Here is a 144179-nt window from a genome sequence, read left to right on the forward strand (position 1 = left end):
GATGTAACAATAAGTTCAACTTGTTGAACAAACTACAAGGGATGAAGCTAATGCATAAATCTTATTTATATCCATATAAACTTGTGGCTTTCAATCATTTAAATCATTCATCATAGATGTAATAACAAGTGAAACACATAAAATTAACTATAAGGGAGCAAATGAATTACTTGAATCTCATTCATTTTCGTACAAACTTGTGATTTTAATTCACTAAATCAATCAATATGGATGTAACAACAAGTTAAACACATTGAATTAAGTATGTGTGATCATATGAATCACTTAAATCAAACTTGTGTTGTTTCAATCCTTTAAATCGTTCTATAGATGTAACTATAAACTAATGTATAGATCTCATTTATATCCATATAAACTTCTGATTTTAATCATTTAAATCATTCATTATAAATGTAATAATAGGTGAAAAACATTAGATTAACTGTAAGGGATCAAATGAGTTACTTGAATCTCTTTCATTTTCATACAAACTTGTGATTTCAATTCACTAAATCAATGAATATGGATGTAACAACAAGTTAAGCACACTCAATTTAGTATGTGTGAGCATATGAATCACTTAAATCTCACTCTTATTGTTACAAACTTGTAATTTCAATCTCTTAGATCATTCACTATAGATGTAACAACAAGTTTAACTAATTGGGCAAACTACAAGGGATCAAAGTAATTCATAGATCTCATTTATATCCATATAAACTTGTGATTTTAATCATTTAAATCATTCATTATAGACGTAATAACAAAAGAAACACATTAGATTAAATATAAGAGATCAAATGAATAAATTGAATCTCATTTATTTTCATACGAACTTGTTATTTCAATCCCTAAATCATTCAACATGGATGTGGCAAGAAGTTAAGCACATTTAATTAATTATGCGATGAATCACTTAAATCATACTCGCATTGATACGAACTAGTGATTTCAGTCCTTTTAATCGTTCACTATAAATGTGACAAGTTCAACTCGTTTGACTAACTACAATGGATAAAAGTAATGCATTTGATCACATTTGTCTCCATATGAACTTGTGATTTCGATCATTGAAATCCATCATTATAGATGTAATAACAAGCGAAACATATTAGGTTAATTATAAGGCAAAAGTTGAATCACTCAAATCTCATTCATTTTCTTACAAAGTTGTGATTTCAGTACACTAATTCATTCAATATGGATGTAACAACAAGTTAGGCATATTCAATTAAGTATGCATAATCAAATGAATAACTTAAATTCCACTCGTATTGTTACGAACTTGTTATTTCAATCCCTTAGATCGTTCACTATAGATGTAACTATAAAATAATCTATAGATCTCATTTATATCCATATAAACTTCTGATTTAATCATTTAAATCATTCATTATAGATGTAATAACAAGCGAACTACATTAGACAAACTATAACATATTGAATGACTTACTTGAATCTAATATATTTTCATGCAAACTTATGATTTCAATCCAATAAATCATTCAATATGGATGTAACAACAAGTTAAGTATACTTAATTATAAATGTGTGATCAAATGAATCACTTAAATCTTTAATATGGGTACGAACTTGTGATTTCAATTCTTTAGATAGTTCACTATAAATGTGACATTAAGTTCAACTAATTAGACTAACTGCAAGGAATCAAAGTAGTGCATAGATCTCATTTGTATTCATATGAACTTGTGATTTCAATGATTTAAATCGTTTATTATAAATGTAATAACAAGTGAAACACATTAGGTTAACTATAAGACGCCAAATGAATCACTCAAATCTCATTCATTTTCATACAAACTTGTGATTTTAATTTACTAAATCTTTTAATATAGAATTAACAACAAGTTAAACACATTCAATTAAGTATGTGTGATCATATGAATCACTTAAACCTCACTTGTATTGGTTCGAACTTGTGAGTTCAATGCTTTAGATCATTCATTATATATGTAACATCAAATTCAACTCATCGGACTAACTACATGCGTTCAAAGTAATGCATAGATCTCATTAGTATCCATATGAACTTGTGATTTCAATCATTTAAATCATTCATTATAGATGTAATAACAAGTGAAATACATTAACTTGACCCTCATTCATTATAGATGTAATAACAAGTGAAACACATTAAATTAACTATAAGGGAGCAAATGAATTACTTGAATCTCATTCCTTTTCGTACAAACTTGTGATCTTAAGTCACTAAATCAATCAATATGGATGTGACAACAAGTTAAGCACATTGAATTAAGTATGTGTGATCATATGAATCACTTAAATCACACTTGTATTGATACTAACTTGTGATTTGAATCCTTTAAATCGTTCTACAGATGTAACTATAAACTAATGTATATATCTCATTTATATCCATATAAACTTCTGATTTTAATCATTTAAATCATTCATTATAAATATAATAGGTGAAAAACATTAGATTAACTGTAAGGGATCGAATGAATTACATGAATCTCATTCATTTTCATATAAACTTGTGATTTCAATCCACTAAATCATTCAATATGGATGTAACAACAAGTTAAGCACACTCAATTAAGTATGTGTAATCAAATGAATCACTAAAATCTCAATTGTGTTGATACGAACTTGTGATTTCAATCCCTCAGATCCTTCACTATAGATGTAACAACAAGTTCTACTCATTTCACTAACTACAAGTGATCCATGTAATGCATAGGTCCCATTTGTACCCATACAAACTTGTGATTTCTATCACTTAAATCATTCATTATAAATGAAATAACAAATGAAACACATTATATTAACAATAGGGCACCAAATGAATCACTCAAATCTCATTCATTTGCATGCAAACTTGTGATTTTAATCTGCTAAATCATTTAACTTGGATGTAACAATAAGTTAAGTACATTCAATGAAGTATGTGTGATCAAATGAATCACTTAAATTCCACTCGTATTGATTCAAACTTGTGATTTCAATCTCGTATATCATTCACTTTAGATGTGACAACAAATTCAACTCATTCGACTAACTACAAGGGATCCAAGTAACGCATAGATCCCATTTGTATCCATAGATCTCAAGAGTGCTTAGGAAATAGTATGGTCAAGATTTGGGAGTCTCATCACTGAGTTCTTTTGTTTGTTTCAAACCCAACGCCTTCTTTGTTGGCTTCTTCGTAGGCTAGGCTTGGGGTGCTTGTTTGTTCTTGTTTCATAGTTCTATTTTCTTTGAATAAAATGGGAGGGGGTCCCATATCCCCTCCAGGTTTTCATTTGAAAACAGAAGGGAGCCCTCTCTCCCAGCAGCCTTGCATCGGAGATAATATCAATATGTTTATAAATTAAGAATTGGTCATGATACTTTCAGTGGTTTCTATCGCTTCCTTATGCTGTATACCTTGTGCCAGACAAACACGATACTTTGGTGAAGAACTGGAAACCATTTCGCCAAAGCAAATGAAAACACAAAGGTATAAAAATATCAATGGTTGCCACACATCTTCTTAGTCATATGGTTTCAGAGATTGAATCTCTAATGCTCGAAAATCTAACTAATTGACTCTTTCTCTGTCTCTCTCTATTTATAGAAATGAAGCAGGAGGCATCTCTACATCTTTTTGTGCACGTCAAAGAAAGCAAAGTTGGGTAATCAGTGAGGAACTATTTAAAAAATGCAAGATGGCCCAAATGCGATCAAGTCAAAAGAAAATCAATTCATGTCCTATAATTCAAACTCCAGGTGTCTAATTTCTCAAAAGAAAATAAAAGCAAATCATTGAGCTGGTGGGAGAAGCCAAACGTGGGAAATTTACCTTGCTTCTTTTGATGATGCTGAGAAAACGTGCTCCATGGATTTACCTCCTCTTGGTAGATGTATGTTTTTGTGAAATGCCATTAATTGGTAGTGGCAAGCAGTAGATCGAATTGGCGGGACCAAAGAATTGTGCTGCCAGGAGACAATGCGAAATGAAAACTCAGGAGATGCACCCATTCATACGACCTGAGACGAAGATTTTCTTTTAATCTTTTCACTGTATGGCAGAAGTCCAGCCAATCTTGTCGTCGCAGCATTTGCCTTGTGAATGCCTTCTATTATGAATTCTCTTCCTCTCCACGATGCAAATAAAATTGTCGTGCAAAGAAGGTGATCCATCACTCAAGTGGCTTATTCAATATTTCAGACAGTGGCAAGCCAGAAAACTGCTGGCTTAGAGTCAGTAATACTTCAAATTTTAGGCCTTTAATTAGCAGGCACTAATACATAAATACAAATATAGCTATGAGGAAATTAAACATATAATATGCACTGTCTCAGCCAATAATTCCAGATAATTGAAGAAAAGCAGAGATTTAAGGAAGGAATGCCTAATTTTAACGTGGTTCGGTGTAAACTCACATCTACGTCCACAAAGGCAGCTATCGTTCTTAGTGACGATAGGCCTGGACCTTTCTTCTATTTATAATAGAATTACATGCATCATCATTTCCTAATTTACAGGATTTATATCGATCTTTACAGGAGGAAACAATGTCTAATTTACAGTTGTTATTTCTCTGTTTAGTTGTTGCGCCTCTCTATTTTACAACTCCATCTTCGTCTCTTGTAATTCTGTTGGTGACTGCCTGGCCAGCCGCTGTCTTTGTATTACTGTCTTCATACGGTTGGCAAGATGATGTTTTCTTCTTGGTATTGTAATGATTACGATCGTTACGGTTTCCATCGTTATGGCTGGCTGGAGTTTCCTTTGCGAGCCCTCTGATTTCCTCCTTGATTTTGTAACCATTACAATCTTTTCTGTTTCCATCATCATGGCTGGCTGGAGTTTCCTTCTCGAGTCATTTGATGGTGCCTCAACAGGCGGCAGTATGGAAAGCGCTAGTTTGCTTCTTAAAAATTCAAAGGTAGACCTGAAAAGGGCTTTGGTTAAAATGTCGGCCACCTGTTGAGTTGATGGAACAAATTGAGTTGTAAGAAGACCGAGCACAACCTTTTCCCTTATAAAATGATAATCTAATTCAACATGCTACATTCGATAATGAAAAACTGGTTTGATAGACACTTAAAGTGCGGACATGTTGTCACAATAGCGAATTGGCGGCTATGGGAGATAAAGTCTGATGTCTTTAAGGATGTATGTGATTCAAGTTACTTCAGCAGCAGTAGAGGCCATTGACCGATACTCAACCTCGGTGGTATATCTGGCCACTATCGGTTGCTTCTTTGCTGTCCACGATATAGGATTAGTGCCAAGAAACATAACAGAACTTGTAGTTGAGCGACGTGTTGTTTGACAGCCCACCCAGTAGGAGTCAGAGAAGGCATGACGTTGGAGTTGCTCCTGAGGATAGAGATGATATCTGATATCAATGGAGCCACTAATGTATCGAAGTAGTCTTTTAACTAGCTAGTAGTGACTGACCATGGGCATTTGCATATATTCACTAATGAAGTTGACAAAGAAAGAAATGTATGGCTGTGTGAAAGTGAGGTATTGTAGACCTCTAACCAGACTTCGAAAAAGTGTTGGATCAGAAAAAGGTGTGTCATCAACCAGATTTTTGTAATTTTGAATCAAGGGTGTAACAGCTGGTTTGCATGATGTCATGGTCTTTCTTTCTAGCAGGATATAGGCATATTGTTTTTGTAGATGAATAACGAGGAATCAGAGATGCTGGAGAAAGTGATGAAGGATGTCCCGAATATCCCGAATGAATTCTTGAAGAAGCATAGGATGGCTGCCTGTTAGGATTATATCATCGACATATAGTAGCAGAAGGATGATACCACGTCCATCTTTGTAGATGAATAACGAGCAATTAGAGATGCTGGAGAAAAAGCCTTTTGATAGAAGGTAGGTGCCAAACCAATCATACCATGCTCTTGGAGCTTGACGTAAACCATACAGAGCTTTATGTCGCTGGCATACGTAACTTCGTTTTTGGTTGTCAATAAAACCCGATGGTTGTTCAATAAACATAGTTTGGTTCAAATCACCATATAAGAAGGAATTTTTTTACATCCATTTGTCGAATATCCCAATTATGAGAGGGAGCAAGAGTTAGCAGAATTCTAATAGTTGCTGGTTTTATAACAGGTGAGAATGTTTCTAAGAAATCAACACCAGGCACTTGGTCGAACCCACAAGCAACAAGTCTAGCTTTGAGGTGCTTGACCGTTCCATTGCTCTTGAGTCTGGTTTTAAAAACCCAACGAGTTGAGACAATATTCATACCTGGTTGGCATGGTACCAGCATCCAAGTGTGGCATTGTTCCAAAGCACATAGCTCTTCCTTCATGGCAGCTACCCAACCGGGATCCTTAAGAGCCTGCTTAACAGTTTTTGGTACAAGTGGTGCCGTTAATGCCAAAAAATACTTAGGATTTCGTTTTATGATACCAGCCTTAGCCCGAATTACCATGGAGTGAATATTACAACTTTCTTGGATCAACTATCTCCCTTCAGGCTGTTGACTTTGTGCCTCATTGGCTGGTGAGCACAGATCACTATTGGCTGGTGAGGGCAGATCACTTTCGTCTTGACCATGTAGATCATCGTCACTACCAAGTGTTTCAAGTGCTGAAATGTTGTTGTCTCCTCCATGTGCCTCTTGAACTGAACGATTGTCTAATGATCCATTGTGCAAGAGATTATGATGATTGATCACTTGGCATGAATCATCTTTTTTATCATCTTGGGAAAGATCTGACAATGATCTAACTCCATCCAATCACTGTATGTTAGTCCGTTTTTGGAAGATGATGTAGAAGAAAAACGTGCTCCAGGCTGTTTATAGGGAAAGATACTTTCATCAAAGACAACGTGTTGGGATTTATATATTTTTCCTATAGGTGACTGTACTTTCATCAGAGGTGGTGAGGAACTTTGCAGGTGGCTGATATTCCCCATCTAGAAAACCAGTCATATCCGGGCTTTCGATGAGCCCCGTCATCTGCGTTCGCCATAGTAGAAAATTGTTTTGGTTGAGCTTGATTGACATGAAATTGGCAATGTTCAGATTGTATGGGTAAGGATATTTGCTTGGGGCAGACACTATGCTTGAAGAAGAATTGCTTTGCGCCATATGGTTGTTCTGCTCTAATACCATGAAGAAAAGCAGAAATTCAAGGAAGGAATGCCTAATTTTAACGTGGTTTGGTGTAAACTCACACCTACGTCCACAAAGGCAGCTATTGTTCTCAGTGACGATAGGTCTGGATCTTTCTTCTTTTATAATAGAATTACAGGCATCATCATTTCCTGATTTACAGGATTTATATCGATCTTTACAGAGGAAACAATATCTAATTTACAGTTGTTATTTCCCTGTTTAGTTGTTGCACCTCTCTGTTTGACAACTGCATCTCTGTCTCTTGTAATTTTGTTAGTGACTGCCTAGCCAGCCATTGTCTTTATACTACTGTCTTCATACGGTTGGCCAGATGATGTTTCCTTCTTAGTATTGTAATGATTACAATTGTTACTGTTTCCATTGTTATGGCTAGCTGGAGTTTCCTTTGCGAGTCCTCTGATTTCCTCCTTCATTTTGTAACCATTACAATCATTTTTGTTTCCATTGTCATGGCTGGCTGGAGTTTCCTTCTTGAGTCCTTTGATGATGGCTCTATTGTCTTTAATAGTGCCATACGATGCCAGAACTGCTAAAAGAATACCTTAGGAAGGAGGCCTTAGAGGTGCAGGCACCCGAGGAGCCACGGCTTCCCTCCTCCTTTGTCTACGAAGTCCAGAAAAGGGTTGACACGTACAATCCTGAATTGCATCATGAGGAGGGAAGAACATATATGCCAGTAGAAATTCCCTCTTCATGAATATACGAGGGTAGCATAAAGCATAGCTTCAAAGATCTGAGACTTGGCCCCATTGTTTCTTTCCTTTATGTACACGGCGTAACTTTATATTATGCAATTATTATAAGAAGCAAACCTCGGTGAAATTATTCAGTTTTCTATGCTTTTATTGACATTTTTTTTAGCATCGATAAAGATATGCTTTTTTGTGGTGTGGCTGGAAAAATAAAAAATTTACTGTCAAGACTCCTTAACAAAGGCTAACGCAAAATTGCCACCACCATGATGTAGTCTAAACTCGGCCACTACTCTGGCGAATTAACATTCCTTTTCTGTTGTTGTGCTTTTCTTTTTATGGGTTGAATCCAACTTGCTATGTATGTCAAGCCATTTTCGCTTTAAACTTCGCCTACAGCTGCCAGTTGGGATGCTCAAACAATTTGTTAACAACGTCAATTGCCAGGTCACAAGATTTGCTTCCTCTATTTACCACAAGAGCATTATAATGGAATGGTTAATGAAATGGAATTCATAAATTTTGTAAAGCATTTGGTATCCTTTCAAACAAGTTGTTGATATTATTGGTGATGTGATGAGTCGCACTAGAGTTCGGATACCAATTGTCATCTCCAATGTCTTGATTCAGAGTACTAGATGAAACTGCATGATATGCTTAAGGACACGTTGTCTCTTTTCCTTTAAGCAAGTTAGTATATGACCAACAAAACTTTGCAATATGACCAACTTTTCCACCTATTTGGCACACAAGACGATCACCTTCCTAGTGCTCACTTTTTCAGACTCTCCTCTAGATTGGTAGTTGTTTCTACCACGACCTCTATAGTTTGTTTGCTTATTGTAAACTTTTTTCGAGACAATATTTGCAGCAGGCATAATATATTCAAAAGTTTGAGAATCATCTTATTTTAAGTTGTCTTCTTGTATGAGAAGAAACCCATGAAGTTCAATCAAAGAGACAGGGTCCTTTTGAGTTTCTATATAGACTTTAAAAGGAAGATATTCACTTGGTAATCCTCTAAGAATTTGAAGAACAAGATCATCTTTATCAACAGGTTTGGATGCAATGGCTAGTCGATGAGCAATAGCTTTTGCTTTGTTTATACAAACATCCATAGAACTAGACCACTTTTTAAATCTTGAAACTGTGATTTTAACTGCATTATTCGAGCCCTGGATTGAGCAGTATAGGATTGCTTAAGAGCAGTCCAAACCTCTAGAGAGGTTTTTAAACCAATAATTTTGGCATGTGTTACTTCATATAGAGAGGACTTAATCCAACTCAAAAGTAACTCATCATTTCTCAGCCATTCAATATATTATGGACTAATTTTAGTTGATCCACATCTAAACATTGGCGGAGCAGGTTTGCTTCCATCAATGTATCCCATAAGATCGAATGAGATGGAGATTGAGGTGAATTGAGATTCCTAAATAAGATAAGTTTCAACATTTAACTTGATGGTGAGGAAATGTTGTAAATTGCTTGGATATTGAAAAGAAGAAGCAAGAAAATTCATACATGTATCAGAGTTGACTCCTATATTTGATGATACTTCCTGATTTGCCATGAGAGTGAAAGGCCCCAACACAAGATGTAATCCTTAGGATCTAGCAGCAGCACTAACAAGGACCAGCGGCTCTCATACCATGTTAGAAATAAAAAATGAAGAAGTAATTAAAGGGACATGAATTTTTAAAGTGGTTCAGTCAATAGGCCTATGTCCACTGCTCTAGCATTTCTTGCTTGCATGCCTTTGGTAGAGAGGTTCCTTTACATAGAAGAGATACATAAGGGGTCTGTAATTCCCAAGAGACATGACTTTTCATCTTTCAACAGACATGACTTTTCATCTCTCAAGAAACATGAATTTTCATTTCTTAAGTGACATGACTTTTCATTTCTCAATAGACATGACTTTTCATCCCTCAAGATACATGACTTTCCATCTTTCAAGAGACATGACTTTTCATCCCTCAAGAGACATGACTTTTCATCTCGCAAGTAATTCACTTTGAGAGTCTTCTTGGTATTTCTGTTAACAGAAGGGAGCATCTTATTTTATTTTTAAAAAGAAAAAGTGGTTCTTACGTTTTCATTTAAAGGGAAACCGAAGGACTTAGATGCTCCTTTTTTGAATGGTGGTACAATTGGAAATGGAAAATTTCAAAAGAAATCCATTATTTTATTCTTTTGTCTCTCTAACTTTGCAATGTGAAGAAAAATGTGGTATTGATATTGAAAAGCAATGGGATCGGTTTTCAAAATTTCAAACGAAGTCCAATGTTTATTTTCGCTTATTACAATAGAATACTTTTGTTGAGACATACTCATTACTCATGTGAAAATGTGACTTTGGAATTAAAATTATATAGATCAAAACTCTTTTAATACATGGGATATTTGATATTTTATTTTGTTCATTTTGCCATGCTTAACATTAAAAAAGGCCACTAGGGGTGGCGCTATTGAGAGGAACAAAGTTTCTTGTATGGAAATCGTAGAACTATGTAGGCTTTAATATTCAAGGGAATGGAATATGTTTTAGAAAAAAGACATGGTTAACCTTGGTGATGCATCTTCTGACAAAGAAAATGATTGTTACAAGAAATTTAAAAAGGATAACCATTTGGCTAAAGCAATTACATTGCATATATGGATAATGTCTTAATAAGAGTTTGTGATAACACTTCACCGGAAAAAGCATGTTTGAAGTCATTGGTAAGTAATATGATATAACATCAGTCGTTCACCTTTCAATTCTTAGTATAACTATATAATTCATGGAAAATAAAAGAAAATGATAATGTTGTTGATCACATTAACAAATTGTTAGTAATGACTAAATTGGGTTTGGCTAGATTAATGAAAATTTCTTCTCAAACTTATGAAAATTTCTACTATATTAAATAGTTTGCCTGTATCTTAGAAAATTATAGTTATGGTCCTCTGACTTGGTTGCAAGGCATTAACTTTGACAGAATTCGCCATTCAATTAGCTATCGTACAAGAACACATGAAAAAATAAATAAAAAATAAAATATTTCATTGCCAGAGATAGATAATACAGCTGTTAATCATGGGAAAACAAATTCCACCAATTTAAAGATGGTTCAATCAGTAAGTTGACAAATTAAGCAAAAAAAAAGTCCAATATTCTGAAAGCCACAAAAAATCACCTCTCATGTCCAATATTTCAAAGATGGAAAGCTTAGCCACTTCAAGAAATATTGTCAAAGATGCAACAACGACAAAATGAATGACAAGTGTGATGTAATCTGTGTGGCAATCAAGTGTTTAATTTGATCATGATATTACTGGATGGTGGATTAACTATGGAGCTACTCAACATATAATGAGCAGCAAAGATGGAATGAATATTGAATATTTGTGGGAAATAACACTTGCTTTGATGTTGACAGCTATGTATATTTTAAATATAGTTCCATGTAAAACTGTCATTTCAGCAGGATTTTGGATTATGGACTGATAAAAATCATATTTAAGTTATTTCATAAATGGATTTCTATCTAGACCCATCAGGAGATAACTTTGATGATAAAACAACTTCATCAGATATTTAAAAGGATCTAAAAAATATAAATTTTGTCATCTAGATATGGACTTAATTAAAAGCAAAGATAATTAATTTGGAAGATTTAAATAACAATAATAGCACTCCCATAGATATTATTAGTCATGACTCTTATAAAGTAATTGACTATTATGTTTATTTGTCTGAAGAGTTATACCAGTCAATAGACATTTTGATGAGGATGTTAATTTGAATGAATCTACAGAATAGCTAAAAGCAATGGATGCAAAAGTTGAACCCATTGATAAGAATAATGTTTGGGAATTGACAAACCTACCTGATCAAAGGAAACATACGTGTGCATTGGGTTTTAGAAAGAGATATAAGTTTGATGGAAGCATGATAAATCTAAAGCCAGGTTAGTGGCTATAGAGTTTTTGTAGTGTGTGGGGATAAACTATGTGAATACATACTTTCTCTAACACTCAGGCACACTCTACACTGGGCTCAAGCTTTTTTGTCTCGTACATCCTAACCTGCCTCCAAACAATTTTGGTTTTAGCTCCAAAAGGAATAGGAATCAGCGCACACTTTTTTATGACATTTGATTATAAACATACTTTTAATAGCAATTTTATCAAGGTATTGTCTGCAGACTTAGTCATTTGTTTTAGTGTATTCATGAATTGTTTATTAGTTTTAAATACTTATTCAAATTGTTGTTATGTAAATGATGAATGATTTAATACACATGTTAATGTGGATGCATGTACTGGCATGCTCGCTAGGGCATATTGGACAAAATAGAATGATTAGACTAGCTCAGGAGAGATTACTAGAATCCTTTACAAATATTGACGTGCTTGTCTGCAAACATTGTTTAGTAGGAAAAGCATTTCAAACACCATTTGGGAAAGTAGTTAGGATTTTCATTCTATTATACTTAATCGATTCTGACATATGTGGATCAATGAGTATTTGTTCGCATCCCCAATTCCTTTTTTGTTTTTGAAGTGCTCCAGAAAAATGAGGTTTTATTTCAAATGAGAGGAAAAGGGACTCGCCCGCCGGTACAAGGATCAACATTTGCCGACACCTTTACCAGGGGTAATCAATCCAAGGGCTATGCTTATCCTTCATGCATTTCATTTTGCCTTTAACATCTTTTTCATTCTAAATGCAGTGTAGTGTTTGAGAAAAATTTTGAAAGTTTGATGTTTCAAACTTTTGTGCTTGAAGAATTACTTGAGAATGTAAAATATTTTGGCGAAAACTAGAATTGGAAAATCGTTATAAATATTATTTGAAAAGCTTAGGAAATCATTTTGAAGTCACTTTATTGTTACTTTAAGTAGGTTTGAGATTTTCTTAAATTCGGTTACTACCTATTTAGAGCTCCATCTTATCTTGCTTAAGTTCTTTGGAGTACTGCTTGTTATCGTAAGTGATATTAAGTGAGATTGAATGCATAAATGCATTGATCCTATATGGTTAGAAAAGTGTAAAGTATTCCTACCATAACATTCATCTAATAGCATTCCTACCATGACATACATCTAAGATTTTTGTAATAAATATTTTTTGGATAAAAAGAGAAAAGTTTTTAAAAACGGAATGGGATTGTAGGCCATCATGCATGATTCCAATATTCGAAAAGAAAAATGTTCAAAAGAATGGAAAAGACATGATCACCAAAAAAATGTAGAGAATGAGAGAGAGAAATAGATCTCGAAAATCACAAAATCACAGATTTAAAAGAAAAAGAGATACATATTCGTATGCATATTTATATATATACATATATATTTATATATGGATGTATAGATATGTAGATGAAAGCTTGTGAATAGGACAACTATTAGAGGGGAGTATCTAGTGTGTATGTTTTTCTTTGTGGCTTTTGTAGCTTTTATATGTTGTATCCAGAAATGGAAAGAGCATTGCTTCATTTTCACTTATTCATTAATTTTTCATTTTATATGTGAGATGCTGTAGGTCAGAGGATCATGTTACGGCCAGCAAAGTTTCCTAAAAAAAGAGAAGGATGTTCTGATCACACTCTATCCAAATTGCATTATAGGGGGAATAAAAGAAACAGAACATATTGAGAAAATTAAGATGGATGGTGTACAAAGCTAAATGAATCTTCTTTCTGGGAACACATGCTTTCTTCGGATGAGTTGTGATGACAATGGCGTCAATTAATAGACAAACGATTATCAAAGGGATCAGCAACTTTACAAAGGACTGACAGGTGCTATTTTCTTAGAGATGCTTATATACAATTTATAACTTGATGGTGGATGATTTTGAGATGTTTTAATCTTCACAACTACATTTGTAAGTTGTAAATAATTTTCTGATGACATTTTAAGACAACCTTCACAAGAAACGACATGTAATTTAACTCGCATATAGCCTAAAAGTCTGACTTGTTTTTTTGTTCGTTTTTCCTTCGATATTTTTGTTAATCCAAAATCTGATGCATAGAGTATTCATCTCTCTCTCTCTCTCTCTCTCTCCCTCCCCCCTTCTCATTTTCTTCTTATTGCTCTCTCCCTCTCTCTCTCTCTCTCGCTCTAGGTGGTTCCTTCTCAGGGACTTGTTCTGCTCTCTCGCCTGCGACTCCCCCTCTCACTCGTGGAGACATCCACCAGGCTCCCCTCCTATGGTGCTTGTCCGGATAGTGTTGAGAAGCACTGAGATGAGGCATCCCGTCCCCGACCTCTCACGACGAACATTGGTCCCTCTCCCTCTCTCTCTTCTGCACTCCCTCCTCTCCTGCCCTTCAGTGTTGCCCATGGCTGCTGGCCAGGTTAATTGCCTCCTCCTCCAGCCGCTTCTTCTCCCGAACCCACTCTGCCTGCTTCACTACCAGCTCCTTCCTTGGGCGGTTTGCTCCTCCTCCCTCTCGTTCCTCAACCGCTTCTGCTTGCAGCACTGTGTTTCCTACTTTTTGCTCTGTTGCGCCCTCTCCATGCTCGGCAACAGTTTGATGAAATGCTCGTTACAGCTTGTGCTATCCACTTCTTCTTTTGGCTTGTTTTCATGGTTGTCCAGTCCTCTTTCGGTGCCTTGCTCTCACGTCACGCTAAGTGGCGTCTCATTGGCTTGCGGGGCCATGCTGAGCTTAGGCTTTGAGAGGGTCCAAACGCAGCTGCTTGGCTTCATTGTTTTTCTTGTCGGCCTTTTTGTTCTTGCCCGGGGTTTGTCTTATGGCCACCCTCCCTCCTCCTTTGCCTTTGCGATCACCACATGGAGCTTGGGTTGGTGGTCCCAGTCTTTGTGGGATCAGGCCGGGTAACCCCCTTCCCCTTAATTGTTTGTTTTGTCGTGCTGTAGTCAATTTTCTTTGCTCGCCTAAGGGGGTCCGTCAGGCTATGGCGTTGTCATTCAGTTGGCAGTCTACCATCTTCAATTGTGTTTTCGTCGGCTCGCTTCTGTTGCAAGATGCTCGCAGCGTCCTCCAGGCATTCCTACCACCCGCGCGCTATTTGTTTCTCCTTTTGCGGATGGGTGACTATTCCTTGCAGCCGAGGCTTCCCAAGGTGGTCTCCGTTGGTATTGGCGTGTGTTCTCATGGCTGCCTCCTTAAGTTCTTCTTCTACCGGTTCTGGTGGTTCTCGCCCGTCAGCCCACACTGAATCAATGCTTCCCTTAGCACTGGCTCCTACAAGCCTGCAGCATTTTCTTGGAGTATAGCTCAGGCGTGTTAGCAGTTGACATATATGCAGAAGGAAAGAAACGGGCGGCAAGTGTGATATAGCTCACATCTTTGAAGGTATGCTTCATGCAAATTACCTCATATGTCCGCAATGCTGTTTCTCAATCCCTTCATCCTGAACCTTGGAGGCAAAAGAAGGAAGAAAGCCATTTCTGCCTGCACCTCTAAGGCCTTGTTCCTAAGGCGACCAGCTTCTTTTGGCTGTTTCTCCACCTTATGGTCTGAAGGCAGGGGTAGAAGCAGATGTAGGACTGTTTCGTGCATATTTATATTTATGAAATAATTACATAGTGTTTTGTTTGCCTAACGAGTCCTAAAGGTTCAAAATTTAAAGTATTACTGCACTTCAGCGAAGGAATTTTTGGAATTTAAAGAGGAAACATCTTCTCAGTTCATATGTACGTGTACATCTCCTGAGTTTCATTTTCCGTTGTTCCCTAGCAGAAGAAATTCGACTGCTCGCCACCAATTAGAGGCTTTTCATAAAAGATAATAAAGTTGCATCTTTGTGGACGTATCCATGGAGGCGGAGGTAAATCTATGGAGAAGCTTAATCATCATCAAAGAGGGGCCCGCAAGGTAAATTCTCATCATTTCTTGTAGTTCTAACACAGGCTCTTCTTTTTCTTTTCATCTGTTTTTGGTAATTTGATAAGAGGTTGAAACCTCACACCCATTCCCTCATCCCTGGGTTCAAGGCTGTTGAATGCAGTAACAGATCTACATATACGCTGGCATGGGAAGTTGCCCATGCCAACAACAAAATTTTTATTTATTTTTACATAGATTTCTTACAATTATTTACTTATTTATATATGTTGTGCACCTTCAAAAATGAGAATTTCTACAATAAGAGTGCCCCATACCCAAAAAATTCTGGCTCCACCACTGGATGAACTGTTCTTTCTTCTGTTTAAAATGAGTAGCTTTTCATCGATTGTGTTGCTTTCAGTAGGAGAAAATTATGAACATTTAACTGAGTTCTTATTAAGCGCAATTCTCGGTTTGGCTCCTGATGTTGAATTCTTCACCAAAAATTGACGACATTCATTGTTAGGGTAGCCATTCCTTTTCTTGCAATTAATTAAATGTCAAAGAAAGGCAGGAATGGAGCACAGAACGCTAAGGCAATTGAATAAAATTACTCAAAATGTCAACCATTAATCGTATTGGGCACGGTTATGTCATTCACAAGAGAAAAATAAGCCAGCACAGTCAGTCTTCAAAATGAAATAGAAATGTATATAGCTTCCTTCTAATTAATGTTTTCATTTTTTCATTATCGTTGTTGCCACTTTTTTTTGCTAATTCTCTACTTTCTTTCATTCCAGTTGTACAAACAACCACAGAATCACGGTCTTTCAATTGTTAATGGTTGTAAATGTCATGTTGTATTTTTCTTCTAAAATGTCCGTTCTTGCTTGTTTGGTAATGACTCTGTTTAGAAGAGCACTCTATTCTCCTAAAGAGAACAACTAATAAGAAAATGATCTTCTCCTAATTCATGGTAATTGAAAATATATGAATCCATACTGCCCTTTTCTTTCCAAATAAGCTCAAGCCAATCCTCGACGAATTGCTTGGGCCAAATTCAAGTTTTTAGAACTCGAGCCAAGTTTGAGCTTCACAGTATTTGGAAGTAATTGAGCCGGGTCTGATAGACAGCTTCACAGTTTAAGGCATATTTGGTCCAATTCAGACAATCTACCAAAAAAAAAAGAAAAAAAGAAAATCCATAGACATTGGCAAACCCTCAGCAGTCATAGGGGTTTGCAATGACATTAGAAAAGAAAATCTGTGCTTGTTGCCATAGGCGATAGTCACCACAAGAACACTCATTCTTGCCGATGGTGGATTGTCCATCCAGACATTCAAAGTGATGTTTTTCCATCAATGTCTCACTAAGGAAGACGATGCTCACAGAGAAATATATATATATATATATATATATATATATATATATATATATATATATATATATATATATATATATGTATGTATATATATATAGAGAGAGAGAGAGGGAGAGAAAGGGAGAGAAATAGGGTACCTGAACGAATGCCCACCCTTAGGTAATACAAAACTCTACAATATACATTTTTTTTTTTTGCATCTGCCAACCATTCACCTCGAAAACGCCCTACACATTTTTTAATTGCTGTTCACTGATCACCCACTTTGTTTTCTTTGACGTGGAAGAAAAGATGTAAATCTAAATGACTCCGCTACTTCAACATTCTCTGAGAGAGAGAGAGAGAGAGATTTGACAGGGGGAGAGAGTCAAAGTCTTTCGAAAAATAAACCTATACCTGAAAGTATGACTATAAACCTGCATTCACATCGAAGCCACCCTGCATTTTTTAGTGGTTCTTCATGCATTTTTTAATGGTTATCACTGATGACATCTGTCCAACCATTTTATATATTTTCTATCGGCATATATCTGTAATTTAATTTTGATTGTTTAGCTTTCTCGGCAATGCACATGCATTTAATTAGTCAGGTTTTAGAAATAATTGCTGAAAACCACTAGTTTCGATCAGATGGTTTTGTATGTCTATTGGTTGATCATTTTTTTTGTCCCATGGCATATTCCATCCGTCGACTTTTCTCCCACGTACCAAGTAAAAAAACTTTTACATATAATCTTTTGTGTTTGGATCGTTCTCCAAGAGTGTCCTCTTAATTTCCTCCCTCAGAGGATTAATATTTCATATTCACAAGAATGCACATTTAAGTTGTTTGGGTGGCAAAACTCATTTTTTGAGGTCAAAAATGATTCTTCCTTATAAGACACTGTTTTGTAAGAGTTTGGATGATAAGAAGTGCAAGTTTTATGAAAAATTATTTTTGGAAGAAAATATTTTAACCAAATTAATTAAAAACGAAAAACTGTTTTGATTCTATATCCAAACATACAAATCTGCTTTGCAAAACTAATTAAAAAATAATTTTTAAAAAACTATTTTTCGCAAAACCTTTTTTTTGTAGTGGGCCATTAAAACACTAGCACATCTGGACTGAACGTACTGAAATATTTCTGCAATCTTTCACAAAATTATAAAAAGTGGCTCGATTTTTGGCAAAATAGTTAATCACCAGTCAACTATTAAAAATGAAGAAACGTGCACTCAACTTTTGTGATGAAATTTCAATGAGTTGCTTCTGCATCGAAGTCACTAAAATTATAAGGAATAATTTACACAGTTGACCTTTTAATGAAAATTATCCATTGTAGTTGACCTTTTAATGAAAATTATCCATTTTATTTTTCTCTTCCTTTGTAGATAATTTAGATTGAGATGAGTAATTTTGTAAATTATCCCTTCATTTTAATGGCTACCGCTGCTCCAGCTTCTTAAACCCATCAATAAATAAGTCACCGATTTTCCATTGGGCCCATTCAGTGCCACGACAAATTCAATATTTGGTAGACAATGCCCTTGCAGTCCAGGATTTACCTTTTCCTCTTTAGGAATTAGGACTTCTCAAACACTTGAGCAGAAATGTCATACCCACGCCCACGCCCGCACTCTACCTTGTCAATTATAGTCTGTAGATCCTTTGCGGCTTTGAAGGGTCAACTCAGCCGCACGGCACCGCCTCACTTTGGTGGGTGGGGAGGTCAGTGCAATAGACAACCTCAAATCCGATGCAAACAATCAGTCGAAGGAACGGAGCTTAGAGCCGGCGGGCGCACTTACTCTAATGGTGTACCTTTTGGGAACAACGGCTTAAGCCATTAAGTGTAGTCGTTTTCCAGATGTTGCAGATGATAGTTGTTCTTATTTGACCCGAAGCCAATCGATCTAGCCACAAGCCAGTAGGAGAGAGCTCTAGCAGGCCTTGGAGGATCGAACCCACATATGTGGCAAAATACGGGGATGACTTGTGGCTAGGGGTGAAAGAATGTAGTTGGTTTTCCGCAAAATCTATTCCAAATGGGGTCTCGCTGAATCACAAAATACTGGATCCACAAGTAGATTAATATTATATGTTTAAAAGAGAGGTCCACTTGGGGCTGCACAACAAGTTGAGCCAGCTCAAACTCGATTCGATCAAACTCACTCATTGAAGCTCAACTGGAACTCGACTTATTTATAAACGAGTTGAGCTCGAGTTCAAATGTATGCTCGAAATGTTAAACGAGTCGAATTCAAGTTGTAAAAACTCAACTTCGCTCGACTCTGCAATGAATATTGAATTGTAATGAGAAAAAAAAAATTGAACGAGTAAAAATTAAACGAGTTAGACAAGTTAAATGAAACATGACATGTTTAACATAAACAGTTAAGTGAGTCGAGTTTGAGCCCAATGTTGTATCATCGAGTCGAGCTCGAGCTTGCTTTGGAGCTCGAGTCGAGTTCGAGCTCGAGTTTTTTGAGCGAAGTCGAGCTTGGGATGACCCAACTAGAGCTTGACTTGACTCATGCATGTGCAGCCCTGGGTCCACTACATATTACAAATAACAAAACCCTATTCTTAGGTTTTGAGATGAAACCAAGCCCTGCTCTGCCAAAGCCAACAAAAAAGGAGAAAACTGGAAAATCAACGGAATTTGGGAAATAGTTGCCTAATACACTGCGTCCAACTCATTAATCATATGTGCGTTGATATCAACTAATTTGAAAGTGATTTTTTTTTTGTATTGTAGACAAAGTTAATCAAGATCAGAATATGCCTAAGGACAGATTGTGAACCAAACAGAAAAATATACACCATGTTCGAAAGACCAGAAAACCGGCTGTGCTATATATATATATTCGTTTCAACATGCATGATGGTCGATCGAGCAGAAAATTTCAACAACGTGTTACGATCTTCCCCAATTTTTTGAAAAATTATGATAACTAATATTAAGAAAAATAACTTAGCAAATAGCAGAACTCAAATGTTCTTGCTGTTTTTCGTTTAACTCATTAATATTTCATTTGTGTTTTTCTAAACAAAATCAATGATCGATCTCTCTCTCTCTCTTTCTCTCTTACCCCACGACCCCCCTACAAAAAAAAATACGAGCATCGTGCTCTTCTTCCTTTCACATATTTATACCCTTTATGTAGATAATCAATTTTTTTACATGCGTAAAAGAATATTTTCTGTTACAACAAAATCATGCATTCAACCTTCTACAGAATTTCTCATGCATGGCAAGGAATACCACAATTCAATTTTACAGCTTTACAGTAGGTGTAAAAAAACAAAGTTAATATAACACAGCTTTAAGAATTCGTTTTCATTTTCCATAACAGATCCCAAGAGGTCGGAGACCCTACTGTTCTTTCATTTGCTAAGTCATACTTTCTCCACTAAATCTTTTGAGAAGACAACAATGATGTTGATGATGGTGGAGTTGGCAACAACAAGCTCATGAGGAGGCCAGCGACACACTTTACCCCTTCTTCATATGCTCACCATCCCTGTTTCCGTAACCGAGAAGCGCTCTCTCTCTCTCATCTCTCTCTCTCTCTTCCCCCACGACCCCCCTAAAAAAAAAAAAAATCAATATTATCTGTTTGTTAATTGGTGCACTGTTTGGGATGTCCACTGTACATGAGGATCCACCTTACCAGTAAATGTTGCCGTTGTCCCAAAGATATGCACAATGAGCTGGAATCAACAGATTAATTTGCACCATTTTGGGGATTTTGTTCAGCCTTGTTAGCGACCGACACCCACCACTTTTATTAACGACTTTTCAAAATATTTTTATAAAAAACTTAACAACCTCAATATTAATTAGTTTTGAATAATTTACTGTGGAAGTTTAATATCCACCTAGGTGTTAATTTCCAATCCTGCTACAAATTAAATAAACTAAGCATGACAAATTGTTTTGTTTAGACAACAAGGAAGAGATGCTTCTATATTCATTTGGGAAGAAATAAAAAGAATTAAGGGATGTACCGTTGTAGATGCATATTAATTATTAGTATATAGCTTATATTCTTCCTTTAAGCACCAAATTAGTTATATAACTTCAGGAATTTCTAGACTTAAATATTGCTCTTTTATTATTATGGCACCATATTAGAGTAAAACTAGGTAAGTGATTTACAGGTTCTTACGTAACAGATTATGTGCTTTTCACAAGGATAAACAATAGGATATATAGCAAAATATTAACAAAAAAATTTACAAGTATTTGTCTCAATAGAAATAAACTCAGCAATATTTGCAATTATTTGCTGCATTAAGAATAAAATTCACATGAAATGGAGGCGCTTTGGGCGTTACTCTCTTTCACTGAAAAACGTGGGGAAACAACCTGCTCCCGAAATGATAAAGGTAGGAGGCGTACCCCCAGCAAGCTGTTGCTGCAACCAGATCCAAATGGGGGCATTAATTGGGACTTGTTATATATGCACTGTTTTAATATATTTTAAGATAGTATTTAATTAACTTTTTTATATGTTGCATTTTGAGAAAAATATGACTTTTAATTTATAATGCTGTTCAAAATTTCACAATTCATTCAATCTGAACTGGTTGCAAATCACAATTGTAGAATCATTTTTTTTTATGGAACATAATACCCGGCATAATGTCTAGGAAGGAGAACCTAAATAAATTCATGTATTATTGCACCGCAAACTACTCCATCCATCAGATTCTGGTAGATCATTGACCAACTTTGGCATAACAAGGCCATCTCAGGAATGCTCCAGCCACATTGTCAGCCCTTTTATTTGCAATCACCTGAAAAGGGAAGATGGGGATGAGAACTTGGGAAAGTTTCCCAAATAATGCATACTATTGACTTATTCCAGCTTATGTTAAGTAATTTGAAAGTCTTGTCTCACTACTACATGAAGCTGAGAGATTCAATATATGGTTTCAAGAACAAATATGCACACAAAAATATTTAATAGTGAAAAGTACAACATCCATGAATATGAGAGAGAGTTTTGTCTGCCGCTTTGCGTATGTAACGAGCATACGCTGGATGTGGACCATACTACAAATATGCACATTTTCTTTCACACCCAAAAATTGCATATGCATATTCATGAGATAACAAATATGTATGAAATAACAAATAAGTAGGAGATTATGTTTATGAGAAAACAAAACATTTATGAGATATGAGTTAATGGATGGACCGATGGATATATGAGGTAACACTAAATATAAGTATGAGTTGATCTTTATGAGATAATAAAACACATGTAAGATAATGAGATAATAGATGGATGTATCAGATAAGACTAAACATAAATATGAGATAATGCTTTTGTGAAAATAAATTATTTATAAGATAATGAGATAATAGACGGATGTTTGAGATAATGTTAAACTTAAGTATGAGATAATATTTATGAGATAAAAAAAATATTTATGAGATAATGAGATAACGTTATGAGGAGGACAAAAAAACAAAAAAGCTATTTTTTACTACTTAAAGGGGTACGTTAACCATAATGATATATATATATATATACACTGATAAATTTTATCTTTACCGAATCCTAAAATTTTCTTTTTGTGGTCTTCCTTTTTCTCCCTACAAAGAGTTTCTTTTATTTTAATAATCATGGGCATGTTTTGTCATTATTAAAAATGGCTTAAAAATTTCATACCCAGGTAACCAGTTTCGCATAAATGTTAGTATGCATGCATGCAATAGTTATCATGTGTATGAAATTATTGCAAATATGTTTTAGTTCTGCTTATTAACTAATTGTGGGTATTATGTATTCTGGTATTATGTTTGTCCAAATTTAGTTGGTCATTTAGAAAATCTAGTAGGGTCATAGGAGGGAGAAGCTCTCCTAGTGTTTTTATTAGAGCTCCTTTCATAGGGTCTTTCGTTTCTCTCTTTCCCCTGTCTATGCTTCTAGGAGACAATGCAACAATTGTGAGGAAGTAAGCCCCCCACCCTGGATGATGATCCCAGAGATGCCATTGGAGACCATGAGGTGGTCCTTGATCCGGGGAACCAACAAGGAGGAGTCCAATGTCTCCAAGCAGGAGGCTTCAAGGGTAGGTGATTGTGAAGGGGTTGTCTCACATACTCAAGTGGAGAGCAGCTGCAATCAATGCGGCAATCCACTCTCAAATGGGAGTGGTAGGTCAACTGCTTGTGGGAGGTCAACTGCTTGCGAGTAGATGGGTCCTTATAATGGACCTCTATATTGGGGAGTCCCTTGAAATCCCCTAGTGAGTAGAGACTTCTTGTTTGGTGTCCATCCTATGGAACAAACGGGTGTAGCCAGGGTGCTGGGTGGGGAGTGAATGGAAGTCGATCCCTTCACAAAGGTTGAACTGTAGATAGGATATGCTCGAATTTGTGTGGAGATACTACTTTCCTTAACGTTCCATCCAATGGTGGAGTTGAAGTGTGGCAATTATGATGATGTCCGATCACAAAGAGTTGAATGAAAAGCACAAATAAAATTTTGCTCAAGAAGCAAGACAATGTCTCACTTAATGCAGGACTATAATGTAAAACTCCTAGTGCTTCCAACATCACGGAGTTTCAGCTCAATGCATTGTTCAATAGCATTTACAAGATCATTTCAAAAGTCATGGCAGCTAGAATGGAAGAGATCCTCATTAGAACTGTTAATCATTATCAAGGAGCATTTCTGCCTAATAAACATATTCATGAATAGGTTTGGATGCAACTAGGTGGTTAATATCTTAGCTAACCATAACTGCCAATCAATGCTTCTGAACCATGATATGTCAAAGGTGTATGACAAAGTTAAATGAAACTTCATTAGGAAAGCCCTACACCACCTTGGTTTTTGTGATAATTGGGTTTCTAAGATAATGACATGTGAAGAAACAAATTCGTATGCTCTCATTATTAACGGAAGAAATGAAGTTTTTTTTTAAATTTTTTTTTATTTCTTATTTTTTTTTATAGTCAGAAGGGGCTTTATCAGGGAGATCCCCTCTCCTTCTATCTTTTTCACAGTTGTGGTTCAATTTTTTTTCTTTTGCGTAGGTTCGAATGTTCGGCTCTCAATATGAAAATCAAATTTTCTAAATTCAGAGGGGTTTAGGCAAATATTCTAGGTATCTTTTATGTAGGTGCAATGATTTTTTCTAGGGCGATAAAATAGAGTGGGAGAAGTTTAAAATATCCTTAGAGAATTGGAAAGTGAAGCTGGAATGCTCGTGAATAACCAAAAATCTACATTCATTCTTTTTTATGTTACTGAACGTAGAATTTAGTTTACTTCCAAAACCCTCAGTTGAGAGTTGACTCTCTCCAAAACTTACCATGGCCTCTCTCTATTCTTGAAGAAAATGAACCCTAAAAGCTTGTGTCTGCCTTGTTGGGAAAGTGGAGAAAAGTAGGATGGAAAAAAAAATCCTTTGATACTCTGATATACAATATTTAATTGTTATGTTTTGAATCAAATCATCAGCTACTAGATGATAGCTTTCTAACTGGCCAAGTCTATTACGGTAATGGTTGAAAGATTGTGCTGTCATTTTCTATAGGCTGACATTGAGAACAAAAAAAAGCCCCTCATCAGCTAAAAGACCTATGTTACCCTCTAGAGGAAGCCAGTGTTCCGGTTTGAAATTCACATTTCCGATACAAAGCACACATGATCGTTTTGCTCTTCTAGGCAAGAACAACAAGCTTGTTGTGGGCATTGTTTGTGCGAAACAAATATTTAAAGACTGATAGTATGTTGACGTGTCATGTAAAGTCCCAGTGTTCCTGATTATGCAAAAGCATCTTGTGGGGTTGGAATGACATTAATCATCTGATTCAGTGGATGGTGGATAATAGCAAGACCACCCATTTATCGTCAAAGAGTTGTGATTGGGCATAGTAGAATACCTTATTTATAATAAAAACTTTAGTTGGGATTGGGCATAGTAGAATACCTTATTTATAATAAAAACTTTCTCTTTTACAACTTGATCCTAGAGGCCTCCCTTTATGAGATGAACAGTATTCACAAACAAGAGACTAGTCAAAATTGAACTCACATTGGATTTCATATGCCATTCAGCATACTAGTTTCCTTTATGACAAGGACATCTTGATCATGGGAGACAAAGAAGTAGCAACGGTCCACCACCCAGGCACCTATGAAGTGAATTGTCTTCACAAGGTATTAGACAAAAGTGAACTTATAATGTGAAAGAATGTTGCCATTTCTAGAGCTAAATGGTGCACCTTTTTTGGCTATGGAGGCATATATAATGACTTATGATGGAACACAAAGAGTTGGCTATGCCTTAGCCAGCCAATGTGTGATCTATGATAGACAAATTGAAACAGAAGATCATGTCTTTATCCACTATTGATGTGCAAAGAAATGGTGAAGGTACTTGGTCATAAGTTTGATGTAAACATCCCAAAATGAAGAAGTGTCCAAGAGGCAACCCATTGATGGTGGAAGAGATCTCTATAGTAAAATGGTCTTAGCTTGTCTAGCGTCTTAGTCTACCCATGACCTTTGGGGATATTGAAGAAGTTAAGAAACAACATCTTTTGTGACACTGATGCTAATATCAATTGGGAGATCACTGGCAAATTATGGGTGCACATCATGAATGTCATTGGCAGATCCTCATGGTTTTAGCATATGGAGGAGGTGTGTTGTTGGATGACTTTATCCATAAGCCTATACCCTTGGCCTTATTAGAGGTATAGGCATTTATTATGCAATCAGCAATTCTTGTCCTCATGCGACCATGAAAAGACATGGGAAAATGGGATATGGTTTGTCCTTGTTGAATGCACATAGCATGAGATTTTCCTTTCTTCGAAGCAACACCTCCTTAGACACGTTGCATTTGGATGCTGTAAGGAACATAATCTAATGGAAAATCCCTTGGGTACCAAACCAGGGTAAGTAGGGAGCCCTTTTGCGCTGTTTGAGATAACCAATTTTGTCTCTTTTATGTGTGTCCCTTTCTATTACTATCTCTTTATTTTTTTATCAATCAAAGGGTTACATTGGAATTGGCCCTTAAGTGAAGAAGTTGGAAAGTGTTTCTAACAATTGGCATGCTCAAAAATAGAAGATAGACTCAGTTGCAAAACAATAAAATGACTTAGATAATGAGCACTGACCCCTACTCAACCTCATTAACCTAGGACAAAAGGATAACCTTGACCAATTGAGTAGCTCGGACCATGTCATGGCTAGGCCAAATAATCCATTCATTGTTGGCTATACACATGCTACCAAATACATATAAAAACTTCACATACAAATGCATGCTTGGGAACTTTCTTTAACAGGCAACAAAAGTCAAGGAGGAATCAAAAAATATTTCCTCATGAACTCAATTTTAAATGGAAAAGTCTATTACAAAGCCACATTTGAAATTTCAAATAAATAGACAAAATGGAATAGATTTTCAAACCTAAGAACCTTGGTTTTGAACAGAAAATATTTTTGTTTCCAATTTTGTATAAAATGGGGCCGGAAACCCCCTTATGTAATTATTTTAAGAAAATTGAGGCTGCTTAAAAAGTTTTAAAAAGCTACAACTGTTATTTAAAAAGTTCAACAAATTAGTGGGGTCTTTCATGGTTGCAGCCCTATTTAAAACATTTGTAAAAAGTATGGAGGGGTTCTAAAATATTTCATAAAGGTGTAACAACCCTTATTGGCACAATTTTCCTAATTTTTCCTCATCTTTTCCCTCCTAATTTTTCTAAGGGTTAAATGGTGAACTAAGAAAGTGGGGTCATGCTCTGACCATCTATTGTTTGCGAGTCCTACTATGACTCTAACCACTAGCGAGGTCACGAACAGCACTCTGCTGGTCTAACCTATGGCTTTTTCTCACTCGATTTGTCCTCATTCTAAGGCTTTCACCATTCACAAGTTGAACCTTAGCCGAACAAAGACTCTCTCCCTCTTAAGTAAGGCAAAGGAAGGGAGGCTACACAACTGCAACGCCCTGCTTGATTCTCTTTTTCTTTCCCTTTTAATATCTATTATAGGTTTAAAGAGCCTTGCTACGAAGTCACAATATAGGAGGTAAATGAGAGAGACGTAACCAAATATTAAATTTAAAGGTTTCAGCCTAAGTATGGCTTAAGTCTACAATACATCCTCACTAACTATTCTTCCAACTTGTGATAAAAGAGTGAGTGGTACAACTCTTATTTTGTGTGAGTCGAAGTTTACAAAATGTACAGTTAGCCCATTTAGCTTTCGACAATTTTTTTTTCTTTCCTTATAAGATATGTGATCCAAAATTTTCCTTTTAGATTTGATATGATTTCTACTTTTAAAAGGGCTTTCCTTGGGTTAAGTTTGCCACATGGGTTAAGTTTGCCACATGGATTTCACTCTTCTCTTTATTTTATCTTTTATTTTTTTTTGCTTTCCATGGGTTAAGTTTGCCACATGGGTTAAGCTTGCCACCATCAATGACTCCCTTTTCCTAATTGTCTGTAATTTTTCTTTCATCTGTTCTCCATCGTCTGGCCCTCTCTCCCACATGTATTGGTGCCCCGGGTTGGTTTGTACCATTAGTGAGTTGAGGATGGACAATTTGGCGTTGGGTAGGAGGTTGGATTGGTTCTTTTTGTGGGACATGAGTATGGGCTCTAGGTGGTTGCTCTACCCCTTGCCTCCTTAGGCTTGCCCTCCTAGCATCTACCAAAAATGCCTCACTCACCGCTCCTATGGGGTCATTCCTATGATAATAGGAAGAGGTATGGGAACGAGGTGGGTTTCTTCTTTATTCAAGGGTGTTCAACCGGCCATCTATGTTGGCAATGGTTTGGTTTACACCGGCAAGTTGGTTAAGGATGAGATCTAGTTTGGAATTGGTGCCCGAGGGCTCCCCCCTTTCAAATATACGGGTCTCTTCCATCACGACTTGTTCACCTTCTACCACCACGGTTTCGGGTTCGATGGTCTTAGCCTTTCGTGGGGCCATCACGACTCAACTTCAAGCAAAACGAAATCAACAAAGGCTGCTAAGTGCCGAACTGAAAACTGAAGCAATCTGAAATAAACTCTGCTGTAGTTGCTAGAAAACAAGTGCCCAAACTACCCAAAAACTGCTAGAAACCGAATCCCAAAACTGGCCTCAAATCTGCCCTGTCTGCTCCTTGCGCTGGCCGAATCTACCAAGCTGCACCTCGGGCGTCTCCAAAGGCTTCCATGTAACAAAATCAGCAACAAAGTGTCCTCCAACCGCTGTGATACCAACTGGTAGGGTCCGACCCGAATGCAGATAAGAGATCTCCAAAGAGCCGTCGAGACCCTCTCCAAGATCTATGAGGAGGTTGCCGATATAGGGTTTAAAAGTTTAAATACAAGAGTGGTTCCCGTCGGACAGTCACCCCGGCACAAATGTAGGTCAAGTTATTACAAGTATGGCTTCCCCAATCCTGGCTTGAGCCTACTACAAGAGTCTAGAATAGGTGTGAGGCTTAATACAAAGCGTAGCAATACATCAAGCGCTCATCTCACTCAACATCCACCAAACCATTCAAACCACCCTGTCATGCAATCCCTACGTGAAACAAACCACACCCTTATCCCTAGGTGGTTCACAACCTGGAAATGGTGTCCTTGGCAAGGTACCTTGGAGGGATTCCATCCGGTTGTCAATGCCGTAGGCGGTTTGAAAAGCAATACACCCTTTTCCCCGGATCTATAGGGTGATCCGATTTTACCTCCCAAGGCCACGCTTAGGGACTCCTCGAGCTTCACCAAAGGGGATAACCGGCAACAATAAGGCTGATCCCTTTGATATTTTCAGCTACGTCCACCTTCGCCGAGTAGAACTCCTCCTTGGGCAGAATTAGAACAAGAGGAAATCAAGTTCTACTCGTTAGAATAAGGAGAGAAGAGTAGGTGGATCTAGTCACCCGATAGGAATCGGACCCCTTGTTGATTTGTGTAGTGAAGGGGGATGCAATCGCCAATGTCGCTTGGCGGACGCGGTTCCTTCTCTCCTTGGGCTGCAATCTCCCATGGGTAGAGGTTGAGCCACATGTTCTACTTGTTGGAATAAAGTTTTGAGAAGCAAAACCAGCAAGTATCAAGTATAGAAGTGAAAAGAGAAATCAACTTCTAGAAGAGGAAAGCCTTCACCCGTAAGACCAATTTAACCCCGGTCTTTTTTATTGAGAGGGGGAAGCGATCGCCGGTGCGCCGGCGAAACGTTGAGGCAATCCTCAAGTTACGCTCCTTCTCCTTCTTTCCCGACCTCTACTATCTCCCACGAACTCGTGAGCACGACTCCCAAATGAACCACACGAACAAGGCAATCATGATCTAAATGATAAAAGAAAAGGGAGTAGAGATCGTGGATGCACTTCACCGGATAATCGGATAACCCCTATGAAGTGACGTGGATAGGGGGATGCAAGTGTTGGAAGCGCCAACACATGCGTATCTTCCTTCTTCTCCAGTGGATATGGACGTTCTGGCGAGGTATGTTAGTCAGAATCCGGCTGGTCCCTCCTTGTCCTTCTCGGCTCCTAGATTGGCTCACGAGGTTCTCAAATGAGTCACCTTCTCCCTTATTCTCCAGAAAGTTGGGGCTTTCCCCCAAATCGATCACAGAGATGAATAACAATACTCTGATTTCCGCTGAGCCTCCCACAATGAAATAAATGTCGTTTTGCCAGCGACAGCTCTGATCAACGGAGCCTTTAGAAAACAACAAATGCTGTTAAGCAGTGGACGACATGGAATACTCCCTTTCAATAGTAACCTGGCTCTGATTCCATAAAGATTAGGGAGAGGAATGAGAAAGCACATAATATAATGGTTCGGGATGTATGTCTACATCCACCAGAAGCAAGGGAGAGCTCGTATTATATATTTTCTCTATATTGTTGTTTCACTCTACAATCACTATTAACATGAGTGAAAACAACAGTTGCAGAGCAAGAAAACATGGAAAGAAAAATTAATGGCAATCCGTGGTGGGCAACTTTTAATATAGGTAACACTATCCAACTAATCATGGAAATACCATGAATAGCGTTACCATAACGAGCCTCCTTCAGAACCGTTTCAACAGAAGCACACAGGAAATTCCTCTCTCTGGCTTTGATACCATGTAAAAGTAAAGAGAGAGAGAGGGAGAGAGAGAGAGAGAAAACAAACATGCACAAGATAGTGTGGTTCGGTTAAGCTCGACTTACGTCCATGGTAAGCATCTCTCTTTCCTTATTTCTTCACTCAAATACAAGAAATTTCAACACACACAATGGAAGGGATACAAGAGTCAAATAGTATGTCAGCCATGTCTATCTACATCCAAATTTTTAGGATCTTGATTGATACTCAATTTAAATTCATTCCTTTTATAATTGATTCTAACATCTTTGGACATTGCTGGCATGATCTCTTTCCCTTTATCGTGATCAACATTAGATTTTCTTTTCTTCAATGAGCATTCGATATCGCTCGATAGGGAGTGTTCACAGTGGCTGTGCACGATTGGAAACTCCTGCTCTAACAATGACAGCCACAATTATATTTTCTTTAATAGACATTGCAGCATTAAACGGTTTTGTCATTTGGCATTCCCTGTTTCTGTCAGTTTGGCATGAAAACAGCAGGATAACCATGAAGTTTGTGGCACTTATCCCTAGTATGACTAGGGCCTTGGCAATAAGTGCATTGCCGGCATCTTTGAAATCATCCCTTGGCGAGCTTTTTTGTTTTTTTGTCCTGCTCATAACGTTATCTCATTATCTCATAAATATTTTTTTTTATTTCATAAACATTATCTCATACTTAGGTTTCACATTATCTCAAACATCCGCCCATTAACTCATTTTCTCAAAAGCATTATCTCATATTTATGTTTAGTCTTATCTGATACATCCATCTATTATCTCATTATCTTTCAAGTGTTTTATTATCTCATAAAGATCAACACATACTTATGTTTAGTGTCACCTCATATATCCATCGGGTCCGTCCATTAACTCATATCTCATAGATGTTTTGTTTTCTCATAAACATTATCTCTTACTTATTTGTTATTTCATACCTATTTGTTATCTCACGCATATGCATATGCAATGTTTGGACATGAAATGAAATTTGCATATTTGTAGTATGGTCCACATCCAGTGTACACTCATTGCATACACAAAGCGGCAGACAAAGCTCTCTCTCATACTCTTGAATGTTGTACTTTTCACTATTAAATGTTTTTGTGTGCATATTTGTTCTTGAAATCAAATATTGAATCTCTCAGTTTCATGTAGTTGTGAGACAAGACTTTCAAATCACTTAACAGAAGCTGGAATAAGTCAATAGTATGCATTGTTTGGGAAACTTTCCCAAGTTCTCATCCCGAACTTCCCTTTTCAGGTGATTGCAAATAAAAGGGCTGGCAATGTGGCTGGAGCATTTCAGAGATGGCCTTGTTATGCCAAAACCGGTCAATGATCTACCAGAATTTTAAGGACTAGAATTAGGAGAATTTTATGCCTTCTATTCTAAGATTTGACTCAGTTGGCTTGTTCAGTGTATCTTATAAATAATAGTGGTTTGTTGTCAATATAGTTTGTAATGATGCTTAATAGTATACAAATTATGGATGTTCAAAAAATTATTTCCCTTTGCTATGTCTTCAATAAAAAATTTGCCTTCAACAAAAAAAATTGGTCTCAAAAGTTTAGGTTCACACCATCTTTAATTTTTTTTTCCTAACAATATTGTACATTAATTTATGTAATAATGTCTTTTAAATAAATATTACTTGAAACACTTGACACATGGTTCCACATGACTTTTTGCTTGCTTGATGTAAATTTTTTTATTTTTTCATGTTACGTGCCATCCTTCTCATTGCAACTTTCGAAGTAGGATTGTGAAAAAATAAAAAATAAAACCATGTTCCATCCATAGCATTTGAAGATATGAAATGATCTTTAAATGCAGCAATCAAATCTAGACATACATACGCCTTGCATTACTGCAACAAGAACGTGATGTTCACATTGAACATGCATCCAAGAATGCAACGTTTTGCAAAAAAATGGCTTTGACAAAATCAATAAAATTGAAGGATGAAATATGAGATGTTTTAAATGACAGTAGTGCATTATAAAACGACTGAGTTACCTGTAAAATGTGGATCTGTACGTGGGTAGGAAAGAAGGAAATCAATAAAGCTTACAAAGTGGGTCTTAAAATTTTGAACTCTCAGTGTGTTGGTTACTTATTTTGATGTATACCGTATACATATCATTTACTTGGACCATCTGATGTATGGAGTAGTTTGCGGTGAAATAATGCATGAATTAATTTAAGTTCTCCTTCCTAGACATTATGCGGGGTATTATGTTCCATCAAAAAAATTGACTCTACAATTGTGATTTGCAACCAGTTCAGATGCAGATGATTTATCTCCAATTTGGTTGAATGAATTGTGAAATTTTGAACAGTATTATAAATTAAAAATCATATTTTCTCAAAATGCAACATATTAAAACAGTGCACATATAACAAGTTCCAATTAGTGACTCCATTTGGATCTGGTAGCAGCAACAGCTTGTTGGGGGTACGCCTTCTACCTTTATCATTTAGGGAGCAGGTTGTTTCCCCATGTTTTACAGTGAAAGAGAGTAATGCCCAAAGCGCCTCCATTTCATGTGAATTTTATTCTTAACGCAGCTATCTACGGGGCACCAATACATGTGGGAGAGAGGGCCAGACGAGGGGGTGAGAGACCTACACCAGAGGAGATAAGGAGAGCCTTCCTAGAGCAAAGGCAAAACCAAGAAGGGCAGCACCACGACGAGCCTTACCAAAATTTGGGTCCACACCATGACGGACCAAGGAGGCATCATGAGAACCGGTCCATGCAATCAATGACTTTGGGTGGATTTGAAGAAGAGCTAGATAGGGAGATTGAGATGATGCATGGCCAAGGAAGAGGCCAGCACCATGCTGGTTTTAACCATGGAAGGAGAGGCCGAAACTATGAGGAGCCAAGACTTCCTATGCCAAAAATGGACTTTCCTAAATTCAATGGAAAGAGGCCAAAAGAATGAGTCTACAAAGCCGAACAATACTTCATTTGCCAAGAAATTGTAGAGCAACACAAGATTCGTTTGGCAAAGATGTATCTAGAAGAGGAGGCCATACAATGGTATTGCTTTTGGGAAGAGGACTATCTGAATGCTACTTGGGACCTCTTCAAGGAGGAACTCTTACTTCGATTTGGAGAAACATAATATGTTAACCATGAGATTGAATTGCGAAATCTCAAACAAACTTCCACAGTTCAAGATTACCAAAGCAAGTTTAAGAGATTGTCGAGTATGGTTAAAAATCGACCCGAATAATCCAAGATTGCCCACTTCATAGGGGGTCTTGATGAGGATATCCAAATTGAGATGCTTAGGGATCCTCCTACCGAGTTGGGAAAGTGTTTTGCATTGGCCAAGACCATTGAAGAGCAACTTAGAAGAAGAGAGGCACGGAAGAAGGCTTACAAACCGGGGTTGGCATCCAAACCCAAGCCTAACTTTGGGAAATCAGCTCCACCCAATAAAAGGTTTGAGAATCGGCCAGCCTTTCGCAATAACATTCCCATTAAATACATTTCCGATCAAGAAAGAAAGGAAAGGATTAAGAAAGAACTTTGCTTCAACTGTGAAGAAAAGTGGCATGCGGGTCATAAGTGCAAGCATTTTCAGTTATATGAGGTCACAGATAGTGATCAGGAACTTGAGGGAAGTGAAGAGTTAGATACCGAGGGCAGTATGGTAGCCAAGGTAGAAGAGGATACTGAGGAGAAAGAGGAGGGCTTGTGCCACGCCCTTACCAATAATGGGTCTAATGCGATGAAGGTTGTGGGTAAGATCAACAACCAAAAAGTAATTGTTCTTCTTGATACCGGGGCCACCCACAACTTCCTCAATTCGAAGTTGGCACACCTCGTGGAGGGCAAGACTACTCCCCAAGCTTCTTTCAATGTCATGGTTGGAAATGGAGAGAAGCTATCTTGCAATGAGATTTGCAAAAACGTGAGCTTGGAAATGCACAAGGTTCCTTTCAAGGTAGATCTGTACCTTCTCCCCATTGAGGGTGTGGATGTAGTACTTGGGATTCAATGGATGAAAACCTTGAAAAGAATCTTGTTGGACTTGGATGGACATGACTATGACGTTTCCTAAGGAGGGTGGAGGGGAAGTAACCCTCAAAGCAATCAATCCTAGCGTGGACCCTAAGCCGGCCTTGAAGGCCCTCATTGCAAATCAGCCAGCATATTGGCTAGTGTCCATGGTAAAAGATGTTGTACCTTCCACCACCCGTGTTGAAAAGATTCCTCGAAACATTCAGTGTATGATTGATCGATTCCCTTCAGTTTTCGAAGAGCCTAAGAGCTTGCCTCCCACACGTTCATATGATCATAGGATCACCCTCACCAAGGGAGCAGAGGCAGTGAATGTACGACCATACCGGTATGCTTACGGTTAGAAAGCAGAGATAGAGAGGCTCATGAAGGAGATGCTCGAAAGTGGGGTCATCTGACCTAGTAGTAGTCTGTTTTCATCACCTGTTTTGTTAGTTAAGAAGAAGGATGGCACATGGAGGTTCTATGTAGACTACCGGGCCCTCAATGAGGTGGTCACGGTAAAGGATAAGCATCCTATACCAGTCATAGATGAGTTACTTGATGAGTTAGTTGGTGCTTCTTACTTTTCGAAAATAGACTTAAGAGCAGGCTACCACCAGATTCGTATGCAGAGGGAGGACATTCATAAGACAGCTTTTCGCACACATGATGGTCATTACGAATTTCTCGTAATGCCCTTTGGATTAACTAATGCACCTGCCACATTTCAGAGGTGCATGAATGACCTCTTTAGAAGCTATCTACGAGACTATGTACTAGTATTTTTTGATGATATACTTGTATACAGTCTGACATTAGAGATGCATACGAAGCACTTAGACACCATCCTTACCATCTTGAGGGACAACCAGCTATATGCTAAGATGTCTAAGTGTACCTTTGGCCAGACCTCAGTGGGGTACTTGGGACACATTGTCTCCGAGCATGGAGTTAGAGCTGAGCCAGAGAAGTTGGTAGTGATCGAGCAATGGCCCTTACCCAAAAACCCAAAGGAGTTGCATGGATTTTTGGGACTTACCGGTTTTTCACGTGACCCGGTTGAAACTGCACCATGGACCACTTCCCGGGAACATGGAGCATATACCGGACCAGCTACCTACTATGTATCGGATCTTGAGGCACCGATACGCTTTGAGGGATGGAAGACAACGACATGAGGTCTTGGTTGAATGGGAAGGTCCAGATGGTGGGACTTCTTGGGAGGAATTGGATTAGATTTGTCTCTGTTTCCCGGCAACACGATCTTGGGGACAAGCTTGATCTGATGAGGGTGGGGTTGATACGTGCCTTCCTAGAACTCGAACATCCCACGTGGGCACCTCATCCGAAGGTGCCCTTTCTTATTGTGAGGCTAACTTTTGTTCTTTTGAGTTTTGCGAGAAATAGGTGGAAGCGACTCCGGAAGAGGGTCAAATGCATAGGGAGGTTAACTTCTCTAGTTCCTCCTTGGCATTTTTGGTAGATGACGGACTTACCCATTGTGAGGTTAATCCCTCAACAAGAGCATGGAGCGGGTTAGTGCAAAGCGAGGGGCGCGTTGCAATTCATTGTGAGGCTAAGGGAGCAAGACTCGTAGAAGACCTAGGTGGTCTCGACCTAGGAGGCCTAGACCCGCTTGGTCTAGGTAGTGAAGAACTAGGCGCACCTAGCCTAGTCGAGGAAGACCCGGACTCACCTAGTCCGGAAAGAGAAGACCTAGGCACGATCAGCCTAGATAAAGGTGGGCTCGGCTTGGTGAGGAGCACGCGTGGACCGGGTGCGGATCAAGAGCTGTGGGCTCAAGCCCACTTCAAGGATCTAGTTGGCAAAGCTCAGCGGACCTGGGCGAGGTGAGGCCTTTGGCCCAATTCAGATTTGAACACTTAGGATGATTTGATTTGCTTTTTGTACCGTTTTATTGTTTGATTCGGTTTGTTTAGCGTCTCGTCCCGAGACATTTCTTTGAACCGGTTTGGCACTTGTATTTAAGCCAAAACCGAGACACTTAATTCATTCTTGCTTAATCAAATTGAAGTTTTCTCTCTCCGCGTGAGGAGTTCCTTGGACCTTAGGTCGTGGCTTCCATGGAAGCACTACACTGCAACACTCACCAAGCCGTGAGGTTATTGAGAGGTTTCGAGAGATTAATGGCTGCCGGTAGCCATTAACGCGAAGCTTGTCATCGTCCTGAACCAAGAAGATCTTGGATATGCATTCGTGCCTTCACCTTGAACACGAAGGTGTTGAGAGGCGTCTGCCATAGAGGGAGGTGGAGAAGGGATGTGTCGTGGATCTGCCCGTCGGTTAGCCACCATCAATATCCGGCGAGGTTTTCATCGTGGGCCAAGTATTATCATTCTTCCAATACTTGGGCCCTGACCTTAAGATCAACGAGGAACCATTCTTTGCATTCAAGAATCTTGTCTAACGGAGGTTGGTGACCACGGCATCGAAGGGGAAGGAAGATTTGATCGCTCGGTTCAACAAGGAGAAGGAAGAAGCATCTGGTGGATTCTTTCCGCCGCCTAAATTCAGAGCTCTCCCAGGATAACCACGATCGGATTGGGTATTTTCACGTCCGGAAGGTATGAGTTGATATTACTTAAGTTCTGGAGTGAGGTGAGAAAGGAAGAAAGAAGAAGGTTCGCGGAAGGAAAGGGAGAAATCACGGAAGGAAAGCAGGAGAAAACGTGGAGGAGGCATCCTTCGGATTTCTGAAGAAGAAGACAGGCGACCTCTCTGATCCGAGGGCTGTTCCAGACGATTTACTGGGAGTTTTGAGGCGCTCTATAGCGTGTTGGAAAGCTCTCATTCTCAGATACAACATACTGAAATTTTAGCCTGATCGAACCTGGGCGCACCTGTCAATTCCGCCGTGGAAGTTCGCTGTTTTCGCCACCGCTGCTCAGGCGCAGTCCGCCGCAGAACCGACACTTGCAGAGGATAATTCCAGCGATTCCAGTGGAGTTTTCAGGCAATCCATATACCGTTGGATTTGTAATTAAATTATCTATGACATATCCAAAAATCACGGTATTCGGAGTTCATTTGACCGGTGAATCATCGTCTGTAAGTTCTGTGCATCTATAAAACTGTTTACCGGATTTCATGGAGTAGATCGGAGTTCCGGTCATATTTCCGGCCAGATCCGGTGACTCCAGGCCAGATCCGGTGACTCCAGGCCAGATCCGGCCTTTGGGTACTCAGTTCCAACTCTACCCTTGCTATATCTCGATTTCACTTGAATTATTTATTGTTAGCATGGGTACATTCGTCCGGAAAGAAAAGGGAGACCCTAGTGCATAAGGGTGCTGGGAAGGAAAGCTTTGGCGCCGTCTCCTCTTTCCAAATCCTCTAGCGACAGAATTGGAGGACGAAAAAAGCCGCTGATTTCGTGGGAGATACGTGGCAGCTCGAGGGATTGGTGCTATCCACCTTGGGCAACAAATCCGCTACGGGAAAGGAATGCGGATAAGAGATCTCCAAAGAGCCGTCGAGACCCTCTCCAAGATCTAGGAGGAGGTTGCCGATATAGGGTTTAAAAGTTTAAATACAAGAGTGGTTTCTGCCGGATAGTCACCCCGGCTCAAATGTAGGTCAAGTTATTACAAGTATGGCTTACAAGTATTACAAATCTGTCGGTAGAGATTAGGAAGGAGGGGCGCACCAAGAACGTTCCTTTTAGGGACGGAGGGACACTTGGCACCCGCTCCTAAAGCCTCGACAGATTTGGAAGGGGATCTTATCGCCATTTGGGTATGTTGAATCTGGTCGTCTTTCAAGTAAGGCAGGTGCTTGGTGGCGCCACGACGTGAGGACACGTGGCTGATAGCAGCTCGCACCATCCTCGCAAGATCCTCCGTCCCTAATTTTCCTCCAACAAAGAAGGAAAGGTTGAACCACTGGCTAGATTCATTGAATCCGGTCTACATTTGGGAAAAAGATACATTGCACCTAGACCACTCCGAAAAAGGCAAGAGATCCTTGCGATTCTTGAAGATCCTCCTCCCTCAATCAAGGAAGATCCGATCTCCCCTCTTGGCTAGCAATCTGCACCTACCTTGGATGCATCCTATCCCTAGCTCGCGTAAGGGAGAAGGTGACTCATTTGAGAACCTCGTGAGCCAATCTAGGAGCCGAGAAGGACAAGGAGGGACCGGCCGGATTCCGACTAACATACCTCGCCGGAGCGTCCATATCCACTGGAGAAGAAGGAAGACACGCGTGTGTTGGTGCTTCCAACAATTGCATCCCCCTATCCACGTCACTTCCTACGGGTTATCCGATTATCTAGTGAAGTGCATCCACAATCTCTACTCCCTTTTCTTTTATCATTTAGATCGTGATTGCCTTGTTCGTGTGGTTCATTTGGGAGTCGTGCTCGCGAGTTCGTGGGAGATAGTAGAGGTCGGGAAAGAAGGAGAAGGAGCGTAACTTCAGGATTGCCTCAACGTTCGCCGGCGCACCGGCGATTGCTTCCCCCTCTCAATACAAAAGACCGGAGTTAAATTGGTCTTACGGGTGAAGGTTTTCCTCTTCTAGAAGTTGATTTCCCTTTTCACTTCTATACTTGATACTTGCTGGTTTTGCTTCTCAAAACTTTATTCCAGCAAATAGAACGTGTGGCTCAACCTCTACCCATGGGAGATTACAGCCTAAGGAGAGAAGGAACCGCGTCCGCTAAGCGACGTTGGCAATTGCATCCCCCTTCACTACACAAATCAACAAGGGGATCGATTCCTGTCGGGTGACTAGATCCACCTACTCTTCTCTCCTTATTCTAACGAGTAGAACTTGATTTCCTCTTGTTCTAATTCTGCCCAAGGAGGTGTTCTACTCGGCGAAGGTGGACGTAGCTGAAAATATCAAAGGGAGCAGCCTTGTTGTTGCTGGTTATCCCCTTTGGTGAAGCTCGAGGAGTCCCTAAGCGTGGCCTTGGGAGGTAAAATCGGATCACCCTATAGATCCGGGGAAAAGGGTGTATTTGCTTTTCAAACCGCCTACGGCATTGACAACCGGATGGAATCCCTCCAAGGTACCTTGCCAAGGACACGATTTCCAGGTTGTGAACCACCTAGGGATAAGGGTGTGGTTTGTTTCGCGTAGGGATTGCATGACAGGGTGGTTTGAATGGTTTGGTGGATGTTGAGTGAGATGAGCGCTTGATGTATCGCTACGCTTTGTATTAAGTCTCACACCTATTCTAGACTCTTGTAGTAGGCTCAAGCCAGGATTGGGGAAGCCATACTTGTAATAACTTGACCTACATTTGAGCCGGGGTGACTGTCCGGTGGGAACCACTCTTGTATTTAAACTTTTAAACCCTATATCGGCAACCTCCTCCTAGATCTTGGAGAGGGTCTCGACGGCTCTTTGGAGATCTCTTATCCGCATTCGGGTCGGACCCTACCAGTTGGCAGGTGAAAGTAGAACATTGGTGGCCAAGGAGATTGTTGCAGAGGATAGATATTCCAATGTGAAAGTGGGAGGACATTACAATGGATTTCATGATTGGTTTGCCACACACCAGAGGACAATGGGTAATTGTTGATCGACTTACGAAGTCTGCTCACTTTCTACCAATCAGAATCAGCCAGCCATTGGAAAGCCTTATAGAGTTATGTATTTGATAGATAGTGAGATTGCATGGGGTGCCAAAGTCTATTATTGTGTATCAAGATCTATGTTTTACCTCTAGGTTTTGGGGGTAATTAAAAAAGGCATTGGATACCAAGCTTAAGTTGAGCACAACCTTCCACCCCAAAACTGACCTGAGAGGACCATTCAGACCTTAGAGGACAATTACGTGCTTGTGTTTTGGACTGTAAAGGAGAATGGAATAAGCATGTGAAATTGGTAGAGTTTGCACATAACAACAATTACCACTCTAGTATCGGGATGGCACCTTTTGAGGCCTTGTATGAAAGGCCATGTTGATCACCAACTTGTTGGATCAAATTGGATGATGGCAAGATCGAAAACTCTTTGGTATTACAGCATTATACCGACCAAGTACAATTGATAAGGAAAAAGTTAGTGACAACTTATAATAGACAAAAGAGTTATGTCGATATTCGACATAAAGAGTTGGCTTTTGATGTTGGTGATCATGTTTTCTTGAAAATTTCACCTACTAAAGGTGTTTTTCAATTCGGTATTAAGGGAAAGTTGAGCACAATGTTTATTAGACCTTTTGAGATATTAGAGAAGGTTAGAAAGGTGGCATACAGATTGGCACTACCACCTAATTTAAGTCATGTTCATGATGTTTTTCATGTTTTCATGCTTCAAAAGTATGTGTCAGATCCTACGCATGTGATTGACTTTCAAGGTATTCAAGTGCAAGATGATTTGACAATGAAAGAAAATCCTATTAGATTGTGTATCAAAGAGAGCAAGTACTTCACACTAAGAGAATTCCTCTAGTGAAAGTGGAATGGCAACACCATGGGTTGAAGGAGAGCACATGAGAGTTTTATGTTTTGGCAGATAGAGTTGGATCAGGTCTAGACCCGGACCGAGCTCCATGTGTGAAGAGGAGGTCGACACTGACTTTTCCTCTTCGTCTCTTCCACTGTTTCAACCGCAACACAGAGAAGGAGGAGGTGGAAGAAATTGCTGCAGTGGCGGAGGTGAAGGGCAACGGTGGCATTGAGGTAAGCTCGCCTGATTTCTCTCTCTCTTCCTTCTTCTCCTTCCCCCTCTCTCTGATCTTTGCCCGCCTCTCCCTCTGTTCTGAGCTCTCTCTATCTGTCTCCCCTCTTTTTCTGCACTCTCTCCCTCCCGCGCTCCTCTATCGCCCTCTTGTCTCTTTGTTCGTACTCTTGCTCTCTACCACTAGCCATTTTCACACGCAGCCTCCTCTCTCATCGTCTCTCTACTCAGAGTCTCCCTATCGCTAGTCTCACTCTCATTGTTTTTCCCTCTCCCTCAAACTGAGCACTTTTCCTCTCTGTACACTCTCTCTCGCTCGCACCTACCCTTTCTCCCTCACCTGAACCCTCTTTTTCCCCTCTCTTTGACTGTCCACCACCGTTCCCCCTTTCCATGTGCTCTCTCTCTCTCACTCCCATCCTCTCCTGTCCTCTCTCACTCATCTTCAGCCTCCCTCAACTGAACCGCCTCTCTCATAGCTAACGTAGGCTCTCTTCTAATTGTAGACCCCTCTTTTGAATTCTCTTTCGCTCATTCTCACTCTTTTTGTGGTTGTTTGATCGGATTGTAGCTTAAGGAACACGTCTTTCCCATCATAACTACGAATAGAAGGTGTTAGAGGTACATTGAAAGGGGGGATGGTGGTGGACAGTCAAAGAAAGGAGGTGACCGAGGCCTAATTGAGCCTAAATTGTTTAATATTTTATATTAATGCATTTATAATTATTATTTGAGCATGCTAGACTCAAGATTGGATGATTTAGAATACATGTTAGTGACATTGCTATTTTGGGGGGATGATGATCTGTCTATAATTATCTTTCTAGCATTATGGGTTAACATTCGAAGCGGTTAGGAAGTATGGTAGAGACTTGATGTAGTTCAGAAAGTTTAAAACCGTTTTAGTGAACTTGCGATATATGCTATTGTTGATGTGTGTGTTATGTTGCTTATTGAGAAAAAGTATTTATGTTGGGAAGACAGCTCAATTAAAAATGCAAGTGAGAAATGTATTAGTGATTGGTTGAGTCAAAAGCTTGGAGCTTAAATTGTTTCGTCACAACCTCAAAGAGTTAGGAAGAGACCTATTGGAGAGCTTTGTGGGCTCATACTACCTATCGGCACCCTCTTGAGGCAATGACCTATGTCTCAATGATTCTATTTCATACTTATATAGATTGTAAAGCAAAGTGAGTAATGAACTTATCGCTTGATTATGTTTGCAGGCACACCGGGCATATCAGGTAGACCTTGAGCAACAAGATTCAAAGTTCGAGGCAATTTTGAGAATTTGTAGCAACACGCGCTAGGTATGGCGGCATTCTAAGCAAATCCTTGTTTGGTGTCCAAATTTAGAACGCATGCTTTTCAAGATCGTAAGATCCTATGTTGTGTTTGTGATTTATGTGTGTGTTATAAGTGCTTATTGCTACATGAATGTGTGCATATGATTGAAGGATTATGAGATTAGCTGAATGTTTTTAAACAACTATGCAATGACGTACACATGTTAGCAATTAACAGTTTAGGGCAGATGGGGTGGGGTATGGAGTCGATTATATCCTCGATCGCGATTGTGCATTAGAAAACATCCTAGAATGATAATTGTGTAGGACAACTACGAGCCAATCACAGATCGAGACCACTTTTCGTGGTTCGGTTAAGTTTTATAAGATGTGATTGATATGTTTGAATTATGTAAATGTTGTAATATGTTTCGTATGCATGGTCATGGGCATGATGCAATTGAATGAATTTGAAGAGTATTTGTACCCGTAAAATTATGATGGCTAGCTAAGAGTATTGACTATATGTGTCACCCTCGTGTGGAGGTGCTTGGAGGTATGGTTGCACTCATGACGTGAACAACCTCATGTGCTAGCCGGTCATTTTGTGAATGTGCTATTGTAATGAAAAGTAAAAAATATATATGTGAGGCCAGTGGTTATGGCAATGTGTTTGGGATATGCCCCGCCCTCGCCAATAGTCTCGCTTGCCCTTCCCAACCTAGGTGTCTTAGGAAAGGCTAAACAACTCTCCTTGGAATTCACACATTCATAAACGAGTACTTTACCGTTGCAGTGTGAATGGATCCATATTGTTTTAGGCTGCCACGGGGGTTGTCTCCTGACTGTAGGTCACCCATGGTGTGCACGTGCATGTGTTTGCACCCACAGGAACTATCAATTCACTGAAGTTAATGTAACTGAAATGATTGTAAAAGAGAAAAATGTGAATGAAGTGAATGTGACGATTCGAATATGCATGAAGTGCATGTGACTATAGAGTGTATTAACTGAGGTCATTGAGTAGTCCTCACATGTCGTGGAATATGTGAGGGGCTACCATGACAAGTATGTAATTACATGCTCCTATTATGATATGATGGTATTATGTTTCTAGACATGCTATATACCATATTTGAGCTCTTACCTTAGAAGGTTAGGGATTTATTTGATTTGTTGTCATACTACGAAGGTTAAGTTTTCTGTTTTTTTCCTTTTTCAAGTTTTGGCGAACCCGGGGCAGCAAGTTGATCAGATAGCTCAACTCACATCCTACTGAAGAGATTTTGAGTCTGTTGTAGTACCGGTACATCATGTTTTGGTTTCATTGATGTCTTGTTTTTGTTAGGCATCAATGTTGTGGTTTTGAAGCATTTTTGTGGTATGTATTATTAAGAAATATGATGTGATTTTGTAAGAACTGAATTTATCATATAATGAAATGTTTGCCCCATTCTCTTTTGATGTAGATAGCTCCTTTTGAATTGTTGTGTTGTCGCAACTCAACGTTTTATGTTTTAACAAAAGAAAGTTAATTGGGGGTCAAAGTGTTGGGGTGTGACATCTCTGCTCCCTTGGCTGCTTCTCCTTTTCTTGCACATTAGCAGTCGACTTGCCCATTGCATTTGAATGTGGAAGATACCTCTCAAGAGGTACAGTACCACTTTATTTTATTCAATCTTGTATTATGATACTCATCAACAATGTTCACATCTTCCTCAGTCATTTTTCTCCTCTTAGGCAATTGAGCATGCCCTGTTGTCTCCTTTGCTCTCGTTGTCGCAACTATGAAGAAGGAACAATATGCTTTCGGATCCATGAAACAACTCTATGAGAAAATCAATAGTATGCACAAGCAAATAGAAGAATACTCTCACCAGGTTACTAATAGAAAGCAAATAATTTTGTTGTTTACTGGCTTGGCCGGAAATGCCGACTTCTTTTGTCTATGCCACCTGGTCATACGGTATGCCTCTTTCAATAACAATGGATGAAAAACTTAGGTCATGCAGGGAACATAAGGGTCGCAAACTTGGTATGATAAGGGCATACTCAAACATCAAATTTGGGGGTTGCACATGGTGAAACATCTATGGAAAGGGGAGATTCATCCTTCAAATCTAAGGGTCCTTCAGTTTCTGTGTGTGCGCCCCACCTGGCATCTGCGGCTCCCATCTGCATGTTACTTTATATCCAAGGGGGTAACTCTTTAATCTCTCTTGATCTGAGCACTGGTGCCAAGTCTGGGATTGCAAGGGCTAGGCAGAATGACCACGAGCCCATTGACATGATGTTATTTGTATATGAAGCTGAAAATGCTGCTAAAGGGAGATTTAATGCTATCTGCCAGTAGTTCAATTTTGATCGTGCTGGTTTGGCCTTGGCTCTAAGCTTTAAAAAATGTATGGATTACAAGAGAATAGACCCGCCAGATATTCTGTTGGGTGTGCTTCCTTGTCTTTACCAAATAAAAATTGAGGTTTGCCTTTCATGACCCTGTATTCTTCTTCCTTCCTAATCTTGGACTAAGAAGCGCCACTTTCTTTTTCGTACCACGAACAAGGCGTTTCCACAAGCATGAAAGTTTGCTTCTTCTAAGCCAAGAACCACTGAATCCAAACATAGGCCGTCCAATCCGTTTTAATGTTAGAAATTGCGTGAAAAAAGTAGTTTTGCATGTTACAGGAGAGATAATACTGTCAGCCCTTTTGACTTATTGCCATGCCCGAGGGTCTCAACTTAGATTGGAAGGTGAATCCGATTGAATTCCGCAAAGAAAAATTACAACCAGTACTTTGAGTGTCTAACTGGATGTCTTCCAAATCCCAGTATTTGAATGGTTCAAAACCATCGATACTGGTGCGAATGAATTGCACAGCTATTACTGCGTCTAACTAATCAGGTATGACATGATTTACGCTACTCCAACCACGCAAATGCTGAATTTGAGTTTGTAAGTGTATTAAGATTAAAGGTTTAATATTTGCCAGAGCTGAACACATTGTCGTAAGAAACTAAACGCAATCGCTAATTGGCGAGAGAAGACTTCAGTTCCACAATTGCTCTTTTCCCACGCGAAATCTTAGTTCCCAACCGTTTGATGGATTCGTTTTAAACTTGGAAATGCAGATCCTGCCAACGACATTCACATTTGAGAACTTTGCTGTCAGCTTTGAGAAACACTACATCCATGTATAAGGTTAAACGTGAGTGAAATTGAATAGAATCGCGGAGCTGGGCATGCTGACTTGACCGCCGTTGAAACCAAGGTCCCAGCAGCATAAAAACTATACACTTAACCATGACCACAACTTCAGCTTCTCTTCTTTACACGGACACAATTTCATTAAGTCCACCCTGATCAATGTACAGTTTGTACTGCATACAACCAGATCGCAGCAAATTGCCACCGAACCAGTCATCTTTCTTCCATTGACCCTTTAAAATGTGAAATATATACAACAGAATACTACTGCTCCAAAATTTAAAGGAAATTAGATGAGGATCGGTAAGCGATCAATGTACTTTGCTATACACGGGTAAGGGTTGAATTTGCCTATACAGCTGGGTGTAAGACCAAAGTATACATGGGGATCACTAAGAATGCCATCCCTAGAATTAACTGAAGCAGAACTCACACTGACAACGCATAGCAGATGCATAACTACAATACAAAATCAACAACTAGAAGACCTGGCACAGCAACGAAATAGCTTGTCCATTACCCTGGAATAGGATGTACAAAAGTGCTGTCCAAGTCTTAGTGTATCCACGAATTAGTCAAATTTGGCCATGAAGTTAGGATACCATCAGGATGATTGCAGAAGCTGTGATAAGCTGGATTAACTCATCGATCGTAATACTGCATATAACTATTTTCTCCTCTGTTCCTGGACAAGGTTTTTATATGCTTCCCATTCTTCTTGGATATCAATACTTCCAGACTTCTTGTTGGGTGGAGGAACTCGTATATGTGTCGCATCCACAGGTTTTTGTTGTGATTGGCTTGATGATGGACCTGTAAAAATGGTGTTACCAAGATATCCACATTAGAATACACAATGTAACACTTGAATGAAAACAATGTGGATAATGGACAAAAGGTCATACACTAAACAACAGATTGAAGATATGAATAACGGGTAACACTTTATGGCCACTTTAGATTTTCCTTTAAACCTTTCACCCAATTGTGACAACAAATAGACAAACCAGGTAATGAAGCTCTTATGTAAAAGGAGAAATCATACACAGCATGCAAAAAATTGTGAAATTAGGAAAGCCTGACAAACTATTTAATAGATAAAATAATGCAAAGATGCACGAACTACTGCAACAGTCGCAACAATCAGAAGCATAGCCACAAATGTCGCGATATTTACCCCCAAAAGAAAAAGAAGAAATATCACCAAAAAAATATATATCACATCTTTTATCTAAGTGCTTTTTTCGACTCCATTTAATCTAGCGCTCGAACAGGGGCAGTCTTGGTTCTCAAAAATATTAACTTTCAAAAATATTGAGATGGAGAACAGTTTGTCTTCAGATGATGAAGAACATACTGATGGTCTTTGGAGGACAAAGAACAATAAGATGTGGGCATAGAACAAATGAAGACTCTGAGTCTACTTTCATGGGATGAAGATTAAGGCTTGATCTTTGTACTTTCTATATGAAGAATGACAATGACTTGTTTTATATTATTAAAGCCATGAAGGGCTATAAAGTATAAACTACAAACTGTTATGGTTGTGTACTTCATCGATTTTCATTTTCTAATTTCCATATGTAGCTTTGTTAGTTTGCTATATTGAATATCCTTTGTGGTATTGTGGTTGTTAATTGTTAGTTTTAGATTTTTAGTTAACTATAAGTTTAAATTTGAATTATTACATTATTCATTGTCAATTTTAACATTAGAAAAACGTTATTTTTATAAGTTTATCATTCTAGTTGGGCATTTTTTTTATGTCGCCTCAGTTTTTTGTTTGTATTATTGTTCATAATTTTTTTACTATAAAAAAATTGCAAAGCTTTTACCGAGATTTTTCTTAGAAAAATAGCCTCACTAAAAAAATACCCAAGAAAAACCTCACCGATATTTTCCCAAGAACAATATTTGTCGCTGTCATAAGAACTAGAAAACTGTGTAGGAAAATTTGCTCTATTACACCTAGTGATATCACAGGAAACATGGGGAATAAAGTTGTATGGATTGTCATCTATGCACAATAAAAGGTAAAGAACCTTACCAATATCTTGGGGTGGACACCTAGTACCACTTGCAACTCGTGATGAACTTGGAGAAGGCATTTTTAAACGATCCATTGCCATTGAGATTTCAGGTTTTTTAGAAGAAATAAGAGCCGACGGTAGAAGAGCTTCAACTGCATCCCGCTGCCTTTTCCTTGCTATTAATGGATCATTTGCTGAATTTCTTGCTATGTGGCTACCATCATTTTTACCTCCATCCCCAGGTCTGTCTTGAGTTATAGGTGAAACCTGACCAAAACTATTACCGCTGTTTGCCAAGGATGATGTGGTCAAAGTTCCAGCAGTAGAACTATTTCCACCATACCTGTTTTCTTGATCAGTAGTAACCTTTCTTGATCTACTGCCATTTCGTTCTTTTGATTTATTAACAGAGCAAGAAACACTATCAGCAGAAGGTGAAACAGAAAATCTGCTTCCTTTAATTCCACCAGCACCAGATATTTTAGCTGATTTGGAAGTTTCAACTTCAAGACCATCTTGAGAAGGTGTAGTTCCCAGGTATTTATCTTTTCCATCACAGTGATGTCTTCCCTTGGTGCCAGAAATGCAACCAGCAGAAGGTGGGCGTGTTCTCTGATGACTTGGGTGGTTGCCTTCTACTATTTCCAGCAACGGAGACATTTTATTAACATGTTCAGTTTCATGGCAGGTGTCTATCCTATCAACATCTCCACACAAGTTATACCAGGAACTCTTAGTATCTACAGCATTAAGCAAATTACTGGCAGAAGATGAAACTGATGGATTAATTTGCATTTGAGGTGTACAACTAGCTTTATCAGCCACCAGCAAAGAATAACTATTAGCATCAATTTCATGAGATGCATCTGCACAATCAGTACTCGTTTTAGACATTCTATAATATTCCATACTCAAAGCCATTTCTTTGGTACCCTTGCAAGTTTCATTTTGTCTATTAATCGTCCTCAAATCCCTGCTTCTCTCTGCCATAGAAGATCGACTAAATCTTTCAGTCGGTCTACTCATATCACATTCAGAACCATGACTCGATCTGCCATGCTTAGATGATCCATGTGAAGCTCCTTTTATCATGTGCCCCTTGCTTTTCTCTGCTGGGAAAAAAGGCCTATTTTCAGCTGGTTTAGTGGTATTCCATTCAGAATCATGACTTGATGGTTTGCCATGCCTATAGGATTGGCATAAGTCCAGGTCGTCGACATCCTTAAGTATGCTCCTAAAAGATCTCTTTTCCTTCAGTCCCTTCTCAGTATTATTGATCTCTGCATGTTCATCGTATGAAATGTGCATGTGATCTCTAAAACTTTTCTCTGCACATTCTTTTCCTTTTGAAGTCACAGTGTGCCTTGAAATGGATGACGACCTAAAAATAGACTCATATGGCCTGTGCACTGATATTACCAAATTCCTTTCTTTTGCATTACTGAGCAAAGAAGCCCAATGAAGGTTAGTCTGCAACGTCTTTGCATTGCCAAGAACCCATAAAGAAAGCCTAGCTCGGGTAAGAGCAACATTCATTCTTCTTACATCTGCAACAAAACCAATGACACTTGAATTCACTGCAGGTTCCTCACGATCAGGCTCACATGCCCTCACTGTAGATAGAATTAGAATATCTATTTCTCGCCCTTGGAAACCATCAACTGTGTTGAATTCGACATCTGCAGAAGTGACAGATCCAAATGCATCTGCAAATCTTGCTCGTAATAGTGTTACCTGACTCTTGTATGGAGATATAATTCCAATTCTTTTAGGAAGAAACTCTGAGGGATACCTGTATCAGAATATGAAAAATAGCCCAAAAACTGAGTTTACATCAACATAGGAAGAAGATGACTAAGCAATCTCATGTTTAAGATGGCATTCCACTATTGTATGGTTTTTTATTGAAGGCATAGGAAAGGACCTTTTCTTCAAAAACCTCAGTACTTCAATAACAACGTCAGCCTCAGCTTTGTTTGAAATGGAAAGTCCACCTAAACCAGTCCCTCGACGTTCATGACCATCAGTAACATCAAAAAAAACATATGGCCCAAAGAACATGCTTTTATGAAATGGAGCAGACTTTTTGGTTGCATCGTGGCCATTTAACAGCCTCCCTTCATAGAAATGTAGGGATGGGAACTGGCATATTTCTGGATGCATTCGATACTGAAAACAAGAATCAAAGAAATGGTCTTAAATGAGGAAACACATATAAGAACATAACAAGTCCTTGGTAAAGATAAAGTTGAACAATTGACATATATGCTTGTGGATGCATGCATAGAAAGATGACCGAATGGTTTTTATGGCCATTTAGAAAAATAAAATCTATTTCCTCCAACTGAAATTGATGTACACATTTCTAAGTGCTTTTACAAGGTAGCAAGGATGACTAGAAAGATTTACTCAGCATGTTGCTGTGTTTTGTAAGCACACCAATGAATAGTGCACATCGTAAGCATGCCAATGAATAGTGCACATCGTAAGCATGCCAATGAATAGTGCACATTGTAAGCACACCAATGAGTAGTGCACATGTTCGCACCTAAAGATAGAGAGAGAGAGAGAGAGAGAATCCAAACTGGCATACCAGAACATGACATGTTCCCTAACTATGACTGCCCCATGTGCAAACTGCAAAAGTTAATGCCACACAACTGAAACAGTCAAATATTACTTAAGCAATCAGAAATGAGATATCCCAGACAAGAGACATGCAAGCGGTATTTACAACCTCAACTTGAGCAGTGGAATCTGAGATTCTTTTCCCATCATCTCTTTATCAATTTGCATATGACAAGAACGACACTAGGATTATGGAAGCAAAAGTAGCATGCTTCGCATGACCTTTTAAATCTTTCACATTCATAACATAAAAAGCATATTATTTTTCTCCATACAAGTGTTTTTAAACTTTTGTCACAACCAAATTTACGGTCAAGTATATCAAACTTTTCTAGGTTCAACTTGTTTTGATGGTTCCAACCTAGACATTTGACTAGCATAACCAACCGTATGGTGTATCTACACAACAACGTCAATGTCTCTGAGGGATGCATGGTTTCAGCATCTAGGGGACAGAGACCACCCATACAGAATATCTAACACAGCAACATGTAAACTAAGTAAATATGGTATTACAGCATACCAGCTGCCAACTTTTTGGAAATAACAAGCACCCAGCTGAATAACACAATGAAATCTAATCACTAGCTCTAGATAACATCATGACTATTATTATTGTTTCATTTGGAAGGATGAATTAAATTGTGGTAACTCAAATCAGATGGGAAGTTGTAAAATCAGGGCTTCCAAGCCCAAGATCATGCTGCATTAACAGATGGATTAATAATAATAATAATAACATTAATGATAATAATAATAATAATATCCAAAATAACTAGTGAAGAGCACTATATGTCCATTCCAAAATGCAAAGTGAAAGGTACTGAATTTGTGGTGCTAAACGTTCATGTCATAAAAATCTGAGAACAACGGTTGTCTTCTCAGCAAAACATGATTCAACTTCAAACTAAATCATGTTTCCACAATCTTTAAGTTACCTGAGTCGTAAGCATCGTCACAGGATATCCAGCTCGCTGCAGTCGTTCAAACATACTGCACTCAAAAAGAAATTTGCTAGCAATGTTGGAAAGCACTGTAGCAGGGAGCTGTTTTGGATCACCAACCTTAAGGGCCAAAAATTTGTAGCAAAAATTGTCAGAGAAGAAACCTTAGCAGCCCACACACCAAAAGAGAGAGAGAGCGAGAAAGAGAGAAAGAGGAGGGGAGGGAGGGAGATACCATAATGCACTTTGTTCCACTTGACTTTAAAAGTTGAAGAGGAATCAATGTTGCTGGTTCCAAAGCCTATGAATGAAAGAGAAAAGAAAGTAAGAATGCAAGAGCAACAAACCTATACACGAACAAATGAATGAGTGAACGAATGGAGAAGAAACAACCTGTGTGTGTGTGAGAGAGAGAGAGAGAGATAGAGAGAGAGCATAGGCCTAGAAAGCAGTTTGGAGGATTGAAATTTAAGTAGCATAACAATGGTCTCACATATTTGAGATGTCATAAGATTCAAATTCAGAGCAAAAGGGTAAGAGAAAACTATTCAATCAAGGTTTATGAGACCTTAGTAAATCTAATATGCCTATGCATAATCACAATCCACAAAGATCCTGAATAATCTCAAAAACAGCTTCTTCTATTCTTTACTCGTTTCACTCCACAAATCGTCCTTATTGCCACGATGTTCATCATTGGTCCATCACGTTAAATGTAAACGACTTATCCTTTATCTTCTTCCCCATCTTTTACTGTATAAACACATGAAGAAGACTCACTTGTATACGAAGGTAGTATCATACTGCTACTATAATCTGCAGTCAAGGTGGGAGACAATGTTATCCGTATCGTACGATACGGACGCGTATCGTACGATACGTATCGTCCGTATCATAGTTTTCGATACGGTACACTTAATAAATACGATACGCGTACGTATCGTACGCGTATCGTACGTATCGTGCGATACACCCCCGTATCGCACGATACGGGAGTAAAATTAAAAAAGGGGCCGTCGGGCCCCTTTTTGCTTCTTATTCTCAAACCGACGCTCCTCTCTCTCTCTCTCTTCTTGTTTCTCAACGCTGCGAGAGACGTGGGAGGGAGAGATTTTCTCCATTGCATCAAGATTTGCCGGTGAAGAAGCTTCATTTCTCGTTGTGGGGAGTCTTGGGACGGTGGGAAACTTGGAGAAAGAGGGTTTTTTGGTTTTTAACACCAAGAAGGTAAAAAATAACTCATTTTTGCCGTTGAATCGTTCATTTCTCTTATTTCCTACATTTATTTGTATGTTTTTACTTGTTTTGTGAAGATATAATGTCGGATCCTGCATGACAGTGGTGTACAAGGGTGAATCCCAAAGATAGATTAAGAGTTAAGTGCAATTATTGTAAGCAAATCATATCAGGAGGGATTTCTCGCTTTAAACACCATATAGCTGGTACACACAGCGATGTGGCTGCTTGCAATGGCTCCCAAGAGATCCCATTGCCAGCGTATGTAAAGCACCAGTGTCAGCAGCTTCTTGATGCAGTGAAAGCAAGTAGGATTGAAAAGGACATGGAAGATGCGGAGGAAGGATATGGGGACCCACATGAAGGAGAAGAAAGTGAAGGTGAATATGTTCAACTTGAACAAGAAGATGTTGGTGTCAGTTTGGGAACAACTAAAGGGAAAGGCATCATGCATGGAGGTGGTTCTTCTGCAACTGCAACCAAAAAAAGAAGAGGTGCAAGTATAAGTTCAGTTTCACGAGGACGTGGCAGAAGTCAGGGTCGTACTGGTGGTGGTAGAGTACCTACTATGAAGTCGAGCAATATGTCTGGTTCGATCAAGAATTTTTTTCCCAATTATACTGCTGCTGGTGCTCAGCCTGAGATTCGTATAGCCATGCAATCAAAGGATATTATTGAAGCAGCAGATGAAACCATAGGAAGGTGGTTCTATGATGCATCCATTCCCTTCAATGCAGCAAACTCTTATCATTATCAGCCTATAGCAAATGCGATTGCTAGTGTAGGGCGAGGGTATAAAATGCCCTCTTTTCATAAATTGCGAGGTAAAATTCTCAACAATATAGTTAGAGATGTGAAGACATATTGTGATGAACTAAAATTGAGTTGGAAAGCTACAGGATGCAGTGTAATGGCAGATGGGTGGACAGACATCAAGAACAGAACATTGGTAAACTTCCTTGTATATTGCCCTCTTGGTACTATGTTCTTAAAATCTGTTGATTTGTCTGATACTCCGAAGAGTGCTGATGTGTTGTTTGGGATTTTTGATAAAGTTATAGAAGAAGTTGGGCCTGAAAATGTCGTATAATTTATCACTGATAATGCAGCAAATTATAAAGCTGCAGGTGAAATGTTAGCAGCACGATATGGGACATTTTATTGGAGTCCATGTGCTGCTCACTGTGTAAATCTTATGCTTCAGGATCTTGGTGAAAGGGATGATATGAAGTTGACAGTTCACAGATGCCAAGAAATCACGAAGTTTATTTACAATCATGCTTATGTCTTGAATTTGATGAGGAAATTCACAAATGGGGCTGAATTGATTCGACCTGCACAAACACGGTTTGCTACAAATGTTTTGACTGTGCAGGGTATAGTCAAGCAAAGATCTTCTCTCAGGCAGATGTTTTCAAGTGATGATTGGGTTGCATATCCACATGCCTATAAGAGAAAGGCTGCGACAGTTGTGGATACCATCTTCGATGTTGACTTTTGGGAATCATGTGTGCACTTATTGAAGATTTGTATACCTCTAGTGAAAGTCCTCAGATTAGTTGATAGTGAAGATAGACCTTCTATTGGATATTTATACGAGTCTATGGATAGAGCCAAGGAGGCCATTAGAGATAATATGAAGGGAAAAAAGAAGTTGTACATGCCTATATGGAAGATTATAGATGAAAGGTGGTCTGGACAACTTCATCGCCCACTTCATGCAGCAGCCTACTACCTAAATCCTGCTATTAGATATCTTCCCACTTTTAAGAAGGACAGAGAGGTCGAGTATGGCATGTTGGATTGCATTGATGTATTAGTAAGTGATAGTAAAGAACAAGACGCTATCCATATGTCGATCAACAAATATGATACGGCTTCTGGTACCATGGCGAGAGACACAGCAGTTCGATGCAGGACAACTATGCGTCCAGGTATTAGAAAAAGAAACTTTATACTTTTTGTTCTTTAGCACTTATTCTACCTTCTCATATATTTATTTCTGACAACATTTTTACTTTCCATCTGTTATTAGATTTGTGGTGGGAAAGGTTTGGGCCTGATTGCCCAGAATTAAGGAAGCTTGCAATTAGAATACTCAGTCAAACATGTAGTGCAACTGGATGTGAAAGAAATTGAAGTGTATTTCAGCACATCCATAGTAAGAAGAGGAATAGGCTGGAACATAAAAGGTTGAATGACCTTGTTTATGTTCGTTATAATATGAAGTTGAGACAAAGGTAAACATTTGTTTTGTTATACAAGAATATCAAATTCTAATATATATTTTAATCTCTAACAATTTGTTAATTTTTTCTCTTGTTAGGCAACTAGAAACAACATCTACGAGGAAGCATCACAATAAATATGATCCTATCTTCATTGACCATTTTGATATATTAGATTCTTGGGTTAAAGAAGAACCAGCTGCAATACTTGATGAGGACGATCTTGATTTTTTGAATGTTGAAGGAGCAGCAGAGATTGTTGAAGAAGGAGAGGCTGGGGGGGAGCAATGGAATGTTGGTGACATTCCATTTGCAACAGAGGGGATAGAAGAAGAAGTTAATGAAGGAAGTGAAGATGATGATGAAGAATGAAGATGATGATGCAAATGACGATTGACGATGCTTTTTGTTTTGAGTTTTGAAAACTATGTCAATATGTTCTGAGTTTTGACTTTTGAACTTATGAATTGTGATGTAATTGAATACTCTTAGGTTGTTTAGTATGTTATTTTGTTTTTTGAATGTTTGATTTCTTATTTTGGAATGTCTTGTTCATATGCATAGCTCACAGGTCATACTTCATATACATGAATGATGAATGTTCCTTTAAATACATTTTTCTTGAATTTTTCTGATTTTTACTAGTTTTTTCGGATTTTTTTAGAATTTTTCTGATTTTTTTTCTATTTTTTATAAATTTTTAATATTTTTTACAAATTAAAAAAATAATTTTACGATACATTTACGATACGTTACGATACGGCGTATAGGTCGGCCCGACCGATACACGATACGACAGTGATAACATTGGTGGGAGATATATACAATTACCACAAATATCATTTTCCGGTATAAAATGATAAGGTTTTTCGTAGGTAGAATGCAGCAAAGTTATTTTTCTTGGGAAAATCTAACCAAATTTAAAAAAGTTGAAAAACTAAAAAAAAATGTGAAAATAAAGATCTCGTAACTAAAAAACGTGAAACAAAATGCAAAAAAGTGAAAAAATGAATAAAACATGCTTTTTTTTACATATTTTTTGTTTTGGCATTTTTTTTTCAAGAAAATGTGGTTTTTCACATTTCTTTCGGCTGAGTTGTTTTGAACGTTTCTTTTTCATGCTTTTGTCGAACAAAACACATGTTCTGCGAGTTGCTGAAATCCTCCGACCATCTTGAGCTCCAGCCAATCATAGCTGCTCGATGAGTGGATATGATTAAACACACCAACTGAAACATTGCATTGGGTGGTATGTTGTGAGAGGCCAAAGGAGAAAGCCATAAAATCCTCTCTCTCTCTCTCTCTCTCTCTCTCTCTATATATATATATATATATATATATATATATATATATATATATAAAATATATTAGCCACAAATAACGTTTCAGAGTTTTAAACGGCGAGGTTTTTTTCGGGTATAATATGGCAAGCTTAAAAAAAACGAAAAAAGGGAAAAATACAGTAGATTTTTAAAAATTTTAAAAAATAAAAATGAGAAAAAAATAAAATAAGTGAGAAATTAATAACACAAACATCAAAAGATAAGTCGATTTCCAACAAATAAAAAATAGAAAATGAGAAAAAAAAAACTTTTTGGCATTAAAAAAATGAAAAAAGTGAAAAAAATAAAAAAATGAGGAAAAAGTGTTTTTTCATTTTTAATGTGTTTTTTAAAAAAATGCATTTTTTTTAGTTTTAAACGGAAATTTAATTTATCATGTTTTTAAAAAAAAAACTTGTGACTATGAATTTTATATATAGGAGTTGAAATCAGTTGGCTGTCAAATGTTGCTGGATGGTTAAATATTTAAAATTCATCACCGCTACGAAATATTAGCAACAGTTAATGATGTGGCAATGGCTTATGATGTTTTTAGTGATGATTTAATGTTTCTCTAGTGGTGGATTTCTAATATTTAGTCATCCAGCAACATCTAAGAGCCAGCTCATTTCAAATTTTCTTCCTATATATATATATATAAAGAGAGAGAGAGAGAGATTTTGATTCCAAGAAAGTGCACCCTCCATGTCTCATAATTTTGAGGTCAATGTCAACCTTCAACAGCAATTACAATCACAACATAATCCTGATTACAATTTGTCTTGCTATATATATATATATATATATGAGAGAGAGAGAGGGATATAGGATCTAATTCCAAGAAGGTTCACCCTCTAGTCTCATCATTTTGAGGTGAACCTTTAACAGCAATTACATTCAAAGCATAATCCTAACTTCATTATGAAAATCATGTTCTGCATAGACAATATCTCAGAAAAGCTATGCAGACCTATAAACATGTACCAGAATTTCAATCTCTCGGATGCACATGCTAGACTCCAATCACTTATCCTCCAAATTGACTCATCCCAATAAGCTATCCTCGAACCCGACTTAACCGCAAGCAATAGATCATGATCTCAAGTGTCACAAGAAGCAAATTCTAATAAAATATTTTCCTCAAATTTTCTGCTTTTTTAATCCAAGGCATAGTTTCTAGTGAAAGAAAGAGACCAGAATAACAAAAACCCCGTTAGCACATATGCACATGCACACATGCACATCCAAGTAATCAAAAGCACTAGGCAGGAATGGGCAGTGGACCTTAAAAAAAGGCCTAGGCAGTGTGTAATTGGGCCAAAAACAGTAAATGAAAAGAGATGAAAGATTGAAAGGATGAAGGAGAAGGAGAAGAAAAAGAATAAAGAAAGGTTAAAGGAAAAGGTCGTCTATTTTTTTTTCTTTTAAACTTGACTGCCTAAGTTCCTAGCCTAGACAAAAAATGTGGGTGCCTAGGGCCTAGGCATGCTTTTGGCTACTAAGATAAACACATACATGTATCATGCTCACAGATATCATTCTTGAGTTCTTATTAGTGACATTTCCTCAGGTATTATATCGATTTTTTTTCTCGGAAATTCAAAAAAAATTTAAATATAGAAATTAGAGAAAATAATGAAAATTTCAAGCTTCTTACTAATTTTATTGTATTATAAACTTTGAAGAGACTTAAAGAAACCCAAAAAACCTAAAGTATATCAGTATTTAGTATTTTTTTTTTTAATCTCAGAAGAATATTTCGGCCAAAACATCAAGTGAATTCTTTTTCTTCATTCCACATGTTTTTGGAGCTTTTATCATTGAAAACACGGTATAAATTTTTACTTTGTGTGTGTGAGTGTGTGGGTGTGTGAGTGTGTGTGTGCATACAAAGAGACACACGAAACACATTTTGTGCCACATAAATATATTTTGTGCAACTATATTGCCTGGTTATATGAACAAGAAAAAGAAGATGTACAGAACATCGTACTTGAGCAGCTTCATCAATCACAACTACGTCGAACAAAAACTCCTCAGACGGTCTTCCAAACCGGTTTGAGGAAATGGATTCCGAGCAAACTGCATAAATATCTCCACCACAGCCACTAAGAGTGGTCACCAAGATCTCAGCTTCCCTGATAATACATTTCCGTAACCTAAGTTTCTGAGATCTGCTCTCCTCAAAAGTTTTCCTTTCTCGAGCCTGAGCAATTGATAGGTCTCGATAGATTGCCTTCTTTTTTGCATTAAGTCTCTGTAATGTCACCTCTGTTGCTGCCTCAGACATGTCTTCCAGATCATCATCTTCAGCAGCCATTTCTCCTAATTTTGTCCTTGTTTCTAGCTCGGAATTATCTCGGAATTTTGCACGCTTGGCTTCAAAAGACTGAATACGCTCCATTAACTTTTCCAATTCAGATCTAAGCACAGTTGAACCCAAGTTTACATCATTTGATATATCACCTTCATTTATCCTTTGTTCTGCCAAACGTTGTTCGACCAATGTATCAATGAAAAATGACATGGAATTGGGATGAACAGTTTTCACATTGCCAGTGCGAACTAAATAAGGCTTGTAAATCAAACCATCACTTCCATAAAGGCCATCCCTTGAAATTCTTGATACCAGTTCATCCACAGCTGCATTAGATTGAGCACAAATTAGCACCCTCTTTCTTTTAAAACTTCCAACTGACACTGTAGCCATGTTGTCTCCTTCTTTAGCCACCTGCCTTGCCAAGGCAGCGTCCTGCCATGCTCTTGCAATTGCAACAGATTGGTTACTGAGCCTCTTAGAATTACTTTCCCACACTCCATTGCTACCTTGTGCCTTTTGCTGATCAATCTTCTGAGTGGCATCTAAGGCAAGTAATGCACTCACTATACCAACAATCGTCTTCGTCTTTCCAGTTCCTAAGTAAGGGAAACGACTCACCATGTATTAACTAAACAGTTTAGCATGAACTACTTCCAAATATATGTTAGAAAGATCTCAGAGAAGGTAATACCTGGTGGGCCTTGAATAAGTTGCAACCCGGAGGTTCCTGATGCGCCACTCCTTTCAATGGCAGTGCTAATTGCTTGAAGTTGACCATCATTGAATGATGACTTCAACTTTTGTTGGATTGCTTCTGGAAGTCTACCCAGATTTATATTTCTGGAACCAGCATCATTTGCTTTTGAATCATATGGATTCAAGATAACTGACAATATTGGAATGTCATTCAATGAGGATAGTGCCTGGAATTCTCGAACTTGAGATGTAATGCTCATAATCCTAGTCACACACCATTTGCTTCGTTCAGTGAGAAGCCTTCTTGCTTTAGCTAAACGTGCAGAACCACCTGAAAAGTAAAATCTAATAACCAATACATTTGACCTGCTTTTGTTATCTTTTTCTCTCCTGTCCACCTGAAATGCATAGACACAATATCAAGTACAGATATAACTGCAGAACATGATAGAGAGTTAAGACATACTGCAAAACTTTACCTTGCCAACTGCATGAAAGGCCTGGAAGGCACTTTGGAAGGGCTCCTTTGTCAACAAAACTAGGTCATTTTCATAAAAAGTTCTAGATGTGAAGGACTCAGAAGCATCAGGAAGACATCTAATCACATGAAAATCATCAATTCTCTCGACTGAGATTATACGAAGACTACCAGAACACACCTCATCAGAGGAAAAGGACTCCACATATGAATTTCTAAGCTGAGCCTTGAATTCTTCCAACACCAGTGGACGGAAAATTTCCACATAATGTTGCGGAGAATCAAAATATGTTGGCACCTCTGCCAAATTCAACACAATTCCATTCCCATCATTATTTTCAGCAGTTAAGCCCACAATTGAAAAGTAATCAACTTCCAAAATTGGTTTATACCAGTCATCAAGCCTCACTGGCCTAAATCGTCTGAGAGGACACTCTTGTTTATGAAGATTACTGATTTTACTTCCTGAAGGAACTCCAAGTTGAATAAGTTGCCGTTTAGGAATTACCATGGAAAATTTGGACAGCATTGAGGATTGGCGCCTCTCACAGTTGCCAGTGGATCCAGTAGATTCACCTTCAGTGTGTACCAACTTCTGTATGACGGCTTCATCCTTTTCATCCAAGGATATTCTACCACATTCTACGGAATCGTTCTGGAGAGTTTTAATTATGGTGGTATTGTTTACAGGCTTTACTTGGGCAGAAGATCTCATGCTATCAAGATTATTGGTGTCAAAATTATCTGGGGAGTCACGTCTACTTGTGATATGCTTACGAGAAGCAGTCTTCGAATCTATGCATGAATTACCAGCCTCTGGCAAAACCTCTGAGATTCCTTTAACTTTTGGAACCAAAGTTGTACTTAACACTTTCTTTGAAGCACTTAAAAGATTATCCTCTGCTAAGATGTCTTTACTGAAGTCCTCCTGGTCTAATATCAGCTTACCTGACTGAATGTCAGAAGCTCCATCTAGCTCAGCTGAACTAGTAGCTTTATCTGCCTCATCATCTGAGAGAATTACCACCTCCTTTGGTTCTTCAGGTTTTGTCACTGCATCAGAGACATGAGCATCAGCAGGTGCCAATCTAGAAGCCTCAGCAACAAATTTATTTGAGACCTCCAGTAAAGAATTTTGACGAGATGAATAATCTGGTTCACTGCTCCTTTTCTCAACAGTATGGACAGCATCAGTACATAATGAAACAGAGAGACGAGATATTTGCACCTGTATCTCACTAATTGCATCTGTATCTGCATCTGCAGCCAAAGCAAAGGAAACAAGCTACGCTTAAGAAAACCACGACAAAAAATAATACCAAAAAACATATGAACACTAGCGGAAGAGGAGGAACTGACCACAAGATACAAGCTCTTCTATTTTCCCAATTACTTGAGCAGAATAGGCAAGAGAAAATTTTTTGAACAGATTAAGCAACAAAAAAAGGCACTGTTTCCAGTGCTTTTTTATTACAAGGAGTGATGATTTTCCCCAGTCAATCAGATCACGCAACCATTTGAAGTCAAAAGGCCCAGGAAAAACGAGCTTGGATGCTGCAAAGCAGAAAAGTTCAGAATTTCTGAGCTTTTCAAAAATAACAGGAAGAGCTTCCATTAACCGGACACTAGTCATCTGAAAGACAAGAAAAAGATGCTTCAGAGCATGACATGGCAATAACTATCTATGAAGGTTCTTAACAACATATCTAGCAGATCAACTCATGCTCCATAAACATGGAAAGCATTCCACACATATCATATGCATATAAACAAAGATAAAGTTTTGAATGGAATAGTGAAAAGAGATAAATGCATCATTAAAAATTACATAAGGCGATAATGAATAATTGTGCATAGAACTATATAGTATACAGGCTACAGCATATCAAGATGGTCGTGGTCCGACTTTTTGTCCTGATGACTTCAAAATAATCATGCTTGTGGATATACTGCGGAGAAGAACTTTTGAACTTCTGTTGTATCTTTGGTGCAATATTGGCCATTGGTCTTTGCCTCTATTATGTGCTTTTAGTTCAATCTAATGCACATATAGTTTTAAGTAGATTATGTAGATTGTGGATTGCAACTCAAACTTAAACGAACACCTGCAAAATATGCTGTCAGGAACCTGTTAATATGTTTACAATCACATGCACAGTTGCACACCCATGCAGTCACATATTCAAATTTGTGACTGCAAACAAGAATGCACGACATAGCAAATAGAGGCCAAATGTGGGCTTGCATTGGTAGAACCTAATCTAATGCACAAATAATATTAAGTAGATTATGCAGATTGTGGATTACATATGCAAGTCAAATTTAAGAGAGCACCTGCAAAATATGCTTTCAGGAACGAGTTAATATGCTTACAATCACATGTGTACCCATGCAGTCACATATTCGAATGCTTTACTGCAAACAAGAAAGCAAGAGGCTAACGAAGATAGTAAATAGAGGCCAGATGTGGGCTTGCATTGGTGGTCTATAAAGGTAAAGGCATCCACAAAACACAACTGGATTTGGATATGAAACAGCCTTCAAGCTTGTAACCGTAAGTACTATCAGAGCCCTAGATATGTGTGATTGTTAGCCTCCTGCTAACAAAGGTTGGATACAAGAAGATACAGCACACCGGTAAACTCCCAAACTCACCTACTCAAACCCTAATCCCATATTAGGGTTCCTTCCTCCCAGAGGAATGGCCTAGGAATGGCCTTCTAATGGACGTGTTGCCCCCTAATTACAACAGCCGACTCCCTTTATAGTTGTTACCAGGTCAGTCCCATGGACTTGACCCGAAACCTAGGACCCGGTAGCTAACAACACTCCCCCCTTTGAACAACACCTTGTCCTCAAGGTGGGAGCATTTGAGAAGGAACTATCGGCGAATGAGGGTAGTTCTCCCTACTAGTGTTGTGCTGCATTTTTGTGCTTTCAATGTGACCAGTGTTCCCATCCTATATGTAACGCTTTATGTTTTCAGGTCGGGCTAGGGCGGGTCCAGACCCGGACCCGAACCCACTTGAGTGAGGGTCCCGACGTCGCCCTCTTCTCCCTCGTCTTTCTCTCTTCGCCCTCGTCTTCCTCTCGGTTCCCCCTTCGTTGCCCTCTCAGCCGCAGGCAACCCGACGCAGAGAAGAAGGAGACAGAAGAAGGATCGGCGGCGACGGCGCTTGAGGTGAGCCCTGTCATTCCCCTGCCTCTTTCTCTCTTCTTCCTTCTTCTCCTCCTCCTTCCCTCGCTGTTTTCTGTCGACCCCCCCTTCCATCCCCGGCTCTTTTCTGTCGCCTCCCTCTCTAATCTGAGCTCTCTCCCGACAGCTCTCTGTGCCCCTTCCTCCGCCACTCCCACACTCTCTCGCCCTCTCTATCTGCCCCTCCCCTCTGTCTGCACCCTCTTTGCCCACGCTCTCTCTCCCTCACCACTCTCCCTCTTCCTATCGTCAATCTCACTCCCTCACTGTTTTTCCCTTTCCCCCAACCGAACCTACAACACTCGTCTTTTGTAGGTGGGCCGGATCAGGTCCAGACCTGGACCCGAACCCACCTGCACATGAGCCCAACGCCCTATTCTCCCTCGTCTTTCCCTCTTCTCCCTCGCCTTCCTCTCAGTCCCCCTTTGTTGCCTCTCGTGCCAGTGCAACGAAGAAGAAGAAGACGAAGGTTGGTGCAGGGCGGTGACGAGAACGGCAGCGGTGGCGCTCAGGTGAGGCTTCCGACTTCTCTCCACCTCCTCCTTCCTCTTCCTTCTTCTCCTCCTCCCTCCTGCGCAGCCTTCTCTCCTTTCCGTCAGCGCCCTCCTTCTACCTGCACGATTTCTCTCTCTCTCTCTCCCTTCGTGCTCCAGCTCTCTCCTCGTCCCTTCTGTATCCTCCTCACCATCTCCCCCATTTCCCCCGCTCGATTTCCCCTCTTTGTTTGTCTCTCCCCTCTGCCCGAACCCTCTCTCTCACTCGTCTTCAGCCACCCTCGCAGCAACCGTGGGGTTCTTCTAACAACAAACCCCTTTTTTTGACCTCTCTTTCACTAAATCTTACCCTATTTATGGTTGTTTGGTTGGTTGGCAGCTTGGGGACGCATTTTTTTTCCCTCATAACAGCAACTAGATGGCGTTGTGGGTGGCGGCATTGCACAATTTTTGTCATTTGGGAAGTTGAACGCTTGAGGTGGCTGCCGGAAGGATCGCAGCAGTTTGAACTCTTAAATTGGGGTGAGCAATGCCTAATCGAGCCTAGATGGTCGAATATTTTTTGTTGGAGCACGTATAATTGTTGATTGAGCATGCTAGAATTAAGAATTGATGATTTAGGATATATGTTAGCGCCTTTGCTTTTTGGGGAAAGTTTAGGATTATTTTAGAGAGGCAATGATCCACACTTATAATGACATTTTTAGCATGGTAAGTTGATTCTCGAAGCTATTGGGAAACATGGTAGAGATTTGAGGGGGTTATGAAGATTTAGAATCATTTTAGTGAACACATAGCTCATGCGATTGTCGATGGGCGTATTGCGTTGTTGGTTGGGAGAGAGTAGATGAGTGTAATTATTGGGAAGACATCTCAACTATGGAAGCAAGGGAGAAACATATTAGTAATTGGTTCAATCGTAAGCACGGAGCTTAAATCATTTGGTGACAACCTAAAGGAGTTGAGAAGAAGCCTATTGGAGGGCTTTGTCGGTCGACACTACCCATCGACACCCTCTTGAGGCGATGACATGCATCAATGATTATATTTTACACTTGTATAGATTGTAAAGCGAAATAAGTAGAAATCTTATCACTTGCTTATGTTTGCAGGTACACCGGTCATGTCCAATAGAACTTGAGCAACAAGATGTGAAGCTCGAGGCATTTTGAAGTGTTTTGTGGACGCGTGACAGGTATTGTGGCATTCTAGGCAAATCTTTGCCTGGGGCCAACATGTGAATGTGTGTTTTCAGGATCATGGGATCCTATAATTGTGATGTGATTGAACGATTGTGTTGTGAGTGAATGTATGTATGTGAATGATTTGCTGTGTGATAAGTTTCGTTTTGGAAAGCTATTAGAAGCTTGTTTTGAAAACTGTTACGCATTTGCATGTGCATGCTAGAATTGATAACTGCTTAGGACAGATGAAGTGGGATATCGAGTCGAGTATCTCATCGACCCCGATTGTGCATTAGAAAACATCCTAAAATGATAACTGTATAGGACAGCTATGAGTCAATGACGGATCGAGACTACTCTCCGTGATTTGGCTAAGTTTTGAAAAATGTGATCGATGTATTGGATAAATGTGAATTTTGAAGAATGTGAATGTTGTGAATTGTTGCATATGCATTGCCGTGGGCAATAATGCAATTGAATGAGATTGAAGGGTAGTTGTACCCGTATTGTTATGACGGCTAGCTAAGAATGTTAATGATATGTGTAGCCCTCGTGTAGAGGCAATTGGAGGTGTGGGTGCACTCGTGAAGTGAACCGACCTCATGAGCTAGCCAGTCAATTTGTAAATGTGCAATTATAATGATAAGAATGAAAGAATAAGAGATGAGAGGCCAGTGGGTTGTGGCATTGTGTTTGGGAGTTGTCCCGCCTTCGCCACTGGTCTCGCCTATTCGGAGCACAGGCGGTGCAAGGCCGCAGGATATTGTTGTGTGATGTGCTTGGAGCGTTGGGCTCTCGCCTTCCCAAACTGGGTGTCCTAGGGAAGGCTGAGTATCTCTCATTGGAATTCACACATCCATGGACGAGTGCTCTACCGCTGCAGCGGAAATGGATCCAAACAGGCCACCACAGGGGCTGTCTCCCGGCTGTAGGTCGCACGCGGTGTGCACATGCTTGTGTTTGCACTCATAGAAACTGTCAATTCACTGAAGCTAATGAAAATGAAAAGAATATGAATGAAATGTATGTGAATGATGTGCATGTGAATGAAATGAATGGGAATGATATGTTTATGCATGTCTTGCATGTGAATGGAATTGTGTTATCGTGGCCATTGAGTGGCCTTTACATGTTGTGGTCTATGTGAGGGGCCTTCTCGTCAAATCATGTGACTATGCCCTGTCACGACACGATGATGATTTGTTTTTATAATTGTGATTATCTCATATTTGAGCCCTGCCTAAGAGGGTTAGAGTTTTTCCTGGCTTGTTGTAGTCTTCTGTTGTTTTATTTTTCAGGTTTTGGTGAACTCGGAGCAACAGATTGATCAGATGGTTGAACTCACATCCTACTAGGGAGGTTTTGGGTCTTTTGTAGTGCCCGCACACGTCTTGTTTTGGTTATATTGATATCTTGTTTTTGTTAGGCATCAATTATATGGTCTAGGGCATTTTTGTCATACACATAGATGTGATTTTGTATGAATTGAAATTGTTATATAGATGAAAGTTTGCCCCATTGTTTCGAATGGCATAGTTCTTTCCTTTTGGAATTGTTGTGTAGTCGCACCTCAATGTTTTATGTTGGAAAAAAAATTGTTTGAGGGTCAAAAGGTTGGGGTGTGACAGAACCTATCCCTCTCAACCGACTGCCTCCTTCAAATGACAAACCCCTCTCTTGAACCTCCCTTTTCATCGATTTTGACTCTTTGGTGGCTGTTGGATTGGAGTGCAGTTTGGAGACGCATTCTCTCCTCATAACAATGACTAGAATGTGTTGGTGGTGGTGGCAAAGAAGGATTTTAGCCGCTTGAGGATCACTCGAATTTGTGAAGTGGCTGCCGGGAGGACTGCAGCAGCTAAGACTTTATAATTGGGGTGAGCAAGGTCTAATCGAGCCTAGATTGTTGTATATTGTTTATTGGAGCAAGTGTAATTATTGTTTGAGCATGCTAGAATTAAGAATTTATGATTTAGGATTTATGTTTTTTTTTAGAGAGGCGATGATCCATGCTTATAATGACTTTTTTAGCATGATAAGTTGATTCTCGAAGCTATTTGGAAACATGGTAGAGATTTGATGGGGTTAACAAGATTTAGAATCACTTTAGTGAACATGTAGCACTTGGGATTGTCATTGGGCGTATTGCATTGTTGGTTGGGAGAGAGTAGATGAGTGTAATTATTGGGAAGACGCCTCAACTATGGAAGCAAGGGAGAAACATATTAGTGATTGGTTCAATCGAAAGCGTGGAGCTTAAATCATTTGGTGACAACCTAAAGGAGTTGAGAAGAAGCCTATTGGAGGGCTTTGTGGGTCGACACTACCCGTCGACACCTTCTTGAGGTGATGACATGCCTCAATGATTATATTTTACATTTGTATAGATTGTAAGCGAAATAAGTGGAAATCTTATCACTTGCTTATGTTTGCAGGTACACTAGACACGTCCAGTAGACTTTGAGCAACAAGACGTGAAGCTTGAGGCATTTTGAAGTGTTTTGTGGACGCGCAACAAGTATGGCGGCATTCCAGGCAAATCTGTGCCTGGGGCCAACATGTGAATGTGTGTTTTCGGGATCATGGGATCCTACGATTGTGATGTGATTGAACGATTGTTTTGTGAGTGAATGTATGTACGCATGCGAATGATTTGTTATGTGATAAGTTTTGTTTTGGAGAGCTATTAGAAGCTTGTTTTGAAAACTATTACGCATTTGCATGTGCATGCTAGAATTGATAACTGCTTAGGATAGATGAGGGTGGGGTACCGAGTCGAGAATCTCCGCGACTCCGATTATGCATTAGAGAGCATCATAGAATGATAATTGTATAGGACAGCTACGAGTCAATCACGGATCGAAACTACTCTCCGGGATTTGACTAAGTTTTGAAAAATGTAATCGATTTATTTGATAAATGTGAATTTCGATAAATGTGAATGTTGTGTTTTGTTGCATATGCATTGCCGTAGGCAATAATGCCATTGTATGAGATTGAATGGTAGTTGTACCCGTATTGTTATGACAGCTAGCTAAGAATGTTAATGATATGTGTAGCCCTCGTGTGAAGGCATTTGGAGGTATGGGTGCACTCGTGGAGTGAACCAACCTCATGAGCTAGCCGGTCATTTTGTGAATGTGTGTCCATAATGATAAGAGACAATAAGATATGAGAGGCCAGTGGGTTGTGGCAATGTGTTTGGGAGTTGTCCCGCCTTCGCCACTGGTCTCGCCTGTTCGGAGCGCAGTCGGTGGCGGGGCAAGGCCCCAGGGTATTGTTGCGTGATGTGCTTGGATCGTTGGGCTCCCGCCTTCCCAAACCGGGTGTTCTAGGGAAGGTTGAGTATCTCTCCTTGGAATTCACACATCCATGGACGAGTGCTCTACCACTGCAGCAGGAATGGATCCATACTATTTTAGGCCACCACGGGGGTTGTCTCCCGGTTGTAGGCCGCCCGCGGTGTGCACGTGCCTGTGTTTGCACCCACCAGAACTGTCTATTCATTAAAGCTAGTGTAAAAGAAAAGAATGTGGATGAAGTGATATGAATGATGCGTTATGCCTAAATTGTGTGTGGCTATTGAATGTGATATTGTGGCCTTTGTATGTTGTGGTATATGTGAGGAGCTTCTTGGCAAATTATGTGACTGTGTGCCCTACCACAACATGATATAGGTTGTTTCGTAATTGTTATATCTCATATGTGAGCCCTACCTAAAAGGTTTAGGGATTTACCTGGCTTGTTGCCATACTGCGAAGGTTAAGCCTTCAGTTGTTTCCTTTTTCAAGTTTTGGCAGACCCAGGGTAGTAGGTTGATCAGATGACTTCACTCACATTCTACTGGGGAGGTTTTGGGTCTTTTGTAGTGTCGGCGCGTCTTGTTTTGGTTAGATTGATGTCTTGTTTTTGTTAGGCATCAGTCATATGGTTTGAGGCATTTTTGTCATACACATAGATGTGATTTTGTATGAACTGAAATTGTTATATAAATGAAAGTTTGCCCCATTGGTTCGAATGACATAGCTCCCTCCTTTTTGAATTGTTGTGTCGTCGCACCTCAACGCTTTATGTTTAGAAAAAAAAAAACTTTTGAGGGTCAAAAGGTTGGGGTGTGACAGTATATGTTCTCGTTGCTTGGCCTGGCAAATTCTCCCTTGGTGTTTCTTGCTCCACGTGAATGTACGCAGTTCCATAGACAGTAGTTCTTGGGTCTTCAAGAAGTTTGTATAATTTGAATGTCATCTGGGAAGGGTAGAGCCAAACAGTGCACTCAATGTATGGCACAAGTCCTGGCGAGACAAGTCAAACTTGATCCTGGCGGCTCTCAGTCCCACCGTCCACCTTATCTTTCATAGTTTTTTCACATGGCCTCTATTAGCATCATACTTGGTAAAATTATAGGCCTCAGCCTTGATGTAGTTTCACATCACCACAAAATCCAGGGCCAGAAAAGTAATGTTGAAATTATTACAGGGCTCCATGTCTTCTTTCCATCTAGTGAAAAGGGGAAATTATGTTCACTTTACCTAGGTGTTCTGCAATATGAGTTGCTGCCATCTCGGCCTCAGGTTTCTTCACCTCAACTAAAGTGAAAAGGAATGGCCAATTCAAGTGCAAAACTTCAATCCTGTCTACATCTACACCCTTACGGCTTTGGTTGCAATCCTTCAATCTGGTTTCTTGCAATACTCTTTTGTATGTTGGTCTGTCTCCAAGGTAAAACTTGTCCTGATCAGCATTGAGCAGTCCATCACTCGATCCCATGTAGATAAGGAACAAGGCCTCTTTGCCAACACAATAGGGCTTATATGGGAATGGTTTTCCATTACCCCGGAAGGAAATATATCCCACAGATATGGAGGCGGTGTGGCATGCCCCTAACATTGGTGGTTGTATCAAACTGCTTTGTACATAAAGTGCAGGTTTGGTTCCATCATAGTATTTAATGATTGGTCTGCCATATGCACGTGAGTATAGCCATAAGTCACTATTGATGTTTGAGGATTCACTTGTGGAGCCAAAGGCCTTGATGATACTTCCATCAATTTCTATCATGCCATTAGAACTTCTCCAAGATTTCACTACAGTTGGGATGGTACCTAGCCTAGTAAACCATGTGTCCTTCCTTGAAGAGTGAAGCTGATGTTTTGTAGAAATTTTCCCATGAACATCCTCTGATACTTCTAGCACATACTTGTCTTTTCCCATGGCGACATAAGCATCTAAACCATCTCTAGGTAATTTGCTATGTTCCTCCAAGTATCCCATTGATTGAGTCTCAATTTCAGCATCAGCCAACGCATTCTTGAAACACATCAAAACAAGTTCAGTGTCCAAGCGTTTTGAGGTAGTTGGGGGCCAGCCATCAAGGATGCTCCCTGTTTGGATGGAGGGAACGGAAAGGATTGAACAATCAATCCTTTGTTTGGTTGACTAATTAAAAAGAAAGGAAAGGAAAGGAAAGGAAAGTAAAAAATTTGTTTGGTTGCAAATGAAGGAAAAGGAAAGGGAGGGAATGGAAAAGATGCTCTAATGTAAATTCAATCCCCCAAAATTGGAGGGATTGGGAAGGAAAGGAAAAGTCTATCCATTTCCCTTGACCTTGTGTGGCTCTTTCTCTCCCTCCCCATCACTGGTCAAGACTCCGACGCCTGCCACTACTCGAGACTTGGATGGTAATCTTCCCCATTCAGAGTCTCAGACCATACCAACCATCGCCGAGTCACCATCACCGCCATTGGACAATGGGTTGCCGTTGTTCATTGTGTTCCTTTACACTTCTAGAATTGAATGTTAAGAGTATTATTGTAAAGTAATATAAATTATATGTTTTCCTTTCCTTTCTATCCAGACAAGCTTTATAATCACCTCTTTCCTTTCCTTTCCTTTCATATTCCCTTTCCACCCCTTCTTTTCCTTTCTTTTCATTTCCTTCCATCCAAACAAAGCGTAAGTATAGCACATGATTGAACCATCATTTGGCAGCTGCGTAAAGTCATACTAAAGCCATTGACTATCTTTTGGAAACATCCTCCTCGAGGATAACTCTATGATAAGTATTTCTTCCACTAGTCTCGTTGTTGGCAAGGAGATAAGCAACCCTACACTCCCACTACTGAGGAGCTTCCAATATTCTCAAAAATCTCAAGATTCTCCTGAGTGTAGGAAACCCAAACTTCTATATCTGAGAGCAAATGATTGACCACAGGACTCCCTATATCATCCAACAGCACCTTTTCAGTTTCACAGCTGGGCACCTTAGAAGGTTTAGTCCATTCGATAGGCCTCAACTCTGTGGACATCGACCACAAGATGGGACGCCTTTTGCCACTATCAAACTTCTCAAGCGTGAACCTGATGATGGGGGCACCAGTTTGACCAACACTTGAATTTACTATATCATCTTTACCCTCGGTATCCTGGTTTTATTTGGGCTTGACCCAAATACCACACATGCCTTTTCTTTGCAACAATACTCTATCGTCACATGAAAGTTGTTACGTTCTGCAACTAAGTATTGGCCCTTCGAGCATAACCAGACTTTGAGTGCCCCGTAGAGTGGGTGTTTGTTGATGACATCTAGGATATCCTTCTTTCAGAGTGGGGTGAAACCTATTGGTTCCCCCCACCATGAACTGCTAAGTGCTATTATACTGAAGTGTGTGGGAGGGTGTAACATGCCTGCTTGACCCTGTGAATGCTGCCACTCTTGAGTCTTGACCATTGTTGTGAAAGAAAAGAAAAAATTCGTCGAAGAAACACCCCTGCTTGGAAGAATGAGCATTGTTTTGTATTTTCATGATTGGTCCCCATGCATTAAAGGAATAGCTTTTCCATACTCACAATAGTGATACCACCAAAGCAAAAAAATGATGTCTGATGGCTTCAAGAACTGGGATGCTGAAACCTCCTCTGATTTGAGGTCATTTCCATAGCCTTGAGTGGTATAGGATCTTCTATCTTACATCATTCAACCCCCTGTTTAACGAACTGAGATGCGACGCCAACATATTGATTTGTGTCCTTAAATGCAGGACTACGAGGGTTTCCACAATTTATGGCTGCATCACTTGGCAAATCTAATGGTTCTATCATCCTACAGAGATATGGCAGACTCTCCCTCTGAGAGGCCATAAAATCTGCCACAGAAATGGGGTTTTCCCCATTCTTGTCACCCACAGCCATCAAAACTATTGAATTAGAAGAGTTTATGTGTCTAGGTGGTTCCTTGTAATATTTAATAGTTATGAGGTCTCTTTAAACATTTCTCTACTTTGGTTGATGTAATTTGTAAATCTCTCTTCTACCCTAATCTCTTTATTATGGAGATTAGGATTAGTGAATGGATTAACTTTTCTCTCTCTAAGTCTTGCCAGCTGCAACAAAAACATATTGTAATACTAGCAAGGAATTGAACTCCCTTGCTGAGGTTCCATCTCTGAACCTTCTATCATAGGTTGTCAACAATGTGTGCTGGTTTGGGAGGTGACAAACAGTACCAGTATTCCCAAATTCTTCCATTGCTAACTACCGATCCAATTCTAAGGACTTCACCACGAAATCCAGCTCTGTAATGGCTGCTATGGTTTGATCCCAAGGGGGTTTCTCTGGCTGCCTCAATGTCCTCTTATCCCAATCCATACAGTCATCTTCCTAACATCTCTTTTTTTCCAAATAGGAGCCATCTCTGGGTGTGCAATGAGTGGAACTACCACCTCTGCTACTAGGTGCTAGCGATGTGATGGTCGCATGCGCCTGGTGTTGAGCATTCCAGAACACGACATCCTTGGGCAGCGATGAGAGTGGAACAATGCCCACATCTTCACCAACATTTTCTATAAACTAATCCACATTCTTCTTATTATTATCAGTTTTACCTTCAGCATCGTCGTACTCGTCTAAAAACTCCGGTGCATCTCTAGGTTCTGCCCATTTTCTACTATCAACAGGAAAATTTTCTTGACTCATGCAGTACCTGTTCTCTGGAACAGCAACACTTGTTATCGTCTTGCCAAGCAACTCTTCAAGCATCGTTCTCGTCACCTGGTAACCTGTGACCATCGCCTGCAATTTCTCACTGTCCATGGTCTGATTAATCATTGAAGAAGTAGTGTCCATCCTTTCTAGTTGACCCTCCATGATTTGTTGATTTGAATCCTTCAACATCTGGCTCTGATACCAATTGTTAGCCTCTTGCAGCACACTGGTAAACTCCCAAACTCACCCACTCAAACCGCAATCCCAGATTAGGGTTCCTTCCTCCGCGAGGAATGGCCTTCTAGTGGAAGTGTTGCCCCCTAATTACAACAGCTAATCCCTTTATAGTTGTTACCAGGTCAGTCCCATGGACCCAACCCGAAACCTGGGACCCGGTAGCTAACAGTGATGTTATGGTATTTTCAATGTCAAAGCATTTCTTTGCAATGGGTAGAAATATTATAAGAACTAACATCCTTTTTGAACTCAAGTTAATATTTGATAAGCATGCAGGGACAAAAGAAAAGAATATTCAGAAGCTAGGGAAGTATCATTGTGCTCATGCATCCACAAGCGGCAGATGTACTGGCCCACTCACGTAAGGAAGGTTATGTTATGTCTCCTAGCAAGTAAATTAAGTAACAAAGTATAAGTAGCAATTTTAAGCTAAAACTACTTGTCAGAAAATTTTGAGAACAGGTTAGTACTCCAACAGAAGGACTCGTCACACAGCAAATCGGTACCAACTACCAACCAGTTTTTCTCTCACTATCGACTGCCTTTCCTCACAAAATTTTTTATTCATCTGATGAACGGATAAGGCTTTAATCTCAAAAACATGTGATGAGCAAAGTGATAGAGAGACCTGGGATTTCTTATCATCAGTGAATGCCTTTCCCTCAGATATGCACTTCACTATAGCTGGCCACATAACTCCAGGAAGTAAGCAGCACAATTTGTTCCAAGATTCAACATCTATAATGGTGGTTGGACCTCCAGAAGCATCGCAACATGTAGTAAAAAGAGGTTGCCACAAAAAGCCCCCTCCACGAGAAAGCATGGAAGACTGTTCACGATTATCATTACAAGGCTTTGGCATAGAGGAACCAACTTCCTTGAGAAGCTTTCGAACGATAAAAAATAAATGATGCAAGTTCTGAAAATTTAACAAGGTTAAATCTGCCAAAACCTGAATTCCATAAGAGAAAAAAGAATAAGTCATATGATGAATCTATGAACAACATTCAGACACAACACACAAGCACATGAAGGGAAAAACAGCAGCATATATGCGAAGATACACCACATGTAAAGTCAAAGCAAAATATGTGAAAGAATTTAAAATGTATTCCTAATATGAAGTCAAATCAGAAGATAAGAAATTACAAGTCAACATGTTTCAATCATGAACTAGAAGCACATGAAGGGAGAAACAGCACCATATATACGAATGTAAAAACATGCTCCCAATGTAAAGTCAAATCAAAATATACAAAATGCAAATTAAAAACTTATTCCTAATGTGTACTCAAATCAGAATATACGAGACTACAAGTCAACATGTTCCAATAATAAACTGGAAGCAAAAGATAATCCAATATGTAAATGTGGAGTTTCAGATTCCTGCTTTACCACCAAAGCATAAGAAATATGCAGCAAGTCACTCATAAGCACAATCTCAATCAAAGAATAACAAAGGGAAACTGAAAACGCAAACTTACAGAGGAAGTGACAGTTTCTTAATCAGATTCGAGCCAGTGGATAGGAGACCTCCATTTCATCCTATTTCTTCCCTCTAGATGACAAAAAGCAATAAAATGCCAGTCTTCCTAGTAGGGTGTTCAGGAATTTTAAGGAGGTCCTGTAAGGCTTTAATCCACACCATGCTGAACTCTACCATCCTGCCAATGGCTCATGTAGAAACAGTAGAAACACGGGAAATAAAGATCGGACACGGATGTAACGTGGAAAACCCTCAACGAGAGGAAAAAAACCACGGGTGAGGAGGTCTGGTGCCCACTAGCCGCCAGACTCTCTCTCTGTCTTAGAACTTCATTAACACCAGAAATTAGGGTTACACGTCTTTAAGTAAGGCCCAACAAGGACTACAAGCTGGATCGGGCCTAGATCCAGACCCAGACCCAAGACCCATCTTTACATGCTTCAACACTCCCCCTCAAGTTGGGCATACATATCAAACATGCCCAACTTGGATACATTCCTCTCAAAAGAAGTTGAAGATAGAGCTTTAGTCAGAACATCAGTGGTTTGATCTTCAGACTTCATGTAAGGTAAGATTAACTCTTTAGCATCAATCTTCTCACGGATAAAGTGGCGATCAATGTCAACATGTTTTGTTCTGTCATGTAGTACAGGGTTATTGGCTAGGTTGATTGCAGATTTGTTGTCACAGTACATCTTCATAGGTCCTCCAATTTCTATCCCGATATCAGCTAGCACTATTTTTAGCCATAGTAACTCTGACACTTTCATAGCAATTGCTCTATACTCGGCCTCTGCACTAGATCGAAAACACACATCTTGCCTCTTGCTTCTCCAGATAACAAGGTTTCCTCCCAAGTAGACACAGGACTCTGAGGTAGACCTTCTAGTATCAACACAACCTGCCCAGTCAGCATCAGAATACCCTTCTACCTCAACGGCTCTTGTTTCACATATAAGAACCCCTTGCCAGGATTCCTCTTTAAATAGCACAATATTCTGTCCACAGCCTTTAAGTGTGCATCAGTAGGAGCATGCATGAATTGACTCAATACATTCACAGCAAAAGTGATATCTGGTCGAGTGAGGGTAAGATAAATCAACTTCCTAACAAGACATTGATATCTTCCTTTGGCTTCTTCAGAGAGCAACTCCCCATCTCTAAGGCTCAACTTGTGCCCAGCATCAAGAGGAGTAGAAGCTGGTCTACACCCCAGCTTACCGGTCTCCTCCAATAGATCTAGTGTGTATTTCTGTTGATTTAACACAAGGCCGGTACTGGACCTAGCAATCTCAATACCAAGAAAGTACATCAGTTTGCCAAGATCCTTGAGATCAAATTCGGCAACCAGTAAACCCTTTAATCTTGCTATCTCCTCTTCATCATCACTTGTAACGATCATATCATCAACATAAACTAACAAAAGAGTAACCTTACTCTCCATCCTCTTTACAAACAGGGTATGATCTCCATTTCCTTGTTTGTAGTCATGCTTTCTCATTACAAGTCTAAGACGTTCAAACCATGCTCGGTGAGACTCTTTAAGCCCATACAAAGCCTTTTTCAGTTTACAGCATTTTTCAGGTCTCTCAAAACCTGGGGGCATACACATATACACTTCTTCTTCAAGATCTCCATTGAAAAAGGCGGTTCATCAAGTTGGCACATCTTCCAACCCTTCAACACTGCTAAAGAAATAATAACTCTAACAGTCTTCATCTTCGCAACAAGAGCAAACGTCGTCTCTAAGTAGTCGATCTCATATTTCTGACCGAACTCCTTGGCCACCAGACGGGCTTTGTACCTCTCAACGTTCCCATCTGGTCTGTACTTAATGGTGTAGACTCACTTGGACCCAACCAGATGAGCCGCTTCAGGGATCTCTACCACTTCCCATGTTTGGTTTTTGTCCAAGGCCTCCATCTCTTCTTGCATAGCATGAGTCCACTTGGGATCATTTTGAGCCTCTGTAACATTCCTGGGAATCACAGCCAAAGACAAAGAGGATACAAAACATTTGTAATCAGTGCTCAATCTAGAATAAGACACACAGTTACCAATAGGGTGTTGAGTACATGACCTGACACCCTTCCTCAGGGCAATGGGAAGCTCCTCCTTTTCAGTTCCTCTCTGTCTATCTTCCTCAACAGGTTGCTTCTAAGCACGACTTGGGTCATCCAGGGAAGAAGTAGGATTGGGATTCGGAGTAGACTTATCACCATCAGTCACCTTGTCTGTACAATCTCTTCTCCTAGAGTACACTTGCCCAAACAAACGATTGCATTCCTTTTCCGTCCCAGTAGAACACTCTCCAATTCCTCTCCTGTTCAAGCACCTCAGTAGACTCTCCCTTTTTCTCCTTTTCAAGCACCTCAACAGATGGATTTTTGTCGACAGATGGATTTTCTTCGCGCCTGTAGTCCAAAAAGTCTGTAAACTGAATTTCCTGACTTGGAGAATACTCTTCCCTTGACATCTCCCCCTGAAGAGGATTCTCACCAAAATAGGAGACATGTTCCAAGAATGTGACAACCTTGGTAACGTGAACACGACCAGTGGTGGGATCTAGACATTTATACCCCTTTTGAGTAGGAGAATACTCAATAAATATTCCCTTAATTGACTTGGGATCAAGTTTTTTCACATTGGGGCTGTAATCATGAATGAAACAAACACATCCAAAGACACGAGGGGGAAGATGAAAGGGTTGACCACTCCTTTGAAGCATAGAGTGTGGTGACCGCCCGTTTAACACATGACTAGGCATGCGATTAATCAAGTATGCACTAGTAAGAACCGCATCTCCCCAATAACGTTTTGGAAGATTCCTTTGAAACAATAGGGCTCTGGTAACATTAAGCAACTGACGATTTTTCCTCTCAGCAACCCTATTTTGAGGAGGTGTATAGTTGCACGACGTCTCATGAACAATCCCTTTTTTTCGAAGAAACTCCTCAACAGTTTGACACATATACTCACGGGCATTATCAGACTGAAAGGTCTTAACAGAGCCACCATACTGGTTTTCCACTAGAAGGATGGAAGTTTCTATAACATGAGGTACTTCGCTACGATCTTTCAACAGGTAAACAAAGGTACTCCTTGAGTAATCATCTATGCAAGTTATAAAATACTGAAAACCCTTATGAGAATGAATTCCCGAAGGCCGCCACACATCAGAATGAATCAAGGAGAAAGTTTTATTAGCACGACTATTAGAAACTAGGTACGAAACCCTAACATGTTTAGCAAACTGACACACATCACAAGATAACATAGAAATGTTCAAACTAGAACATAAATCAAGAAACAATTGTTTCAAAATCCCAAAAGGGAGATGTCCAAAGCGTTCATGCCAATACAAAAATAATTGAATACTCTCTTCCCTCTTCTTCTCGGTCCTGCTAACTGCTGTCATAAGAGTTGTGGCCGCACGGATAAGAAGTCGATATAGGCCTTCAGACACCAAACCAATCCCAATCTTTTTCCCTGTAACCAAGTCCTGCAAAACACAACGATTTGCAGAGAATATAAGTTCATAATTCAACTCCTTTGTGATCTTACTAACAGATAAAAGATTCAAAGGAAGATGAGGAACATGTAAGGCCCCATGCACTAAAAATTTGTTTAAGGAAAGACTCCCTTTTCAGGCCACAGAGGTAAATGAACCATCGGCAGAGGTAAATGAACCATCGGCAAGAGAGACACGTTCCTTTCCCAAAGACAGTTTATATTCGTGAAAGAGCTTAGGGTTGCCAGACATGTGATGAGTGGCACCACTGTCAACAATCCACTCTCCCATACAAGAATTACCTTTCTCACCCGAAATGGCCAGTGCATGATTGACCTTCACATCATCTGACGCTTCGGCCTGACCAACATCAATCTGACTCAAATATGCGCGAAGCTCACGAATCTGTTCCGCAGAGATAGAAGTTTTGCCTCCACTAGGGTTTGATGCATCAGAAATAGGCTTCTTCCCACCAGAAAACCTTCCTTTACTATTCTTCTTTTCAGGATGCAGGTCCCAACAGAACTCCAAGGTGTGACCTAGTTTCTTGCAGTGAGTACATTTCTGAGGAGGTCGGGCAATTCCCATAGAGGCACGGCTAACCAAAGCTGACCATTCATTATGTGATGTGTTCCTCCTTTCTTCTACTTATGACTAAACGCCTTTGTTCTTCAGCTTCCACACGGGAGTAGACATCTTCAATACTAAATGCTTCTTCAGCATTAAGAATTCGACTCCTTACATTTTTGAATTCATCGTTCAGTAAGGCTAAGAATAGGAATATCCTATTTTCCCATTCTTTGGCCACATAATGCACCAATGTCATCTGAACAGTAGTCAAGATCTTCCCATTTGTAACACATCCTTCATCAGTTGATACACTCGAATCTTTCTCTTCTTCTGGCCATATATTTGTTCCAAAATAATCCACATATCTCTTGCAGTCTTCTTACGAAGAATGAGAGGTTGAATATCAAAAGATATAGAATTGACAATCCAAGTTTTTACTTGGTTGTCTTCAAGGAACCAAGTATCCCAAGCCGCACTAGTCGCAACAGGTTCAACCTTTCTCCCATTCACATATACAATACGGCCTCGACCAGCAATCCCCATGGTGATGGCAGTGGACCATTGAATGTAATTTTTCTTGGTGAACCGAATGGTAGTAACTTGAACGGGGAAATTTTCAGTTCTTGAGATCCCAACATCTGTTTGACTGTAGAGGAAGAAGAATCAGCCATGATCACCAACTAGTACCGACGGCAACCCTGGACAACGAAACCACGGGCAGCATTAACCAGAACACTAGCAGCGGCAGAGCTAGGCAACGATGTCGAGCTGCAGCCAGAAACCAGCAGCAAGAGCAGCCGGAATCGGTGGCAACAATGGCGGTGGTGGCGGCGGAACAAGGGCAGCGCGCAATGGAACGGTCACGGCCGGAACTTCACAGCCGGCAAAAAATTTCACAAACTAGAACCTTGCTCTGATACCATTTAGAAATAGTAGAAACACGGGAAATAAAGATCGGACACAGATGTAACGTGGAAAACCATCAACGAGAGGGAAAAAACCACGGTGAGGAGGTGGTGCCCACTAGCCGCCAGACTCTCTCTCTCTTAGAACTTCATTAACACCAGAAATTAGGGTTACACGTATTTAAGTAAGGCCCAATAAGGGCTACAAGCTGGATCGGGTCTAGATCCAGACCCGGTCTCAAGACCCATCTTTACATGCTTCAATCATTCAGATGGCAAAGCCATCCCATGCCATTTGAGACAAAGGGAAGCCCTCGGCCTAGAGTTGTAGTCAGAGCTAGACAGCGATTAAAAATATGAACCTGCATAGCCTAATTTCTTTCATCGGTCTTAGGGACTCAGCAAACAGCAACATCCTCTATATTTCTTGTCTGATAACTCGTTCTGATAATAGCACTGATTTATCAAATATTAATAATTGGACTAGTTTGTGTAATAACCGAACCACACTGGCTAAGGAGAACTGATGAATATGTAGTATGTAAATTTACCCAGTTGCAGTCAATCCTTATCTGAGTGCACTGCAGCTAAAAACAACCTTGGACAAAATCTGTTAAACCATCCAAGTTTCCAACATTCAGGCCTCCCCCTGGTTCATGACCATGTGCAATTTCACACCACTGCAACTAGACCTCAAATATCCAATGGAGGAAGAAGTAAACAATTGTTTATGCTCCTCGTTATGATTCCAGTTAAAACAATCTTTTACTTCTCCTTGTTATACTTTCTATTCAGATTAAGGTTATACAACATATCATCTACAATTAAAACTAACCTTAATACAAATTCAAGATGCATGAGTCAAGTACAGAATGGATCAATCTTGTATTAAAGAATGGCCTTTCTTCATGTATCAACACGAACCACATATTATACAGTCAAATAAGTTGTAGGTAAAACTGATAAAGTCAAATCAGTGGGATCAAATAACAGATACTGAGTGGAGGATATGGCTGGCAGTGACTATCATCCCTTCATAAACTAGAAAGGACAAACCTAAAAAAAAAAATTCTAATTTTTATGTACTTAGGATGATCTGAATGCATATGCAAAAGTTAGGAAACATAAGCAAAAAGCATCCATCTAAATTTGCAAATTCTATTAGGAGCACTGGTGCTTTACTGTTCATATTTTCTGTAAATGCATGCAGATACATACACACACACACACACACACAAAATATTTTTATGCATTTTTATTTATTTATTTTTATACCTATTTTTTTTCTTATTTTTATAACTCATGCTGCAGTCTGACCAAAGACGGATGCATTTTTATGTATTTGTTTCTATATATTTATTTTTTCTTAATTTTATAATTCATGCTGCAGCCTGATCAAAAATGGATTTGACGAGACTGGAGCTACTCCAACCACTAGCTTTTGGGTTTTCTTTTCCTCATGTACATATATAGCGGCTTTCACCTTATTGTGTATCTCTGTCTCTCTCTTAGCCATTTTGGCTTCTTCAAGAATGTTCTTATTTTTAACATTCTTGTTCATTTTTCTGTGCCTTGGTGCACGATTGTGCTTGTGAAAAGAGTGTAGCACTCTCGTGAGATTTTTGTGTTGTGAGCTCTTCCTTGTGCAATTAATCCAAGTCCTTCAAGCCGAACCTGTGATATGGAGTATGTCTTCACACATTACATAACAACAACATCTAGAAAAAAGAAAAGCCCATTAATCTTTGTTCAAAATAACTCATGTAGCAAGCAAGAAATCCAAGCATTTGGTAGTGAAATAATATCATTGCTTCCAGACTAGTTACCAGCCATACCATTTTGAAAGCGTAACGCAGCCCCAGGAACATGGAAGACATAGAAGCAGCACTTGAACAAAGGAATTGCAAGCCACCCACCAGGCTTCTTGACTGTGAAAAATGTTCCAATATGATTCTACTAACTTGTCTTGCATTCTACAACACAAAATGACTTCATATGCATTAATATAATGTTCATTCCTAATAAAAGAATATTAGTGACAAACAAAAATGAAGTCTATCCCGATATAAAGCTTCAGATTTTGGAAATTGTGGGAAATATTTGGTAGACAGTGCTTTCTTTAATGAATATAAGTGTCGAATAATGTGAAGCACAACATGCAACTATAGTCGAAACTAAAACAATAAAAATGTAATCACAACCTGTACACCGTAAAGCTTGTAAGTTCATTGTGAAGTTGACCCCAAATGCACTACAGAAGCAGGATGATTTGGACGACGTAACTTTTCCCCATAATATGGAAGTCCCAAGAAATGTTGCCGGAAATTATTTTTACTGTAGAAAGCGCAACTTTGGAGCATCATCATTGCCCAAATAGAAATTTTCAATAGCCCGACGGAATTTTTCCTCATAATATGAGAGTCCCGAGAAATGTTGCTGGAAATTATTTTTACTGTAGGAAACACAACTTTGGAGCATCACCATGGCCAAATGAAAATTTTCAATATGCTGAAATAAAAGGGTGGCATTTGATAAAAGAGCAATGGAGAATGGAGATTTCTCCAGTTTAAAAAATGAGCCTTTTAAAAAGATATTTCCAGCAAGATTGAAGTTATTTAAGTGAAAATTGAAGAAAAAGCAAATTGTGCCCTCTAGCTCTGTAGTTAATGTTATGATACCTACAGCAGAATCACCGAGGCTTCTCTGAAGCACAATGTAAACAATGACATACACCTGAACGCAAAGTTATATGCCTGTTACAATGGCATACTGCACTTCCGGCTCTAATATCAATATCTTAACGTAACATGCGATTTGCACCTCAGGACTTCACTTCAGTAACATTCCACACATCTCCTTTATAAAAATAAGTTTTAGAAGGACAACTAGTCCTTTATAGAATAAAAACCTATCGAACTATTTGACAATGCATCCTGAAGTCCAGGTAACCAAATTACAGATATTGTAAGAGGCATTTTTCATTCTTACATCATTAGGATCCATTAGCAAAAGGACCAAACTCTCTGCCATGGTTGGTTCCCATGCCCACTGTTTTTGAAGCTCTCCTTGCTTTAATTGGAGAATGAATTGGGCAGCACACCTGTAAATCATTGATAGTTCTACTAAGAGAACCTTCAGATGAAAAATATTATAACTCATGTATCCAAAGTTAAAAACTACTTCCATCACATACCTAAAAGCTGTTTTTCAACTTTCAAGATTCTTGGCAGCAAAAAGAAATAAATAAGTCCTACAGACATAAGGAGAATAGAGGAAATGCTTAAACCTTTTAAGTGTGCTTATCAGAATATCACAAGATGCAGATACTTGCACTGAATTTTTAGATGGTCTTCCATCTCCACCATCATCACAACCTTTTGGAATTTCCCATTCAAATGAATGTGAGATGCTTCCAGCATACAATAATATCCAATCTTTTACTGAAACCGTCATATTATCAGTACTTCCAGCTTCCATAATGGAAAAGCGGGACAAAGCCCAAATAACAGCCTTAGCGAATGAAATAGGCAGAGAAGAGAGATTCATTTCCACTAAAACATTGAACCAAATCAAAGGAATGCACATCCACTCGTTACATTCCCTAACAGTTAGTTTGCTTAATGTGTTAAACTCGGTCCAGCAAGTGGTTTCCTTTTCCTCAGCATCACCTGAAAAAGGATCATCATCTTCATCATCATTGAAGGCCCTGGAAACATTTATTTCAGTATATGAATGGAGTTTCAACTTCCAACATGCCAAAGCTGCTGTATCAGAAACTATAATTGTGTTGAAAAGATCAAAAGCGGGCTGCCTCAGAGAACTGTGCAGTGCAGAGTCCTTCAATGAACAGAGAAGAGACGGGCCCCTGTTCAAAAAAATGGATAGACTAATTAGTACTTATTTGAATACTTGAACAAGTCAGTGATCCTTCATTGGTCATGGAGTTTAATGCAAAAGCTTACAAGATGACAGTCAAACATTGACAGACTGACAGAGATTACAATATCCTGTAAAAAGCAACAGTTTTTTAAGACAAATTTTAACTAAAGAAGATTACTGATGATATTGCAAGCTTTTTTTACAGCGACAAGAAAACACTCTTCATCAGTTATTTTTCAAATTAAAGCAAAAACAAGACAAGAACATCAATGCTTTTGTGTCTGTAGCCCCCTTACAACACTGTTGCCAACCAATAGATGGCAGGCCACAGGAAGTCTTAACTCCTTTGCAAATTCCAAATCACAAAATCCAAGTATTTGTTCCAGAACGGCATTATATTTAACAAGATAAATTGATAGCAATACCACAACACATTAGGAAATTCAAAAAGGCTAAATGTTGGATATATTTCTGATTGACTATTACCAGAGAAGAACATGGCCAACATTCAGAAAGAAAAGTTCCCATCTAAAACAAGGGATGTTTATGACCAAATTACAATCTGAAGAACAGGAGTAATGTTTACTGATGAAGCATTCTAACCAACTTCTAAAATAACAGACAAGTTAGAAGACAAAGGTATTACACGAATGCATAGTTCTTGACATAAAGAAAAACATTTGACACCACTATGATGAACCAAACAGAATCATCTATAAAAGTATCTTTACTGCAGAAGCATATGGATCTTCTACAGAGAAGAGCTTCACATGCTCAACAAACCGCAATCCTTGATTAGAGAATGACAGAGCAAGCAAAGACGGACTGGCAACATACAAGAAAAAAAGAACAAAAAATCTGGAAAATGAGCAAAAAGCTCTACAAAATGAGAATGGAGCATAGCTCCTTTACATGCAAGAAGGAAAATAAGAGTGCCAGCTGTTGGCTGGGCGTGTGGTTAGTAACTAGCTGTTTCACTTCGCTAGCAGCTAAGGGCTGCTTTGTCATTTAGCAAAACAGTCATTACCAAATACCAAAAGATCTAAAAAATGTAAAGAACAAAGAAATATAAAAAACAGATAAAAATTACTACATATATATAACAATATATAGTTACATTCAATGGGAACTGTTGTTTAGAGAAGTAGAGAAGGACAAGAAGAAAACGTGAGGAGGAATGAGAGTAAGGAGCTGTTCACCTATTACGGCTGCTCCCTTTCCTTTAAAGAATAATTAGGGTTATGTTTATCCTTTTACAGAAAGAGTCCAACAAAACTTTAAAATTCAGAAAGCTACCTAATACTAAAATTCCAAAATACAAAAAACTCAAATGCCAAACCGGTAAGTTGTTTCAACACTCCCCCTCAAGCTGGAGTATAGATGTCTATCATGTTCAGCTTGTTACAACACTTTATGAAATCAGATATAGAAAGAGCTTTGGTAAATATATCTGCAATTTGATCTTCTAAAGCAATATATTCAGTAGAAATAATTCTTGTTTAAACCAAGTCCCTAATGTAATGACAATCAACTTCGATATGATTGGTCTGTTCGTGGAAAACCAGATTATTTGCTATATAAGTAGCCGCTTTATTATAACATTGCATTTTTATAAGCAATTCTGTCTGAATTCCAAGACCTTTTCGCATGGCTCTCACCCAGGTGATTTCAGTGGCAGTTTGGGCCATGGCTCGATATTCTGACTCTGCACTTGATCAAGAAATAACTGCTTGCTTTTTACTTCTCCAAGAGACTAAGTTACCACCAACAAAGATACAGAATCTCGTAGTGGACTTTCTCTCATCAATAGAGTCCGCATAATCTGCATCAGAATAAGTTTCTATCTGAAGTGAAGAACTTCTTCTAAATAATGGACCTTTTCAAGAAAACCTTTTAGGAATTTCAATAATAACATAGCTGCATTCCAATGGACTTTTCTTGGTTTATCCATAAACTGACTTAATTTTCCCACAACGAAAGATATGTCAGGTTTAGTAATGGTTACATATAGTAGCTTTCCAATCAGAGACCAATATGATTTGCTATCAACAGGCTCAGATTTATCATCATACAAGTGAATACGAGAATTCATAGGAATAGATGCCGGTTTAGTTTCAGTGATACTTGTCTCTTGTAGCAAATCAAGTACATATTTTCTTTGGGAAAGAACTAGACCTTCTTTACTTCTTGCTACTTCTATCCAGTAAGTAACGTAGAGAGCCAAGATCTTTAGTAACAAAGTGTTGTTGGAGATACTTTTTTATGTCTTCTATTTCTTGTTCACTGTCACCAGTTAAAATAATGTCATCTACATATATCACCATAACAACCATACCTCTTGAGGTCCTTTTTATGAACAATGAATGATCCAAAGGAGATCTATGAAACTCAAACTTGGAAACAACATCACACAACTTCTGAAACCATGCTCTGGAACTCTGTTTCAAACCATATATAGCCTTCTTTAACAAACATACCTTGGTACACTCCCCCTGTTTCTCAAAGTCCGGCAGTTGCTGCATATAAACGACTTCAGATAAATCCCCATACAGAAAGGCATTTTTAACATCGAGTTGGTACATATTCCATTCATAATGAACTGCAACAGATATAATGAGCCGTATAGTGCCCAGAGAAGTTTCAAAGAAGTCAATACCATATGTCTGTGTGTACCCTTTTACTACCAATCGTGTCATGTATCGATCAACCTTACCATCTAAGTTATACTTAATAGTAAATACCCATTTCGAGCCGACAATATCTGCCCCAGAAGGACATTCAACAAGATCCCAAGTGTGGTGAGATATTAGAGAATTCATCTCCTCCTTCATTGCTTGGTACCACTTAGAGTCCAAAATAACTTGTTCATGTGAAATAGGAAAGGAAGTAGTTGACATGGCATCAATAAATTTGCACATATGATCTCCCAAATGAGTTGTACTAACAAATTTAGAAAAATGATGAATTTGCATTGTTTGATCCCTTTATGCAGTGCAATTGGTAGTTCATTAGGATGAGATGCATCAAGGGAACACTCAGGCATGTCATGTAATTCAGAACTATTTACCTCCTGAGAGCAAGACGGTGCAGGGTCATTAGATGATGGATTTCTTCTTGATTATGTAAGAGGAGGATCTTTAAACCGTGGAATGGAGGGATTGGAACAGGTGGCTGATGATAAAAATGGAAGGGACTCAAGTGGAATAAGAGGCATTGGAAGTGGAACAGAATGGGGCATCTCAAACTGTGGATATGAGGGGCTTGCAGGAAAGAATGAAGAAGACTAGAGGAAGGTTACATCGCACTGACAAACTCTCGATTAGATATAGGATCAAGGCATTGATACTCTTTTTGATTTCTAGAGTATCCCACAAATACACATTTACTTGCTTGCGCAGCTAGTTTATCTCGACTAGGTCCAGGTTTATGTACAAAGTGCATCCAAATATACGTGAAGGCAAAGAGAACAAGGCCCTGTTTGGGTAGAGGATTTGAATTGGAATCTTGTTGTCTATGGAAGATGATGCACTCTATTTATTACGTAACATGCGGTCAAGATTGCATTTCCCAAAAATTTGAAAAGCATATGAGAATGAATCATCATCGCGCAAGCTACATCCAACAAATGGCGATGTTTTCTTTCAACTACACCATTTTGTTGAGATGTGTGAGGGCAGGTAAAATGTGGCACAATACCATGGGATTTATAGAATTCAGGTAGAGAAGTAGATTTGAGCTCGAGAACATTGTTAGTGCGAACAACCTTGACACAATAACTAAATTGATTTTTTAATTCCAATATGAAAGATTTCAAGATACAAGGAGCTTCAATTCTATCTTTCATCAAAAAAACCCAAGTGACGAGAGAACTCATCAACAATGGACAGATAACAAAGAAACGACAACTGACTTGGAACCCAACTACGCCCCCAAACATCAACATGAACTAAATCAAATAGATTTTGACTAGACTTTGACTCGATAGAAGTTGAGGAAGAAATCTGAGGACATAGCAGCCGACGTTTAGGGAAGGATGGATGACAAGTCTAAGATGCCATGGGAAAGCACTTGAAGATGAATCAACTAAGAATGACGTCTCCTTAACAGATGTATCCAAGAAGTAGATTTCATCTCTCTCATGGCCTCCACCAATCTTCCTCCCAGTCGATAGGTTCTAAAATACACAAATACCCGGGTCAAAAATAACTTGGCAATTCATCTCTTTAGTTAGTTTGCTTACAGATAACAAATGCTTTGGAAATTCAAGAGTATATAGCACATCATAAACATGCAAAGATGGAGAGAGATCAACATCTCCATGCCTTTCTACCGAAGATAGCCTTCCATCCGCCAATCGAACATGCTATGAGGGATTAAATTTCTGCAGGTTTGAAATACTAATATCTCCACAAAAGTGTTTAGATGCTCCAGAATCAATTATCCAACAACCATTAGAAGAAGTTCTACCTGCAGAATATGTTGAATTTGTGATAATTGTGGATGCCGATGTGGTAGAAGGTATAGCATTTGATCAATGCTCCATAATTAAATCAAGTTCGGCCAGACTTAGATTAAGAGATGCATCTATAGAAGCAGTCGTGGGTTTCGCCTTAGGAACTATACTGATAGACTGTGTTGGGAGCAGAAATGGATGAGAATGTCACAGTCGAGGATGTGGATGAGTTAGGTTTACCCACTTTGTTCCAGCACCTATCCTCTAAGTGACCCAAACGACCACAATATGTGCATTGAAGTCTTCCACATCCTCCTGGACCTCGGCCTCTTCCTCTACCACGGGAAGAGTATAATCCACTTCGTCCTCCTCCAAATGAGGAAAGAGCAAATGGCTGTGAGTTGTTTGAGGATGGAGGAAGAGTAACTGCCAATCTATTTAGCATGTTAAAGAACTCATCAAGAGCAAGGCAATTTGATCCTGTAAGCATTTGAGCCTTGTTTGCAGAATAATCGGATGATAGTCCAGCAAGAAATTTAACAACAATCATTTGCTCGATGTGAGATTTGAGACAATGCTTACAGGGCAGTTTTAAGTCTTATGGCTATGTTAACTTAGACATTGAATCTATTCCTCCTTCGTATGAATATCCTTGTGAAGCAAAACAGGAGATCACGATCAACATATACACTTCACTCTTTCCCCTGCAAACCCGAATTCCTGAAGAAACTCTTAGAACACTTTTAATTGAAGAAGATGTATATTCACAACTGAAGTGTTGGAGAGCTTATACAATTGCTGCAGACCAACATGCCCGGTGGACAAGGACTACTTGTATGGTAGCCGAAGATAGAAATACACGAATCTTCCTAGCAGATAGTTGGCTTACTGAGAAATTTTACATTCCCTTCCAAAGTATCTCACAGATAAACCCTGGCCTCTGTGAACATTTCTACCAAATCCACGACAGTAATCCTGCAGAATGGACAGGTGACGATCAAAATGTTGGAGCAGTCATTCACAGAGACGACAATGAAGATGCGTAGAATGATGAAGGAGTATGGGATAATAATGAACAATATGAAGAAGAAATTATAGAAGAAATAGGAAACAACTGAAAAAAGTAGGGACGAAGCTGCTGAGTCTTTAACCCTGTAGCCTAACGTTTGTCAAGTTCGATAAAACTTGACCCTTGTAAGTTATGGATAAACTTTCCATGGGTACAGTGCTTCCCATGTAATACTTAAGCATCATCCGTTTGAGAAGAAACGTGATAAACTTCTCTTTGGGAAAATCCCCCAAGTTAAAAATAGGATATGCGTTGTAGATTATCGCTTCAAAATCTACCCTGGAAAAACCCTCTAGGATAAATATGGGTTTTACGTTTGTAAATTTTTGGTATAAAAATTTACCCTGTGACGCACCCCACAGGCTAAGCACTGGGTCACATCCTGAGGCAAATCATTTCGAAGAGCCTCTAGAAGATCGTTGTAGTTGCTGACTTTCTTTATGTAATATAAAGCAACGTTGCGTGAAGACAAAGGAAATAAGGACGAAGGAATCTCACACGCGTCAAAAAAGTAATAGAAAAAAGACACAAGGCTTCGAAAGCAAAGGCGGTTACTGTAGCAGTTACTGTAGCAATCACTGTAGCAAACTGTAGCACTGCGGCGGACACTGTAGCGATTGTAGCACTGCGGCGGACACTGTAGCATACTGTAGCACTGCGACGGACACTATAGCGTACTGTAGCACTTTTTTCTTTTTTCTTTTTGGACACGATCGACTGCCACCTCATCCAACACACGACAGTTGTCCACCTTCGAGTTCCTTCGATTGTAACTACTTTTGTTTGCTTGTGTTTAGCTTGTTCGGGAAGGAATCTTATTCCTTTTCCATATTGTAATTTGTTTTGATGTCCCGTGCCTATATAAACACCACCCCAGTGTCTGTACTCAGCATCCGATCATCCCCTCTCACCCATCCACCTCCGAGTACTTTCTTCTAAGTGCTTGAGTTCATCTCTCTTCCTCACCCCCCTTCCTTTTCTTCTCCACTCCTCTGCCTCCCATGTTGTAAAAGCGAACCGACGCTTTTTGTGCTTAAATCCGGCCCCCTTTTTCAGTTTGCATTTTCAATCTACAGTAGATTCATATTTTATGGTTTGTGCCTTAGAGCACTTGAGGTTATTGTGAGAATGTTTTCAAATTGTGCCTTTGTACATATTTTTCTCATTGATATCATTTTGAGGTTATTTGTAAGTAGCCAATTTTAGACTTGATTCTTGTGGTGATTCAAGAATTTTTTTGCTACCACATGCACCACTGATGCACGTGTAAGAAGAATTAAAAACACTTGTTTTATATCCGTTTAAGGATTTAAGCCATACAGAAGACTAGATCCTATGTTGCATGGACATGGACACAGGTATCAATGTTGGACACAAGTGTCTGACACGGCTATATATATATATATATATATATATATATATATATAGAAAGAGAGAGAGAGAGAGAGAGAGAACAGAAATAACAAATTTTACAAGCAAAAAATGACAAAATGCTCAATTAAAATCTGTTATATAATTAATTAATTAACTGTTTAATAGCTTTATTTGTCTACATTTGTAAATATTTTTAGTCTGCTTTCAATTAAATAAAAATATTAAAAATCAGTTTTAGAAGATGACCCCCGAGGCATTCCTTTCAAAGGACAATAGGAGCAGCCTGTCACCCTTTTAAAGGACAATGGTCCCATATCATCCCTTTTGAAGGACTGACTAGAGGTGCAAAGAGAGAGAGAGAGAGAGAGTGGAAAAACAAGAGGGAACTGGGAAGAAAAGAAAAAGGGGAGAGAGAAGGGAGGAGAGAGAAAAGAAAAGAAGGGAAAAAGAGACACGTGTGACTTTTTTCAGGGCACTTCATATTTTAAAAAAATGAAGTGTCTCAGGCTATGTCACATAGGTACAGGTACGGGTGCAGGTACGGGGGGTGCGGGTACGGGTACGGACCATTTTTAAAAAACTTGGGTGCGGGGATACGGCCGTACACACACATGCACATATACATATATGTATGTCAAAAAAATTCAAACAGAATAACATATTCGCACATATATATATCAAAAAATTACAAACAGAATAACATATTCATAAATCATAATCCAAAATTTATCATTCTTGATTCTCATTCTCCTCAATCGCAAATTTACTGCTCAACTGAGGCCAAAGAAAATCATGCGTGTACAGAAGCATAATCACAAACAAAAGAACAACATTAACTTTTACATAACAAGATAAAGGAGCTAGCGAAGCAAAAAACGAATCCCAACACTACGAAGCAAGAATGAAGAAAAAAGAAGGAAGTGGGACATTAAAATGAGGGTTTCGAAAATTTTAACGTTAAAATGGTTTAAAAAGTTAAAATGTAAAATTCGTTAACATTAAAATCGGACAAATTTGGACTCAGTCAACTTTGGCCGAGTCTAAAAAAGGTCAAAATGACCTTGGGTGCGTCAAGTAGTACCCTGCCGTACCCAGGGCCATACCTGTGTCGTACCCATACCGTGCGGATACTCCTCCTCAGGAGGAGTACCCGTGTGACAGAGGTCTCAGGTGTGTTGACCCATAGTGTCAGCATCGGACCTTCATGTTTTTAGAAGTATCTATAGAACATAGGCTTGCATCTAACCTGAACTGGAACGCATGTTTGCAAAGAGCCATTAGTTAATAGTGTGAGTTTACATAGGTCCAGACTCCAAACCAAGTGAAACATGAGAATCTCCATGGTTATGACCAACCTTGGCTGAGTCAACATTTTGACTACTGAACCAACCATGACTCTGCTGAGTCAATCATATCCACTGTCTAAGTCCAGTCAAGAGGCTTACTGATTTAGTAATTCTAAATTATTTTCCATTTTATCAATTTTAGTTTATATCCATGTATTAATATTATGTGTAATGTACAAAGCTAAATTACACATGTGCACCAAATATGGTGCTGCACCCGCATCGACTCGGGTGCTGGTGCAGCCCGACACGGCACCCGACTCGGTCAAATCGAATCGGGTGCTACTGGCCTATTTTATTTAATAAAACTTTGAATTTTGTATGAGATTAGGGCAACCTTGATAAAAAAAAAATTAAAATATAGACAAATAAAATTATTTATATTACAGATCATATATATATATATATATGCTCTCTCCGCACGGACCGCACCCGCATCCAAATTTTTTTTAACTTGCCTCATACCGCACCCGCACCCATGTGACATAGGTACAAAGTATACGTTTTATTCTATGTATCGCTTAATGTATGTAATAAAATATTTATATGTTAATACTCGAGATTTTTTAAGTTAAACATGACATGCATCATTTTTTTAATATATAAACCAAAAAACCTTAACTTGCCCCAGCAAACTGGTGCTACCGTTGACCAGTTGATGAGTTCTTATATTGCCAACAATGACCAATCATATATTCTTATATTAAGGTTAAACACTGAATAAGATAATCAAAGCAGAAAGATGGTACGCATCCAAATCTAGAATGGAACAAGAACTAGTTAGAACACTATACGAAGTGATTCAAAAGTTACAAGTGTAAAGGCCTAGTAGACAGTGGCTTACCACATGTGTGAACACTCTAAAGGTGGGCATGGGGGTTTCATCTTATAACCACGATCTACGATAAGAAGGGCTATCTGAAAATTAAATCTTGCAATAACCAGAAGCAGTAGGCATCAGAAAGAGTAAATAAATGCAGAGAAAGGATAAAAGACTTAAATCACATGAGAACAGAGACATCCAAAGAATTAGAAGCCAAACACTTTTGGCTCATTTTCAAGATATAAACAAACCTTGCAAGCCTTCTTCTGCATTAAAAGACTAAAGTTACTACTACGAGGAACTTGGTGAAGGAGGAAGTAGAGAAGGTGCCTTCGCTGCTTTTCATGTTCACCATCTTGCAAAGGCTCCAAAGACTATGCACGCACAAAAATCACAAAAATCATCCAATCAAAAATGAAATTCCAAAGCCTCAAAGGGGAACAAGAAAAAAATAAGAACAAAGTATCAAATGAAACAACTGACCTTTAAAAATGGCATGAAAAGGTCAAATATTTCTTTATGGCTTTTCTCATTTCGGGTATGAAAACATTGACCCAAGAATGTGTTGCGCATCACACTTGGAGAAAATGTGGTTTTTAACCAAGCTTTACATCCTAACGATCCAAATATCCCCAAAAATCACCAACAAAAGGAATGACTGATTTAAATTCAACATTAAAAGAAAAAACAAAAACAATAGCTTACCAAGCATTTCAAAGAGCAAACGCAAACAGGTGACTGCATGACTGAATTCCACTGTATCATCACTAATGTGATTAAGTACGATGCTGAGAAAAATGGGATATCGCTCCAGTATACCTTCTTCAAATGCTTGTGGCTCTAAGAAGACAAGCCTTTAGAGGATTGTGCCATGTCAAAAAGATGCAACAAAAATGGAGGATGCTAGCATCAGGCAAAGAAAGATAATTGATGCAAAAATCCTCATCTAGATGTCATTGAATTGTTTTAATTATTGGCTTACAGAGCTTTGATCCCAAGCCATACTGTTATACGTTCAAGTTGCATCCTTGGTCGTGAGGTGTTCAAAGTTGACCGTGAAATTTCAAATTCTAACATGGATATACACTTCTTCAACAAGGGCTGCAATGGCTCAATATCTGCTGCTTTTCTGGAGTACAGCAGACCAACAAAAGTTGTTTGGGTCAGTATTCACAAGCCATAAAATCATGAAAAAATGAAACAAGAGACAAAGAGAAGTAAATAAAAGAGAGGTGTTCTGCAAGACTCAGATCTATCAACTATACTGCCCAGCACAAAATCATGAAAATTTAGAACTGAACAAGTATACAGAGACAAATGGAAACTGCAAAGACAAACAAGAGGAATCTTTTCCCATACAATAAGTCAATAACAATATAATGAAGCTAAGCATTCCATAGCATTTAAAACAATAACAAACAATATAAATTTCAACCTTCTTATTTCACAATATCAAAATGATGAATGCATGGTCATCATTTTTAATAAAAATTTCCACCTTAAAGAAACACAGGCTCCCATTATGGAATATCCTCGCAGGCTCTCCTCTTCACACATGTGATTGCATTATTTTCTGTTAAATTTATATGGATCTCCCAAGATGCCCTGAAGAGTTGTGGACAATGTGAAGCACTCGTCCCTAAGAGGCTTCATTTGCCCCAAACAATAAAATATTTGAAATAACTTAAGTATGCATGATAGGCAATTTCAACTTTCAAGGTACTTCCTGTCGATGATGAGGAAGGTTTTTGAAGATTAAAGAACCTGACAGCTCTTTAATATTTTTAAATATTTTCCTGGTTTACATTGTAATTTTATTGTTTACCCTAATTCTCCATTAAGGGTTAGGGTAAGAGATCAATAGATTTTTACGTGTCTTTCTTCTCTCTCTTTCTCTCACGATAACATACTTTACAAGAACGTCACATGTGGGACCTGGTTGCTCCACCTTCAAGTTGTGATATTGTTGGCTCCAAATGGGTATTTATTGTCAAATACCATGCAGATGGGACCCTTGAACGCTATAAAGCTCGACTGGTTGCAAAAGGATTTACTCAGACCTATGGCATTGATTTCTTTGACACCTTCTCACCAGTTGCCCGATTAGGTACCATTCGTCTATTGATTTCTCTTGCAGTTCACTATGACTAGCAGATGCATCAATTGGATTTTAAAAATGCATTCTTGTATAGCGATCTTGAGGAGACAGTCTATATGCAATAACCACCTGGTTTTGAGGTTCAGCAGGAGTGTGGGAAGGTGTACAAATTGCGGAAGGCTATATATGGACTGAAACAAAGTCTCCGAGCGTGGTTTCACAAACTATCTGATATTGTCTCACAGAGTGGATTCCAAAGGTCACCCCTTGACCATTCAGTGTTTGTTAAGAAGGGAGCGCTAGGTATGGTTATCTTGGCAATATATGTTGATGATATTATATTGACCGGCAACTATAAACAAGGTATATCTGAGACCAAAGAATTTCTTCAAAAGCACTTTGTCACAAAAGACCTTGGACACTTGAGATATTTTCTTGGGATAGAAGTGGCTCGTGGTAAGGAAGGAATCATTCTCTCTCAAAGAAAGTATGTTTTAGACTTATTGCAAGAAACAGGAATGTTGGGAGCAAAAACCTGCCACCATTCTCATGCATCCACGATTGCATTTACATGATGAGCAGTCAGAGCCTGTAGATTCTAAGACGTACAGATCTTTGATTGGAAAGCTCCTTTATGTGACAGTTACAAGACCGGATATTAGTTTTGTTGTGGGAAAGTTGAGTCAGTTTATGGAGAAACCACGGAAGGTCCATTGGGAAGCTGCATTGATGATACTCAAATACTTAAAATCTTCTCCTGGCAAAGAACTACTATTCAAGAAAGGGAAGACCTTAGATGTCCGAGCCTATAGTGATGCAGACTACGCAGGATCTATTGAAGATAGAAAATCTACCACTCGGTTTTGTGTTTTTGTAGAAGGGAATCTTATATCATGGAGGAGCAAGAAACAGAATGTGGTCTCACGGTCTAGTGCTGAGTCAGAATATAAGGTCATGGCCCAAACGGCAGCAGAATTGACATGGGTTAAATCCATGCTTGAAAGCCTAGAAATTTCAGTTCAACTACCTATGACTATGTTTTGTGATAACAGGGCAGCCACCTATACTGCAAACAACCCGGTCTTCCACGAAAGAACTAAACACATTGAAATAGACTATCATTACATTCGTGATTTAGTTCAAGGAGGAGTGATCTCTACAACTCACGTGGTCTCTGGAAAACAAACTGCTGATATCTTTACTAAAGCTCTTGCAATTAGTGAGTTTTCAAAGTGTTGTAACAAGCTGAGCATGGTAGATATCTATGCTCCAGCTTGAGAAGGAGTGTTGATGATGAGGAAGGTTTTTGAATATTAAAGAACCTGACAGCTCTTTAATATTTTTAAATATTTTCCTGGTTTACATTGTAATTTTATTGTTTACCCTAATTCTCCCTTAAGTAAGGGTTAGGGTAAGAGATCAATAGATTTTTACGTGTCTTTCTTCTCTCTTTCTCTCACGAGAACACTTACAATGTACCATTTGATTGCAAGACACAAATACATCATTGTACCTTAGCAATAACTATAGCATTGGATCATATAGGTCTTAACTTTAGTTAAGAACACAAGATAAATATTGTAAAACACCTTTTTTGTAAGCAGTACATACAATATTAGTGAAATTACTCATACCCAACGTAAATTGATGTTCTTTCAGCCTGTTAAGGCTTCTGCCTTATAACTATAACCAATGATCTGGATGTCTATGGGACTGTTGCAAGGATATGGCCAATAGATAAAGTGACAGTTTCAACATACCAATACCCTGTAAATAATATATATACATATATATATATATACATACACACACAGAGAGAAAGAGAGACACATATGCATGTTGCAAAAGTGATTAAAGTCTAGCCATTCCTTTTCTGCATTCAGATAATAAAGAACAGCAGGGACAAAGTCCTTGCCATATTAACCCAACTTGGTAATATCATTATTTAGTTGACTTAGACACCAGCCAAAATGGAGCAGTGAAATGCATATATATAGTCATACATGATACAACAGATAGTGAATTGTGCAGGTTTAAATATCCTGTTGAAGCTCATCGCATTATGTTCTAAACAAATAACTTACATGAATCAGAAGTCATATCCCATCAACTATTCATATTGACCTCCTTGAAAGACAATTCAAGATACAATAGAAAGAAAAGAATTTATGTTACTTTACTTGGACAAGCATTACCAGAGGTCATCCTTGTTTCAGAAGATAGATATCACAGAAAGCAACGAATTCATGTTACAATACTTGGACAAGCATTAGCAAAGGAAAACCCTGCCTCAGAAGATGGAGATGGTTCATCATCATATAAGCAAAAGAATGGCCATGATCAAAGTAAAAAAAAAAAAAAGAACATATATTGTATAGGAAAAATGATGCTACTGTAATATAACATTTTAATTCTATATGCAATTATGAATCATGACGATGAATAATTTGATTATTTTCATTTTGTTATATCATTGTGTACTGTTTGAACTTTGGTTAGTGACATAGTTAATTACAGTCATGACAACAGGAGACTTGTGAGATCAACTATATGAAATTGTAGACCAAAAAAGAACTGGTAGCATATAACAACGTGACTTGTAATAGCCTGATTATAGCGGGTTTACGAGGATTGAAGAAACACATTTGGTTAGGCTATTGGAGGATATTCTTACGATCATATCATTTTTCATGTTACAGAGAACATGCTTGCATAACCCATCTGTGATGCCAGCCTCCAAATGTACAGGCAACAGTAAAACTAATAGCATAAGCACCAACCCCACAAAATACACAAATTGAGGTTGATGATGGAAGAGAAGTGGTGAGTGATATGGAAAATGATAAAAGCAACAATCATACCAAGAAGATCATGTTCTCTAGGTATAAATTTGTATCATGAAAAGCGGACCGTGAATTTTACGTCAAGCATTTGTAAGTTCAGAGTTCAGTTTGTAATTTCTGTTATAAAGTGCATTTACTGTGAATCAGATCAGTGTCATTTCATTTATATGCAACTTTTTTCACATATATGTTTTTGCCTTGGTGACTGTGCACTTTGATGTGACAAAAATATTTAATGTTGTACGTAGCTCATAACTTGGTGGATGAAATTCTTGGTTGCCTTTTGCCAAGTTCGAAGTTCATCAAATGCCAGAAATGTTCTTCATAGCACTGTCACAAATATTATTAACAGGTTCTAAACGGCGAGGATTTTCTCGGGTATTTTTCGTTAAACCTGAAAAACCTTGGCAAGAATTCTGCAATTTTTTTAGAAAAGAAAAATCCTAAAAATTAGGAAAAAGTAAAATAAATGAAAACAAACAAGAAAAATAACTTGACAAAAAATGGTGTTTTAGAAATGATAGAAATGAAGATAAATAATTTAACTTAAGTTTTAAACTTTAAAGCAAAAAGAACCTAAAAATATGAGAAAAAACGTGACAAAAATGCAAAAAAATGTGAAACAATCTTTTTGGAGTTTTTTTCTCAAAAAACAGGAAAATGACCTGTTTTTTCGTTTTCATTGTGTTTAACACAGCATCAAATATCGTTCTCGGGTTTTTAGCGGCAAGATTTTTCTCGGGGTTTTAACGGCAAAGTTGCTTTTTTGGGAAAGACATGGGAGAAACTCAAAAAAAAAAGGTAGAAATGAAATAATAAGAAACTAATGGGAAAACATAAATAAAACTTATAACACTAACAGTGATAAAAGAAATGCTTTAATGATAATAAAAATGATGAAAATAATTCAGTTTAAGTTTATATTTGAATCCATGATAGCATCAATGCTAAAAAAATAGAAAATTGAAAAAATCAAGAAAAATAAGGAAAAAAATGCAATAATAACACGATAAAGATTTTTCCTGTTTATTTTCAGAATATCGCAATTTTTTCCCTTTTTTGTTTTTCTTATTTTTGACGTTAATATCGCAATATTTCCAAAAATATCGCCATATCTGTACACTGGTTTAACGTTTTTATTTGGTCTTTTTCGAAAAAGACAGGTTTTATAAGACAATGCTTTAGAGCATATACCCTGTAACTACTATATGTCTTTTATAGACTTTTTTGCATTCTGGTTCTTTTAATTTTCACTAACTTTTCTAAATTTTTGTTTTTCTATTTTTTTTTAATTCTTTAAGAAATGATATGGTCTGCTATATTACTTTACTATCTTATTTAGACTCAACTTGCAAAGTGCATTCTATAGCAATGGCTATAAGAGAATGAAACAGAAAACAAAAATAATATATATGCAAACTTCAATAAGGCATTTCTCTTGCTAGACAACTTAAAAACAAAGCAAGTTTGATATCAAATTGTTGTGTTGTGTGTGTAGAGAGAGAGAGACCTCAGCTTCCCCATTCCTCCAGCAAGACGTAGACCAATTGACCGAACCTTCTCACTCTTCATAAAGAGAAGCGCATACACTCCCTAAAGAAGAAAAAATCCATGTGAAGAAAGTAATAACAAGGAAACAAAGGAAAACATAGAAATCCCAGGAAATAAGACAGACGGCAAGAAAGTCTTGAATGAATTAAGGAATTACAGGGTATTGCTGATGCCCAGCCAAAGTTAGTTCTTGGGAATCATCAACTGCTTCTATAAATGGTATGAATTCGTTAACCAATGACTGATCATCAAGCAATTGTGGGAACATCAGAACCTGTCAGCAATCAAGAAATTGGATGAGGTCCATAATAGCCTATCTACCTATTAAACATTCCTTCATGGAAGAAAAACTCAAATGACAAAGTGATGGAGCAAGGCACCTTTTGACCCACAAAACTAATGGAAGTATCACCACATTCATGATTATATACTATATAGATACAGCACCACTCAAGGGCTATGCAGTACTTCAGACACCTAACCTCAAAGAATGAAGAAGAAATCACTGAAAACCACAAATTTGCTTTATATGGTAGGAAAGTACATTAACTCAGAGTCTCAGACATTTCCTTTTGTAATCAGCTAAGTAATACTGGTGCTCGAGTTGCCCTAACATACCCATGTCAGTACAGCATTCTTTTGACACAGATATGCGAGGGCAACTGAGTACATTTTGGATAGTATATGGGTCAACCCAATCCAAAATGTTAAAAATTTTTTAGTTGATCCATTTGTGTCAATGTTGATCCCCGATGACTACATCTTTCCTTGTTGTATCCTTTCCTCAGTCAATGCAACGATGACGGCCGATTATAATATATAGAGAAAATGTAGCTTTTTTCATTGGTTTTACTATGTAAAACAATTTTTTCCTCAATTTTCCCAATTTAGTATGTGAAACCCCATATTGAAGGGAACCATAGTCAACCTTATGTATATATTCTGTGTGTGTGTGTCAATGTTATTCGTATCGTATGATACGTACCGTATCGAATGATAGTTACCGTATAGGTTTATAAAATACATACAGTACGCTTACTATATATGATACGCTTACTACACACGATACGCTCGTGTATCGTAAGCGCATCGCCCGTATCGTATAATACGGGCGCTGTATCGTACGATGTGGGCGATACACCCTCATAGCATACGATACGGGAAAAAACACAAAAAGGGGCCCGACAGCCCCTTTCTGTGTTATGTTTTACAGTTTAAACACTCCTCGCTCTCTCTCTCTCTTCTTGTTTTTAAAGACTCCAAAGGACATGGGAGGAAGAGATTAATGAAGAAAATGAAGATGATGATGCAAATGACGAGGATTATCGTTGAATCATGAAAGATGATAACTATATGTTTTGAACTTATGAACCGTGATGCAATCTAAGTCCTAAGAGTCTAAGACTCTAATTCCTAAGATTCTGTAAAAAATTTCAAGTTAAAAATTGTGATGGATGCTAATTATGTTATTTTAAATCTCTGATTTCTTATTTTTGAATCAGTTGTTGACATACATGAATGTTCCTTATGTATGATGATTTTTTTATAGTGAATACATTTTTCTTTATTTTTTTTATAATTCCAGATTTTTTCAAAAAATTTAATGATTTTTTCTCTATTTTTCTGATTGTTTAATATTTTTTAAATTAAAAAATTAATTTTATGATACGCTACGCTACTTTTGCAATATATTACGATACGGCATATAGGTCGGCCTGACCAATACACATTACGCTACATCTTTTACAACATTGGTGTGTGTGTGTGTGTGTGTGTGTGCGCCCCGTTGGTTCACCAAACCCTGACCCAGCATCTACAGCTAAAGCACCATTTTCATATAACTGCTTGCCACCTATGCTCTGCTAACCATTCCAAGTTGAGGGACCTAGGGTTTAGTATCCTGATCCAACAGCTGATGAAGGGATGAGGCCATGAGAAGAACAGGGAGTCTACTGGATGCGGCTGAACTGGCGGAGACTCTTGCAACAGCTGGAGGAAGAAGTGAAAAGTGAGCATATGTTGTGTCAAACACATCCAGGGAGAGGAGGTGATTCTTTTCTCACACTCCCACCTACTTTTTCTTTCTCCTCTTCATTCTGTTTTTTACTCCACAATAAAATCTATCCACCCTGAGATCAGCCATCAGTGGATCCTAAAGAGCAGAGAAGACCTGAGAAACCAGTCCCATTTAACTGATTCTCATATAATATATATATATATAATCAAAGGGTCGCCAATAGGACATGGTGCTTTCTTTGGAGGTGAAAGAAAACTCTAGTCAGCAATTAGAAGTCCAGGGAATCCAGCCACTAATGAGAAGAAAAGAAGGGCCCAAGCTAAGAAGAGAAAGCATAGATAAAAAAAACTGGGATAAGGGAAATTATAACCCATTATCAGCTTAGACTGGAAATAGATTTGGAAAATAGATTTTAAAATACACGTGTTCACAAAGTAAAGCGCCACCATTTTGTATGTGCATGTGATGCACCTTCCTTGATAGAACGGTTGACCAAAGAAATATTTTGGTCTGCTTGCAACCAGTGTACCTGTAGAAATACCCAGAGATACTAGCAGTTCATTTGTAAATGGAAAGATGAAAATTACGAAAAGCAATCACAAGAACAAAAAAGCTTGGATATTGCATATCTGATTGAACTAAAAGATAACATACTTCAAACAACACACTAATGACTTCATCATTGTAGTCTGGCAAGCTCTGTTTTCCTGCCATATTTTTTTTGTTAAGAACCTTAAGATGCTCTGTCACCCTTTCTTCATCAAGGGTCTCCAACACATTAAGAAGAGGGCCAACAGTATCTGACTCAAATTCAACACTATACGCCTGCTTGGCCTCATGGTGCTGAGAAATGCAATGAGTGCATGCCCTTAGTTCCTGTGAGATTCTCTTCCACAAAAGTTTTAGAGGTGATGCTGGAAGATCATCTTGATAGTAACCATGAAATGCTTCCAGAAGGGGCCCCATTAGTGCTGAGTAGCCACACCAAATATGTACTCCATCTGCCAACTGAATAAGAAACTTGAAAGAATCTGAAAACCTGCACAAGTACGAAAACCTAAAAATCAGTTACTAACAACTAAAATAGATTAGCACCTGCAATATGCCATTTCACAAAAAATAGATTGTGCACAAGTGATAGATATCCTTTGTATGAAAGCACTCCACCAATCTTTATATCCCCTACCTGCCCTTACCCAACACATCAACAGTCCACTTTTCAAGTTTGGAACAACTGGATTCCAGCTACTGGCACAATATGGGTATGGATATGATACTGCAGGTATGCAAATGGGAAATTTCATCAGTGGGGGTATGGGGGTACACTGGGGGCGTGTGTATGTGTATAGATGTGTAGGTATATACCGGGAAAACAGGTAGCTACCAAACTTTGAAGAGAATAATCTGGGTTGTCGGTTCCAATGAGATCAGACAGTAGAGATTAAGTTGCAAACACAGAAGCCAGCCTATTTTTTCAAGAGTCCAAAATACCCTTCTGAGTTCTAACTTCTAAGACAGGAAAGAGAGAGAAGAGAGAAGCAAATGAGTTTTCTTAAATGAAACCCCTTGTCTCCTTTGAGGGACACTTAGGATTACGGAAGAAACAACTTGATTTCTATATTTGTATATTAATCTCCACTATATGATCTCTTTAGAATCAACAGCGTAAATGATTCACATCAAGTCTGATATATGAGGGTCCTGTACATATGTTTTAACTGAGAAAAATCTATTTGGTTCCTATTTATAAGTTTTAAAGAAGCTTTCATTGAAAATATTCCCCAATGACCTGACAATGCAGCCTCCTCAGACACCATAAGAGGAAAGAGAGAGAGAGAGAGAAGAGGTTTATGAGGGCAAGTTTGTCACTTGAAGAATAACCCTTCCTTTCCCTCCCAATCCCTTCCATTTTTTGGGGAATTGGAAACAAACTGAAGATTTTTTTCACTTCCCTTCTTGTCATTTCCATTCTTTTCTATCCAAACACAACATTCCATAGTGCTTTCATTGCCATCCTTCATTTCCCTCTATATAAACACCTCCACTTTTATTTTTTCCTTTCTTTGCATCTATTTTGCTCCATCCAAACAAGATGTTAGACCGTATTCACAGATAACCTTCAACGTCACCATAAACCACTATCTTTGTATGAAATGTTGTTCCAGCGTACCTGTCTGTACCTGACGGCCACTTGCAACATTAGTTCAGTGCTCGTCCATTCTCATGACAAGGGTGGAAAAAAAAAACCCTGTCCATCTCTTTCAATCGATTGCATTCCCTAATGATTTAACTTTAACATAGCAAGCAGGTGAATACGTGGGCAACCAACTTCCCATTTATCTAAACAGGGACCTCTAATCTACTCACATGCTGTGTCCTGTCTGTTAAACCAGGAGCTCAGTGGAAGCGCAAGAATGCCATGTCCCCATGCCTCTCTGGTGGTCATGCAAACTACCATCGTATTCGAAATTCACAATTGAAAAAGAAGAGGGGACAGATATCAGATGTCAACAAAACGTCACTCATACTTCCCTGGTTACGATTTCATGATGGAAAATGAAACTACGGTCAGGATTTTGACTGTCTACCAAAACTAATTAGTTGAAGTGCAGGATTCGGCAGCATTCCATAAGTCACATGCACATGCCTAAGCTACTAAGTCATTTCCGGTCAAACTCACGGGATCCATTCATGCATGGTAAACGCGAATAGATTCAAACGTCAAATACCAAAAGCACGATCATCAAACCAATGACCAAATCGGTAGGAAGAGAACAATTTTTCGCTTCAACGACAGAAAGCAAAAAAAAAAAGGAGAAATAGTCATCACCATTCTTCCTTCTGCCTGCGGACTATTTCCTGCTCCGACGGATCGGTCGTCGTAGTCTCCGCCTCAACGAGACGAACCCACCGATCCTGCAGTTCTCCCCTACTGTAGTTTCTCATTTCTGCACTCAATAGGCCGAGCATTGACGTAGACAACGATCCATGCTGGAACACGGTTAGGATTGCCGGTTTAGGGTTTAGGCAATTCTTCCTATCCTCCTCCTCATATCAATCACAAGAAATCCCCAGTCAGATAGGTTATCCGGATTTCTACGTTTGAACATTGGATTGAAGAAGCGGATTGAGGATTAATGTTAGGGTTTTAATCGCCCTCTTCCCTCGTCTCTTCGCTAGCCGTTCTTGGGATGGAGAAATGGAGGGAAACACGAAGAACACGGATCTTAACGGGACGACAACGGACGCACAAATCAAAATAACGTTATCATCGTGAGGTGATACGTGCCTAACTTGGACCATGCCGAGCGTAGCAGGAGATGTGGGTCAAATCTCTAAGTGAGGTTATCCGGCAGCAAAGCGTAACGGCATCTAGAACTTTAGTGAGGGTAGGGCGGAGGAGTGTCTTGTGGGCGCCAAGGGCCAAAATCAAAGCGAGGTTAACACTGGGAGGCATCCATAGGCCCTAGTAGCACCAAGAATTTAAGTTAAGCTATCGCCTCAAGAGAGGAAGCAACGACGAAAAGCCTTACGAGTAAGCGAGGCTATCTTCTACATGCGGCAAGCTATGAACAAGGCAAGGCAGCCAAGGCCGAGCCTAGTAACTTGACCAAGGTCAACCATAGCGTCCTAGTCCAACAAGATGAAAAAGGTGTATTGCAGTCAAGCCCAGCCACGGGTGAGCACAAGGAGACAAGTGGATCCGAACTCACCAAGTGGGTCAAAGAACAAAGAAGGTTCCGCGTACAAGTGATTAAAGACTTCATATAGGACCTAGGAAGGCTGTGCCTAGCCTATCTCCTACAACAGCCTAGGGTCAACCTAGGCGAGGTGGGTGCAACCCCAATCTTTCTTCAGTAGCACCATCATGGATCAAGAAGCGCTCAGGCAAACCTGAGCAAGTCCAGGCCTAGCGCCGAAGTTAGTTTTTGTTATTGCTTTGATTAATTTTGTTTAAGTATGAGTTTTGATTTGCTTATGTATCGTTTCTTTTATTTCAACTCGGTTTTTGTAAGTCTCATACCGAGACACTTGTAGAACCAGTTCGGCCTATGCTATAAAGGCTTGAAAACTGAGACACTTCATTATGTTTTTGGAATATTGAATCGAGAGTTTCTTTCTCTTTCTCCCTCGTGGAGTTCTCTTGGCCCTTAGGGTGTGGCCTCTTGCGACACTACAAGCAGAAATCTCTCGATTGTGTGAGATCTATTGTGAGTTCAACCAGAGGGACGACAGCCAAAATTCGTCACCAGATGAACAAGCAACGAATAGCCCATCTGACGGTGCATTCTTTTCGACCATGGGAGAGTTTAGAGGCCAAGGAGTAGAGAACGTGCATAGGAGGAGTGGCGCCCATGGCTCTGGCGATGATTTCCAGCCTTGCACATTGACCACCGGCGGCAAATCTATGAGATAAGTACCAATTCTCCTAGGTACTTGCTGTAGAATTGTTGGTTTCCATCCGATCTATGAGATCAACGTGAGATCTACCTATGCATTCAAGAGAAATCTTGTTTAACATAGGCTTGATCAAGAGGTATCGACCAAGATTGAATGTTGAACCAAACAAGCGATTAGAGGAAGATCCGATGCATTTACTTGCCAATCCAGCAAGGATCTAACACCGGGGACTACCTCTAGTTGGTCATGGGGTTTGATATAGTTTTCCTCGACTTATCATTGATTAATATTGGGCTAATCATTGGCGAGGAATCAAGGACACCCTAAGGAGGAGAAAGGAGAAGAAGGTCAGAGCAAGAAGAAAGTCACGGTTTTCTGTAGGAAACCGCAGCATAAGTCTTTGATCTGAAGGCCATATCTTACGATCCACTAGGAATTTGGAGGCGAGTAGGGCACCGTTGGAATTGTCTCGGTGTCCCCTACAATATATTCGAATTTGGTGGTGATCACATCGTTTGGGTGGTTAAATCTGTGGTGAAACGGACTGCCTATCGCCGCCGTGACTCTGCTTTGACCAGAGGCAGTTTCCCGATGATCTGCTGGGAGTTTGGAGAGTTATTGGGTACCGTTGCTCGACATCCTCTACAACATACTCGATTTTCGTAGCGATCAGACTTCGTTTGGTGGCTGAACCAGCAGTGAAATTAAGACTATCTGCACTGGTGATCTTGACGGAATCAGACTTACATTTGGTGCCGCCGGTCATTATTCCGACCAACTTCAATCCATACAATGATCCCGTGAATTATTTCCATTTTACCCTTGGATTACAATAATTTCATTATTATTATATCAGAATTATACGAAGGTATTTTGGCCTTAAGGAAGAGATTAACACCGGAGGAAAAGAAGAGAAACCCTAGCACCATTCTTGGAGAGTCCATCTTTCCTATTTCATTTCCTACCAAGTAGGAAGGTGTGACAAGTGGCAGGGACGTGAAGAATTGCTTGGACCAGCTCGCAACAATTTAGGAAGGAGCTGAGACACGTGGTGGAGGAGGGCCTTGTGCACGAGTAAGGCATGATCTTGACCATCGCCAAAATAGGAAGGAGATTCTCTCGCCCATTTGGAGAGGATCTTGCATCCATTTTGGAAGGAATTCAACTAGAAGGAGAACCAAGAGGCAGCCACGTGGAGATTTGGTTGGTGCGACCTAATTGGAAGGGAATCTCAATGTCAGCCATCATATTTGGAAAGGATCCATTGTGCCAAACGTGGAAAGGGACGACCTCTTGCATCAACATTGGAAAGGAATTGAAGGGGACCCCACGGCAATTTTGGAAGGAGATTATTTTGGGAAGATCTTAATCCCATCAAGATCTTAGGCCAAGATAGGAAGGTGACTCACTTCGTATCTTTTGAAAGGAAAATCGTCGAGCTAGGGCGACAATTATGGAAGGAGATTTCAGCATTTGGTGTACTGAACCTGGACGGATCTAAGTAGGCCCTACCCAAAACGAGGAAGGTGGACCTTAGGCGACTTGCCTAAGCCCGACCCTGACAATTTTATCCGCTGCAGGACCGACCTTATAAGTTGGGATCAGGTCCAGATGGAGATCTAGGCGCTTCCAATTTCAACTGAAAGTACCAGCCATAGCAGAGATTTTCCAGTAGTTTTATCCGATAGATTTACGTTGTATTCTGTAGAGGTGTTAGACCCTACTGATACCAACCTATCAGTTGGTATCAGAGCTGTTTGGGGGTTCCGACATGCTCAAATTTCATCAAGTGCAACAGCTGCATCATTTGCATCAGTCGACATACCAGTTGGATCAGCTACATCGGACTCTAGTGGCTGAAAGAGCAAAGTGCAGATTTCAACTATTACCAGCCAGCAGTGGAAAACGGCTAAGTTCCAGGGGTAAATGGCCTTAAAATCATCTAAAAATTGGTGGAGAGGTGTATAATTATTGTGGCTTCAAGGGCATATAGGGCACTGAAGTTGAAATTACCAGAAAATTTGGATTTCTAACCTTATACCAGTCAAACAGGCTGGGCAGACAGAATCTGTCTTGTGTGCAGTCTGCCAGGAAAATCGGGGTGTTTCAGTGGGCTAGACATATCAGATTGACTTTGAAATTTGTGGAGAGCTAGATAACTATTAGATCTTCATGCTGATCAAGTTTGAGGTCCGATTTTCACTGATTAGTACAGTTGCACATCAGCATCTATCTATTGTTACACTAAGGACTGTGGTTATGCACAAGACATAATCTTAGGGTGATCGAACCTGAGGTGTGCTGCCGAGGTGCCAGGTGGGCGCAGCAGTTTAGGTCTCACTTTTGGACCTTGCTGAGGGTGAGAGACAGCTACCAAGGTGCCAGGTGGGCGTGGTAGCAGGCGAACCCATTTCGCATCCCTTGTAGAAGACCAAGCTCGGGCTGCCCTAAGTCATTAGACCAGCACACTCACGTTGGCGCCGGGTGCATTGGTGAGAGTTTGGAGGGTTGCATCCAAAAGCAACCAAGGCTGATCTAGGAGGAGCAGTCCCCACTAGTTCAGTCTATTAAAGATTCATTTTAGACCTTAACCCCAATCCAGAACAGAAATTTGAGAACAAGGATGTCAGATTGAGAATATCAAGATCTAAAGGACGACTCACCTTATGATTACTACTCATCCGAGGACAATGAGTATGAGGAGGATGATCAATATTCTGAGAGTCAATCCTATGGTCAATCTAGTGGGAAGTGCTATGGGGAAAAGGACGACGACTCTAGAGAGCAATCTCTAGTTAAGAAATCTGATAAGTTGTACCAGTTTAGTTATGGCATCACTTGGGTTGACCTGACGAAGTTCCATCCTCAAACCTCCTATCCCTCATCAAGTTATACACATGGGAATATAAGGTATGAGAAGCAAGTGCAAAGTCCAAGGCGATATCACGATACATATGGCTAAACGACCCCCACTCAAGAAGAAGAAAATGACCTAGTCCTAGGCATCTACGGGAGGGGTAGAGGTTATTACAGTTGGGAGTAATCCAAAATGTGATCTAGTGTGTAAGCACCCTAGCTTTCACGGGTTGCGTTGTGAGTTTGAGATTGATAAGGAGCACCAAAAGTATTGGGTAACGAATATGACGCAAAGTGGCAAATTAAGTGTTTCAGGAGAGGTGGTGAAACCCCAATACACAATGCATATGTACGAGGGAGATGTTCTCAAAATAGGGGACTCAAATGTAGAATATAAGTTGGAAGTGGTATCCCCAATTAAGGGACAAGGAAAGAAAGAACCTTGCTCTGTACGTAATGAGCCTAACACGAAAGAGGAGCAAGTGCAAGGAAATCAGTTCCCCGATGACATGACATGTCAAATACGACAACTCCAAGAAAATCTAGAGAAACTCATATCCAAATACAAGAAGTCATGGCAGGAGAATTCTAAGCTAGTTGAAAGCTTAGAAAAGAAAGATCACGCTCCCAAAGAACCTGCAATTATACAAACGTCCAAGAAAGGCAAACCGGAGCAAAGAGCCATAGAGACTGACAAGGTCCAACAAGTTGTGGAAAGTAACAGCCTAATTCAGCCACCCGCGAAGATTAAAAAAGGATATCGTGTCTTGAAAGTGAAGATCTAAAAGCCCAAAACGAAGACTTGTTCCCTTGCCAAAGAAGAAGCCATGGTTTTTCCTACGTCCTTCAAGAAGGAAGCTGTTGAGGATATGCCACCAAAACGAACTGAAAATTTGAAGGGCTACAATCAAGTTTACATGAGACTTGAGTGGCATGAGATGACTGAGCAAGAAAAGGTGATGAAACACTAAGAAGATGAGGACATCCCCACGAAGAGTAGATTGTCACCTAAGGAGGGTCGCAATATCTCTAGCCTCAAGGAGGAAAACATAGAACCAGCTGGCCTATGCAGGTATTTGATCGTGGTAAACCATACCCGATCCTATCTTGGGATGACCACAAAATGCCCGAACATCTCCAAGGACACCATGAGTCCTTCCTTGGGTCACTTCCAAGAGACTATGGACCTCACCCGAAGCTTGAATGTCGGAGTGGTGAATTGAGGAATGAGTTAGCACAATCTACCCAGAAGATTGTAAAGGGCGACATTGGGGTCAAGCTCGATGTAAGGAGGGTGGAGTTGATACGTGCCTAACTTGGACCATGCCGAGTGTAGCCGAGGATGTGGGCGATAGTGTGAAATCTCTAAGTGAGGCTATCGGGCAGCAAGGCGTAGCGGCTGCGATATGTATCAACATCCTTAGTGTGGCTAAGGTATAGGAGTGTCTTGCGGGCACCAAGGGCCAAAATCAAAGTGAGGCCAACACCCAGGAGGCATCCATAGGCCCTAGCACCAAGAATTTAAGTGAGGATATCGCCTCAAGGGAGGAAGCAACAATCAAAAGCCTTACGAGAGTAAGCGAGGCTATCTTCTACATGCGGCCAAGCTATGAATGAGGCAAGGCAGCCAAGGCCAAGCCTAGTAACTTGACCAAGGGCGACCTTAGCGCCCTAGTCCAGCAAGATGAAGAAGGCGTATTGCAGCCAAGCCCCGCCATCGGTGAACACAAGGAGACAAGTGGATCCAGACTCACCAAGTGGATCCAATAACAAAGAAGGTTCCGCGTGCAAGTGATTGAAGACTTCATATGGGACCCAGTATGGCTGCGCCTAGCCCCTCTCCTACAACAACTTAGGGTCAACCTAGGCGAGGTGGGCACAACCCCAATCGTTCTTCAACAGCACCATCATGGATCAAGAAGAGCTCAGACGAACCTGACCTGACCAAGTCTGGGCCTAGCGCCCAAGTTAGTTTTTGTTATTGCTTTGAGTCATTTTGCTTAAATATCAGTTTTGATTTGCTTATGTATTGTTTCTTTTATTTCAACTTGGTTTTTGTAAGTCTCATACCGAGACACTTGTAGAATCAGTTCAGCCTATGTCTACAAAGGCTTCAAAACTGAGACACTTCATTATGCTTTTGGAATATTGAATCAAGAGATTCTCTCTCTTTCTCCCTCGTGGAGTTCTCTTGGCCCCTAGAGCATGGCCTCTTGAGGCACTACAACCAGACATCTCTTGATTGTGTGAAATCTTTTGTGAGTTCAACCAGAGGGATGATAGCTAGAATCTGTCACCAAACAAACAAGCAACGAACAACCCATCTGATGGTGCATTCTCTCTGACCACGAGAGAGTTTAGAGGTTAAGGAGTAGGGAACGTGCATAGGAGGAGCGGCGCCCGTGGCTCTGGCGGTGATTTCCAGCCTTGCACATCGACCACCGGCAGCAAATCTATGAGATAGGTACCAATTCTCTTAGGTACTTTCTGTAGAATTGCTGGTTTCCATCCGATCTGCGAGATCAATGTGAGATCTACCTATGCATTCAAGAGAAATCTTGTCTAACATAGGTTGGATCAAGCGGTATCGACCTACATTGAAGGTTGAATCAAACAAACGATTAGAGGAAGATCTAGTGCCTTTACTTGCCAATCCGGTGAGGATTTAACACCGAAGGACTACTTCTGGTTGGTCGTGGGGTTTGACACAGTCTTCCTCGACTTATCATTGATTAATATTGGGCTAATCATTGGTGACAAATCAAGGACACCCTAAGGAGGAGAAAGGAGAAGAAGATCGGAGCAAGAAGAAAGTCGTGGTTTTTTGTAGGAAACTGCAACGTAAGTCTTTGATTAGAAGGCCATATCTTACGATCCATTGGGAGTTTGGAGGCAAATAGGATATCTTTGGAATCATCTTGGTGTCCCCTACAACATATCCGAATTTGGTTATGATCGGAGATTGTTTGGGTGGTCAAATTTGCGGCAGAACAGACTGCTTATCACCGCCACAACTCTACTGCGACCAGCAGCAGTTCTTTGTTCTTCAACCCATATCTGGCAATTTCCTAGAAGTTTTGAGGAGTTCCATATACTGTTGGAATTGTCTGAAAATTATATACAACATACCCAAATTTGATAGTGATCAGAGGTCATTTAGGAGGCCAAATTTGCAGCGGAACAGAACGGATGTTGCCAGCTGCAACTCTGCTACAACCAGCGATAGATCTGCCTGATCAGAGGCAGTTTTCTTGTCATCCGCCAGAAGTTTGGAAGAGTTGTTGGTACCATTGAAATCGTCTCAACGTCCTCTACAACATACTCAATTTTTGTAGGGATTGGACTCCGTTTGTTAGACAAAAGTGGTGAAATCAGGACTATCTGCACTGGTGATTTTGACGGAATCCGACTTACATTTGGTGCCACCAGTCATTATTCTGACCAACTTTAGTCCATACAATGATCCGGTGAATTATTTCCATTTTACCTTTGTATTACAATAATTTCTTTATTATTATATCAGAATTATACGAGGGTATTTTGGCCTTAAGAAAGAGATTAACACCAGAGGAAAAGAAGAGAAAGCCTAGCACCGTTTTTGGAGAGTGGTCTAGTTGGGGCGACAATTGTGGAAGGAGATTTTAGCATTTGGTGCATTGAACATGGACGGATCTAAGTGGGCCCTATCAAAAACGAGGAAGGTGGACCTTAGGCGACTTACCTAAGCCTGACCTACCTTGTGGGTCCCCACTATCGTGCACCTAGACGAGTCAACGTCAACCACCTTCTATCTCGAGGAGGTCAACCAAGCCTGCTGGGCATGGCCCCACCTACGTGCAAGGACCTCGAGGGCTCAAACACACCTAGCCTAGCACTGGACATACCTTAAAGGAACCGCATCTGCCAAGCGATATAGGCGATTGCTTCCTCCAACTCTCTCTTGCAACTTGGGGTCGACTCATGTTCTGGTGAATGCATCTAATACCCTCATATCTTGTATTATTCACTTGCTTGGGTCGTGACTTCTTGTACTTGTCTTGAGTTAAGGTGTAATTGGGAGAGCCATTGGCAACGAAAGAAGGTGTAGTGGGAAGGAGAACTAGCGACAGACATGTGTCACTAAAGCAAGGCCTGGAAGTGTAGCTGAATATCAAAGGGCAGTAACAGCTGCGGCCTTAACGTTGTGGAGACCTCGGGCGTGGCCCCGAGAGGTAAGAATCTACATCACCCTATAGTACTCGGGTAGGGTGTTGTTTGCAACCAGCCATCGAGCTAAATCCAGCCGACCATGGATTCCTCCGAAGCACTCTTGCTTTGGGCACAATCCGGGCTGATTGAGACCTACCTAAGATTTTAGGCATGGCTTGTACGCATAGGCATGGTTTGGATGAATGAATGTGTATGGCTGAGTGAGCTTGAGCATGATATGTATCGTTCTCGGTTGTATTAAGTGACCCATCTTGTAGTTCTCTGTAGTAGGTTACACTTGGGTTGGGATAACCTCTCTTGTACTCTCTACCTAGGGTTATTATTGAGCTGAGGTTGCTATCCATCCGGCTGAAAAATTGTATAACCCTATTATTATTAGTTCTTTGTGCGCCTGCCTCAATAGATCTTGGGAGTAGGTTCGGCCTTCGACAGCAAAATTTCATCGGGTGCAAGACCGACCTTATCATGAAGCAGTCCCTAACCGAAACTATGTGTTTTTGTAGTCCAATTGGCAAGTTACAGCCCACTCATTGAGACTGTGTTTCGTCTTGACAAAGCTTTTCGCCAACTGTAAAACCCAAGAGTGGAGCGCCACCCTCTCTCTCTCTCTTCTCTCTCTTCTGTGAAACAATGCCTTGTATATTCATCTCATTACTAATTTTGAAATTTTCACGAAGTTTCTCAACATAATTTGTTAGTTGTTATTAATTAATTGGTTTGGTTTGGTTTTGTTAGTTTGAATGCCAACAATATGCATTTGTAGAGAGTGATCAATTATGACTAGGGAACCCCAAGAAGAAAAAGAATGTCTTTTATTTTACATCGACTTCACCTTTTTTACTTTTGACACATTTCACTTCAGTTCAAGTCATATTATTATTTTTTAGTTTACTTACTCCTTCTATTCTAGATACACAAAGTGTAAAGACGCTGTGCGATGTGAAGAGAAAAGCCCATCAGTGTCTTCATGTCTCAGCCACTTGAATTGGGAAATTCAGTAGTGCACTTTTAAGGGCATTAATGCACATTACTAGTAGCATGGTAGGACGTCACTGGGCTGCACACTAAGTTGATCCAACTCGGGCTCCATTCGAACTCGCTAGAAAAAACTTAGCTTGAGTTCGAGCTTACACTTATACTCAAAATGATAAACAAGTCAAGTTCGAGTTGCAAAAACTCGATTGGTGTAAACTCAACTCGGCTCGATATTTAAAAACAATTGACTCAGATAAACTGATTCATCAAGTTGGCAAAAAGTTCACTAGCTTACAACAAATGTAAAACACATTTTCTTCATGCTTGCTTCTTCATTGTTGTAGAAACAAAACAAAGAGAAGAGCACGATGTAACGTGGAAAAAACCCTCAATAAGAGGGAAAAAGACCACGGTTGAGGGAGGGCTGGTGCCCACTAGCAACCAGACACTCTCTCTCATAAACTTTCATTAACTCACTAAAATTAGGGTTGTTAAGTAGGGTCATAACCACACACTGGATCGGGTCCAGATCCAGACCCAAATAAGAGATCCAAATACCACATATGTCAACGCTCCCCCTCAAGTTGGGCATACATATCAAACATGCCCAACTTGGATACATTTCTCTCAACCGGAGTGACTAGTAAGACTTAACATCCACAGTTTGGTCTTCAGACTTCACATATGGTAAAATCAACACTCTGGCATCAATTCTCTCCTGAATGAAGTGACGGTCAATCTCAACATGCTTTGTTCGGTCATGTAACACGGGGTTGTTGGCCAGATTGATTGTAGACTTGTTATCACAGTACATCTTCATAGGTCCTTCAGTCTCTATCCCAATATCAGTCAGCAATACTTTCAGCCACAATAATTCTGACACTCCAGTAGCAACAACCCTATATTCAGCCCCTGCACTTGAGCGGGAACAAACATCTTGTCTCTTGCTTCTCCAAACAACCAGATTTCCCCCCAAGTAGTACCCTGAAGTGGATCTTCTAGTATCAACACAACCTGCCCAATCTGCATCTGAATACCCTTCAATCTCAATAGGTCCTTGTTTCATATATAGAAGTCCATTTCCAAGATTCCTCTTCAAGTAACATAAGATTCTATCAACAACCTTCAAGTGAGTATCTGTAGGCGCATGCATGAACTGACTCATTACATTAACGATAAAGGTGATATCAGGTCTAGTTAAAGTGAGGTAGATCAATCTTTCAACTAGACGTTGATATCTCCCCTTAGCTTCTTCACAAAGAGGTTCTTCATCCTTAATACTAAGTTTGTGTCCAACATTTAGAGGAGTAGAAGCCGGTCTACACCCTAGTTTTCCTATCTCATTCAGTAAATCCCAAGTATACTTCCTTTGATTTAGCATAAGGGTCGTACCTGATCTAGCAATTTCAATACCAAGAAAATATATTAGTTTGCCAAGGTCCTTGAGATCAAATTCAGCAACCAGTAAACCCTTTAATCTTATTATCTCATATTTATCATCACCTGTAACAATCATATCATCAACATAGACTAACAAAAGAGTAACCTTATCTTTCATCCTCTTTACAAACAGAGTATGATCTCTGTTTCCTTGTTTGTAGCCATGTTTTCTCATAACAAGTCTAAGACATTCAAACCATGCTTGGGGAGACTGTTTGAGCCCATACAAAACCTTCTTCAGTTTACAACATTTTCTCGGTTTCTCATAACCTAGGGGCATACACATATACACTTCTTCTTTAAGATCTCCATTGAGAAAAACATTCTTAACGTCAAGTTGGCACATCTTCTACTCCTTCAACACTACTAAAGAAATAATAACTCTAACAGTCTTCATCTTCACAATAGGAGCAAACGTCTCCAAGTAGTCGATCCCATATTTCTGACTAAACCCCTTGGCAACCATTCTAGTTTTGTACCTCTCAACATTCCCGTCTGGTTTATACTTAATGAGGTAGACCCACTTGGATCCAACCTGATGATCTGCTTCAGGGATCTCTACCACTTCCCATGTCTGGTTTCTACTCAAGGCTTTCATCTCTTCTTGCATAGCATGAGTCCACTTGGGATCACTCTGAGCTTCTGTAACAATCCTGGGAATCACAGCCAAAGACAGAGATGATACAAAAAATTTGTAATCCGTGCTCAGTCTAAAATATGACACAAAGTTACCAATAGGGTGTTGAGTACATGACCTGACACCCTTTCTCAGGGCAATGGGAAGCTCCTCCTTTTCAGTTTCTGTCTGAATGTCTTCCTCAATAGGTTTCTTCTGAGCACAACTTGGGTCATCCAGGGAAGAAGTAGGATTGGGATTAGGAGTATAATTCTCACCAGTAGTCACCTTATCTGTACGAACTCTTCTCTTAGAGTACACCTGCCCAAACAAGAGATTACATTCCTCTTCTGTCCGAGTGGAACACTCTTCATTTCTCTCCTATTCAAGCAGCTCAATAGGTGGACTCTCTTCTTGTTTGTACTCTAAAAATTCTGTAAATTGAATTTCCTGACTCGGAGAATACTCTTTTCCTGACATACACTTCTCCCTCTGAAGAGGATTCTCACAAAAATAAGAGACATGTTCCAAGAATATGACATCCTTGGTAACATAAACTCGACTAGTGGTATGATCAAGACACTTATACCCCTTTTGAGTAGGAAGATACCCAACAAATATTCCCTTCATTGACCTTGGATCAAGTTTTTTAACATTAGGGATGTTATCATGAATGAAGCAAACACACCCAAATCCACGAGGGGGGAGGTGAAACCATGAAAGGTTGACGATTCCCTAAAAGCATAGAGTGGGGAATCCGCCCATTTAACACACGACTAGGCATGCGGTTAATCAAGTATGCACTGGTAAGAACAACATCTCCTCAATAATGTTTGGAAAATTCATTTGTAACAAGAGGGCTCTGGTGACATTAAGCAACTGACGGTTTTTCCTCCCAGCAACCCCATTTTGAGGAGGGGTATAACTACAAGATGTCTCATGAACAATCCCCCTTTTCGAAGGAAATCTTCAACAACATGATACACATACTCACGAGCGTTATCAGACTGAAAGGTCTTAACAGAACCACCATATTGGTTCTCCACAAGAAGAATGAAGGTCTCTATGACATGAGGCACTTCACTACGATCTTTCAACAGGTAACAAAGACAGTTCGTGAGTAATCATCTATAAATGTTATGAAATACTGAAAACCACAACGGGTATGAATTCATGAAGGCCCTCACACATCAGAATGGATCAAAGAAAAAACTTCATTAGTACGACTGTTGAAAATAGGATATGAAGCCCTAACATGTTTAGCAAACTGACATACATCACAAGATATCATAGATATGTCCAAACTAGAACATAACTCAGGAAATAACTGTTTTAAAACTCCAAAAGGGAGATGTCCAAGGTGTTCATGCTAATACAAGAATAGAAGACAATCTTCTCTCTTCTTCTCGGTCCTGCTAACTGCCGTCATAAGAGCATTGACCACACAGATGAGAAGTCTATATAAGCCTTCAAATACCAAACCAATCTCAATCATCTTCTTTGTCACCAAGTCCTGCAAAACACAACGATTTGCAAAGCATATGAGTTCACAGTTCAACTCCTTAGTAATCTTGCTAACAGATAACAGATTCAAGGGAAGATGAGGAACATGCAAGACACCATGCACTAAAAATTTGTTTAACAAAGAAAGACTCCCTTTTCCTGCCATAGAGGTAAATGAACCATCCACAAGAGAAACACGTTCCTTTCCAGAAGATAGCTTATACTCATGAAAAAACTTAGGATTGCCAGTCATGTGATGGGTTACACTACTGTCAACAATCCATTCTTCCATACAAGAATTACCTTTTTACCAAAAATGACCAAAATATGGTTAACCTTCACATCATCTGACACTTACGCCTGACCAACATCAATCTGACTTAGATAAGCACAAAGCTCATGAATCTATTTAGCTGAGATAGAGGCTTTCCCTCCACTAGAGTTGGTAGCATCAGAAGTAGATTTCTTCCCACTAGAAGGTTTCCCTCGACTATTCTTCTTTTCAAGATGGAGGTCCCAACAAAAAGCCACTGTATGACCAGTCTTCTTGCAGTGAGTGCACTTGCCAGGAGGTCCGACAGCTCTTATAGGACCATGGCTAACAAGAGCAGACCTCCCATTATACGAAATGTGATCCCTCCTTTTTCTAGTAATAACAAGGCGTAGTTGTTCTTCAGCTTCTACTCGAGAGTAAACATCTTCAATATTAGGTAGTCTGTTAGAATTAAGGATTTGACTCCTTATACCTTCAAAATCATCATTCAACCCTGCTAAAAATAGGAATACCCTATTCTCCCATTCTTTGGCTAAATAACACACTTGAACTTGCAGACAATCCCAAGTTTCATCATAGTAGTAGTCAAGTTCCTCCCACTTAGATTTCAAGGCAGCATAGAAATATGCTACAGAGTGATCACCTTGTCGTAGAGAATAGACATCATTCTTCAACTGATACACCTGAACAATTTTCTTCTTTTGGCTATACATCTGCTCAAGTATAACCCACATATCCCTCGCAGTCCTCTTGCAAAGACTGAGGGGTTGAATCTCGAGGGACACAGAGTTGACAATCAAGTGTTAACTTGGTTGTCCTTGAGAACCATGTGTCCCAAGCAACATTAGTCTCTGTCGGTTCAATCTTCCTCCCGTTTATATACGCAATTCTGCCTCGACCTGCGATCCCCATAGTCATAGCAGCGGACCATTGGAGGTAGTTCTCTTTGGTAAGGCGAATAGTGGTGACCTGAACACGTATATTTTCAGTTCTAACACCCCCTACATCAGCTTGGCCCATATTGACAATATACGAAGTTGACTCTGCCATTATCAAGCTTCAACACAACAACAAGAGAACGAATGCACACAACGAAACAAGAGAGCAACTGTGCAGAGGCGGCAGACACAATGGTGGAGGTTCAACCCGAACTTCACAGCAGAGTCAGGCCAAAGAGAAACTTTTCTTCACGGCAGCAAGTTGATTCAAACTTCTTTCCAGGGAACCTGGCTCTGATACCATGTAGAAACGAAACGAAGAGAAGATCACGATGTAACGTGAAAAAAACCCTCAACAAGAGGGAAAAAAACCACGGTTGAGGGAGGACTGGTCCCCACTAGCAACCAGGCACTCTCTCTCATAAACTTTCATTAACTCACTAAAATTAGGGTTGTTAAGTAGGGTCATAACCAGACACTGGATCGGGTCCAGATCCAGACCCAAATACCACATATGTCAACAATTGCTTTCGTCTTTTCAACTACTCACTCTCTCTCTTCCGTCGACCAACCAGCAATCGTGAGCCTTGCTGCTGCACCATCATCCGGCCATAGCCAGCCAATGTATGCACATTTCATCTCTCTCTCTCTCTCTCTCTCACACACACACACACACACACACACATCTTAGTGATCAATCTCACCTATTTTCGTTCACCTCTGTCTGACTTTCTTTCACGAATACAGTGCCCCATGTGTCTTTGCCATTTTTAGAAGGACCTAGCCAACACTTTTTGCCGGTTTCAGACGGACCTAGCACCTTCCGGCTCGGTGGCTCTACATGCAGCCTTCTTCACTCATTCAGTCATTCCCCATCCAAAAGCAAGTCAAAGAGGTATAATGCTGATAACCCCTCCCAATTCTTTAAACTACCTGAAATTTGAAAAAGGTTGCTTCTTTGTGTGCATCCTTCCCATTCTTTAACCATAGAGTGGCATACTTACATTTCTTCTTTCTTGTGTCCTGCTTTTCTTTTTCTTGTGTTCTTGTTCCGTTTTTTTTTTCTTGTGTCCTACTTTGTTCATGTTTTGTTCTTATGCTCATGTGACCTGTTTGGAGAGTTAAAAAGGGGCTGTACTTTTTGATATTGACAATACTGATACTGAAATATTCAAGGTGTTCTTCAAAACATAATATCCAGCCCCTTGCCTTGATTGTCCTTTGTCTGAGGTAGTTTTTGGTTACCATTTTCAACCTCTTGCTCTTGGTTGGTCACCATTTTCAACCTCTTCCTCTTGGTTCTTCTCTTGGTCCTCCTCTTTTTCTGTGTTTCTACTTGTATGATAAGTTTTCCTTTGCTTGTATGATAAGTCTACTTGTTTAGGCACCTTAATAGACCAGCCTTGAACAACACCCTTCCAATCTGCAGCTGCTTGACTGTAGTTGAGATATTGTGAGTAATACACGGTTCATGCTTGGCTTTTGGCTTGCAGAATTGTCAAAAATTCATAGAATGTCAACTTTGATTTTGCAGCTAACTGAGTAAGAACAACTTGAATGTGCATATCCCATAGTTGTTGGGGATATTTCCTTCCTTGAAAGAGCCATGAGTTTGGATTTAGATACTATCTTAAATAAATATCTCCAATACTAGAAGTGTACCATGCTTTTCTTCAATTTTAGCATTTGAATATCATTATGCGGTTATAAATATCTCTAATATATTCATGGGAATTTTCTGCTTACACACACACACACACACACATATATATGAACTACTTGGGACTTGTTATTTGAGCTGTTATTGAAATAAAAGGTAAAATCTAACACTTACTTTGACTTAGTTTTTCAAATGTTTATCTAGTGAATTCAGCAAATGTTTATCTATTGAATTCGGCAAATAGATGGCACTGTTTCAACTTTAGTATTTGAGGACTCAATGGCTTCTTGCTCGTCCAAAAGATAATCCTCCTATGAGTTTTGTTAATTATTTTATTAAGGTTTGAGTTAGTAATGGTCAATAATGGTGTCACACCCCAACCTTTTTCACTCTCAAACACATTTTTTTTCTAACATAAAGCATTGAAGTGTGACGACCCAACAATTCAAAAGAGGGAGCTATGCCATTCAAGACAATGAGGCGAACTTTCATTCATATAACAATTTTGATTCATACAAAATCACATCTAAGTGTACGACAAAAATACGTCAAAACATAGAATTGATGTCTAACAAAAACAAGATATCAATACAATCAAAATAAGATGCGTCGGCACTACAAAAGAACCAAAACCTCCCTAGTAGAACGTGAGTAAAACCATCTGTTCAACCTACTGCCCCTGGTCCACCAAAACCTGAAAAAAAATGAAACAACAGAAGGCTTAGCCTTCGCAGCATGGCAACAAGCCATGAAAATTCCAAACCCTCTTAAGTAGGGCTCAATATCATAAAAATAACCTATCGTTATGTCGTGTCAGGGCATAGGCACATCATTTACCAAGAAAACCCCTAACATAGACCATGACATGTAAAGGCCACTCAAGGGCCACAGTATCACAATCTCAATCACATGCAATATATGCTTAAACATTTCATTTCATTCATATCATTCACATGCCCATCAATCACATACATTCGTTCTCACACATTTCAATCACATACTTTCATTTTCATTAACTTTAGTGAATTAACAGTTCCTGTGGGTGCAAACACAGGCACGTGCATACCATGGGCGGCCCATAGCCGAGAGACAATCCCCGTGGTGGCCCATAACTGTATGGATCTATTCATCCGTTGTAGCGGTAGAGCACTCATCCATGGGTGTGTGAATTCCATGGAGAGATACTCAGCCTTCCCTAGGACACCCAGGTTGGGAAGGTGGGAGCCCAATGCTCCAAGCACAACACACAACAATACCAGTACCTTGGGGCCTTGCACCGCCTGCGCTTCGAACAGGTGAGACCAGTGGCGAAAGCGGGACGTCTCCCAAACACAATGCCACAACCCACTGGCCTCTCATCTCTTATTCATTCTTAGTTAACATTATGGAAACACAATCACAAAATGACCAGCTAGCTCATAAGGTTGGTTCACTCTTCGAGTGCACCCATACCTCCAAATGCCTCCACACGAGGGCTACACATATAATTTACTTTCTTAGTTAGCTGTCATAGCAATACAGGTACAACTACCCTCCAAATCATTCATTTGCATCAGTGCCCACGACAATGTGTATGCAACCAAACACAACATTCACATCAATTATTACATCAATCACATCTTTGAAAACATTAGCCAAACCACAGAGAGTAGTATCGATCTGTGATTGGCTCGTAGTTGTCCTATCCAGTTATCATTCTAGGATGATTTCTAATGCACAATTGGGGTCGAGGAGACGCTCAACTCGATACCCTACCTCATCTGTCCTAAACAGTTATCAATTCTAGCATGCACATGCAAATGCGTCACATTTTCAAAATAAACTACTAATAGCCTTTCAAAACAATTCATATCATATATCAAATCATGTGCATGCATACATACATTCATTCACAAAACAATCAATCAATTCACATCACAATCCTAGGATCCCACGATCCTAGGAACACACATTCACACATTTGCCCCAGGCAAGGATTTACCTAGAATGCCACCATACCTGTGGCGCGCTCACAAAACTCTTCAAAATGCCTTGAGCTTCGAATCAGGTCGCTCAAGGTCGATGAGACGTGCCCGGTGTACCTGCAGACATAAGCAAAGATAAGATTTCTACTGGCTAGCTACACAATCCATACAAATATAAAACAAAATCATTGAAGCACATGTCATCGCCACAAGAAGGTGTCGACGGGTAGTGTCGACCAACAAGCCCTCCAATAGGCCTCCACCTAACCTCTTGACGTTGCCATCAAACGTCAAAATTCACTGTTTCGATCAATCCATCACAACCTAATTCTCATTTGCTTTTTTTAGTCAAGACGTCAATCCCATAGTCATATCCAACTTACGTATGCTTTCCCCTCAGACTCCAAAATACACCTGTTCATAAAAGCATGTGCCGCGTGCGCACTAAGACAGTTCTAAATCTTCCCCACATCCTCGCAATCTCTACCATGCTTCCTATTGCTTCGAAAATCAACACCTCAAGCTTAACCATCGCTTCTCCAACATAATCCTAAACTTTTTTTGAAAAACCAAGTCGTTAACATGCCTCCCTAAACATCAAATTCTAACTTCTAGCATGCTCAAACAATAATTATACATGCTCTAAAGGAAAATATACAATAAAATAGGCTCAATTATGCCTTTCTCACCCCAAAACAAGAGTCTAGACTGTTGCAATCCTTCCGACAGCCACCTCACGAGTCCAAGTGTCTCCAAGCGGCTAAAATTTCTCACTGCCGCCTCCACCAATGCCTTAAAGTCACTGCTATGAGGGGGAAGACAAGTCTCCCAAGCTGAAAACCAACCAAACGGCAATCACTATGATGAGAATCAATGAAAAGATGTGTCGGGAGAGGTCTGCCATGAGAAGGAGGCAGTCAGCTATGAGAAGTTGGTTCGGCTGAGGGAGGAGGGTTTGATGCAAGAGAGAAAGAGAGTAGAGAGTGTTCGGTTGAGGGTGCTGACAGTGAGGAGGGAGTGCAGGCAGAGAGGGAGTGAAAGAAAACGTGCGGGCAGGGGAAGGCGTTGACAGAGGGAGGCAGACAAAAGAGAGAGAGCGAGAGAGATGAGAGGGACGAGAGTGTGCAGAGAGGGAGAGCATCAACAAAAAAAAAAGGGAGGGGAGAGGGAGGAATCGTGCGGCAGAGGGTGCTGATGAAGAAGGGAGAGGCTGCGCAAGTGGGAGGAGGAGAAGAAGGACGAGGAAGGAGGAAGAGGCGGAGAGAAAATATGGGCTTACCAGTGCCGCCACCGCCGTCCTCGTCGCTGCTTTGCACCACCTCCGTCTCCTTCTTCTTTGCGCTGGCACGGGAGACCACCAGGAGAAAGACGAGGGAGAGTAGGGAAAGGCGAGGGAGAAGAGCCCTCGCGTCGGGCTTCTTCATGCCAAATGGTTCGGGTCCGGGTCCGGACCTGCTCCAACCCGACCTGCAAAAAGCCAAGCGTTACAAATGGAACTTGTGAAATTGGCTGGATTGTGAAATTGGTTGGAGAGTATATCTTTGCATCTAAATGTCCCATCTAGATTGCATACCTTTTTTGTGTAGTCATAGTAGTATAAAGTATTTGTGTCATTAGATATAAAATCATCCAAGAGCCAAAGACTTATAACCAAAATTTGGTTGTCAACAAAATGTATGGCATAAAGGTTATTGTTCCATGTAGTGAGGACAAATTTTTTATTGTTTTTCTGATTTCTCCTGGAACATTTGTGGACTTCTAATAAGATATTCTATTCAAAATGTCCAGCTAATATCATGTATCAATTATTTTACATTACGTCTTTGTTGTCACACAGGTTTGTTTCTCCATGCATTTTTAATAACTTTTGGCTTCTATAACGTCTCATTGGCCATTGGTGAACTATTTGAAAAAGCATTTCTTCTTTGGCATAAGCTTAGAGTGCAGCATTTCATCAGTTTTTAGCTTTTTAGGTTCTTCCATGCTTTCTCATATAACTGTGATTATAAACGGAAATACTGCAGCTTATGAACATCTAGAATTAATATTGAACACTTAAGTGTAGTTTATTCATAGTTACTATATGTTAATAGGTTTTTTGCTTTGGTTGGTGATCAACTTGATGGTGGCGAAGATCTATGTGGCATTGTTTCTAAGTATCCATTTTTGGGAGGGCATTAAATGGAATAGAAACACAGCATGTCCATCTGCTTCTATTTTATAAGAATACATTGGTAGACATCCATCTTATATATCAATGAATATGAAAGGACTGCTTTTCTTTCTCCTTCCAATTTTCTGTACATAAACTATTAAAGACTTAGTTATTGACTTATTTTTGTGTAACACTTAGTAGTGATATATTCAGAAAGAAACTATTTAATCTTTTGAAGCTTGGAGTAGCATGATTGATTGTTATATTTTGAAGCGAGTTAAACTAGTTGCCAAATTAAACGAGTTAATAAATGAGTTAAATGAGTTGAGCTTGATGTTGTGTAGGGACTCAAGCTCGAGCTTGTTATATGGAGCTCGACTTGAGTCCATGCCGAGCTTGAAGTTTTTGCAGCTGGACCCAGCTCGAGATCGATTTGGCTCGTGTGTAGAGATTAGTGTCCTTCATCAACTTGGACAAGTATAACATTGAGGAAATTTTCACCAGAGTTTTCACTGTTTGTGTGAACCCTCACCACAAACAGCTCTCAAGTTTTTACCGAAGAAGTCAAATCATCGACGTAGGAGTATCTCAAACAATTGCTACTGTTTGACTGTTAACTATCATGTGTTGCCATATGATACTTCGACTTCCTGGCACATCTATCTACCTTTTGGTTTCCAACTTAGTCTCCTTTGTTCTGGTAGCTTTATGTTTTTATTAGTACACTTTTATCTATATTACTGAAACATATAAGTTTCTAACTAGATCATTTGCTCAAGGAACATCATTAGGATTGGCTAAGCATTTGATGAATGCATCATAGCAAATCACTATCACTGTACGGTGATCACCCAATGACTCGTCTCATTAATTAATGCAAGTCAGTGTATATTTACATCACCATTAAACATGTCACCATAGTGCAGGGTGCGGGTGCGGGTGCGGAAACGGTACATCTCAAAAAATTTAGGTGCTGCAGTGCGACGAGGGTATTTTATTATTATTATTATTTTGAATTTATTATATATATATATAAGCATATTATTACAATTTAGTTATTAATGTATATAACATACTTGAATAATTGTATTGCATAAAAAAATATCAAAACAATATATATTATATAAGTAATTTAGTAATATGACATTTTAACTGGGCTCAGGTGCGAGTCGGAGCCATACCCATGTCCGGTGCGCACCCGACTCGATGCGGACTTTGGTGCGGTCGTAAAATAGAAGAGTTCGGTGACTTAGCCATTAGTATATGTAGTAGACAAATTGCTAAAAGCAAATTCATGAATATCAAATTGCCATCAACTTGTATTAATCGTTTCAAGAGGTTCATTGTTGTTCGCTTTAAGTTGCTAAGAGGGCATTTGGCATAAGTAACACACTGTTCTAAGAACGTTGTGTTCTCATAAATGTGTGTCGCTCACTAAACATTGAACTGTCCACCACAATTTGGCTCTCTCTCACTATAGGAGTTGGCTCTCTCTCACTATAGGAGTTGCATTGTTGCACCGTAAGTGTCTCTCTCTCTCTCTCTCTCTCTCTCTCTCACACACACACACACTACAATTTGTGGCTTGCCTACTGTTGAGATCATCCCTCTCTCTCTTATTGGGGTTCGACTGTGGCCGCCATAGAGAGTTATTCTCTCTTTTGCCTTTCTTTCTTCTTCTTGTTCATTGCCCTTTTTTTAGTTTGCCCTTCCCCTTATTCTTCACCTTCCTTGAAAAACTTGTGGTCTTTTTCTCTTAACCCACAAGAACAGAAAAGTTGGGAAATGAAGTCATAATCTGCATATGGGCTTAAAAATGGAGCTTCCCCTTCCCATTGAGGAAAGGAAATGATCAATTGCAATTGTATGCCATTAGTGCTAAGCCCCTTCCTCACATGAGTGGAGCACAATCTCTTCCAATGTTTTCTCCTTCATCCTCTTTGCTAAACCCACTTTCAGTTGCCTCTCTCTCTCTTTCAAGGCTACTATATTTGATTTTAATGTCATGGCTAAGGTTCGTTGTTGCGTTGTGCAATCTTCTATCAATAGGATGCAGCTGTCTTTTTATGCTTAATTGTGAACCCACATATCAACTTTGTTATCGTTTTTTGCAGTACTGAATGTGCACAGGAAGTATTTGATGAAAAGTCTAAGAGGGATGTTGTCACATGGAGCATGATAATAACTAGTCTATGGGCTGATTTTGAGATTTTAAGTGTTCATGAAACATAATGATGTAATAAAATCTTACTTGAGACATAATCATTCCACATAAAAATAGAAACATGATCACAAAGTTCATTGTTACTTCCACATGTTTATGTTTGTTGAACATTTTCTTCATCGTCATTAAGAATGTCATTTGCTCCAGCATCAATTCATTCAGAGAAAATTGTTAGGCATTTGGATTTTGTTGGATTAGAAAATTGTGCAACTACTTGTACAATTTGAACTTGAGTACATATTGGATAAGGCACATGATTTTTCAGAATAGGAATTTTTGCTTTAAGCAAACCACATACTCGTTCTATAGTTGTACGTAGAGATGAGTGTCTATAGTTGTTGGTACTTTACCTTCAAGTATGGAAAGAAGCATGGATCTCCTCTAATTCAGGCCGGTGTGTTGTCATCTCTACATCTAAAAAAATCATGTGCAATACAAAGAATCCTTTTCAAGCTTAAGTTAATGTATTTACTAATTATTTATCTAGAATGCTGAAAATCATATTAGGTACATCGATTACGTTGGTCATATCTCAACGTCATGAGAAACATTGCAACTTCTTCTTGAACTGTGATTTTTCGTGCATCATGTAACAATTTTCTACTTTTTAACATATTGCATAATAATGCATATGTTTTACGATCCACTATCAATAAGTCTAGACAATTACTTGGGTGTCCATGCATGCAATCATATACAAATTTTGCACCTGCTAGTCCATTGGTGTGTACTATATTTCTAGTAGGTTCATGTTGACCTTTCAAGTATTCAATGAGCATCCATATAATAAGGATAAAGATAACTATAGATATATTTCCCATCCTAGAAAGAAAGTCATAAATGCATGAGAATATTACATGTAGATTCAACATACATGATACAACAATAACATTAACATAATGTAAACATAACATAAAATTTTGATAACTATACAAATGAATATGCATTTTACAATACAAAATTAACAATAAAATTAGCAAGTGACGAACCATTCAACTACAACATTGACATTAACAAGTGAAAAATATTTTACATTAACATTACCTATCGTTAGCCAATCAGCCTGCGTAGCCAGCATGCCTGCAACTCACGAGCGATTATGAAAAAGCTGTTTGCCTGATCAAAATTACCAAGTAGATCAGCTGATCTATAAAACAGTTCATCATCTATCTCCTCACTCGCGTAAAGATCTCTCAAAATCGTCTCACTCTTCTGCATGATAGAAGATGGTTGGGTATCTACAAGTTGTTGTATAAACCAACAATTGTTTTTATGCTTTCATTACCTGTTGTTGATTAGGTTCTGGATCTCTTGTCTTCCCTTGATGTGTTAGAGGGCTCATAACTACCTATAGGTGTGCTAGGAATGAATGTAGAATCATTTTCATCTTCTACATCTGGTCCTATTGGGCATCAACCAATGTTACGTCATCTGCTATACTCTTATTGTTACCTAATGCAGTGGAACTACCTTATATTTCCACATGTTCATAAAACTTCCATGTCACTGGATGCATATATTTTCTTCTGCCTGGGAACCTTGGTTACATATTCATCCCACAATTTTTTGTTTGCTAGTATTGATTTCCTATATGGGTCCCATCAAAATCCAGAAGTACTGAGTATATCTTTCATCATTTGTAGTTGGGTTTGGCTCTTTTAAGCTTGTTCTGTATTTTCTCTAAGATGAATGATGTTGCATACACCACTATCATTCTTCTCTCAACCTCCTTCATAGCTATCTCTTTCAACCCATCCGATGTCTTCATCCCAAGGATTTGATCCCATTCTAACATTACATCAAACAAATACTGGACTTTACTGTCATCCCATTGTAGTTTGTCCCTTTGATTAGATATCTAATTTAAACAAAAACAAATGGAATAGCATTATTTCATGCACAATTTTACACTAACAAATAAAATAGATAAGGTAGCTAGTATAACCTACATCAAGAGGATCATCAGAATAGAAACAAGTAAAACATGAAAAATGTTAAACTTGAATGCACTCAGTGATCATGTGCATGTGTTATATATATAATTGCATTGATGCTAAGTTAACATGGTAAAGGCAGCACCATTGTTTGTAATGAATTGTTATTTTTTATTTAATATTAATATAACTAATAAAATTCTTGGTAATATCTAGAAATAATGGGCTGCCACCTTATGTTTTTGGGTAGTGCTAGTTGACGCATGTAATGTATGGACCTACACTATCATTATTTGTCATAATTTAGTGAAAATCTGTCTCCCCCTGCCTTTTTCTTGATTTTATGTCTAATCCCATATCGCCAGTCAAAGAGGAAGAAAAAATGGAATTTGTATAGTGGCTATTTTGAAGCAAAGCCTAAGGTATCCTCTATGCTCAACTCATTAAGATGGCATTTAGTCCTGCCATTTTACACTGTGCAACTCACTCTCTCCTCCTCTCTAGATCTTTCTAGGTGTCTGTCTCTTGTGCAGGATGCAAGTCTAAGTCACAATGATGAGCACCATCTTCCTTTATCATTGGCAAACTTAGATACAATTATTGTTAGAATGTATGTATCCCATATGTATACATATATACATTTATATATATCACATATATTAGTCATCTAATATATGCTTTATATATATATATATATATATATATATATATATATATATATATTTTATATTTTGGGTACTTAGGACACCTATGTAATTTTCACTTTCTTTATGTATTTTTTCTTTATGTATTATTTTCTGTTTTCCCCTTTTATCCCTCTCCTTTTTCTATTTTTCATAGAGGGAGACTAGTCCCAACGGCTAGATTTCTAGCCGTTGGGACTGCCTCCTCCTTCTTCTCTTTGGCCCTCTCCTCTATAAATAGGGCAGCTCTCCCATTGTTTTAGGTATGGCTTTTTAGCCTACTTCTTGTATCTCTTTGTGTGATTAATTTAAGTTCTTCTTCACCTCTTGTTGAAAGCTTCAAGGCTGATATTACTTGAAGAGGTTGTTTCTTTGGGCCTGATTTACATGGTATCAGAGCCTCGTCTTTGGCTCTTTGTCTTGCTGTCATTCAAGATTGAAGGTTCAGTTTTTATTCTTGCGTTGGAGCTGTGAAGCACTCCAAGTGTTCGAGATATTGCTTGCTGCAGTTTTACACAAGAAGAAGAGTGTTTTTGCTGGCTTCTTTTTGGTGATTTCTTGACGAAATCTAGCTCCCTTGGTGGTGAGCTGGTGGCTGTTGAAAGGGTGACTGGTTTCTATCATTGTTGAGTTTTTATCCTTGCCGTGGACTTCTTTTCACGTGGCTGCCATCTTCTTCATAACTTGTAAGTGGATCTACCTTGTTGATTGTGCCCATGGATGACAAAGTCTCTTCTCTTCCTTTTCCCAAACTCTCATCAACAAATTACATACAATGGGCTAGAACTATGGAACACTTTATTCGTAGTAAAAGCCTTTGGGGACTAGTTGATGGGACAAAACTTGAACCACAACTAGTCCTTACGAAAGTTGTTGATGGAAGGGCTATGGAATTGGATGCAACCGAAAAAGAGAAGGTAATGGCTGAATACAACAAAAAATGGGAAGAATGGAGTGTTGGTCATCACAAAATCATTACTTGGATCTTGACTTGTGTTGACAATGCTACTAGCGGGCAAATCTCTAAATTAAATTCTGCCCTAGAAGCTTGGGAATATCTAAAGAAAACTCATACCATGAGAGATGTTGCTTATATGCATCATGTTCAACTCAAAATTCACAATCTTCAACAAGGGGATAGATCCATTAAAGATTATGTGGCTGAAATGGATCAATTGTATGATGAATTGAGTATTTTTGAACCACATTGGACACAAGATCTTATTCTTAGAGAAAAGCAAATACAACGTGAGAAGTTTTACAAGTTTATCATAGGTCTTAGAGCGGAATTTAATGGTGTCAAAACCGCTTTACTTCATCGTTCTAAAACACCATCTATGAATGAGGCTATTGCGGAACTTCAAATGGAGGAAAATCGTCTTTGTCTTGATAAAGAGAAAGTCAACAATGTGCTTGCCACATCTAGGCCGGGGGCCCACTTGAGACCTTATAGACCTCCTCACTTCAATCGTACAAATGAAGGAACAAGGAGAAAAATTATTTGCTATCATTGTCAAGAAGAAGGACATACCAAGCCAAGATGTCCAAAACTTAGAATTTTTGATAAAAGAAGCAATGTTGCGGCTCAAATTCAAGAAGAGAAGAAAGAAGCAAGTTCATTCCAACTTGAGCAACTCATAAGTGCTCTTCAACCTTTTCTAAAAGGAGGAAGCACACCTTCGACTTTGGGAGCGACTGTGGCATCTACTTCTTCAAGTAAGTACTCTTGGATTATTGATTCGGGTGCATCTTTTCATATGACTCCTTATGAATCCCTTCTCACCGAATGCACTAAAAATGATTCTTATTCCTTTGTGAAAACGGCGGATGGTACCTCTCTTGAAATTGATTTTATTGGAAAACTTGACCTATCTTTTGGATCCAAAATTTTAAAAGTACCTCAAGTAAGACATATTCCTAAATTAAACTTAAATTTATTGTCCGTTTCTCAAATAGCCGACCTTGGTTTTGATGTAATCTTCTCACAATCCAAATGTTTGATACAGGATCGGATATCCAAGAAGATGATTGGGGAAGGTTTTAGAACAAATAATCTCTACTACATAGACTTTTTGGACCTTTCAAGACCATCTTGCAATATCTCCAAAGAATGTGACATTCAAACTTGGCATCAAATACTTGGACATTCCAATATAGAAAAAATGTCTCATCTTCCATCCATGGAGAATTTTTGTCAAAAGAACTTTGATTGTAATGATTGTATTAAGGCTAAAATGAAAGCCTTACCTTTTGATAATAGAAATTTTATTGCCCAAAAATCTTTTGATTTGGTGCATTCGGATGTGTGGGGACCCGCTCCTATTATGTCAAAAGGAGGATTATTGTACTATGTGATCTTTATTGATGATTATTCTAGGCATACTTGGGTTTATTTTCTCAAGCACAAATCGGAAGTATTCACAAACTTTAAGAATTTCTACAACATGATCTATACCCAATTTGGCTCAAATATCAAAGTCTTTAGAAGTGATTCGGGAGGAGAATTTATGTCAAATGAATTTCAACAATTTCTAAAAGAAAAAGGCATTGTTCATCAAAGATCTTGTCCTAACACTCCACAACAAAACGGAGTGGCCGAACGTAAACATAGGCACATTATTGAAACTACTAGAGCCCTTCTTTTATCTAAAAATGTTCCCAAAAACTTTTGGGCCGAGGCTGTTTTGACTTCAACCTATTTAATTAATAGAATGCCTACCAAACTTTTGAAACATATTTCTCCTTTTGAAAGACTTCATCATGTTAAACCTAATTACAATAGACTTAAAGTCTTTGGTTGCAAATGTTTTGTGTTAAGTGACAAAAACGATAAGCTTTCCTCCAAAGCTATTTGTTGTGTTTTTATTGGGTATTCCGAAACTCAAAAGGGTTATAGATGTTATGATATTAAAAAAGATAAAGTTTATGTTTCTAGAAATGTGATCTTTTTAGAAAATGAAGATGGTTTCAAAGATGAACCCAAGAAACTAGAAGATTATACTTTTCTTTAGACTAATGATATTGATGATGATGATGATATTGATGATGATGAACCCGATAAAGGTATAGAGGTACCAATTGAAGAAGTCAACAATGATAATTCTACTCATATCATCCCTCCAAAAGAGATCTTAGTTTATAGAAGAAGAGACCCCCAAAATCAAGAAACTAATCAATCTCTTCCTAGGAGATCCCAAAGGCACATTAGGCCTCCTCAAAGATTTGTCTCTTATGAGTCTTTTTCTCCAAAATTTCGAGCTTGTATTATGGCACATCATTCTTTTCATGAGCCATCTTCTTACCTTGAAGCTAAAGAAGATCCCAATTGGATTGAAGCCATGAATCTTGAGCTTAAAGCTCTTGAAAGCAATGAAACTTGGGATATTGTGCCTCTACCAACGGGGAAAAAGACTATTGGTTTTAGATGGATCTATAAAATCAAAACTAGAAGTGATGGAACCTTAGAAAGATATAAGGTCAGACTTGTTGCCAAGGGATATGCTCAAGAATATGGGATTGATTATGAAGAAACCTTTGCTCCTATTGCTCGCATGACTTCTGTTAGAACCCTTATTGCCATTGCCTCTGTTAAACATTGGACTATTTTTCAAATGGATGTTAAAAATGCTTTCTTAAATGGTCACCTACAAGAAGAAGTTTTCATGAGTGCTCCCCCTGGTTTTGATCTACCCCAAAACAAAGTTTTACGCCTTAAGAAAGCTCTTTATGATTTAAAACAAGCTCCCAAAGCCTGGTTTGACAAGTTTAGTAGTGTCATGTTTAATCAAGGTTTTAAATCTTGCTACTCTGATACTGCCATGTTTGTAAAAACTACCTTCGTAGGTGTAATTGTTTTATTACTGTATGTTGATGATATGGTTATTACTGGGAGTGATGATGAAGGGATTATAGAGGTAAAACACTTTCTTAGCAAATGTTTTCAAATGACTGATTTGGGAAGACTAACTTATTTTCTTGGAATTGAAGTTGCTTATAGCAAACAAGGTTATCTTCTTTCTCAAATGAAGTTTGCTAGTGAATTAGTTGACAGAACAGGTATCTCAGATGACAAAGTTGTGGATACTCCAGCAGCACTGGGAGTAAAAATGAAAATTGATGATGGAGAGATATTGGAGAATTCCACTCCTTTTCGGCAAATAGTTGGCGCTTTCTCTTATCTCTCCATCACCAGACCTGACATTGCTCATGCTGTGCATGTGATAAGCCAATTTCAACAAAGACCCACCTCAGTACATATGGGAGCGGCAATGCGGATTGTCCGTTATGTGAAAAACACTATCAACAAAGGACTATTTCTGTCTTCTTCTTCTATATTAGAATTAGTTGCGTATACAGATGCTGATTGGGGTGGAGATCCCAATAATAGGCACTCCACCACTGGTTTTTGTGTGTTTTTAGGTAACTCCTTAATTTCCTGGCGATGCAAGAAACAGAATAAGGTATCGCTATCATCAACAGAAGCTGAATATCGAGCAATGGCAACTACAACAATGGAGATAGTGTGGCTCAAAAGCTTACTGAAAGATATGAGAATTCATATTACGAATCCTATCAAGCTTTGTTGCGACAACAAAAGTGCAATCTATATTGCTAGCAATCACACATTCCATAAAAGAACAAAGCATATAGAGATGGACTGCCATTATGTTCATGAAGAGTTCCTTCAGAAAAACATAGATCTCTCCTATGTCCAATCAGAGTATCAACTTGGTGATTTCTTCACTAAAGCTCTCGCTGCTACCAGATTTAATTTTCTCCTTGGCAAACTTTCGGTTATCACACCGTAAGTTTGAGGGGGGGTGTTAGAATGTATGTATCCCATATGTATACATATATACATTTATATATATCACATATATTAGTCATCTAATATATGCTTTATATATATATATATATATTTATATTTTGGGTACTTAGGACACCTATGTAATTTTCACTTTCTTTATGTATTTTTTCTTTATGTATTATTTTCTGTTTTCCCCTTTTATCCCTCTCCTTTTTCTATTTTTCATAGAGGGAGACTAGTCCCAACGGCTAGATTTCTAGCCGTTGGGACTGCCTCCTCCTTCTTCTCTTTGGCCCTCTCCTCTATAAATAGGGCAGCTCTCCCATTGTTTTAGGTATGACTTTTTAGCCTACTTCTTGTATCTCTTTGTGTGATTAATTTAAGTTCTTCTTCACCTCTTGTTTGAGGGTTTGTGAGATTGACTTGTTGGTGAAAGCTTCAAGGCTGATATTACTTGAAGAGGTTGTTTCTTTGGGCCTGATTTACATGTAATGTATGGACCTACACTATCATTATTTGTCATAATTTAGTGAAAATCTGTCTCCCCCTGCCTTTTTCTTGATTTTATGTCTAATCCCATATCGCCAGTCAAAGAGGAAGAAAAAATGGAATTTGTATAGTGGCTATTTTCAAGCAAAGCCGAAGGTATCCTCTATGCTCAACTCGTTAAGATGGCATTTAGTCCTGCCATTTTACACTGTGCAACTCACTCTCTCCTCCTCTCTAGATCTTTCTAGGTGTCTGTCTCTTGTGCAGGATGCAAGTCTAAGTCACAATGATGAGCACCATCTTCCTTTATCATTGGCAAACTTAGATACAATTATGTCTAACATCTTTGTGCCAACATTGAACATCGAACTGATCTCAATTTTCTTTACAGTAAAGAAACCCGAGGCATTAGTCGTACACCTTTTAATTAGTCAAATCCTCTTGACCAAGCAAATGGAACTCTTGTTGGCCTATGTAGCCACGAGATCGTAGCTGGATATATGGTGATGTTATATGCATTTCTTTAAGGTGCTTAATGATAGTTTCACTCCTGGTCCACTTCATCTATTTGTGGGGTCTTGAAACATCCTAGCTTCTGGTGGACTGACTGTTCATGAAAGAAAAGCCCCTCACAATTGTTGGTGTGCAACACCAACACTATTAGCTAGGGCCTGGACTCAACCTTCCATTAATTTTTTCAAACTCAAAATATAAATGTTAACTTCATGTACATGATACCTTATCAAGATTCAAGCAAGTTGATAACATCACAAGTAAGAAATATGTACAACTGCAAAAAGATGACACATATAAATGCTATATGTTATGCTAGTGGGATCTGCACTACATTTAAGAAATTAGCTCTGAATTCAAATCTAAGTAAGCTGATTCGAATTGAATCCAAGCCATGTAAATCTGTTAGACTTCACGCTAACAAGCAACTCACACGCACTAACTCTTGGTGAAAGCCCAGCCTTCACTTAGAAACAGGGAGATTTCATTCTGTTTAGGGTTTTAATCCATGCACAACTTATACAACCAATAAGAGGGGTGGGTTAGACTCCCTAATTACCTCGCTGACCCGTGTACCGGGTCCAACTCCCTAAGACTTAGTAACCTCACTCTGACTCAACTAAAGCTCAGACAAATGTCTAACAAGTATCCCCCCTTATAGTAACATATAGCCCTCAAGGTGTGAATTTAGGGAAACCGTGCTGAACATCTTCTGCAAGCTCCCAGATAGCTGGTAAGTCCTCATGATTGGTCCATTCAATGAGCCATTTAGTAACTATGCTGATATCCTTTGTTACCTTGCGTGTGCCCAACCTGTGATAAGGGAACAAGGCTCGGGTGTCTTGCAAAACTGGTGCCAAACTTATCTCTTCAACTGTGGGGATTTGGTAGCATGCTTTGAGCTTTGACACATGAAAAATAGGGTGGATCTGGCTGCTTGTTGGCAGCTGTAGTTCACAAGCCGAACTTCCCACTTTCCTTGTAATAAGGTAAGGGCCTACAAAACAAGATGCCAACTTAACATTGCCTCATGTTGTCTTGGTTATCAATCCATGTGGTGGACTTCTAAAGTATACCCATTGTCCAACCTTGAACTGCTGGTATCTGTGGCACATGTTGTATTGAAGAACCATACGATTGCGGGTAGTAGCCAAATGCTGCTTAAGGTTCTTCAAGATCGCATCCCTGCACCTTAGTTGTGTGTCAACTTCCTCCTCTTTAGCTGTCCCTAGCTGATACCTTCTTAGATTGGGAGGGGTTCTACTGTAAACAACTTCAAATGCGGTGGTCCCTGTAGAACAATACCACCCTATGTTACAGGCATACTCTGCCCATGATAGGTAATCAGCCCACAGTCTTGGTCGCTACCCTATAAAGCAATGCAGGTATGTTTCCAAACTTTTATTGATAATTTTTGTTTGGCTGTTGGACAGCGGGTGGTAGGTTGTACTCATCTGCAGCTTGCTGCCCTGTAGTTGGAAATAGTCTTTCCAAAAACTACTTAAAAAGAGAGAATCTCGGTCAGTTACTACAGAACAGGGAACTCCATGTAGCTTCCCTACCTGCTCTGGAAATTCCTTTGCTACTGATTTAGCAGAAAATGGGTAGGGTAATGCAATAAAGTGTGCATACTTTGTCAACCGATCCACCACCATGAAAACCACTGATTTTCCTCTGGATACCGAGAGCTCTTCTATGAAATTAATGGAAATATCTTTCCATATTAGCTCCAGTATGGGTAGGGGTTGTAACAGTCCTACTGGCTTTGTAGTTTCACATTTACTTTGTTGGCAAGGTGTGGCAATTTTTGATATAATCAGTGATGGCCTTTTTCATCCTTGGCCAATAGAAGGTGCCCTTGATACATTTATATGTTTTCTGTATCCCCTCATGCCCTGCTGTCTTTGAATCATGATAATGCTCCAATAAATACTATGGAATTTTTGTTTCTGGTGGAATGCAAATTTTGCCTTGATAATACAAATAAGGGTCTCTCCATGCATACCCATATGTTTGGACTAGGCCTGGGCACGGGGTGGGCCGCCGTCGGGTACCTAGTACCCTGCCTGGTATGGTCCCAAGTCCGGGTACAAGCTTCACCTCTTCGGGCTTTCGTGCGTTGCGCCTGGCTCTACCCGACGATCATAACGGGCTGGACCCGGGTTACCTGACTTGGCCCGTTGGGCCCTGTTATGTCAAAAACTCAAAATCAAAATGTTTAGGGTTTTCTTTTCGACTTTCATTTTCCATTGGGAAGAGAAAGAGGGTTGTGCGACAGTGCGAGACTCTGACTTTGCGATTTGAGAGTCATTCGACAACAACCTCCTTGAAGTGCTCCTTGAAAACCTTACAAAACAAATCTTTCTCTTCATGGTAACCGACTCATGGCCAGATTCCTGGAGAGCTCTTTGACTGCATCAATTTGGTGGCCTTGGATCTAGGACCAAACAACCTCACAGGTGAAAAATTTCGCAGCTCAAGCTTCTGGATTCGTTCTTATTTACACCATAACTATCTGTCTGGCGAGACCCCTGGTCTGCTTTCGAGAAGGTGCCACTGCTAGACTCCGAGTACACACAACACTATGGTTTCTTTTGTTTTTAATTTTACACGGTGTTATTTTTAACTAGCGAAGTAGAACTATTATTTTCAGTGCAATCATCTTTTGCTTCTTATTATTGCATATTTTCTTTGGTTTAGATGCAGGTGCATGATGCATTGTATATGTGCACTCATGCTTGAGTGTTCTAATTAAATAGATGGATGCACCATTTGTGTTTTGTGGTGGTCTTGTTGCAGAAATTGTGGCTACCATTGGACTTTGAATGTGCTTCCATGTTTTGTGCATTTTATAATGCATTAAATGTCGTACCCACCGCCCCTGGTATGTGAATAAACCGTGTTGTTCTTTTTATATTTCTCTTCTTTAGTTTGTAATAGCATTACAATATTTTGAAAGATCCAACACTACTGGCATTTAGGCCAGCTAATATTGAGGGATATTGCAACGTTTTCATATATTGCCAGAAATTGTTAACAGCATTCTGATATTATCTCAGGAGTTCTGTAAATTTTGATTTGTTTGTGCTGTTAGATCGGACATTGTCTCCCACTTTACAATGGTAAAGTCTGGGATGATGAACTGAACCTGCATTTTATCAGGTTGCACCAATATATTAGTCTACGTGTGTGACAATCATCCTTGTTTTATGTGTCTATAGAGAGAAGAAATTAGTGTATCTTTTATATAAGGACATGGTTATCATGCATTATTTTTCTTCATCTAGGGATTGCTTATTCAATCGAAAGCTAATCTCAGAACACCAATGCGCTTAGTTTAGGTTTGTGCATTATTCAAAATGGGTAGCTATTGGAACCCAGCTCCTTTGTGCGATGAGCTTCACTATAGGCTCAAGCTAGTTTCATTTTTTATTCTAGTTAAGCTTCTGCCAAGTTCAATTAGGCTAATCAAGTTTGCCTTGTGCAAGTTTCAGGGAAAAAGTCTCCCCAAGCTTTTTATTGACAGAAAATGAAGGAATAAGTATTACACAAAAATTTGCTTTTGCTGTTCAACAGATTACAACATCCTCTTTACTTTTAAAATAGCAACACTGTAGGCCCAGATTGGCCCACATCACTAAAAAATACAAGTGAGCATTGACATTTTCTCATGACTCTGTGATATTTTTTCGATTATTAATGTCCTTCTCACATTATTTTAGTACAAATGAAAACACTGTATATGATGTATCGACATACTTCTTAACAAAGTTCTCTGATCAAGTTGTATCAGTTTTCAAACTAAATAGCAAACAACCTTCTTAAATTTGAATCTAGTTTTTCCTGTACAATTAATTAGTTGAAGAGAGAGAAAAAACTGATAGATAAATTAAAACCTGACCAGACCTACATATGTTCTCTGCCATTTTCTCGTCCATGTTCTTCTGCTGGCAGGTCCATTGTTTTCCTTAATTTGCAATCAATAGGTAACATATTACTCAACATTTGACTATTCTTTGCAGCTTCACAAATTGCTACCCATGGCCTGATCCCTGATATATCTGCATTAAGCTACTTCAGTATGTCCATGACATATATTTGGTGCATAATTCATTATAGATGTACACAAATTCTGAGATATATATATATGTTGGCATAATTATTTGTCAGTTACTTAACTCTATGGCCTGTTGGGTCATTGTTGATTATATAGTTCCATGAAGCTTACTTACATTTTGCGGACTGTATATACTTTGGCTTTTAGCTTGTTATATTTATAATTTTTTCAAAGACCTATTGACAAAAGTAAAATCCAAAGAGTTCCTAACTACAGGTATCACTTCAAAGAGGAAAAACTGTGAAATTCTTGTACCCTACCACTCTATAAATGAAATCCTCAAACTCATAGAGGTCTCAAAAATTTCACAAAAAATTCATATGTAAAATCTATTATTTCTTAGAATGTCAGCATTAATGTATTAGCTTGTACTGGATTTTTATAGCAGGTTGCACATACAACATGCTTTGATTGACTACAGGGGCTCCATGCACTTAGCTTGGAATTTGAAGTACTTAAAGCAGAGTGCAGAATTCAGTACACAAAGCTCATTATCTCTATTTACTGTAACCCGAGCTTGCTGATCAAAAGTAAGAAGGTACAAATTTTTTCTTGGATCAGGCACAAGATGAGGTCCTCTCTCTTTTCTTTCTTCTTTCTCTCTTTGTTGTGAATAGAACTGTGCAGAAGCATGTGCCGTCATGACCAATTTTCAAGAAACCTCTTTTCGGCAAATGCTCAACCATTTCTACCAACCTAACAATTAGATCTACCACCACCACCAACAATAGGATAATATATTCACCTTTTATTGTTCTATATGTGCATTTCGATCTTCATAAATCAAATGAAAAGTAATATATACTTTGTGAACTTTTGTCTTGTTCAATGTTGTGCAGTGACTTGTCAAGTAATCAGTTAACTGGAGCTATCCCTGAGAGTAGGTTCTTCAAACCTGCAAGTTGTGTGAGTACCTAAGTTTTATTCATGGAGCAATTTTAGTTCTTGTACAAAACTAGTAGAATATCGCTACCTGCAATGATTAGCTTTTTAGTTACTGAATTTGATTAGCTTTTTAGTTATTGCATGATTTCATATACATGATGTCATATGAATCTTATTAGTCTTTCTTCAGCTCAAGAGTTGAATCATTTCATGTGTTTAGGTTGTTTGGATTCCACTCAAATAGTAAGTTATGTCTTCCAACATTGATAATGAAGAATATCGTCTCATGGCAGATATTGAGGAAAATGATTATTTTTCATCAATTGAAAAGGAAGTTGAATCCAACAGAAAAAGAACTTTGATAGTATGGAATGACTTCAAATTAGTACAATTTAAGGGAAAAGAGTTTGCAAAATGCAACCATTGTGGTGAACAATTAGGTGGACATAGTTCCAATGGTACGAGCTACTTAAAACAACATAGAGATACAACGAACTTTGTCATTTGGAATTAGTGGATCTAGTACCACTTCTTTATGTCTACATAAATTTGATATGAAGACTATAAAAAAATGTATTTCTAAGTGTACAATAATGTATGTACTTCCTTTCAGTTTTGCAGAATATGAATATCATAAGGATTTTCTAAAGGCTTGCAATTCAAGGTTTATTCCATTGTCTAGAAAAACACTTACAAAGAAGTTTAGTCAATGTTTAAGACTGAAAAAATGAGATATCAATGAGTTTTAAATAACCACGTGCACCGGGTTTCATTGACATTTGATATGTGGTCCTCACAACAGACATTAAGATACTTATGCTTGACACCCCAATATATTGATATAAATTGGCAATTGCACTCTCATATACTTAATTTTATACATATGCCTCCACTAGATAATGCAAGTTGTATATGTGACATTTTATCAGAGTGTATTACTATTAACTAGGGAAATCAATTGAAGTTGTTTTCTGTTACTACTGATAATTGTACAACAAATGATAGTGGGATAAGTTTACTGATAAGGACTATAAAAAGAAAAAACAATATTTCATTTCCATTGAGAGGGAAACACTGTCATATTCATTGTGGTGCAAATATTATAAATCTCATGGTTAAAGATGATATGAATGAGATAGATGATACAATTTCAAAAATTCGTGACAGTGTAAAATATGTAAGGGGATCACTAAAACGACTACGTGCTTTCAAGCAAAGTGTAAAGGCAATGAGTTTGAATGAGAAAAAAAAGTTTAAACTATGATGTTTCTACTCGATGGAATTCTACATTTGTAATGTTGAGGGATGCATTGTTATTTAAAGATGTCTTTTAACATTTGGCATCATCATTTAGCATCATGTGATCCGAATTATGCATGTTTGCTTTCTGAGAATAAATGGTCTCATGCATCTGATTTATGTCTGTTCTTGAAAGTATTCTATAATGCAACAAATCTATTCTATACCACTAAGCAAGTAACATCTAATCTTATTTTTGAAGAAATTTTATCAATTTACCATCATTTGCGTAGGCATTGTGAAACATCAAATGAACATATAAGGGCATTGACATACAAAATGCAAGAAAATTTTGATAAATACTTCAAGAGTTACAATATTATCTTTGTAGTTCAGTTGTTTTGGATCCTAAGTTTAAGTTGTCATACTTGAAGTATTTGCTTGATGATTTGGATAAACTTGATGCAATGGTAAAATATGAAGTTTTAGAGAGCTCTTTCATGAATTGTATGATGAGTACAAAAATATGTATGATGATGGTGACACAAGTAATATGCAAAGGGGCAATGCATCCACTAGCACCACGATTGCAACAAAAGAGTATAGAAGGATGACTAGATATGGGTTCAAAGCATATTTCAGCTTTGTATCTCTTGTAGTGGCTCATACAAATTTAGACAAATATTTGATTGATCCAATGAAAGAAATTGCACCTACTGCAGACTTGAATATATTATCTTGGTGGAAGATAAATGAAAATACATATAAAATTGTAGCAAAGATGACTCGAGATGTATTAGTCATTCCTATATCTACAGTTGCTTTAGAATTTGCATTCCGTATGTTAGGAAGAATTCTTAATGATTAACGATGCTTAACTACTCCTGAAAATATTGAATCATTAATCTACACACAGAGTTGGATTCATGATGCACGCAACTTGCATGAAATGTAAGATGTTCATAGTTCAATCTAATTTATTTTACATATAAACATAGTAGTGTGCCTAAATTAATGTGTTACAGTTCTCATGATGCGGAGCAAAATTCTGACGAGGAAAGTTAATCAAATACATGATTATCATGGTAATTTTTTTTCTATTTGTAGTGTTTAGTATTCTATTTATGTAATTTATGAACTATTGTAAATCTTTTGCATATAATATCTTTTGTGGTGCGGAGTCGCGGATAAACTTATGATAGTATAAAATGTTGATGTAAAACTCTTGAAATGTAAACTTTTGGATATTAAACTTGTGGTTCTAAATCAAGGAAATCATGTGGTTTGTACGTCCAGTGATAACTCTACTTATGAACTGTGTTGCCCATTATAACTTTATTATCTTCTACTTTTGGGCTTCATATTGTTGCATTGTTTTCTTTTGCTCCAGCTCTTCTTTGCACTTCTTCCTTATACCTCAATAACAGAGGAAGACTGAATTAGAAGTTATTTCTTCCATTAATGGCAGTCTTTGACTCTGTTCTCCTTTATGCCTTTATTTATGTCATTGTTTGATACCAAGTGAAAGATGTTTAGAGTGTGTGATCATGTTTAAGAGAATTGGTTGTAACTATGTGATGATTAAGAATATTGGTTCTAAATCTTCTTGGTGTAGAGAAAAACTGCTCAATGTGAAATGGTGATAGTTGAGAAACCATGTAATGCTGTTGGAAAACCAAGCCAAGGGACAACATGCCAAATCCCTACCCAGCACAGCCTAGCCTGGCCTGGCCGGCTCGTTTAGTAGTTAAAAAATGGGCTGGTCTGGGCCTCGGATGTGGTTGACTAGGTCCGGCCCGTTAATAGTTGGGCCGGGTAGCGGGCTGGCCCGATCCAATTGTGGGTCATTAACAACGTTCACTAAACAGGCCGGCCCAGCTTGATCCCAAGCCTGGTTTGGACAAGGCTGCTGTTTAGTCGTTCTCTTGTATTAGGTACAGATTTAGCCTATTGATGAGCTTGATTGACCCTTGTCCAGAAATCAGCCTACACGTACGAAAATGCCAACAATAAATCTTTTGGTTGAGTGCCTTGACAGAACAGTCCATCCGCCGCTGCATTCTCCTTCCCTTTTCTGTTTTGGACTTCAAAATTGAAGTCCATGGGCTTGAGTATCCATCGTTGCAGGTTGGGAGTCAAAGTTGCTTGCTGCAAACAATATTTTAAAGTATTATGAGCAGTCATCACCATGAATTTCTGTCCCATTAAATACTGTTTCCATTTCATAACTGCCAGTACCATAGCCATTAACTCCCGCTCATATGCTGATTTAGCTTTGAAGTTAGGGCCCATCGCTTTGCTGAAGAAAGCAATCAGATGTTGTTCTCGGCTTAATACAGTTCCCACCCCATGATCTGAGGCATGGGTTTTGATGAAAAATGGGGCTCCAAAATCAGGCATCCTCAACACAAGTGATGAAATGATGGCCTGTTTAAGTGTTCCAAAAGCTGCCAGCTCCTTCTCACCTCATTTGAATTTATCAGTTTTGGTCAGCTCAGTTAGTGGGGCTGCTAATAAGCCATACCCTTTGACAAATTGTCGATAATATCCTACTAAAGCCAAAAAAGGCCGTAGTTCTTTTACTAAACTAGGTGCCTTCCACTCTCTCATAAGTCATAGCCTTCACCTTGCAGTCTTCCATTTGAACTCTTCCTTTACTGATCACGTGACCAAGATATGCAATCTGATCTGTCCCAAATACACATTTTGATTGCCTGGCATGTAGATCATGCTGCTGTAGTGTACACAAGACTAGTCATAGGTACTGGAAATGTTCATCCTCCTTTGGACTGTACACTAAATTTTCATAAAAAAAATACAAGTACAAATCGACGAAGGTAAGGCCTGAAATGACCACTCATTAAGGACTGGAATGTGGCAGGAGTATTAGTTAGCTCAAAGGGCATCACCTTGAAATCATAATACCCGTGGTGGGTCTAGAAGACAGTTTTGGGCACATCTTGAGGCGCCATTCAAGTTTGATGGTAACCTGCGCTTAAATCCAACTTAGAAAAATATGCAGCTCCATGTAACTCATCTAGTAATTCTTCAATTGAGGGGAATGGGATAGCAATGCTTTACCATGATAGCATTTAACGCACGATAGTTTACACAAAATCTCCACCCTCCATCCTTCTTATTAACCAGCAATGCAGGAGATGCAAAGGGGCTGCAGCTCGGTTGTATGATTCTCTTGGTAATCATCTCCTTTACCAACTCTTCTAGCACTTGTCGTTGGTGTGGGCTGTATTGGTAAGGGCGTATATTGATTGCTCCAACCCCATTTTGGAGTTCAATGTGGTGATCATAGGTTCTCCGTGGGGCCAGTCCCTTGGGGGGTTCAAAAACCACTTTGAACTCCTTCAATATGGCCTACAGATTTCCTTGGCTGATGTATCCTTGCTCCTCTAATTTTTGATGTATCTCTTCCTCCGGCTCTACTGAAGTCATTAATAGTATAAGAGAAGTCACTAGGCCCTTCAGCATCTTCGACATCTTCTGCTCACTAATCGGTTTTCTTGGAACTGCTTCAAGAGTGAGTCGCCCTTCCTTTGCCTGCCCAAAATGCATCCTCGTCGTGACGAAGTCCCACATGACTTCACCTTGGCTATGTAGCCACTGCACCCCTAACACCAGATCTGCCCCTGCCATTGCAAAAGTGAAGAGCTTCACCTGAAACTTGTGGCCCTGGATATCTAGGACTTCTTGGGTGCACCTCCCCCTACACTTCAATGTGTTGCCATCTTCTGCAATCACGTTGAATGCAGGATGGTTCTCCACTCGACATCCTAGTGCTCTCGCTGATTTCTCCATGTGAAGTTATGGGTGGAGCTCGTGTTCACCAGTATGCTCACCTTTATGCCTCTCAGCTGACCCTCTACCCTCATCAACTGAGGGACTTTGTCTCCTGCCAGAGCAGGGAGAGAGATTTGAAGGGGTACTCCCATCGGTAACCTCTATGGTAACCTCTATGTCATCCTTCCTTGCTGTCGCTAGTTCTGTTCTTCCTTCCAACTCATCTAGCAGATCATTGTCTTCTTCTACCAGATACATGTGAAGTTTTCAACAGGTGTGGCAAGGCGTCCATGGTTGGTCACAGTGGAAGCAA

The 144179-nt window shown here is 39.1% G+C and overlaps 4 protein-coding genes across 7 annotated transcripts; 2 read left to right on the top strand and 2 right to left on the bottom strand.

The window, feature by feature from the left end:
* Positions 1–33421: 33421 nt before the first annotated feature.
* LOC116267862 (uncharacterized) lies at positions 33422–35324 on the top strand. The gene is made up of 3 exons (XM_031649801.1): positions 33422–34087; positions 34206–34503; positions 34600–35324. The coding sequence occupies exons 1-3, from the start codon at positions 33422–33424 to the stop codon at positions 35322–35324; spliced, it is 1689 nt and encodes a 562-aa protein (XP_031505661.1).
* Positions 35325–45398: 10074 nt separating this feature from the next.
* LOC116267851 (uncharacterized) lies at positions 45399–103380 on the bottom strand. 3 transcript variants are annotated; one of them, XM_031649779.2, is made up of 22 exons: positions 103020–103380; positions 100844–101228; positions 98330–98446; positions 98132–98214; positions 92663–92809; positions 92386–92534; positions 92164–92294; positions 91932–92054; positions 91702–91775; positions 82023–82601; positions 81725–81836; positions 80572–80709; positions 72893–73216; positions 60533–60806; positions 59175–60433; positions 58691–59093; positions 57673–58595; positions 51129–51194; positions 50888–51013; positions 49246–49490; positions 47339–49113; positions 45399–46104 (listed from the first exon to the last, which is right to left on the bottom strand). In XM_031649779.2, exons 1-22 carry the CDS (start codon positions 103157–103159, stop codon positions 45959–45961), a joined length of 7719 nt encoding a protein of 2572 aa, XP_031505639.1. In that variant the 5' UTR covers positions 103160–103380; the 3' UTR covers positions 45399–45958. The 3 variants fall into 3 exon arrangements, with proteins under 3 accessions (XP_031505639.1, XP_031505640.1, XP_049931293.1); XM_031649780.2 differs by lacking the exon at positions 72893–73216; XM_050075336.1 differs by lacking the exons at positions 45399–46104; positions 49246–49490 and having other exon boundaries at positions 48952–49113.
* LOC126409259 (uncharacterized) lies at positions 52047–55001 on the top strand. Of its 2 annotated transcripts, XR_007572170.1 has the most exons (3): positions 52047–54063; positions 54165–54369; positions 54456–55001. XR_007572170.1 is itself a non-coding variant. In XM_050075337.1 (2 exons), the coding sequence occupies exons 1-2, from the start codon at positions 53262–53264 to the stop codon at positions 54266–54268; spliced, it is 906 nt and encodes a 301-aa protein (XP_049931294.1). In that variant the 5' UTR covers positions 52047–53261; the 3' UTR covers positions 54269–55001. The 2 variants fall into 2 exon arrangements, 1 of the variants encoding a protein (XP_049931294.1); XM_050075337.1 differs by having other exon boundaries at positions 54165–55001.
* A 13214-nt stretch (positions 103381–116594) lies between the features above and the next one.
* Positions 116595–117176, bottom strand: LOC116267863 (uncharacterized). The gene has a single exon (XM_031649802.1). The coding sequence runs from the start codon at positions 117174–117176 to the stop codon at positions 116595–116597; it is 582 nt and encodes a 193-aa protein (XP_031505662.1).
* Between the last annotated feature and the right edge of the window lie 27003 nt (positions 117177–144179).

This window comes from Nymphaea colorata, unplaced genomic scaffold, assembly GCF_008831285.2.
Source record: "Nymphaea colorata isolate Beijing-Zhang1983 unplaced genomic scaffold, ASM883128v2 scaffold0001, whole genome shotgun sequence".
Lineage (NCBI taxonomy): Eukaryota > Viridiplantae > Streptophyta > Magnoliopsida > Nymphaeales > Nymphaeaceae > Nymphaea > Nymphaea colorata.

Bases quoted from the DNA above. Each gene is read 5' to 3' on its own strand.
- LOC116267863 (XM_031649802.1), bottom strand. From the start codon at position 117,176: ATGTATAGCCAAAAGAAGAAAATTGTTCAGGTGTATCAGTTGAAGAAT.
- LOC126409259 (XM_050075337.1), top strand. From the start codon at position 53,262: ATGTTAGCAGCACGATATGGGACATTTTATTGGAGTCCATGTGCTGCT. The intron at 54,064-54,164 runs GTATTAGAAAAA...ATCTGTTATTAG, and splicing joins CAGGACAACTATGCGTCCAG to ATTTGTGGTGGGAAAGGTTT.
- LOC116267851 (XM_031649779.2), bottom strand. From the start codon at position 103,159: ATGCTCGGCCTATTGAGTGCAGAAATGAGAAACTACAGTAGGGGAGAA. The intron at 98,447-100,843 runs GTATGTTATCTT...GATTGCTGACAG, and splicing joins TCATTAGTGTGTTGTTTGAA to GTTCTGATGTTCCCACAATT. The intron at 49,491-50,887 runs GTAACTTAAAGA...TCTTGTTTTCAG, and splicing joins TGACGATGCTTACGACTCAG to TATCGAATGCATCCAGAAAT.
- LOC116267862 (XM_031649801.1), top strand. From the start codon at position 33,422: ATGCTTAGGGATCCTCCTACCGAGTTGGGAAAGTGTTTTGCATTGGCC. The intron at 34,088-34,205 runs GTAGATCTGTAC...ACGTTTCCTAAG, and splicing joins TGCACAAGGTTCCTTTCAAG to GAGGGTGGAGGGGAAGTAAC. The intron at 34,504-34,599 runs GTTAGAAAGCAG...CTGTTTTGTTAG, and splicing joins ACCATACCGGTATGCTTACG to TTAAGAAGAAGGATGGCACA.